Here is a 144179-nt window from a genome sequence, read left to right as displayed (position 1 = left end):
ACATGATTATGTGCTGTTATTATGGGGAATGTTTGTACAGTGAGGCTACTACTACCTCCGATCGCATGCAGCAGACCATATAAGGAAATTGCCGGATGCAAAGTTCAAAAAGCGTTCGGGAGATATGAGATATAAGATATGGGAATAGTGATTGGAGAATAATTGACATTATAGTAATTGCTTCCTTAAATCCTTACATGATATACTTTAAAATCACAATTCCACCCAAAGTTTGTCGACACCTGACCATAAACTTGTGCTTTCTGAACATCCCATTCCACATTAAATCCTCGTTTGCACTTATAATATCTTCTACATTTCTGGGAAGATGTTTCACTAGATTTTGTGCAGATTCATTGTGCTCATTTAGCTGTAGGGGTGTTAGTAAAGTCAGGTACTGATGTAGGTGAGGTGAGGAGGTCTGGGGTGCAGTCAGCATTCACATTCATCCCAAAGGTGTTCAATAGGTTTCAATAGATCTATAGCATGATATCCTTTACTCCAACCTAAGAAAAGCATATCTTCATGAAGCTGGCTTTGTGCACAGGGGCACTGGAACAGGTTTGGGTCTGCAAGTTCATGTGAAGGGGAAAAATGTAGACATTATATACAATTATTTGCTGCAACTTGATGGGAATATACATATAAAAGGGTCTGCATTCTGTGTACTCACAAATGTATTAGATGCAACCTGACTGAGAGACTGTATGATGCCAGTTTGTGTTTCACACTAGTTTTGATTTCATGGCCATGTTTAAAGCTTTAAGACTGGGTACACGTGTTAAGTTGGGTTTGTTAGTCTGTGCACAGAGGTTGTGTGTGTGTATATTAGATGTAAAGATGTGTGTTTAATGAATGTGTGTGTGTAGGAGGTTTATTGCATATTGAAGAATGCAGCTAGCTGTTGTATGTGTTATATCTCTTGTTTATGTGTGAAAATGAATTGTGTGTGTTTGTGTGCGTATGATTCATATTACTGTTTTTTTGGCAAGTGTGTATTTTGTGTGTGAGGCTGGGTGTGTGTTTGTGTGCGTATGTGTGAGAGACTTTTTAACTTGTCTGCAGTGTGTGTGTAAGAGAGACTATTTCTTTTACTTTAACTTGTGCATGTGTCCGTATGTGTAATTTTGTGTGTGTGTGTGTGTGTGTGTGTGTGTGTGTGTGTGTGTGTGTGTGTGTGTGTGTGTGGGTAGGACACCTTTAATTTGTGCATGTGTCTGTAATGTATGTCACATCTTTACTTGTTTGTACTTGAGAACTTTTACTTGTGTGAGTGTATACATGTATATTTTTACGTGTGTGTGTGTGTGTGTGTGTGTGTGTGTGTGTGTGTGTGTGTGTGTGTGTGTGTGTGTGTGTGTGTGTGTGTGTTGAGCTTGTGTGTATGAAACCTTTTAATTGTGCATGTATTAATAATCCACTATATATACACACTTTTGATTTATATGTATGAATATGTGTGTATGAGACTTTTCACTTGACAATTTATTTTTGAGACTTTTGAGAGAGAGAGAGAGAGAGAGAGAGAGAGAGAAAGAGAGAGAGAGAGAGAGAGAGAGAGAGAGAGAGAGAGAGAGAGAGAGAGAAGACTTTTTGTACTTGTGCATGATATGTTATTAATACCTGTGTATATAAGTGTTGCAGGAGGTGTAGAACACAGGAATGTCTCACCAACAAGCCCACTGCCCTCTGCATTGAGTTCAAATCCCACAATGGCCGTGTTTCATACTTCGTCTGTATACAGTATTGCACATAATTAGTGTCCAGAGTTTAGAAAAAAAAAACCTGGCCACAGAAAGTTACCACACAAAGTTATTATGGTTTCATTATACACTTCCTGTGTGTGGGATGTAACTCTGGGCATGCTCAGTGCACCCTCTCCACACACCCTATAGTTTACCGTCTCAAAATAGAAAAGCAGAAGCGGAAGTAGAGGGACGGCATACAGTATTCTCTGTGTGTGCATGTGTTTTTGTGTGTTCACATGTGTGTGTGTGTGTGTGTGTGTGTGTGTGTGTGCATGTATGCCCCCACAGAGGTCAGAAATGGTAAAGCTGAGCTGGCAGGGCAGGAAGTGATGCGCTCATCTTAACATAAAGCTGGGCAGATAAATAGCAGCTCCTTTGCATCCCTGACTTCACTTTTCACTCCGCACTTCCAACAGAAGAAAACATAAGAAGCCTCACTTGATACATACTGGGATTTACTGTCAAAGAGAAAACAGGTAACACACTGTCTCTCTCTTTCTCACACACACACAGACCAGGATTTCTTTATCTTCTTAACATCGTTGTTTTCCTTTCAACAAGCCTTCAAGTGACTCAGATTGTTCTCCTGTGTTGCAGAATGAAGCTGGTGTTCGTGATTCTCTGCCTGCTCGGAGCTGCCGGGGCAAATCCTGTAAGTGGGACCGATAAAAATGATTTACCCTGAGACAAACAAATGCATGTATGCATGTATGTATGTATGTGTCTGTGTGTATATAAATATTTGTTGCAAAAATAGTTATGTCTGTTTTGATTGATTTATTTCTTGATTTATTTTTGCAGATTTCGCACAAAGTTGCCATAGATACGACAACGCCTGCATCTAACTCTGTAAGTACTCCCAAATAAATGTTCTAATCTATTTATTACATATATTATATTTACATATATTATATTTTTATGCTCTGGCTCATCACAGACCTCCTCGATGTCTGAATCTACTGAACAAACCAATGCCTTAGACCATGATGTAAGTCCAAGAACTTACTTTTAAAGCAATTCGAATCGAATTTCAACAACTAACCGTTTTCTTTTCTAATTCAGAGCTCTCAGGAAAATACTTCCGAGGACACTGTAAGTGCAGTTTAACTTTTAATACATTATATTTATTTGTTATAGACGTGTAAGATTGACATTTAATTACAAGACGTTTCCAAATTTCTTAACAGACCTCAGAATCCATGGAGTTGAAATCAGTTGAGCAGGTACGTCTAAGAGTTTTACGAATCCTATTTCTATTTCATATTTGATATATTTACTATGTGGTTTAATGCTGGGGGTTTTTTGAACTCTTTTTTTTTCTTTTTTTGCACATGAACAGACTTTGGACAAAAGCCAAAGTCACTCGCTGGAGGAACGGGTAAAGACTTTTTGACACTTCATAGTTTAAGTGTATTATGGTGGTTAGTGTTATAATATAATAATATATTATATAATGATTTTAATTTATATTATCATCATCATTGTTGGTGTAGTTTGGCACCGGGGAGGCTGGAATGACCGTCGATGACAGCCAAGGAAGCACAGAGAACATGCACAAGGTACGAGTGTTAGTTCAACGTATTGTCATGTGCAACTAGTAATAGATTGCATTTATGAAATTTGGCAGATGCCCTTATCAGATCGACTTTTATTGCATTCATACTACTGAATATTTGCAGGTTAAGGGCCTTGTTAAAGGGCCCAGCAGTGGAAGCTTAGTGGTGCTGGGATTTGTTCTGAAGTTCCACATCCTAACCACTGAGCTCCCCCTTATTATACTATTAGATTAGAGATTCTGACCTTATTTTAATCAGAATATTTTATTAATCCCATAGAGAAATTGTTGGGTTTCAGTAGCTCACAGTAAACTTAAAGTAGAGTTTGAAGTAAAAAAAAAAAAAAAAAAGAATGTAAATAAATATACATGTGAATATGTCTATTGAGCGATTACGTGAAAAGAAATAGGTAGCAGCATGAAATGGAAATTGTGAAATTGTTGTACATACTTGCCCAAGATATTACCACTATAAGTTATTAAGTGTGGCATCATAATAGAAGGTTTATTTTGAACTTTACATACAAAGTTAATTTTTAATTTCTATACAGAGGAAAACACAGTATTCAGGAAATCCAGCTCTAGCTAAAATTCACTAATGAGCAAACCAGAGATAATAGAAGCAAGGAAAAAATCAACATGAAGCTTCTCAAAAGAGACCAGATAGTGGGATTATAAATGATTACTGTGTACAGGTGGAAATGAGTGAAGACAAATATTGCTGTGTGCATTTGTATGATTTTCAGAGCCGGATAGTCAGTCTCTAGAAGATCCTGATTTTTTTCTGTGGTGATTTCACCGTGTTACAACCGAAACTGTTAAAGAAAGTCCAGATGTAGACTTGTATAGTGGCGTTCAGCGCAGATAATAAAGTTTTTTTGAGATTATAAAGTAACTTTGGCTCAGCACCTAATTTTGTTCATATTGACTTAATTCTTCTCTGCAGAATTTGATTCACTTCTTCAGCCCCCTGGAGATCAACTCTGAAGACAACAGCACGTCGGCTTGGGTTAGTAGCGAGATTAGCAAATCTGCTGAGAGCCAAGAGAAAAGCTCCAAGAGCAGCAGCAGCAGTAGCAGCAGCAGTGAAAGCAACGAGTCTATCGAAGGCCAAGGCAAAAACTCCACAAGCAGCAGTAGCGAAAGCAGTGAGAGCAGTGAAAGCAAAGAGTCTATTGAAAACCAGAAGAAGATCTCCAACAGCAGCAGCAGCAGTAAGAGCAGCGAGAGCAGTGAAAGCAAAGAGTCTATTGAAAACCTGGAGAAGATCTCCAACAGCAGCAGCAGTGAGAGTAGTGAGAGCAGTGAAAGCAAAGAGTCCATTGAAAACCAGAAAATCTCCAACAGCAGCAGCAGTGAGAGCAGCGAGAGCAGTGAAAGCAAAGAGTCCATTGAAAACCTGGAGAAGATCTCCAACAGCAGCAGCAGTGAGAGCAGTGAGAGCAGTGAAAGCAAAGAGTCCATTGAAAACCTGAAGAAGATCTCCAACAGCAGCAGCAGTGAGAGCAGCGAGAGCAGCGAAAGCAGCGAGTCTATCGAGAGCCAGGAGAAAAACTCGAACAGCAGCAGCAGCAGCAGCAGCAGCAGCGAGAGCATGGAGTCAAAAGAGAAGAAGCAGAAAGCTAACGACAGCAGCAGCAGCGAGAGCAATGAGATCAACGTCGCCGAGAACAAATTGGCGATCGTCAGTAGCGAGAACATCTCCCTGAAAAGCAGCAACAGCTCCAGCAGCGAGAGTCACGAATCCAACGAGTCCACTGAAAGCAAACAGAGTCACTTAAATGAGTGCCAGTCTGGAGCCCAAAACCAGGACTGTGACAGCGACGAGTACATCCTCCAGAACATCGGAGACGACGGCGCCAGCGACCTGTTTAACGGCTTCCACGTGACCGACAGCACAGAGCGTGAGGTCGGGTTTAAGAGATGATCGAACGCATGCTGATATCCTGACGATCCACATGCCAGCTAGTACTAGAGACTTTGCTCGGAAATGTGCAGTGTGGAAATCCCTGGAGAGAAACATCAGCATGATAGTTAAAGGAATAATAGGTGCAGGCATGTTAATTAATTATGAATTAATTATTTAAATATAACCTGCATTATAAGCTACGTATGTTTAATGTGTTGTGTGTGTTAAGGATACTGGGTTATTAATGATAACGTTATAATTATGTTAGAAATTCGTGACGGACACGTGATGGCTGTGGCGTGTTTTCATTTGATATTGGCTTCTGATTAAAATGACAGTAACATCCATTCTGAACACTTTTCTCATTAATTATTACGCATTACATATTAATACACTACATTTAAACAACATAAAGAACGCTGTCGTTGCATAAGCAGCTCTCGGGTCATTTCTCATTTTTTTTCTTCCTTTTTGCTTTGAGATTTTTCGAATGTATATCCCCTTCTTTTTTGTTATAAATCATTTAATTTTATACATATGTAATAAATCGACCTATTTATTGTACTTGAATTTTACCTATGAAATATGAAATAAAATGAAATAAAATTCTGTATTATGTTTATGGTAATTTTCTTTTCATTTCTCAAACACAGCCCCCTATTAAATAAATAAATCTAATTAAATAAAAGAATGAATAGAAATCATTTTCTGATCTTTTAAAATAAAACAAGATACAATTAAATAAGCATATAAATGTATTGTAAATCAATCTATTTAAACAAACAACCTAATAAACTTAAATAGAAATATTATTCACCATTTTATTTATTTATACACTATACAGGCAAAAGTATTGGGACACCTGTTTTTTTTTTTACAGCCGGTTCTGGAACACAATTGTATACAGGACGTCTTTGGGGTTTCGTAGGATGAAATTTTGCCTTCACTTAACACTAGGAGACCCAAACCAGTTCCACCATGGCACTGCCCCTGTGCACAAAGCCAGCTCCATGAAGATATGCTTTCCATGGTTTGGAGTGGAAGATCTCCTGCTTTAGAGTCTAGTGGAACATCTTCCTATTAGAGTGGTGGGTATTGTACCAGCAAATAGGGTCTAAAGGTGGAATGGGCTTTTCTGAAAACTCATACAAGTCTAATGGTCAGGTGTCCTCAAACGTTTGTCCATTACAAAATACAATCTAAACACAGCGAAAGTTTTTTATGATAGATCAACCTGATTGTGTGTGCATAGCCAGTCGATTCTGTTTCATGTTAGTAAGTCAACTTTATACACGGAATTTGCATAAATACAGGAGCTCTCACTTGATCCAACAGGGATTTTTCTAAATTTTTTCTTGGATACACAATTTCTTGTGTAAAATCTTTAGAAAATAATGTACAAATCAATTCATATTTTTATTTTTCCTAAACTGTTCACCATATGTGACTCAGATTTGTCTCTTTCTGAGCAATTGCAATTGTGTGTGTGTGTGTGTGTGTGTGTGTGTGTGTGTGTGTGTGTGTGTGTGTGTGTGTGTGTGTGTGTGTGTGTGTGTGTTTGTGTGTTTATTCAGCCTTTGTGTGGGTTAGGATGTGGTCTAATGTGTGCTTTCACTTTTTACCTCAGGAGCTGCGACAGTAAGCATCATTATGATCCGAAAATGACAGGTTCCTTAATCGTAATCCTCTCAAAGTCTCCACCTTTTCAAAATACGCCTTCAACAGATTATTCTTTTTCCAAAACTGAACAAAAACAGTCATTACCTCTTCAAATTCAGTTAATCTGTGGAAAGCTGTGTTTATAAAATGCAGCGCTCTGTTACTCTGCTTGCAGATGAAATGTGTATGAAAATAAGCTTTTTACACAATTGATGGGCAAAAGTATCAGGACACCTGAGTTTTCCAGCAATATGTGGCTCTTCCCCAAACTGTTACCACAAAGTCAGAGAGACAAAAATTGTATATGAGACTTTGGGTGTTGTAGCATGAAAATATCTCTTCACAACTAAACTAGGAGACCCAAACCTGTTCCAGCATGGAACATGTCTGAGTGGCCTGCTTTAGAGATTGAACCTCAATCCTACTGAACACATTTTTGGGATGAGCATGAAAGCTGACTGCACCCCAGGCCTCCTTACCTCACCTACCTCACTACCTCACTACCTGACTTTACTATCACTTTTGTAACTGAATAACCACAAATCTCTACAAAATCTAGTGAAAAATCTCCACAGAAGAGTGGCGTTTATTACTGGGAATGGAGACTAGATGTAGAATGGGATGTTCAAAGAGCCGATACGAATCTTATCAGGTGTCCACAAACTTTTGTCTTTTGAATTATAGATATTTATATATTATTTTACACATACTAGTTATTATTCAGTTGCAACAATTTCATTTAACAGAAATTGGTATTCAATTTGTATGAAAAAAGCCATGCTAGTATGAAAGACGATAGAAGGATGAGGTTGAGCAACACTAGAATCACCATGTGTATTAGACACAGACTAGTAGATACAGTAATCTCCCGCTTTACTGCGGCTCGAATCTCGCGCCCCTGGTTTATTTCGGAATTGCATTTGCCACATAACTAATTAGTTTGGCTGATTTTCCCGGTCTCCTGCAGAGAGCACGATAGACCAAAACACTTATAGGGAACTGTTTTTATGGAGTTTTATGTTGAAATAATGAAATTTAATAATAAAAATATAATTATATAATAAAATTATGTAAAATGTTAATACAGTACAGTACTGTATACATAAAATAGCAATGTATGTTCAAGCATTTTAGCATTCTATATATATATATATATATATATATATATATATATATATATATATATATATATATATATATATATATATATATATATATATGTGTGTGTGTGTGTGTATATGTATATGGGTGTGTGTGTGTGTGTGTTTGTGTGTCTAAAACGAATGGTGATTCTAGAAGTGTTGCTCAATCTCATCCTTCAAGACCTGCAAAGCTACACTGGTTATTATAAAGCTTTTAGTTTGGTCAATTAGCACAGAGCAGAGCTCTGGATTTCCACTGCTGAGACAGCGGTTAGTCATTTTACTGTCTGGTTCGGCTCAGCCTCCACAAGAGAGAAGGTTAAAATGGCAGAACGTAATGCGGTCAGCAGACAGGATCTCAGCCATCATCCCTTACATCCGAATTACACCATTTTCCTCTGTGGCAAGAAAGAAAGAAAGAAAGAAAGAAAGAAAGAAAGAAAGAAAGAAAGAAAGAAAGAAAGAAAGAAAGAAAGAAAGAAAGAAAGAAAGAAAGAAAGAAAGAAAGAAAGAAAGAAAGAAAGAAAGAAAGAAAGAAAGAAAGAAAGAAAGAAAGAAAGAAAGAAAATGTATTTAAAAATATTTTTTTAGGCTAGTAAAACATTGTATGTGACTAAATTGTGCTGCTGTGTTGTGTGAGGAAGTGTAATAAAATGCCCTCAAAGGTGCCTATTGCAGTAGAAAAAAAGTGATAAAGCGGCCATAAGCCTGCTCTTGAAATGGGGGGGGGGGGGAATCATGAGCTCAGTAGAGGGCGCTACTATATGCAAGAAAATTTGATCAAATATCTTTTAGGATGCAGATGCAAATGTGAATAAATGAAATTAATTGCCCTCTGGGGTGCAACTACATGTGAGGAAATTTGATTAAATGCCCTATAAGGCAGTGGTCCCCAACTTTTTTTGCACCACGGACCAGTTTAATGTCAGACAATATTTTCACGGAGCGGCCTTTAAGGTGTGGTGGATAAATACGACAAAATAAAATGATACAACCATAAAAACAGGTATTTTCTAAATTTAATAAAAACCGTGAATCCACTGTGTTGTATTTTGTTCATTTTGCTCGCTTGGGGGTTTGAATTTAGCGGTAATGTATGATGTGTTAGCGGCCGGAGCCCCTTTAAGAAGGTAGAGGATGGAGGTAAGACATGTGACCTAGGCATCATGACATGCACCAAGAGTGAGTCATAGACAGATGTGGCGGATCGTCCAGAATCAGATAATAAATAAAACGGAAATAATGTAAGTTATGTATTCTTTCTGTGCGGCCCAGTACCAATTGACCCACGGACCGGTGTCGGTCTGCGGCCCAGGGGTTGGGGACCACTGGTCTAAGGTGCAGCTACGTTTAATAAAATGTAATGAAATGCTTTCTAGGGTGCAGCTACAGTACATGTAAGGGAATATAATGTAATGGTTTAATAATGTTCTGTTTGAGAAAATGAGATAGAAAAGCCTTCTAATGCACAGCCTCATATGAGTAAATGTGAGTAAATGCCCTTAAGGTGCTGCTTCATTTGAAGAAATGTGATTAAATCCCATTTAGTGTGCAGCTAAGTATGAGGAAATATGATATCCTTTAGGGTGATGCCCTCTAGAGTACTGTTAAGTGTAAGTTTCTTCTAGGTCACCCTGGAGATGAAGTGATTCAGTGCCTGCAGGCTTCCTTATATACAACAAAATAAGATGCCCTGTAGGTGCCCCTGCCCTTTTTTAGAAACACATCGATAGCCACAAAAAGTAAAACTGTGCATTTGGTGTATGGATCACAGCTGAATGATCTCGACATGATTTAGACCGACCTACAGAAGCAGGAAACTTCAGACTCAGTGAACTCAGTGAACATAAAGACAAAAACCAAACCAAATATGGAGACTTGAGAGTTCATCTATTTGTCCCCACGTTTCTAGATCATTCCAGTAGGTGGCAGCAAAGCGCATAAACTCATGCAGAACCAATTTTCCTTTACTTCAAAGGGACTTACTAAAGTTTCACCTTTGTGAATTTAACAAAGAAAAAAATTAAAAAAGGCGCGATGCAGCCATCTGAAGTTTGCTAATTACGCTGGATTTACAAACAACTGTTTTATAGTCCAATCTTGAGCTGAAGATGGAGGTGGAGTAAGCGCTAACGTCATTTGCAGTCTAGACGTTGTGCGATTGGAGATAATGAAAGGCATTATGGGGCTATTATGTAAAGCCGTGGTTCAGCTGCAGCTCAGGGAGCTCCCCGTACCTCACAGAACAGAGCTGTTTTTTCCCCACTCTTAAAACACCAGACTCGTTTGATCAAAAAAAATGGGGGGAAATTTTAAATTGCAGGGCACAAACGTGAGAAACTGAACATCCTTTCAGCTCTAAACAAATACGAATAATGAATGTCCTTTCACCACAGTGCTGCTGAAACCTGCCTGCAGCTCAGACAGTAGCTCTGTCTGCACGGTATATATTAATAAGAGGTGGAAGAACAGAGCTCGCTAGTGAACTGCTGTTCAGAGATAAACTGATAAAAAAAAATTTATGACATGTTTTGTCAAGTTTGGTGTAGAAGAACTCAAGGGTCCTGCACAGAGCCCTGAAATCAAACCAAACTAAAGAGCTAAGAGATCTAGCGGACAGACTTCCTAGAAACGTGGACATTATTATAATAAAATAGAGATGCTGGTCATTTAGAATATAATGTACAAACAACACATGTGGGACAAGTGAATGGATGGATGGATGGATGGATGGATGGATGGATGGATGGATGGATGGATGGATGGATGGATGGATGGAGTCGAGTTAGACATGCTCCTGAGGTTCCAGTGACCACTGTTCCTTCCCAATTTTTCTCCGCGGATCTTCCCACTTCGTCCAGGCCTGCCTCTGAATACAGTTCTCTTCGTTTGGAGGCCACTCTGTGCAGCTGGTGATGGTTTCTCATCAACCCTGGTTCCATGAAATTCCAGAGTAAGAACAGGAGCTTTGAGGATGGATTGGACTGTAGTTAATGTCACCAGTCTGCTACATTGACTCAGGACTACAGTTTGCTTCTGATCACCATCACTGCACCCCACAACATTGTTTATCTGTAATAAATAGACATTTGGTGCAACCCAGATGAGGATGGGTTCCCTCTTGAGTCTGGTTCCTCTCAAGGTTTCTTCCTTATGCCAATCGGGGAGTTTTTCCTTGCCAAAGCAAGGCTGGATGGATGGATGGATGGATGGATGGATGGATGGATGGATGGATGGATGAATGAATTGAGAGATAGATGATAAATGCATGATGGTTGGATGAAGGGATGAAGGGATGGATGGATGGAGAATAAATGAATAAATAGATGGATAAATGGATAATGGCTGGCTGGCTGGCTGGCTGGCTGGCTGGCTGGCTGAATGAATGGATGGATGGATGGATGGATGGATGGATGGATGGATGGATGGATGGATGGATGGATGGATGGATGGATGGATGGATGGATGGATGGATGGATGGATGGATGGATGGATGGATGGACGAATAAACAAACAAACAAACAAACGAATAAACTACTGAACCGTTTGCAGATCATAATATCGACAGCAGTATAACGCACACACGAAGGCTTTAAACAGCTGTTTTTGTACCTCAGAGATCTCTATAAACACACACACTGCTGTTAGTGTTTTTAGGTTTTACAGTTTATCCTAAAATACTCGTGACCAACATACAGATCAAAAACAGACGTAACTGCATCAAAGTTTATTGTCAGATAACACAATTTACACACCGCTTAAGAACGGGCACACGCACAAACACATCCAATAAGAGTAATAATGTTTACCTGATAAACACATGAAGAAACTAGAAGGATGTTCCCTTTAATAAGACTCTCAAAAACACACTTATGGCGCTCAATAAACAAACCTAAAGAAGGCGTTATAAACAGGGATATGATACAATACTTTCAGTCTTATACAGTATAATAAACCGCATAGTACAGTGTTATATCAGATAACAGTTTCTCGTGTGATTTCCAGCCCAGCCCCGCTTCCTTGAATTTGAGAACACTGAATTTGTTCCTTTTCCTTTTTCTCAGGCTCTCTGTGACCTGTGCTGAGTCTGTCTATAAATACTGATATATCTGCAAAAAAAACAATCAGCCGATTCATGTCTGAATAATTTGAATAGTCTGTGTTAAACACCCCCCCCCCCCTCATAATTGGGAAGGTAGTTTCTTTTAGATTAAAAAATTACACATGTAAAGATAAACTAAACAGTAAAACACACCAATCATAACCTTCCATGCAATAATGGGTTTTTATGACTAGGATGTTTTTACGGTTAAACACTGAATAATAATATTGGTTATAGTACAAATTCACACTCGTTCCCATCCATGGTCTTGGAGAACCCCATGCCTTGCATATTTGTGTGTTTTCCCAGCTGTAACACATCGGGTTTGTGAGCTGAGATTTAGCTGTTGAATTTCACAAGGTGTGTTGCAACAGGGAAAAGACAGCGAGTACCAGGACCAGGGTTAGGAAACTGTGTCCTGTTTATTTAGTAGTGATTGAGTGATTAGTCTTTTTGCTGAAGACAAGTGACTGGTTAAAAGTTGAATATCACTGATAATTAATGAGTAAATCTAAAATCTATTAAACTAGTAGGCTAGTCTGTTTTTTAAAATAAAGAGAGAAAAGAAAAAAGGTTTGAATGACTTAACCAGCAAACTGTAGTTCACACAGATAAACAGAGATAAAACGATGCTGATTTTGCCAGGGTTGGTGTGAAAGAACTTTAGTGGAAGACGTTTGAAATGGGCTGTTGAAAAACCAATGTGGAATAAATGGATGGATGGAGGGATGAAAGGATGGCTAAATGCTTACAGATATAATACAATTGACAGTAATATGTAAATGTCACACACTGATGTTTTTTTTGTACCTTGCAAATCTCTCTGAACAAAACACATAGCTGTTAGAGTTTCTAGATTTGGGGCAAGTGGAAAATTGTTTGTTTATTAAAGGTCTAGTTATTACATGATATCAAAAGACAATGTTTGTAGGGGGGAAAAAACGAGTCAGAGATTGAGGCAAGTAAAGGGCACATGCATTTTTCGATATTATATAAGATTGTTTACTCTGAATAAAAAGCTGACAAATTAACAAAATCTATTAAACTTCTAGACTGAAATTAGGTTTGAAGTGCAAACTGTATAGATAGATAGATAGATAGATAGATAGATAGATAGATAGATAGATAGATAGATAGATAGATAGATAGATAGATAGATAGATAGATAGATAGATAGATAGATAGATAGATAGATAGATATGGATGGATAAATATATCTTTAGATAGATAGATAGATAGATAGATAGATAGATAGATAGATAGATAGATAGATAGATAGATAGATAGATAGATAGATAGATAGATAGATAGATAGATAGATAGATAGATAGATATGGATGGATGGATAAATATATCTTTAGATAGATAGATAGATAGATAGATAGATAGATAGATAGATAGATAGATAGATAGATAGATAGATAGATAGATAGATAGATAGATAGATAGATAGATAGATAGATAGATATGGATGGATGGATAAATATATCTTTAGATAGATAGATAGATAGATAGATAGATAGATAGATAGATAGATAGATAGATAGATAGATAGATAGATAGATAGATAGATAGATAGATATGGATGGATAAATATATCTTTAGATAGATAGATAGATAGATAGATAGATAGATAGATAGATAGATAGATAGATAGATAGATAGATAGATAGATAGATAGATAGATAGATAGATAGAAAGATATGGATGGATGGATAAATATATCTTTAGATAGATAGATAGATAGATATGGATGGATGGATAAATATATCTTTAGATAGATAGATAGATAGATAGATAGATAGATAGATAGATAGATAGATAGATAGATAGATAGATAGATAGATAGATAGATAGATAGATAGATAGATAGATAGATAGATAGATAGATAGATAGATAGATAGATAGATATGGATGGATGGATAAATATATCTTTAGATAGATAGATAGATAGATAGATAGATAGATAGATAGATAGATAGATAGATAGATAGATAGATAGATAGATATGGATGGATAAATATATCTTTAGATAGATAGATAGATAGATAGATAGATAGATAGATAGATAGATAGATAGATAGATAGATAGATAGATAGATAGATAGATAGATAGATAGATATGGATGGATAAATATATCTTTAGATAGATAGATAGATAGATAGATAGATAGATAGATAGATAGATAGATAGATAGATAGATAGATAGATAGATAGATAGATAGATAGATAGATATGAATGGATAAATATATATTTAGATAGATAGATAGATAGATAGATAGATAGATAGATAGATAGATAGATAGATAGATAGATAGATAGATAGATAGATAGATAGATATGGATGGATAAATATATCTTTAGATAGATAGATAGATAGATAGATAGATAGATAGATAGATAGATAGATAGATAGATAGATAGATAGATAGATAGATATGGATGGATAAATATATCTTTAGATAGATAGATAGATAGATAGATAGATAGATAGATAGATAGATAGATAGATAGATAGATAGATAGATAGATAGATAGATAGATAGATAGAGATGGATAAATATATATTTAGATAGATAGATAGATAGATAGATAGATAGATAGATAGATAGATAGATAGATAGATAGATAGATAGATAGATAGATAGATAGATAGATATGGATGGATAAATATATCTTTAGATAGATAGATAGATAGATAGATAGATAGATAGATAGATAGATAGATAGATAGATAGATAGATAGATAGATAGATAGATAGATAGATAGATATGAATGGATGGATGGATAAATATATATTTAGATAGATAGATAGATAGATAGATAGATAGATAGATAGATAGATAGATAGATAGATAGATAGATAGATAGATAGATAGATATGGATGGATAAATATATCTTTAAATAGATAGATAGATAGATAGATAGATAGATAGATAGATAGATAGATAGATAGATAGATAGATAGATAGATAGATAGATAGATAGATAGATATGGATGGATAAATATATCTTTAGATAGATAGATAGATAGATAGATAGATAGATAGATAGATAGATAGATAGATAGATAGATAGATAGATAGATAGATAGATAGATAGATAGATAGATAGATAGATAGAGATGGATAAATATATATTTAGATAGATAGATAGATAGATAGATAGATAGATAGATAGATAGATAGATAGATAGATAGATAGATAGATAGATAGATATGGATGGATAAATATATCTTTAGATAGATAGATAGATAGATAGATAGATAGATAGATAGATAGATAGATAGATAGATAGATAGATAGATAGATAGATAGATAGATAGATAGATAGATAGATAGATAGATAGATAGATAGATAGATATGAATGGATGGATGGATAAATATATATTTAGATAGATAGATAGATAGATAGATAGATAGATAGATAGATAGATAGATAGATAGATAGATAGATAGATAGATAGATAGATAGATAGATAGATAGATAGATAGATATGGATGGATAAATATATCTTTAAATAGATAGATAGATAGATAGATAGATAGATAGATAGATAGATAGATAGATAGATAGATAGATAGATAGATAGATAGATAGATAGATAGATAGATAGATAGATATGGATGGATAAATATATCTTTAGATAGATAGATAGATAGATAGATAGATAGATAGATAGATAGATAGATAGATAGATAGATAGATAGATAGATAGATAGATAGATAGATAGATAGATAGATAGATAGATATGAATGGATAAATATATATTTAGATAGATAGATAGATAGATAGATAGATAGATAGATAGATAGATAGATAGATAGATAGATAGATAGATAGATAGATAGATAGATAGATAGATAGATAGATAGATATGGATGGATAAATATATCTTTAGATAGATAGATAGATAGATAGATAGATAGATAGATAGATAGATAGATAGATAGATAGATAGATAGATAGATAGATAGATAGATAGATAGATAGATAGATAGATAGATATGGATGGATAAATATATCTTTAGATAGATAGATAGATAGATAGATAGATAGATAGATAGATAGATAGATAGATAGATAGATAGATAGATAGATAGATAGATAGATAGAGATGGATAAATATATATTTAGATAGATAGATAGATAGATAGATAGATAGATAGATAGATAGATAGATAGATAGATAGATAGATAGATAGATAGATAGATATGGATGGATAAATATATCTTTAGATAGATAGATAGATAGATAGATAGATAGATAGATAGATAGATAGATAGATAGATAGATAGATAGATAGATAGATAGATAGATAGATAGATAGATAGATAGATATGAATGGATGGATGGATAAATATATATTTAGATAGATAGATAGATAGATAGATAGATAGATAGATAGATAGATAGATAGATAGATAGATAGATAGATAGATAGATAGATAGATATGGATGGATAAATATATCTTTAAATAGATAGATAGATAGATAGATAGATAGATAGATAGATAGATAGATAGATAGATAGATAGATAGATAGATAGATAGATAGATAGATAGATAGATAGATAGATAGATAGATAGATATGGATGGATAAATATATCTTTAGATAGATAGATAGATAGATAGATAGATAGATAGATAGATAGATAGATAGATAGATAGATAGATAGATAGATAGATAGATAGATAGATAGATAGATAGATAGATAGATAGATAGAGATGGATAAATATATATTTAGATAGATAGATAGATAGATAGATAGATAGATAGATAGATAGATAGATAGATAGATAGATAGATAGATAGATAGATAGATAGATATGGATGGATAAATATATCTTTAAATAGATAGATAGATAGATAGATAGATAGATAGATAGATAGATAGATAGATAGATAGATAGATAGATAGATAGATAGATAGATAGATAGATAGATAGATAGATAGATAGATAGATATGGATGGATAAATATATATTTAGATAGATAGATAGATAGATAGATAGATAGATAGATAGATAGATAGATAGATAGATAGATAGATAGATAGATAGATAGATAGATAGATAGATAGATATGAATGGATGGATGGATAAATATATATTTAGATAGATAGATAGATAGATAGATAGATAGATAGATAGATAGATAGATAGATAGATAGATAGATAGATAGATAGATAGATAGATAGATAGATAGATAGATAGATAGATATGGATGGATAAATATATCTTTAGATAGATAGATAGATAGATAGATAGATAGATAGATAGATAGATAGATAGATAGATAGATAGATAGATAGATAGATATGAATGGATAGATAAATATACAGTGAGGAAAATAAGTATTTGAACACGCTGCTATTTTGCAAGTTCTCCCACTTAGAAATCATGGAGGGGTCTGAAATTGTCATCGTAGGTGCATGTCTACTGTGAGAGACATAATCTAAAAAAAAAAAAATCCAGAAATCACAATATATGATTTTTAAACTATTTATTTGTATGATACAGCTGCAAATAAGTATTTGAACACCTGTCTATCAGCTAGAATTCTGACGCTCAAAGACCTGTTAGTCTGCATTTAAAATGTCCACCTCCACTACATTTATTATCCTAAATTAGATGCACCTGTTTGAGGTCGTTAGCTGCATAAAGACACCTGTCCACCCCATACAATCAGTAAGAATCCAACTACTAACATGGCCAAGACCAAAGAGCTGTCCAAAGACACTAGAGACAAAATTGTACACCTCCACAAGGCTGGAAAGGGCTACGGGGAAATTGCCAAGCAGCTTGGTGAAAAAAGGTCCACTGTTGGAGCAATCATTAGAAAATGGAAGAAGCTAAACATGACTGTCAATCTCCCTCGGACTGGGGCTCCATGCAAGATCTCACCTCGTGGGGTTTCAATGATCCTAAGGAAGGTGAGAAATCAGCCCAGAACTACACGGGAGGAGCTGGTCAATGACCTGAAAAGAGCTGGGACCACCGTTTCCAAGGTTACTGTTGGTAATACACTAAGACGTCATGGTTTGAAATCATGCATGGCACGGAAGGTTCCCCTGCTTAAACCAGCACATCTCCAGGCAAGTCTTAAGTTTGCCAATGACCATTTGGATGATCCAGAGGAGTCATGGAAGAAAGCCATGTGGTCAGATGAGACCAAAATAGAACTTTTGGGTCATAATTCCACTAAACGTGTTTGGAGGGAGAAGATTGATGAGTACCATCCCAAGAACACCATCCCTACTGTGAAGCATGGGGTGGTAGCATCATGCTTTGGGGGTGTTTTTCTGCACATGGGACAGGGCGACTGCACTGTATTAAGGAAAGGATGACTGGGGCCATGTATTGCGAGATTTTGGGGAACAACCTCCTTCCCTCAGTTAGAGCATTGAAGATGGGTCGAGGCTGGGTCTTTCAACATGACAATGACCCGAAGCACACAGCCAGGATAACCAAGGAGTAGCTCTGTAAGAAGCATATCAAGGTTCTGGCATGGCCTAGCTAGTCTCCAGACCTAAACCCAATAGAGAATCTTTGGAGGGAGCTCAAACTCCGTGTTTCTCAGTGACAGGCCAGAAACCTGACTGATCTAGAGAAGATCTGTGTGGAGGAGTGGGCCAAAATCCCTCCTGCAGTGTGTGCAAACCTGGTGAAAAACTACAGGAAACGTTTGACCTCTGTAATTGCAAACAAAGGCTCCTGTACCAAATATTAACATTGACTTTCTCAGGTGTTCAAATACTTATTTGCAGCTGTATCATACAAATAAATAGTTCAAAAATCATACATTGTGATTTCTGGATTTTTTTTTTAGATTATGTCTCTCACAGTGGACATGCACCTACGATGACAATTTCAGACCCCTCCATGATTTCTAAGTGGGAGAACTTGCAAAATAGCAGGGTGTTCAAATACTTATTTTCCTCACTGTATATTTAGATAGATAGATAGATAGATAGATAGATAGATAGATAGATAGATAGATAGATAGATAGATAGATAGATAGATAGATAGATAGATAGATAGATAGATAGATAGATAGATATGGATGGATAAATATATCTTTAGATAGATAGATAGATAGATAGATAGATAGATAGATAGATAGATAGATAGATAGATAGATAGATAGATAGATAGATAGATAGATAGATATGAATGGATGGATAAATATATATTTAGATAGATAGATAGATAGATAGATAGATAGATAGATAGATAGATAGATAGATAGATAGATAGATAGATAGATAGATAGATAGATAGATAGATAGATAGATAGATAGATAGATAGATAGATAGATAGATAGATATGAATGGATGGATGGATAAATATATATTAAGATAGATAGATAGATAGATAGATAGATAGATAGATAGATAGATAGATAGATAGATAGATAGATAGATAGATAGATAGATAGATAGATAGATAGATAGATAGATAGATAGATATGAATGGATGGATGGATAAATAGATAGATAGATAGATAGATAGATAGATAGATAGATAGATAGATAGATAGATAGATAGATAGATAGATAGATAGATAGATAGATAGATAGACACTGAGGTTGTGTTGCTCATAGTGTTGATTATTGTAGCTTATGAAGGTCGAGTGTCTTTTTTAAATACATCTCGATTAAAGTGCTATTTAAAAAAAAAAAAAAAACAATCAAAATCTCTTCATTTACTCTGGAAACAATTGTAAAACCGGGGGTACTGCAGCCTCACATGCGCGCGCGCGTGTGTGTGTGTGTGTGTGTGTGCGCGCGCACATAGTAAAGTCCAGATATGTGACTCGACAGTCAGCGGAAGATCTGTACATTCACCAGCGTAAAAAAACCGAGATGTCATGTGTAATAACGTCCTCCTCTGTTCGAGTAAAGTAGAAGCACTGAGACGTGTGTGTGTGTGTGTTTGTGTGTGTGTGTGAGATGGCGGAGGGGGAAGTCCCTCAGGAAATCCCCGCACCATTTACTGGGTGAAAAACTGTGACCTTCTGAGCTTCTTTTTACAAAGCCATGCTCCCTTCGACACCGACCTGATGAGAAAATATTATATATATATTTTAATATAGAAGAAAGTAAAAAAAAAAAAAAAAAGGTAGACTTTATTTTAAAAACATTGTAAAGAAAGGAACAAGAAAGAAAGAAAGAAAGGCGGATTCTGAAAGATGGACGACGACGTTACGAAGTTGCGGAGTTGCGCCACTTTGAACACTTTCTATCACGAAACCCAGCAGGAGATCGCAAATCTAAGCCGCCAGGTCATCACTCAAGAAGGAGTTATCGCAGAATATAAAAACAGACTGGCTAAATACGAGAGGACGTGTGTGAGAGTTGAAGGAGAAGAAGCCTGCTTGGTTGGACCATCTAAATCTCTGGTGGAGAGCTTGTGTAAGGAGAACTATAAACTGAGCCAGAAGCTGAAAAAGGCAGAAGTGGACTCAGCTGAAAAACTGGAGGTCAGTAAAAAATACTATTCCCTTCGTTTATTAATCATTTATCTTATTTTTATAGTAGAATCATCTTCAATCTGTCTTGACAAACTCGAAAAATCCCCTTTTCCTCCTCGAGATCACACACATCATCATAGATAGACAGGTGTGACTTTTTATCAGGCTGAAAATCATCTTCATCAGGGGGCGAATATATATATATATTTATATACGACTCCGAAACCTTCTCATGAACCATATATTCATCCAAATATTCATAATGTATAGTAGAAGCTCTTCTCTGAAGTCATACCTGATGCAATCAAAGTGTTCGATGGAATCTAAATCAAGGATCTGGGTGAGGGTCAAAGACCTTTAAACCGTGCAACCATGCGTTCAGAAATCCAACTGTGAAACCGTCAAAACCGTCACGCCGTGATATTGTGAAAGAAAAGTGCACAAAAGGATTTTTTACTTTTTTTTTTTTTTTTTTTTTTTTTTTTACATAAATGAGGGATTTAACCTTCCAGGATTGAACTTCCATTGTGAGTAACGTGGTCTAATTCAACAGGAGATCCAAAGGCTACAGCAGAAGCTGAGGGAGAAGGATCAGATGCTGGATCGGCCAGAGTACGAGAAGGAGCACGAGATCCTCCGGCTGAGAGCCAGCCTGGCAGCACGTGACCGGGAGCAGGCCACCCGGGATGTTCTGTGCAACTCGTTGGCTGATGAAGCTGAGCAGCTCAGGGGGCAGTTGGTGGCCACGGTGAGAGTGTGTGAGGAGCTGCTGGGGAGGATGGAGAAGCAGAAGAGTCAGCCGGCCATCACCGAGCATAAGATCCAGGGCAATGAGGTGTGTATGGGGCAGGGGGAACGGGGAGATTATGTGTATCTATTTACCCACCTACCTACCTACATATGGTTATGTTTATGTTATTTGTGTATTTATTTATTTATTAATTTATTTATTTATTTACTCAACCAGGTTAATCCTCAGACACAAAGGCATTTTGATCCTAAATAAAATTTAGATTGCAAATAATCTTTTAAAACCGAATAAAAGATTTTGTAACTGCATTTCGGTAAAATCTAAAAATATCAGAATTAAAGAAATTTTTTTTATTTTTTTTTCAGCATCCTGATTTAAACCCGTTTGTGACTCCTCGTCAGGCGGCCGATTCCTCGGAAGTCGCTCGACTGAACGTCATCACAAACTTACAGGAGGAGAACCAGCAGCTCAAAAATCGTGTGACATACGTAAGTAACATACGTAAGACCGTGACTCTAATATGCTTTTTCAAACGTAAAAAAAAGTGTCCTCCTGCCATTTCTCTGACGCCTTCAATCCTGCCTCAGGTGGAGAACCTGAACTCCAAGTGGCAGAAATACGACCTGAGCCGAGAGGAGTACGTCAGGGGATTGTGTCAGAAGTTGAAGGAGTTGAGCGGTGGGACGTCTGCAGGAACCGTCACTCTGTACCAGCAGGAGATCAACCGTCTCAACGGGCTCCTGGAGGAGAAGATGCGCGAGTGCGATAGGCTGAGCCGAGAGCGAGACGACTGCATGCAGAGGAAAAAGGAGCGCATACAGATGCTGGAACAGCAGGTCATTATTTAAAAAAAAATGCATTCCATACCGTGTTATCCATTTGATTCTAAGGGTCGAAGGTCGTGATGTTGATGCTTGGGGGGCATCACCTTCATCCCTTTTCACAGGAGACATTTGTTACATTTGATGTAAAATATGATAAAGAGGGAATACACACATTAGTTAGTACATGCTTTACTTATTGTATCTTCTGTAAATATCGGATATATGCCTTGTAAAGAACACATGTTGTGGAGGAAATGTGTTCTGAATATATGATCCTTAGTTTCACACCTCAATTATGAGCAACATCATCAGAGACGTCCTGTTCCACTGGTGACATCCTGTTCCTCGAGGATGTTTGTTTCGATCTAATATTTACTCATCATTCTCGCGGTTCTTTTTCCAGGTCCTGGCTTACATTGAAGACTTTAAGTCGGAGAGAGCGGACAGGGAACGGGCTCAGAGCAAAATCATGGACCTGCAGGACGAAGTGGGGCGTCTGCAGCTGCAAATCCGAGCGCAGGCAAGTCAGTCTGCATTTACTGTATCTGCTCTATATTATTAACCATATTCACAAGACGGTCACTTACACTTCTGAAAATACGTTTGATTCCTCAGAATTCCAGGGAAGCCACTCCAACACGGAGGCTCCTACCCAACTTAAAGAAAACAAGCCGTAAGCAGGCGGAGACGGTCGAGCCGTTATTGAGGAACAGCCCCCCGGACTCGAGTGCCAGGCGGCCGACCGCTCAGCTAGCTGCATTCGGGACCGGCACGTCCGAGCTCCAGTGCCCGCTTTGCCACACCATGTACGACGATAATCACACGGACGAATACATGAACCACTGTGAGGAGTGCGCCCGACTCTGACCTCCACACATTTCACACTCGGACAAAACAAGATGCACTACAGAGGTGTGTGGAAAAGAAGGCAGCGTGGAGACGTTAACGCCAAGGCGTACGACCTTCACGTCTGAAAGGGGATTAAATCCTCAGACTGGACTTTTCCACTTTTTCAGCCATATTAGGATTTATTACAACTCTGGAAGAGGAACTGAAACAGGAACGCTCCGAGAAAACCGACCTCTGACTTAAAACGGGTCATTCCTGATTTATAGACTCATCGGGTCCACAGAAACGAGTGCGCAGGTATACCACGGCGCTTTCCAGATTCTCAATTCCGATTGGTCGAAAGCTGCTGATTTGATTTCTAGACAGCAGCAGTTCCGATACTTGGACAGTTTACAGGTTTATATCAATGTGCTGGTTTTGATATGAAATGGCAAGGAATTATGTCGTAATAAAAACTTGCACCACTCCATTATTGAAGGAGTTTCCAGTATCAGGAAACAGGCAGAGATAAAGCTATACGTTTTCTGCCATGAGCCACCTAACTTCAACTTATTTCCTGCAAGAGAGGGGGAGGGGGGGGTGTCAGTGTGTAACAGCAGTGTGTAGCTGCTACAGTATAAGCCATAACAAAATCCTCTTAATTGGACATTCCATTAAAGAGTTGCTGTGGTATAAGAGAAATAAACCACTGCATGCTGTCATTGGTATCAGTATGTATACAAGAACAACATGCTCCCAGGGGGTTTATTCAAACGTGTGTCCCTAAATATTATATACATATATATATATGTGTGTGTGTGTGTGTGTGTGTGTGTGTGTGTGTGTGTGTGTGTGTGTTCGTGTGTGTGGGTATGTGTGTGGGTTGCATATATATTTTGCAAATATTTTATACTGGATGCTTAATTATATAATTATTATTTATGTTTTTTATGCCTAATTAAAGCCATTTGTTTAGGTTTTTTTTTTTTTTCCAGGCTCAAAACACCTAGTTTTGAATTGATTTGTATACCAAGTGGAAAAAGAGCTCATTTTGTTTGAGCTTTATTATTATTATTATTTTTATTATTATTTTAGTCAGATTTCTACAATCAACAGTTGTTTGCTTGATATACCTCAGTAAGTGTTTTTTGCTTTTTTTTTTTTGTGGACTTTTGTGAATTTCCAGCACTTTCATGTAAAAATTCATTTATGTAACTAATGTAAAATAATGACTAAATGTTTGTTTAAAAAAAAAAAAGAAAGAAAGAAAGAAAAAAAGGAAATATATATATATATAAGCTTTTCACAAAGGAAAAAGTATAAAACATCCCTATATTTCACTGTTGTGGTTATGGTGCTATTTTATTTAATTATTTGTATTTTATGTAACAATATTTCATATATATACATATATATATATATATATATATATATATATATATATATATATAATATTGCTTAAAATGAAATTGTGATTGTTCTGAAAACTAAGAACACAAAGCACACAAATGGCTTATGGTGTTGTTAATCACTTATATAACCACACACACACACACACACACAAACACACACACACACACACACACGTCTTCAGAAATGTGTGTTAGATGAAGTAAGCTGTAGCTTTGCCGTGCAGTGTTGATCGCTGTCAGACTCGGAGGCGTCATTTTGACTGTTAGGTACTTGCCATTTGATCGCCTCTACAGTCAAAGAAAAAAAAAATTCTAGTTCTAAGTAAGAAAGGAAGTTCCCTACAACCTAGTAAGATGTGAAGGACATAAAAGCGTTTTAAGTCTCAGTCTTTGTAACATGACGGCCTACAATTTGAACACCTTTGAAGCTAAAATATCAGCACACATCAAATATTATCTTTGTGTTTGTGGAAGGGAAAAGAAGAAAAATGAAATGGAAGTAATAAGGAAGAAATCTGACAGTGTGTATTTTGGTAATAAAAGGTTTTCAGAAATTTGAGTGGAGGTGATTTTTAGTGTAGTGTGTGATGGGTTTTGTATCAAATAAGTGACGGCGTGGGAGAAAGAAAAAGTCCCAGAAGTAATGTTTGATGATGATGATGATGATGATGATGATGATGATGATGATGGGAACGTCATGTGATAGCAGGTACAGTCATAGAGATTCGCCTTTTGACTTTCGTTTCTTTGAGATTCAACAGCAGGCAACTGTTTCTCTGGGTATGTTTTCAGTAGCTTGTAAGGATAAGAATATCAGACAGTTCCTGGGATTGTGGGGACAAATGGCTGCTTCAGACGTCCCCACAAAAAAAATACAAAAGTTTTTTTTTAATTGAAATTAGTAAATTGGACCTTTTCGATAGTGAGATTGAAATTAGTTGTAGCAGAATATAAATTAGGTGCATTTATACATATTTTGGTGTGTGTGTGTGTGTGTGTGTGTGTGTGTGTGTGTGTGTGTGTGTGTGTGTGTGTGTGTGTGTTGGAAAGCCCCTTCCTAACTGTAGCTGCAGTGGATTCCCAGCTGCTCCAATTAACAGTGTTAAAAAGTGGCATCTATTTAAATTTAAACAGGCAAGCGTGGCTTTAGAAGTATATACACACACACACACACACACACACACACACACACACACACACACACACACACACACACACACACACACACACAAGCAAGTAAACTTTACATTTAGTTCAAGTGAAAATTTAATGACATGCTACTGTCTGAAATGTCAGGTGTTCCAATACTTTTGCCTGTAAATGTATATAAGTGGAATATATGTATATATAAGTTTCCCTCTACTTGAACTAGGAGACTTAAACCTGTTTTAGATGATTTTGAACTCTGCCTGCACCCCAGGCCTCCTCACGTCACCTAAATCAGCACCTGACTTTACCAACACCCTTGTGTCTAAATAAGCACAAATTTCCACAAGCAGACTCCAGAATCTAGTGGAACATCTTCCCAGAAGAGTGGAGGTTATTAAAACAGTACATGGGGACTCAATAGGAAATGGGATGTTCAACAAGAACATAAGAATCTTATAGTCAGGTGTCCACAAAAACATTTGTAAATATATATATTATTTTACTTTATTATTATATTAATTCGTGACAGATTCCTTGGTGGTCTAGTGGTTAGGATGCGGCGCTCTCAACGCTGTGGCCCGGGTTCAAATCCCGGTCAGGGAACCGACCCCAGCCATTAGGGTTGCACAAGCCTTAGTGCCGGTCCCAAGCCTGGATAAATGGGGAGGGTTGCGTTAGGAAGGGCATCCAGCGTAAAAACATGTGCCAAATCAAACATGCGGATGATCCGCTGTGGCGACCCCTAATGGGAGAAGCCGAAAGAAAGTTTTATTATATTAATTTGTGACAATTTTGGTGATTTTCAAAATCAAATAGAATTAAATTAAGGTGAAATATTTGTATTAGCAGTAGTAGCTGTATGGATGTAATTTATTTATTTATTGTTTTTTTTTTTTCATTTTGTTTTGCTGGTGTGCTCTTAAGGCTCAAAATGCAGACTAAGTTTTGTGTATTTGTATGTTTTTGGTAAATCCTGGCATCGTTCTGCCCAGAGTGACTGTGTACATCTCAAAAACGGCTCATCTGTGAATCATTATAACTGTGGTCTGATCATGGAGATGGTGGGGGCGAAGTTCAGAGATTTGTTTACGGTATGTTTGCTGATCTGTCAAGAGAAAAAAAAAATGTATGCGACAGTCATATCATGACGTGCATCATGTGTTGAGAAAAGTTATAAAAAAAAGGCCGTAAATTATTCTTCATGAGTTTGCAAGGACTACTCACAGCAGTGTGAGAGGTTTACACACACACACACACACACACACACACACACACACACACACACACACACACACACACACACACACACACACACACACACAATTACAATTCTGGCCTGTTTTTAGTTTCCATTAAAACATTTGGTGTCAAGTGTCAAGTGTAATTCGGTCTCAGTATCTGAGACCCCCATATAGAGACACACATCATGTACACACATGCCATTTTGGGGAAGTGTGTGTATTTTTAAGATATAAATAATACACACACATCCATACAATCACATCTCTTTGTGGGCACAGTTTGTCCCCAGTATGAAATAAATACACACACAAACATGATAGCCTTTAAAGGACAATTCGTCAAGCACACACACACATACACACAGACACACACACACACACACACACGCATACACACACGTGTGTTTTTATATAAAACATATATAAAGGTCAGCCTGTTTTTACTTTCCATTAAAAACACATAGTGTCACTGCTAAGAAACCCTTTACATAAAGTTCATCTGAGACCCCCCAAAGAAATCTTACACACACGCACACAAACACACTCACACACAAACACATTCCCCTGCGTCACGGAGTCTGAACGACCCCGGGCTCAGACATGCCACCAGGAGGAGGAAAAACTCCAGCTGAAGTTTCACCCTGCTGCGCTCATGTCATCTCTTTCGAAATGATGTTAACACGTCTCACTCGTTTGGTGCAATCTGGTTCTCACTGGCTGTGTGTGCATGTGTGTGTCTACACAATTGTGTCATTTGCATACCTGCTATCACACACACACACACACACACACACACGCTGCAAGCTCACCACATGACACGCAAGTCGAAAATAGTTACAGAGCCGAGTGAGTGGGCTTCATGATTGTTCTCCTAAAAGAGCTGCTCTTCACACATTTGGATGGTGGGCTGGAAGGGATTCTCCACCTTTTTTAAAACACACTCCTACTGTGGGTGTGTGTGGGACCTGGGGAGAAAACATACACACACACACACACACACACACACACACACACACACACACACACACACACACACACACACACAAAACACCACAATCCTCCCCTTTGTGGAAATAATTAGGTCAGGAAGTGTCACATGATTCTTCAAAGACCTTTAAGGGGGAAAAAGTCCATCATACAAATAGATATTTTCTTTCGTTCTTTTATTCTTTCTTTCTGTCTTTTTCTTTTAAGCAAAGTGAAACGCTACAATTAAAAGAACTACGACGCCGATTTCACGCCACCGATCCAGACCACAAATGGATGGGAAAATCCCCTTTTCTACACTCCCTGATGTAGAAGGAGCTGTTAGCACTGACACGTCCACACAAACACACAAATCCCCTGCTTCTACCTGCTCCAAACAACAACAAAAAAAACCCACTTCACTCCAGCCTTTAATTGGACATGGAGCTGAAAATAATGGGAATTTCCCCATAACAAGGGAATTCCCAAAGCGCCAATTTAGTCTGTGGTGCTCCCTGTATTTCTCCTGTATTTCTCAAAGCTTTTCCCAACTGAATTCCTTTACTTCTTAATAAACGAACACCATGTGCACTTGTTTGCTCATTAAACGATCGGATCAGCTTATCAAGCGGCTCAACATCACAAAAAAAGCGCAACTCAGTAGAGATCTTAGTTTCTGTTGTGTCTGAGTTTGTATAAGTTTCTTTGTCAGCGATCATTCGATTTTCCGTTCAAATCAAACCTAGATTTGACCCGGAGTGGTGCGGAAAACAAAAAACACAGTTTTCCTGACAGAAATGTCTTTTTAATGTAAGAGAGTCAGAAGACCAAAAAGTTCTGCTGACAGATACTTTCATTTTGACAAAAGATGGTCACCAGTGAAGGGTCTGTGAGGGGATTTTTACTTGTCACATATACATTACATACATACAGCACAATGAAATTCTTTCTTAGCATAACACTAAGATGTTAGGAAGCTGGAGTCAAACATGATACAGCCCCCCAGAGCACAAAGAGTTGAGGGCCTTTCTCAGGGGCCAAGAGTGACAGCTGAACTTCTAAACAGTAATCCACTAAAGCCTTAACCACTTCCTCTAAGCTAACAAGAGGGCAAAACGGTACCTCAAATAATCACTCTGTGCAACCTGGTTGAGCAGAAAAGCATCTCAAAACATCAAAATTCTGAAAAAAACTGCAAAAGGTGACACTTGACTGTTGGCCAAAGAACAGGAAGCTGAAGCTGTGGGGACAGACAGAGCGAAATTATAGATGTAAAACAGAATAAGAAGTCAGAGCGCAACAAAACAGTAGGATTATTATTAAGTGTTTGTACAGCAGATTTAGGAGGAAGAAGCGTATCTAATAGGTGCCTACTGTAAATAAGTTGTTTCCCAGACTAGGAATGTAGACAACAAGGTTCTTTGTGGATGTCGAAGGTGGACACTCGGTACATTAAGAATTATTATATAATTTGAATATTTTGAAGCACTGTTTTTTCACTACCAGGTCTGAGTTGGCATTTTATAGGCCTACAAACCGAATAAGAGGTTTGACGTTTACTTGACGTATACTTGACGTTTACAATGGCGGATTGTGAACAGAAAAAAATTTCCGTGCTTCCTGCTTCCTGGACTCCCCCACTTCACGAAGTGGTGCCGCTGGAGGATGTGCCAGCTTTATCGTTACTTGTACATTTGGTTCTGGACGCAGCAGGATGCCATTGCTGGAGTTCAGCTCAGACAAACCTGTATTGTGTGAGCCTATGAGCAGCAGCAGGTGTTTCCCCCCTGCACCCTTTTTTTTTAAGAAAAGATCCCTTCCAATGATTCAGAGAGTTAAACCAGAGATGTGCACGAGACCAGATTTAAATCCTGGAGGTTATTTCCGTCCGTACTATTTACTAACGATGCCAGTAAAAAAAAAAAAAAAAAAAAATGCAAATAGATGAGTCACCAGAAGCACAGCGAGCCCAGTCTGGATTACATGTTTTTTTTTTTTTTGTGTCTTATAAACAAGACGTGATCATGTGGAGGAAAAAAGCCCTGTATGTGAAAATATCCGAATCATAGAAGGAGGAGAAAATCCCGTGGTCACAGACAAATGCAAAATTTAACGCTGGAACGTGATGTACGCGAAAAGAATTGAATAACAGTGTGTGTAAAATTCGGCCTTACACACATTATGGCCAAACGTATTGGGACACTTTTTTTTTTCTTTCAGCTGCCATAAACTTGGACGTCTCTGAATGTCTTGGAATAAAATGTCCCCTTTTTTTGAACTAGGAGATGCAAACCTGTTCCAGCATGACAATGCCACTGTGCACAAAAGCCAGCTCCATGAAGATATGCTTTACATTGTATTGGAGAAGATCTCCTGCTTTGACCCTCAACCCTACTGGGATGAAATAGACCACTGACTGCACCCCAGGTCTTCTCACCTCACCTACATCAGTACATGACCCTAAGCTGCACAAGCACACTCCGAAATCTTGTGGAATATCTTCCCGGAAGAGTGGAGGTGAAATGGGATGTTCAAAAAGTACATATGAAACGTTAATGGTCAAGTGTCCACAAACATTTCGCCATATACTGTATTCTCTTCCCATTTCTCTCCGGGTTTTGCAAGCTTGTCAGACAAAGTAGTATTTTTGTTTTCCCACACCGATTGTCCATGCGGGAACAGAAGGTCAAACAAATGTTCCTGTCTTACCCAACACCGTCCACATTTCATGCTTCAACACCGTCAGCTTTGCGTCACCGCCAAGCTGAAAACATTTTGCCTATACATAACATGACCACCACATTACATACTGCTGACATGAGCACAAACATCACAAAATAAAAAGGAGCACTTTAAGTAAATATTCCGTTTTGGCTAAATCTGCCATTTTCTTCCGTGTCATCTAAAAAAAAAAAAAAAGCTACTCGAAGCAGAAGCTGGTTTTAAAACAAAATTCATTAAAGGAAGTAGGTGATATATTACCAGCATTGTTACTGGTATCAACTGAGACACGTACTTCCTCTCCAAAAACTGAACATGAGAGTCAGATTTCTATCTTCTAAGGGGAGAAACGAAACAAAACTGCCGTGGCATCGTTTTTTTTATTTTTTTTTTGGAAGGCAACTCAAACGAGCAATCTAGCTACTGACAAGCAAACTTAATAAAAAATAAAAAATAACTGTGAAATATGCAAAAATCTGAAGAGGGGACCACATGCTGGGGGGAAAAGACCCTGAAATTAACCGACATCAATTAACAAAAATTTTTTTGGAATATGCAAAAACATGATAATCTTCTGCTGGAATGAGGCCAAACAACTCGTAAAAAACACTCGCGTTACCACCACCACTGCTAGCGACAACAACAGACTCAAATATGGAAAGTCGAGTCAAGAAGCTTTTATTGTCATTTCAACCACATATAGCTGACGCAGTACACAGCGAAATGAGACGTTTCTTCAAAATAAAGGAGGAAACCTTGTGAACTTGTGCTGAGAAAAAACTGAACAAAATAAATCTAAATGTGAGGAGATAAATTTGTCAATAAAGTGAGAAATTATACAATAAAAACAAAAAGGTATGACGTGTGTGTGTGTGTGTGTGTGTGTGTGTGTGTGTGTGTGTGTGTGTGTATACATATACAGTTTACGTGTGTTCTTTTTGAGCATCGCATTCCACATTTAGTCCCAGTTTGTGTTCATCCGCTACCAGGGTATTAGTAAAGTCAGTACTGATGTAGGTGAGGAGGCCTGGGGTGCAGTCAGTGTTCCAATTTATCCCAAAGCTGTTGAGTAGGGTTGAGATCAGAGCTCTTTAGCAGGCCACCCAAGATCTTCCTATTAAAACCATATCTTCAAGGATTTGACTTTGTACACAGGGGCATTGCCATGCTGGAACAGGTTTGGGTTTTGCAAGTGAATGCAAAATTTTATGAAACTGCATCCAAAGACATAGTATACAATTGTGCACCTCCAGGATTGTGGTAACAGTTTGGAGAAGAACCACATAAGGCAGGAAAGGTCAGGTACTTGTGTCCATATTTATTTATATATGTAGATGTACCTTGACCTACGAGTGAATTAATGTACGAGTTTTCCGAGGTACAAGTCGTCACTCTGTCAATTTTTTTGCTTTGTTACGCGAGCAAAAAATTGAGGTACGAGTTCGAGACGCCGCTGCTAGATGGCGAATCGAAGCCAGAAAGAGAAGATTGTGACGAAAATTAAGATAAGCAAAAAAGAAAAAGTTAAAAATTAAAAGTTCAGGGATATGTAGTGCACAGTAGTATAGCGAGAGTAGCAAAAAATTACTTTTCCCTCCACCTCCGCCAGCGTCTTCGTTAGCTCAAGTCGTCTCATCTCCGAGGTAAATACACTGTATAAAACCTTATTATATCTTTAGATACTCCTACTATTGTTTTTTTTTTACTATATTTGTTATTTAGACATGTATTTTTCTTATTTAATAACATAAAACATAAAAACAGGGTGGTGGGGGAATATATATATTTTGAGGGTTGGAATGTATTAAGAGCATGTATTAAGAGCATTTTAAGTATTTTCAATGGGGAAAATTGATTTGACGTGTAAGCAAATTGAGATACGAGCTCGGCCACGGAACGAATTAAACTCGTAGGTCAAGGTACCACTGTGTATATATATATATATATATATATATATATATATATATAAATATATGCTAACACTAATTCACTGTAAAGGCACTAATTTTATTACTGTGCGATTGATGCAGCTCACATTTCTGTTTAACCATTTTTATTCAAAATATAAATAAATAAATACAAAAAAGGAGAAATTTAAACCTTTAACGCAACACACATTTATTTACGACGTTTCTTTCTTCTCAGATATAAATAATTCATGAACCACCCAAATGATTTTTAATCAGTAAACATTTGTTTTACTGGTGCGTCAAGTTTCGAATCCAGCATCAAAATCCGCCATGTCCGGCAATTAAAACCGTCCGTGTGGAAACATAGCCAAAGTTACCTTTTTTTTCCGGTTTATGTAATTTAAAACACTATAGTACCTTCAAAACATTTACAAGAATATTTTGTACATTTGCATAAATCATCCATATTTGTCGATGCCCATGTTAATTAGATTATTAAAAATTTGAAAAGTATTTATTTAAGGTACATTTAGGACAAGTGGTGTTTAATCACGATTAAAATCATGACAGTCATGCGATTAATCACGATTATACATAATATAAAGGACACAATATTCAAGCCAATAAAAAGAAAAGGCAACAGTAATAAGTAGGTGAGGGATAAAGAATATAAATAAAAAATAAAAAAAATAAATAATAGTAATAATAATAATAATAAATAAATATATATATATATATATATTTATTTAAAATATAAATAAAAGGCCACAGAGATAATCTTGTGCTGGGATGTAGACCAAAATTAACCTACAGGGAAAAAATAAAAGTTCCTCGGGTCTTTTTTTGTCTCGTGTCTCGTAGGAGGCAGTGATCTGGCACAAAGTGAAAGTGCTTTTGGCAGGAAGTGAAGTGGGGGGGAAAAGGCCCAGCTTCAAAGGTCGCACTCTGGAGCTGGTTATGTATAGAAAAAAAAGAAAAAAAAGGAAAGGAGAAAGAAAAAAAAATGCCTGAAAAGCTTTGAAGCAGCTCTGTGGAAGTAAACTAACTCACTGAGCAGCTCTGTGAGGGTACACAAATTGCACAAGGATGTGAGTAATGGGCTCGATTTGAGTTTCAGAATGTGACACCGGGCCTCATCTCACGTCCCCCCCCTTTTCCGATAATAAAGAGGAACTTTGTGACTATAGTAAAGTTATGAACAGGCAAAAGCAAACTCATTTCTCTTCCCTTGTCCTCCTGTATTTAGTCAAGGGCTGCCTCAGCTGCCTCATTTGCAGGGGTTTCATTCCTAAAAAGCCCACCTGATTCATTTCTGCTCTAATTAGGGACTAGTGAAGCAGGTCTGATTTCTAAATGACCAACATTCCGACGTTTGTGACGCCGATTCCCGGACTGCCGGGATTTCAGTAGCGTTCTGGGACGCAGCTTTTCCACGTAAAAGAACTGAGTACCCAGAGAAGTGTGGACCTCATTTAAAAAAAAAAAAAAAAAAAAAAAACATTGGCCAGAAGGTGTTGATTTGATTCACTTCCTGTAGCTACAGAACAAGATTTTATCATTTCTTTTATCTTTTCTATATATAAAAGCTTGTTTATAGAATGAAATTTGTGCAACTGTTGTTCCGTTTGGGTTTATGGTAAGGACACGCTTGTTTGGGGAAGGAGTCTCCAGTTTTAGAGCTTTTTCCACCAGCTTTTTCAGACTTTCTGATTCTCATGTAACACGACCGATAACAGGAACGAACTACCCTAAAAAACAGGGGGAAAAAATAAAAAATAAACGGATAAAAAAAATAAAAAATTCTATAATAATCACAAAAATGTCATCGTTAGCAAAGAGTAGAAAGTCTGACCAGGTCCTTCTGCCTCATTACTGATAACTTTCCTGAAACTAATTTAATTTCTATACATAAGACGTTGGTCAGTGAAGTCTTTAGATGCTTTAAGATGCTGTCATACAGATATAATGAAATTGAAAGATTCAAATGTTATCTAAGCTTCTTCCACTTTTTTCACTGTCTCCATTTAACCCTAGTTCTATATTTAGCCAAAAAGCACACACCGATTCTAAAATCGACACCCGGATATCGGGCAAGGGTGCATTTTTTATTAATTTTTTCCCAAAAGCGTTGACGCCAAAAATCCAGTTTCAACCCGAAGCCTGAATGACCAGAATGAGATCATTCTGATTTCACATCATCTGTCTTGCTAGACCAGGTACGTTTCAAAATGGGTATTTTATTCAGGGAAAGATTTTCGCTTACTCACTCTAATTCTAGTTATTGGTGAAGAAAAACTCCCTGAGACAAGACAAGGAAGAAACCCTGAGAGTAACCAGAGACAATAGGGAACCTGTGTCTTCCGGTGAACAAAATGGGATTATGATTTTTTTTTTTTTTTTTTTGTATACAATAGAACAAAATCCACCTATAATTTGGGGAAAAATAAGTCATATGGTTTCATGTGTCATGTAGGAAGGGTGGTTTATTTTGCTGGTTAAGACATTGGACTTCTGACCGGAAGGTTGTAAATTCAAATCCCATTCAATCCCAAAAACCATAAAGCTGCCAAAGCTTGAACCCTCAGCTGCTCAGTTTAAAATGCAAGTTTTATGGCTGTCTGTCAAACGGCATAAATGTAAAGGTTTGTACACATGAAAAAAAAAAACCCTGGTCATAAACTAATGAGGGTTAGCAACCGGGAAACCTTTTCACCTGGAATGTCCCGCTTTCCTGTTGCTCAACGATCCAGAAAGCGTCACGTGATCATCGATGTTACCTAACCACTGTTCAGCAATTACATAAGCAGCCCTGGCCAGTTTCAAACAGACAAATGGACACGCCCCTTTTACCTAATCCAAGCTTACATAATAATAATCAGGATACGATAATAATGCTGTGTGCAGACTGGAAAAAGAAAAACCCCAGAACACAGATATACACATTCACGCTTTTTACGTCAAATGATGACGAAAAATACTTGGATTGCTTCAATGAATCCGGTGTTGAAGGTGCCAGGTCGTCCGTACTTCCATCCTTCTCTCAGATGTGCTTCGTCATTAAACAAAAAAAACAACAAAAAAAAAAAAACAGCAGTGTCTTCCCCCCCAACCCAAACACCGTCATTGTTCATATTCGAGGAAACGTTCATGTTTTATTTCCCGCAACCGGTGAGGAAGTGTTTTTTTCCATCACTGGATTCTCACAAGGGAAGTGAACAGGGTTGAGATTTGTCTCCCGTCATACACTTCTACACCGGTACCACCCTGAACCCCGGGAGCTGAATGCTGACTCGGGGGCGAAATGATACCAGAGGATATACCGTATATGTAGCGTTTGATAATTGTGTGGAAATTCTGTGATTGAGAGACCTAAAAGTTGTTATTGCAATATCTCCATACTCAGGCATATGACAACTTTATGCTAGATGTCTACAATATTTTAGTATGTTGTACTTCTCTTTGTGGACACCAAGTCATGTGTATGGTATTTGCTAGATTTTGGAGTGTTTGTGTGGACATTTGTGTTCATTTATCCACCAGGGGTGTTAGTAAAATCAGGTAGTGATGTAGGTAAGAAGGTGAGGAGACCTGGGTTGCAGTCAGCCTTCACATTGAGGTCAGAGCTCTACAAAAAGAGATCTTCCACTCCAACCAATGCAAAGTATATCTTAAGAATATAACTTTGGGTCTTGTAGCTCAAGTGAAGGGAAATTTTCATGCTATCCAAAGGCATCCTATACGATTGTGTGTTAAACTGAGAGGTATATGTTTGGGGAAGAACCACCTATGACTGGAAAAGTCAGGTGTCCAAATACTTTTGTTCATATAGTGCAGGTCCAATGCACAAAACCCCCCAAACCCTCTTCCCTAATTAATCCTGCTAGGGTTTAAACTCTCACCCTTCTGCGCCGTAGCTCCCGGTTTATCTTCTAACTCATGTTGGTCAGATGTGCGTTTGTAGGAAATAAGCACACAGACACGTAGCCCTGCCATTCCACTGTATTCCATCTTTCAAAAAAGAAAGACAAGATTTTTTAATATTACTTAACAATATGTTAAAAAGTAGCCAGTCAGGCTTCAGTGTTAATACAATATACACTCTATAACAGATCGATAGTGTGAGTATTGTTCTTTTCTTTCAGTTCGATTCTGAAAGTAGTCTGATACAAGCTGGCTACAGGATGAACCAAAGAAAAAAAAAAAAAAAAAAAAAAAAAAAAACAGAACTGAAAAAAAAAAAAAAAAAAAAAACCCTAACACTACAGAACAGTTGTTTTCTGGAACTGAAAAACCCAACATGAACATTCGGTCAAGTATCAGCCATCTTCCTGGTGGTGGAACAAGCGGCCAAGGGAAGTGGGTTCAAGTGCCCTAGTTCCGTTCCCTTCTCAGCTAACTGTAATGAAGTGCAAAATCCGTTTCGCATCCACAAATACTGGGAATAAAAGGCTCTTTTTTTCACTTCTTAACAACTTCAGATTTATTTTCTTGTTTGGATGATTCGTGTGGCCTCCACCCGAACACAAGGAGAGGATTTTTTTTTGAAAGGAGGAGTGACTGCCACCTCAGGGACGTATTCGAAATGGAAGAAAACGAGAACGGTAGAGTGGCATTTTGGGGTTGTTTACTTTTTTCCCCCCTGTCTGTCCTATTTTTCCCCTCCTCCTCTTCCTCCTCCTTTAAGTACTGCAAAGCTCAGTGTCTGAATTCTTTTGAGGACCCATACAGCGGCAAGGACAAGGCAAGGCATTGTGGGTAATGTAGGTTGACGGAGTAGCTGGTTGGAGCGTAGCAGCACTGGGATCAGCAGTCAGCCTGGTGATAAGAGAGACACAGAGAGAGAGAGAGAGAGAGAGAGAGAGAGAGAGAGAGAGAGAGAGAGAGAAAGAGAGAGAGGATCGCTGATTGAATCCTGACGAGGATCTCCTCTCGTCTTCTCGTTAGTGAGCCGCAAACGTGGCCTTTTTCAAGCTAAAATTGGACCAGTTGATTGACAGCCTCTGTCTCGTCTGGCGAGCAGAGTCCAAGCAGAACCTGAGCGGAGGAGAACAGATTAAAAAAAATAAATGAAACAAAATCAAGATCGGTGACTGAAATTTCTAGTTCTGTAAGCGAGACACACCTTTTAAAGCATTCCACCTCACGCTCGGTCTCATCCATATCGACATTGTCCAGGTCGATGTCCTTGGGCAGGAACACGTCGTCTGTAAACGCAGAGTTTCTCACAGTTAGGACTATTAAATTATACAACATTGAACCAAAACTAACACCTCCTCTTTCTTTCTGCCAAGTCAAACATCTAAAGTATCAGTGATCCTCTCCCTTTCTTCTTTCCAGACCTGCCTGATTCATCCCGACTTCCTACTGCTGGATTCAATCCAGATCACTGGCTGTAGCTGTAGGATGGTTCCACATCGAGCAAATAATTACATGAATTGAGAGAGATTATTTCAATTAAATCTCAGATATTATAAGATTTCTGAGAAGGAACTTTTGATCAAAACAACGAAACAATAAAATGACATTTCAGGCCTTTTATTTTTATTCTGCTGATAATCAGATCTAAAACGATCCGTGCTCATTTTACATCACGTCGGTTATTTCGCATAGATGTTGACGTTATCCATTCCTGGTAAATATGTTAATTTTCTAAGAATAAACATTGGCCATATCTGCTGATGAACTCACTTTTCTCTACTGTAGTGACTGTAGGTTTCAGACTAATGAGGGACATTATTCATGGTGAAAACAGATGGGTGGAGTGATACATACAGACACTGAAAACTCCCAGTGCAGTTATTATTATTATAAAAACTCAGACACCAATCAAATTTGTGGACCGGAACTACCCTATATGGACAAAAGTTTTGGGACACCTGATATTTTCAGCAATATAAGGTTCTTCCGCAAACTTTTACCACAAACTTAGATTTGGATGCGGTAGCGTGAACTAGGTCACGTCTACACTGATCCGGATAAATGTGGAAAAACGACGGTTTCGGCGGTGGATGGATTTTTTAAACCCTGCATGCAAGAGGGTGGATATTGTGTTTACCTATGGAGTTATTCATCTTGTCTGCCTTCTTCTTCTTGTTCTTCTTGGCCTTGCTCTTGGGCTGGGGAGACTCCGCTGCTACGGCTTTCCCGTTCTGCTCGACAGTCGAAGGCTCGGGCGAGTTCCTCTCCTCTTTCACTCCATTCTGGTGCCTCTTCCCGTTTGTCCTCTCTTCTTTCTTGGATTCAGAGAGCTGCTCCTCAACTGGTCTGGCCTTGACTTTACTTTCTGTGTGTGGTGGGACTGGTTTGGGGGTGGGTTCTGTTGCTCGGGACGGGTCGTGCGGTCGTTTTCCGGCCTCGCCGTTGATTCTGGAGGTGCAGTTGTGCTGCTGTTTGGGTTTCGACCTGTTGCCGCTGGGTTCTGAGTGCACCAGACAAGGCAAAACTTCAGCAGGCTTTTCTCTGCCACGTTGTGGGCTTGATGGATGAGTTTTGACTTGGGGTAGAGGTATGAGCTCTTTAACGGGCTCATTAACGGGCTCTTTGAGACGGACAAAGCCGTGTAGCAGCTGCGCTTTGCCATTCTGCATGCTTTCCAGAACGTTCTGTGCACTCTGGCGTAGCGGCTGGGGGTTGTTAGTGGGAGCGGGTGACGGAGACGACCTTTCAGGCTTGGCTGTTGTGGCTGGAGCTTCTTTGGCCTTGTTGTCCCTCTTTTTCTTCTTGGAGGTGGATGTGTTGTTAGTGGTGGTGGACGAGGCATGGAGCTGCTGCATCTCCTTCAGACGGAGCAGCTCCTGCTTAAGCGCCTCTTCCTCCTCCTCCTGGTGCCGCTGCTGTGCCTCCAAAAGCTGCTGTTGCTGCAGCATCTCCCGCTCGTGCGCCTCTGCCTCCAGACGTGCTTTCTCCTCAAGCTGGGGGGAGGGGAGGGGGGGGGGGGGGGGATAAATAAAAAAAAAATCGCTGGTGAGGATCAGAATGAACAATGAACAAGAATCAGAATGAACAATTCCATAAAGGACCATTAGGGGCCACTGTTGAGTAGATATTGTCAGTGGACAGCTCGTCAACAAACAAACAAACAAACAAACAACAAAGCACCCATATAGTAGGTGCACCTGTATTTTTTGTGTTTTTTTTACCTTCTTCTGTTTGTGCCGTGCACGTTTGGCCGCTTTGGCGCTGGTGGCGGGTTTGTTGCCGCCGCTGTTAATGAACTGCAAGAGATCCTCCACTTTGCGGTGGTCCTCCATCCCGTCGCGCTCCAGCTCTTCCTTCTTGGGCTGTTCCTCTTTGCGCTTGGTGAGGCGCAGCCGGAGCTTCTCCCGCATCTCAGCATAGTTTCGACTAGTGGGAGCTGCAGGAGGCTACGGGAAAGGAAGAAATTCAGAAGTTATTGTATCCAAGCGGTAAAATAAATTAGTGAAATTGTTGAAGTTAAAAGTCAGTACGCTCTTCCTCTCACCCCTCCATGGCCAAAGAATTCACAGTAGCAGCAGTCGCAATATTTTCCTTCTTTTTGATTGGTGGACGTGGAGGTGGAGGAGCTGTGTTCGGAGCTGCTGTCTTCGTCCGGACTTTCTTCGTAAGCCTGGTGCTCATAGGCTCCGCCTCCCTCGCACCGGTGACCCTCGCAGTCCGGATCGCTGCGGACAACAGAGTCATTAAAAAAGTGTGAAACGTAAAGAACGTATAATGAATCGGTATAATGTGCACACACTAACCTGCACACACTGCTCGGCCCACTCACTGGCCCCTCCGCCGGGACGGACAGCTGCTCCACCCCGGGTACACACAGCGTCTGGTGGGCATCTAAAAACCCCGGGGCAGGAGCTGCAGTCTTTGTTAAGGGCTGAGTAGCAATGCTGGGGAGATGTGTGCTGGGGATGACCGGGTGGGCGGCGCTGCTGAAGGAGGGCAGGGAGGGCAAACCGGTGGGGCTGTTCCTAGGAGCATGGGGGCCGGATTGTAAATGGTCCTCTTTAACTATATTATGGAAAACTTCACCTGAACACGTGGGAGGAGAAAAAAATAACGGAATAAATTCACAGTAGCGGCTACGAGAGCGCGAAGGTAAAGGCGATGATGTGCGTACCAAGCGCCGCGGCTCTTTTAGCTGAAGCATGGATGTGATTGTTACTGGACTGGACAGTGGTGGCGGTGCTGGAGACTGAGGAGATGGCTGAGGAAGTTGCCATGACCACCTCGCCCGCCTCCATGAAGGCATCTTGGTAGTTAAACAGACACTTCTTCTTCTGAGGGATGCTCTTCTTCTCCTTGCCCTCAGGAGCCGGGAGGCATGAGGAGCTAGGGGCGGGAGGGGCGGAGTCTAACCCTGGGCAAAAGAAAGGGTATGAGATAAGAGGAGTTGAGATGCTGATTGATGTACTGCAACTGATAAGAGATAACGTGAGTAGAGGAAAGGTGTCGTTCACCGGGTAGCGGCTCCTGCAGTAGTACGTTTGGGTTCCAGTTCTTCATCATGTGTGTGTCCCAGAGGTTCTCGAATTTAAGCGAGGGACAGGACAGGGAAGCGCTCCAGTCTCCGGCTCCACCACTAAAGCAGCTTTGGTACACGTGTTCGGGGAGAGCCGGGCTGAACACCTGCTGATGCTGCTGCTGATGCTGCTTTAGTCCTGTGTGATTGGATACTGGTGCTAGTGGGAGAGTCTACAACACCAAACGTGTTCACATACACACAAGCATATTACAGATAAAATATTAGTCATACTTAACATGTTAAGAACATTATTTATTTATCCATCCATCCATCCATTCATCCACAAATATACCTATGTATCTGAAGGTTCCTCTTTATTGCATCTAAACTATAAAAGGTTGATAAATTGCACCACCTGTTGGTAATGACATGACAAGGCAGCAATAATGCAAAACGTTCTTAGATAAGTGTCAGAAAAATTGTTGTACATCCATTTATACTTTATACTCAAAGCATTTCATTTCTGACTATCCCTGATACTCTACCCCATGCTTTACATAACCAGGTCCAGTTTTTAACTGTTTGGTTGGACAGATAGTTGACAATATATCTGATGATTTTATTTGACCTTTTATTAAAAATATACCGTATTTTCCGGACTATAAGCCGCTACTTTTTTTCCCACGCTTTGAACCCCGCGGCTTAAACAATGAAGCGGCTAATTTATGGATTTTTCTTGAGTTTTTCCATTTTTTTTTAATTTGGATGATGATGTTCCTCTGACGTTTGACCTGCCGCTTACTCGGACTGTGTACAGGAAATGTGAATCATTCGTCACGCTGAAAACAACCGGGCATGAAAACACACACTTCACCTGTGTTCTGAGCTGCACGGCATCGGGAGAAAAGATTCACCGATGGTGATTTTTAAACGCACGACGATGCCAAAAGAAAAAATCCCGAGAAAAATTGTTGTGAAAGGGAGGAGGAAGACAGTGAACAATGACTTTCTTGGTAGGCTACTGTTTAGATACAAGCCGTGTAACAGACACTGTCTTTTGTTAAAGCCTGTGTAAAGTTCATTAGTTTCAGTGTAGACACTGAAGTGTAGCGGCTTATAAACAGGTGCGGCTTATTTATGTTCAAAATAAAAATCTGTGTCAAATTCAGTGGGTGCGGCTTATATTTGGGTGCGCTTAATATTCCGGAAATTATGGTTATTCCGTTTTAATTTAATGTTAGGAATATACACAATTAAAACAGGCCTAATTGTATTATTAAACAGAAATGGAGAGAATTTGAGGTGTTACAGTACAGGGTTTTTGCTACGTTGCTCATGTGTACCAGATGCAATCCGTGTTTTACGTGCAGAACACAGCAGTAAAAATCCGAGTCCCTCACGAACATATTAAGTGACGGACCACAAGCTTGTTTATTCTCCGCCTCGCACTTTGAGCGCAGTCTCACCATTACGACTTTTGTTTGTTCTGCGCATGTGCGAAATCGCTGCCGCTTCCCGTCATTGCCAACGTTTTTACGACTGTCTATGAAGTCTTTTGTCTTTTATGTCCAGCTTCCAGAATATCTCTTAAAAGGACAAAATCCTGAAATCTCTGCATATCAAAAGAGTAAATGAATGATGGATGGATTTAATTAATTTGTGAATAAATAAATTGAATGAATAAATTAATAAATAAACAAATTGCATTTAAAAAAACACACAAAATTAAAGTATGCTGAAATTAGAACAATTAATTAGAACACATTTTTAGAAAATTCAATATTAAACAAACACAAACACACACACACACACACACACACACCTCTATTACTCAAATAGGATAAAAAAAATTGTAAAATAATTTAATTATTCCATTAACTAATTTTATTAAATCAATTTGTGCCAATTTAAATCAATTACCAAGCAACCATTTAATTTTTAGAAAATGTAGACTGTTAATATTTACAAAGGATGATAATAATAATAATAATAAAACACGACGTTAATATATAATAATAATAAAAAGACATTGCATTTCTTCCTCCAGAGAACCGAAACTAAACTTAAAAACAGAGGTATGTACCGAACAGTGAATTTTGTGTTCAGTTAAACCCCTAATGGTAATAGATATAAAAGTAACCCAATCTACCCCTTTATACACACACACACACACACACACACACACACACACACACACACACACACACACACACACACACACACACACACACACACACACACACACACACACACACACACACACACACACACACACACACACCTTTACACTGGGATTACCCAATCTACCTGTACAAGCCTTTCTATAATGTCACATTGCATTCACACACACACACACACACACACACACACACACACACACACACACACACACACACACACACACACACACACACACACACACACACACAAACACACATTTCTGTTTTATAAGATTGTACATGTAATTAGTCGGTTTTTAGTTTTGACGGTGTAACAGACTGTTACATATCCCAATAAAATCTAATGTGTGTGTGTGTGTGTGTGTGTGTGTGTGTGTGTGTTTTTGCATTAATTCGAGTGTCTGACCTTGCTATGTGTGAGGGGAGGGCTGGAGTACAGTGTGGGCAGCAGCGGCCGGGGCAGATGGGGCAGGTTGTGCATGGGCAGGTGGCCGTGGATGTGGGGGTAGAGGTGGAGCGCAGGGTGAGCCGGACTCTTGTCTGTGAAGAACTGATGGGGTGGCGTGTGCAGGTGCCGAGGAGGAAGAGCGGCAGTGCCCAGTCCTGCTGTACCGCCGTCAATGCTGCTTTGGTTGCACACGTGACACTCGCATGGGTCCTGCACCTGCTCCACCTTAACAGAGATGTTTGGACAGAAAAAGATATTTGAAAAATAAATTTAAATACAAAAAAATATATATATATATATATTATGTATACAACCCTAGAATGTAACTATAATTGGATAAAAAATTTTAAGTAATTAATAAAAATGATACCACTGCTGTGGTATAACGAGAATAGAGCACTTCATGCTTTCATAGTAAATAATCAGACAGAGTGGTAACAGGGACTCATCTACCTGTGCATGCGAGTAGGAAGGCGGAGGACTGTCTCTCTTCCCACAGGACAGCTCCCCCTGCTGGCTCAAAGGCTGAGTGCTTCTCTCACCCTCCACTTCCTCATCATCTCCCTCAGAGGAACTGCTGCTGCTCCCTCGTGGAGGCTACGGAAGAAAAAAAAACTTTTCAGAAAATGTGCAGGTGTAGACTCTTATCATATCCGATCTAGTCCTGGTGAAAACTGCCTATTTCAGGATTTTGATCTTGCTGTGCACTTAAACCTGATTTTCAATCAGTCTCAAAACGTTCATCTTGTGGCTCCATGCAGCATTCAATATACATCCTTAAAACGTTCAATCATGTTCTTGACAAATAAGATTCAATTTAACTTTGTCATTGTGCAAAGAGGCAATAAAATGCAGTTAAACAGAAGGGCATAAAATCAAGAACATATCGGGAACCCTAACGCGAACCTTAGACGAACACTGGTTCAAAGAACATAAATTCTTCACCTAAATAATTTTGTGGCACCACTGGGGAAGGTGAAGAGATAAAAAAAAAAAAGCTTAATAAACTGAATGGACATTTAGGTTGCCACTGGATGAAAACAGGTTCCCTTTTAAAATTGATTCCTTTCTAGGTTTCTCCTCTTACCATTTCAGAGTTTTTTTTTAAAGTCATTTCAGGAAAAAAACCCATGTAAACAGACTTAATTTTAATTTTTTTTTTAAATCCTCCCTTAGCATGAAAAACAGCTTTACACACTCTCGGCAGTTTATTTCTCCAAACATTTAGCTGAAATTATTTGCCGTGCCTCTTGGCAAAGATGTTCTTCAATAGTTTTTTTCTGACCTTGTGATCCAGTTCATCCCAGAGCAGTTCAAAAGGATTTGGATGCGGAAACTGGGCAGACGATTTCATGATAAATATCACTCCAGCTGGCTGTTCGCTCACTAAATAACACTTACAGAGCTCAGACATACGCAGTCTAGACGGAATTGCATGGTGTGAGTTGAAGTATGCAATAGTAGTTCAGTTTTTCATTCACCCAAAAACTCCAAAACACCCCTAAACCATTAAGTGTCCACCTCCATGTTTGACTGTAGGGGTGGGAAAGTCTGCTAACATCATCTCTCCTGTTCGTCATCTTTCACAAAGTCTTTTTTAGAGCCAGAAATGTCCAATTTGGACTTCACAGAACTTTCTTCCCGACTTTCACTGCCCAATTCATGTGTTTTTGCCGAAAACTTAGGAAAAGGCATATGAGGAGCTTTATGAGAAGTTCGACATCAAAGAAGGAGAAAAGGATTTGTACCGAGAAGGTGTGAGAGTGTGTTGAGAAGATGGAGGGAGTATTTTGAGCAGCTGATGAACGAGGAAAATAAGAGAGAGAGAGAGAGAGAGAGAGAGAGAGAGAGAGAGAGAGAGAGAGAGAGAGAGAGAGAGAGAGAGAGAGAGAGAGAGAGAGAGAGAGAAGGTTGGATGGTGTGGAGATTGTGAAGCAGGAAGGTTGGACTGCATCAAGGTTCGGCTCTGAGCCCTTTCCTGTTTGCAGTGGCGATGGACAGGTTGAAGGACGAGGTCAGACAGAAGTCTCCCTGGACTATCATGTTTGTGGATGATATTGTTATTTGTGGTGAGAGTAGTGAGCAGGTTGAGAAGAGCCTGGAGAGGTGGAGGTACGCGCTGGAGAGAAGGGGAATGAAAGTCAGTAGGAGTAAGAGTACGTGTGTGAATGTAGAGGACAGGGGGGTATGGAGACGGAGGATCCGCTGTGGCGACACGATGGCAGGAGATCTATCAGCAGGAGACCCACCTCGTGTTTGAGCACCGTGTTCTCTCCGCCTCCGTTGAGCTGAGCGTGCATGCCGTTCATGCTCGCCACCACTCCGGCGTCCTCGTACCTGCTCAGGGGGTAGATGGATGGCAGTGCAGGCACTTCATCATCGTCGTCGTCGCTGCCACTAAAAAATAAAATAAAAAACTTAAAAATTGATGACACCTTTGATGTAACTGCATCCGGATAAAGTGTTTCTAATTAATACATATACATTTTATAGTGTATTTTATATCATTAACAAATGGCTGTGCTACAAAAAAGGTGGTAGTGATTTAAGCATTGGACTTTGGACCTGAACGTCTTGAGTTCGAAACCCAGCCACCACAAGCTGCTAATAATGGGCCCCTTAGAAAGGCCCTTAATTAGTATAAATGAGAGAAAAGTCGTGCTGCCAAATGCTGTAAAATGTAAACACAAAATGACAAAACTCTTTGTACATAAAGACTCACAATGTAGGTGCCCTGTCTTGGGGCAGGAGGAGGCGTGGATGCTGCTGGACAGTGATCGGGGAACTAGAGGCAGACCCGGAGCCGGAGCCAGAGCCGGAGCTTCCCGAAGACATGCTCGGAGGATGAACCTCTGAAAGGTAATTTAGAGGAGGCTCAGCCTGAAGTGGCAGCTTCAGGTGAAGCTCCTCCCCTACAGGGGCATCCATGATTCCGCACGTGAGGATGTGAGAGAGGCTGCAATCGTCACAGGTGCACCTGGTGAACAAACAAAGATGGGAAGATTTGAATGTGCTGCAATACCAGGGATCTGGTATTTAGATTTCTACAGCACTATTGTGAGCGTCACCTTCTGCGGTAGTTGCAGTTGGGACAGTCTGGAATGCTGAGCCGAGACGAGAGCATCTGCTTGACCGTGTCTGTAAATGTGCTGTCTCCTGCTAGAAACTTCTTACTGTTCTGTAGGAACTGTTAGACAAAATATTACAACACACCGTAACGTGTTCTCACCCTGTTGTCTTGGAGTTAAAAAAAAAAATCCAGTACCTGCTCCTCAAAAAACCTCCTCTGTTTGAAGATCTCGCCGTCTTCTTTAAGCATCCGCTGCTTGGTTCGTAAAGACATCTGTTATGGGAGAGGGAGGAAAACGAATTTGGTGAACGAGTGCCGTGTGAAAGAATAATAGTAAAGGGAGAAATTTGAACGAGAGAAATTTTTACATTTTTACTGATTAGAGACTTGTGCGGCTCGGTGTGCTGATTCGTGAGGTTTTGTCCATCCACTTTAAAAAGTAACTGGAACACAGAAAGAGAGAATTGAATTAGTTGAATGTTACGTAAACTGCGTGCCAGATTTTGATGAGTAAGCAGATGAGAAAGGTAGTATTTCTCTAGAAAAAGTAACCATTGTTTGGACAGGCGATAGAAAGAACACCACCACCACGGAAAACTAACAAACAAAAAAACCGTCTAAAGTGCTGCGGGAGCATTTCAGCATTGAGCCTTAGAGAAATCTACGAGTCTCTATGATTGATCATAATTCTTGATCTCTGACCAGGAAAAACCAAAGAAAAACAACATTTCGACTCGGAGATCCTACTGAGGAACACCGAGCTCCACACGGATCAAAACGGCATGGCAGCTCCCAGCATCAGGCGTGAACAAAGCCTTACCTTTAATGAGGAACTGTTATTCTGTACTCACAATTGGTTTTCCCCAATTAACTGCTTGAATCCTTCCAAAATTTACTTCCAAAGGTGAAATCGTCCACTAAGACGAGGCACGTATGCTGGAGTTTCATTCAGGAAGTGCCATTCTTGTTTTTCCTGGTAACGTTTTACATTTCACTGCGGTAGCCTGCATCAATTATCTCTGTTGCTGGGCTACACTACATTCAGTGTCAGGCACTGAGGCAACTGACTGATCAGATCATCAGCAGCATCATCTGCACTCTATTCTTATTATTCTAGAAGGTTGAAACAAATCCCAACCATATTATTAGAGGCATGAGAGAAAGCAATACACTGAACCACTTTCTACCCCCTGCTCCACCCCATTCCCACCTACAATCTATCATTGGTTTCTATGAGAGCATTTGCATTCCAATCAGCACCGCATTTACGTATGTGGCATTTGGTAGACGACCTTCTGCACAGCAACTTCTTGCTCAAGGACCCAGCAGGGGCAGCTTGGTGGTGCTGGGACTTGAAATCATGACCTTGCGATCCAGAGTCCAATGCCTTAACCAAACAGCTACCACCAAAACTTAATTCTTCTTCTGTCTCCCTGTCCTCCGCATCTGCCTCTTAAAATCCAACTACCTGCATGTCTTCCCTCACCACATCCATAAACCTCCTCCTTGGCCTTCCTCCTTCTTTGTGGCTTCATCCTCAGCATTCTCCTACCGATATACCCCATGTCCCTCCTCTGCACATGTCCAAACCATCTCAATCAAGCCTCTCTCACTTTGTCTACAAAACGTCCTACATGCGCTGTCCCTTTAATACATTTGTTTCTAATCCTTGTTCTTCCTGATGAAAATCTCAGCATCTTTAACTCTGCCACCTCCAGCTCCTCCAAGCTTTCAGTCTATGCCACGGTCTCTAAACTGTACAGCATAGCAGGTCTCACCACTGTCTTAGAAACTTTCCCTTTCACTTTTGCAGATCTTTTATGTTAAACCCCTACTTCTACTCTTCTCCACCCACTCCATCCTGCCTGCACTACTTTCTTTACTTATCTAACACACTCTCAGTTACAGCAAAACTTGACTATATACCAACAAACCTTGGTTCACGCAATCCTTCCTGACCAGAGCCCAAATTGAAGAACAAAGTAATTCAGAGCCACACAAGACAAGATGTCTTCCCCCAATCTGGAAACCTCCAAGTGGCTTCCGGTGCAGACCAGGCGTCCATCCCACCCTGCTCCAATTCACATCCTTCACCAACAACAATAGCTAGATTCCCCTAGAACCTAGCTATTCTTCAGCCACAACAATTCACACTCTACATTTCTAACAATACCGGCTCACCCCTGGACTCCATCCATCAATATCCCACCCTGCACCCCACCTGCTTTGAATATCTGTAAAGAGGATGTCTGTAAAGACTTTCAAAGGCTCGTGTCCTTCAAGTCTTTCCCCACAGGGTTCCTACTCATCATCAATGTTAAAATTCCAGACTTTTCCAGACTCAAATCTGCAGACTTCCCAAAAATTTTTCAACACTATATTTAAGATCTGAAATAATGATTTTAAATTCCAACTATTGGACGAGTTACACTACGATCGCCGATGTATGATATTATACTATCAAATCATTGCCGGAAGGTTGTAGCTCCTGTAGTTCATACAAATGAACACCGGAACCAAACCACGTTCAATGCACACCATTTTATTAAAACTGTAAACCTTCAATCCTTCAGTAACGAAAGGATTCATCATGTGCAATTCACCAAGGAACTCCAAAACAGAACTAAAGTCCATTAACAAAAGCACCCTTTTGCCATGTTCACACGGATACGTTTGAAAACATTTTTCCTCACAGTACAGGGATGTAATTGTTTTGCAAAACATTTGAAAACGATCGTGGGATTGTTTTTAAACAAAAACCCCATTATCAAATATATCCAGAGTAGTATAGACGTCATTAACATACGTCTAATATACATTAAGTCCTCTACTTAAGATTGAGATTCGTTACGACGACTCCATCTTAAGTAAAAAATATCGCGAGTCGAAGAGGGTACTATAACTGTAGTCTTTTCAAATTCATGCTTAAATTTGAAACATTCGTGCAATTTTGGCGTGTCGCTCAAGTCATCGTAAGATCGAAAAATCGTAAGACGAACCATCGTACCTCTGGGATCATCTGTATATGTATATATATCCATCCTATACCTTTTCCATACTCTTTCCAAATGCATAGGAACCATGTTTCCAATCAACTAAGCTTTGATTTCCCCCCCCCCCCCCCATAATAATAAAAAATAAATAAATGTGTGGTTCCAACCCCTCCCTCCTCCACCAAAAGAAAAAAAAACCTTCTTGCACCTTCATTCTCAATGACTGCAATCCAATCAGACTGATGTGAAGACATTTAAACCAGTGTAGGACATGCAGCCTGTGGGAGACTCCCACAAATAGTGAGAGTCTCCCAATGTCATGTATGCAGAACCCTGTATAATGTTTGACCTGCTCGTCCACGTAGTTGTCTATCCTCTTGCGGCACTCCATCCACTCCACCGCTACGGCCTTCATCTCCTGCTCCAGGGCGTGCAGACTGTCCAGCAGTACCTTGTACATGCCCTCGCTGTACGAGTCGTGAGACGCCGTGCCCCTTCTGGACCACAGAAAAACATAGACTTGTCACCTGAACGCAGACTGTTTAAGCACAACCACGAGTCTGGGGTGTTTAAGCAGGACGTACTTGAGCTGAGCGACGAGAGTTGGCAGGCTGCTGTGCAGGATGGGCTCGGAGAACACCAGACTCTCGAAGAGGTGCTTGTTGTGCAGCTCCCACGTCACCTGGAACTTCTTGAGGTGCTCGTTCTCCTGCAAGAACAACAGCGAGGGGAATGAAGATGTATCCTCGAGTCAAAGCGTGGAGATCATTTATTAAATATACGTAAAACAGTGTGTGTTGCGCACTATATGGACAAACGTAATAGGACACATGACCCAGAAGTGTGGAGGTTATTATACCAGTAAATGGAGACTAAATGTGGAATCGGATGTTCAAAAAGCACCAACAATCTCAATCAGATGTCCACAAACTTTTGTCCATACATTGTGTGTATCACTCACAAAACCGGCTGTTTATTAAAACAAACAAGCAAAACCCAACAAACCAGTGTGAGCAGAAAGCTGCTGATGGTCCTGGCTGCCTGGCAGAGTGCACTGTACTCCTCCAGAAGCAAGGAGATGAACTGATGCGCCTGCGGAGGGCCATGTGTGGCCCCTGGGCCCTCGGGTCCCGCCGAAAGGTGCTTCAGGAGCCGGACCTTCATCTCCAAGACGTATTCCCTGGCCTGCTGCTCAAGCCGCTGGTACAGCTGGTACGGGTCCTTCTCACACAGCCTGGTAAAAGAGAAAACCACAAGCCAGAATGTGTAATTAGCAGTGCTTTTAATAGAATGACATGAAAAAGATTTTAAAATAATAATAATAATAATAAATAATTAAATAATTAAATAGAAACTGTATATATTTTAAATAAATTCTAGATCTTTTAAAAATATCTATTTCTCATGTGCCTCTAAAATAGTCTTTTAAAGCACAAGTGAAAGAAATCTTTAAAAAAAAATTCTGAGAAATGACTGAACCCTGAATCTCACTATCATGAAAACAAACCCAAGATCATGTGATTTTTGTGGGAAAGAGGAATAAACATCAAGATGTGATGTTATAAGAAAAATACATTCATTTCTGATTCTTGTTTATACATAAAACAAAACAATTATGCTGTCTCAAAAAAAATTTCTCATTTTTTAAAGAAAATTTGTGTGCTTAACAGTAAATTGAGACCTCTAACACTGACATTTCCATCACATCCACTAGATCTCATTCTACACTCGAACAGGGGGCTCTGAACTGAGATACAATATAGAATGTAAATCAGTCATTAGTACAGCATCCGAGACAGGACACCCCTCCTCCCCGTCTGAGACAGGACACCACACCTCCCCGGTCCGATACAGGACACCACACCTTCCTGGGTTGAGACAGGAGACCCCTCCCACCTGTCCGAGACAGGAGACCCCTCCCACCTGTCCGAGACAGGAGACCCCTCCCACCTGTCCGAGACAGGAGACCCCTCCCACCTGTCCGAGACAGGAGACCCCTCCCACCTGTCCGAGACAGGAGACCCCTCCCACCTGTCCGAGACAGGAGACCCCTCCCACCTGTCCGAGACAGGAGACCCCTCCCACCTGTCCGAGACAGGAGACCCCTCCCACCTGTCCGAGACAGGACACCTCTCCTCCCCGTCCAAGATGTGAGACCTCAACTATTTGAGACATTAGATCTCACTCTCCTGTCTAAGACAAGAGATATTACATGTCTTAGACAGGAGACCTCCCCACCCTGTCCGAGACAGTAGACCTCGCCTACCTGTCCTAAACAGGAGACCTCTCCTCCCTGTCCGAGACAAGGCACCTCTCCTCCCTGTCCGAGACAAGGCACCTCTCCTCCCTGTCCGAGACAAGGCACCTCTCCTCCCTGTCCGAGACAAGGCACCTCTCCTCCCTGTCCGAGACAAGGCACCTCTCCTCCCTGTCCGAGACAAGGCACCTCTCCTCCCTGTCCGAGACAAGGCACCTCTCCTCCCTGTCCGAGACAAGGCACCTCTCCTCCCTGTCCAAGATGTGAGACCTCAACTATTTGAGACATGAGATATCACACATGTGTCTGAGACAAGAGACATTACATGTCTGAGACAATAGACCTCTTCCACCTGTCTGAGACAAGAGACCCTACCGGTCTGAGACAAGCAGCTTTACGTGTTTAAAACAAAAGACCTTACCCACCTGTCTGAGACAACAGACCTCTGTCTGAAACAAGAGACCTCAGCCACCCATCTGCTGTCTGAGACAAGAGACCCTACCTGTGTGAGACAAGAGACCTCACCCATCCGTAACCCTAACCCTTACCTGTCTGAGACAAGACATCTTACCTGTCTGAAACAAGAGACCTCACCCATCCGTCTAAGACAAGAGACCTCACCTGTCCACCAGCTCCTTCATGCTCTCCTTGTCCCGGTTTAGAGGCTGGTCCTGGTCGTCGGCCAGCGGTGTGCCGGTCTGGCGGTAGATGCAGCGCACCAAATAGCGCACCTCGGACCAGTGATTCTGCAGCTGCTGAGACTCTCGCTCCGACTCGGCTGTGATCTCCCTACAACGTGCAACCAGCCATATTTCACATATCACCATCTCTTTATCCACTGCTCTTTGCATTACTGAGATTTAAGCAGGAATGCATGCTTTGTTAGCTGGTTTCTCGTTCACGGGAATTGTACTGCAGATTCCTACACATTTGTCCCTGCAGACTTTCCTAAAGATTTTTAAGACCACATTTTACATCTGGAATAATTATTACGTTACAATCTCTGATGTATATCAAAGTCAGAAACAGATGTATGCTATTATATTAGCTGATAATTGCCAGAAGGTTGTAGTAACTGTAACTCTTACAAAGTGATACCAATTCAATTCATTTTTATTTGAAGGGCGCTTTTAATAATAAACATTGTGTAAAGCTGCTTCAAGACAGATAACGTGGGGATAAAGAATAAGTATGATGTTCTTTATAAGTGTAAGTTTGACCCCGAAGAGCGAGCTGCGGCAAAGAAAATCTGCGGCAAAGAAAATCTCCCCGAGATACCAAAACCAAACCATGTTCACTGCACAGCAGGTGATTAAAAGTGCAATTGTAAAACAATGTTAATCATTTATAAATGTAATTTTTAAACTGGAAACCTTTAATCCTACAGCAACAGAAGGATTGTTCATGTGCAATTCACCAAGAAACTACAAAACAGAACTGAAGTCCATTAACAAAAACACCTTTTGGACAAGTCCACACTGATATGTTGTCGTTTTTGAAAACGCTCGCCAAAGTGGATCCATTTGAAAAGGGTTTTGAAGACGATGACATATTTTAGCCGTTGACGCGACTTTTCAAAGAGCCAGAAAGCACATAAACGCCAGGGCTCGATCGACGCAGTTACAGGTACGTAAGCGTTTTCAGACGTTTCAGTGAGGATGAGCAACTTTTGGGAAATGATGGAAAACCAAACGTGTAAAAGCATGGACAAAACTGCGGTGTTTTTAGACAGGGGGAAAAAAGCCGTTTTAAAATGTGTCCGGATGTGTGTAGATGTACAGTTTGTTTTACAAAAATTATTATTATTTTTTTTTTTATAAATTCTAAATTTTATATTTTAAAAACCAAAAGTGGGCACTAGTATGGAAACACACATACTTCTTAATACTCAGGAAATCATTTACATCAAATATCATACTCTCTCTTACTTTTCCAAAATGTGTAGGAACCATGTCAGTACCTGGTACTAACCATAAAGTACAACTTACCCCAAGCTGTGAGTTCAGCTAAATGCTATTGGTTTAAAAAAAAAAATAAAATAAAAAATAAATAAATGATCCTTAATATCCTTGACCTCCTGTTTCGGTGGACATCATGGAAACACATTGAATTCAGTTTGACTGATGTGTGTATGGTGTACATATCGAGTCCCTAGAAAGGGGGTGGCTCAAGAATTCTGAGCACAACCTTGCTGCCGCTGTTGGGCCCTTGAGCGAGGCCCCTGTCCCTCAATTCCCCAGTGGTATCAATGCTCTGTACAGGTACAGGTATCAGCCATAGCCATAAAAGTGTGCCTGCGTTTAATGTATGTGGTCTGTGTGGTAGGTATTGTGTTTGTAAAGCTCCTGTACCTCCTTTCGCTGCATGCCTCACAGCCACACACAGTGTCTGTGGAGATGGGTGTGCTGAGGTCCGGCGTGGGTAAAGTGGGAGCACCGACGATTAGCCTTGCGTTGGGGCCCGCTGGGTCCTGGCTCAATCCACCGTTACCCACCGGCATACGTAACAAAAAGTCCTGACTCTGCACAGAAATGGGGTTTTGGGGGGAAAGAAAGACATACAGGTGCGCATTTTAGTCTCAGACTGAAATTCAGGACATTTTTATATTGTATATTTAATATCTAACCATAGTAATAACCCAGCCATTAGGGGGGCACAAGCCAGTGTACTCTTAGTGCCGGTCCCAAGCCCGGGTAAATGGGGAGGGTTGCGTTAGGAAGGGCATCCAGCGTAAAACATGTGCCAAATCAAATATGCGGATCACAAATGAGAATTTCATACCGGATCGGTCGAGGCCCGGGTTAACAACGACCGCCACAGGTATCGTTAGCCGACAGGGTACCGGTGGAAATTGGGCTACTGTTGGCCGAAGGAGGAGAAGGAGAGGAGGAAGGCGTCTACAGAGACGGCAGGAAAAGGAGCAGTGTAGGAGAGTAGAGGTTCGGGTTGGTACTTTAAATGTTGGTACTATGACGGGTAAAGGGAGAGAGATAGCTGATATGATGGAGAGGAGAAAGGTAGATGTGTTGTGTGTTCAGGAGACCAAGTGGAAAGGGAGTAAGGCCAGGAACATTGGAGGTGGGTTTAAACTGTTTTATCATGGTGTGGATGGGAAGAGAAATGGTGTAGGGGTGATTCTGAAGGAAGAGTACAGTAAGAGTGTAGTGGAGGTGAAGAGAGTTTCTGATAGGGTGATGATCGTGAAGGTGGAAGTTGAAGGGATGATGATAAATGTCATCAGTGCCTATGCTCCACAAGTTGGCTGTGAGATGGAGGAGAAAGAAAGATTCTGGAGTGAATTAGATGAAGTGGTAGATGGTGTACCTAGGAAAGAACGATTGGTGATTGGGGCAGACTTTAATGGGCATGTAGGTGAAGAGAACAGAGGTGATGAGGAGGTGATGGGTAGGTATGGTTTTAAGGAGAGGAATGTGGAAGGGCAGATGGTGGTAGATTTTGCTAAAAGGATGGAAATGGCAGTGGTGAACACGTATTTTAAGAAGAAGGAGGATCATAGGGTGACGTATAAGAGTGGAGGAAGGTGCACACAGGTGGATTATCTTCTGTGTAGGAGATGCAACCTGAAGGAGATTGGAGACTGTAAGGTGTTGGCGGGGGACAGTGTAGCTAGACAGCATCGGATGGTGGTCTGTAGGATGGTTTTGGAGGCGAAGAAGAAGAGGAGGAAAGTAAGGTTTGAAAGAAGAATAAGATGGTGGAAACTGAAGGAGGAAGAGTGTAGTGTGAGGGGGCTTGGTGGTGGTGAAGAGGTGCCGGATGATTGGGCAACTACTGCAGGAGTGATGAGGGAGGCAGCTAGAAAAGTACTTGGTGTGACATCTGGAAATAGAAAGCAAGACAAGGAGACGTGGTGGTGGAATGAGGAAGTGCAGGAGAGCATTAGGGGAAAGAGGTTGGCAAAACAGAAGTGGGATCGACAGAGTGATGAGAAAAGTAGGCAGGAGTACAAGGAGATGCGGCAGCAGGTAAAGAGGGATGTGGCGAAAGCCAAGGAAAAGGCATATGAGGAACTGTATAAGAGGTTGGACACTAAGGAAGGAGAAAAGGATTTATACCGATTGGCCAAGCAGAGGGACCGAGCTGGGAAGGATGTACTGCAAGTTAGAGCAATAAAGGATGGAGAGGGAAATGTGTTGACTAGTGAGGAGAGTGTGTTGAGAAGATGGAGGGAGTATTTTGAGCAGCTGATGAATGAGGAAAATCAGAGAGAGAGAAGGTTGGAGGATGTGGAGTTGGTGAAGCAGGATGTAGATAGGATTAGTAAGGAGGAAGTGAGAGCAGCGATTAAGAGGATGAAGAATGGAAAGTCGGTTGGACCAGATGACATACCGGTAGAAGCGTGGAGATGTTTAGGAGAGATGGCAGTGGAGTTTTTAACCAGATTGTTTAACAGGATTCTGGAAGGGGAGAGGATGCCTGAGGAATGGAGAAGGAGTGTGCTGGTACCGATCTTTAAGCATAAGGGAGATGTGCAGACCTGCAGTAACTACAGGGGAATTAAGTTGATCAGTCACACCATGAAGTTATGGGAAAGAGTAGTGGAAGCCAGGCTGAGAGAAGAGGTGACCATCTGTGAGCAACAGTATGGTTTCATGCCGAGGAAGAGCACCACAGATGCCTTATTTGCTTTGAGGATGTTGATGGAGAAGTATAGAGAAGGACAGAAGGAGCTGCATTGTGTATTTGTGGATTTAGAGAAAGCGTACGACAGGGTGCCGAGAGAGGAGTTGTGGTATTGTATGAGGAAGTCAGGTGTGTCAGAGAAGTATGTGAGGGTGGTGCAGGACATGTATGAGGACAGTGTGACGGCAGTAAAGTGTGCAGTAGGTACGACAGACTGGTTCAGGGTGAAGGTTGGACTGCATCAAGGATCGGCCCTGAGCCCTTTCCTGTTTGCAGTGGTGATGGACAGGTTGACGGACGAGGTCAGACAGGAGTCTCCCTGGACTATGATGTTTGCAGATGATATTGTGATTTGTGGTGAGAGTAGAGAGCAGGTTGAGAAGAGCCTGGAGAGGTGGAGATATGCGCTGGAGAGAAGGGGAATGAAAGTCAGGAGTAAGACAGAGTACATGTGTGTGAATGAGAGGGAGGGCAGTGGAGTGATGCGGTTGCAGGGAGAAGAGGTGGAGAAGGTGGAGGAGTTCAGGTACCTGGGGTCAACAGTGCAAAGTAATGGAGAGTGTGTTAGAGAAGTAAAGAAAAGAGTGCAGGCAGGGTGGAGTGGGTGGAGAAGAGTGACAGGAGTGATTTGTGATAGAAGAGTATCTGCAAGAATGAAAGGGAAAGTTTATAGGACTGTGGTGAGACCTGCGATGTTGTATGGATTAGAGACAGTGGCATTGAGTAAAAAACAGGAGGTGGAGCTGGAGGTAGCAGAGCTGAAGATGTTGAGGTTTTCGTTGGGAGTGACGAGGATGGACAAGATTAGAAATGAGTTTATTAGAGGGACAGCACATGTAGGATGTTTTGGTGACAAGGTGAGGGAGGCGAGATTGAGATGGTTTGGACATGTGCAGAGGAGGGACATGAATTATATTGGTAGAAAAATGCTGAAGATGGAGCCACCAGGTAGGAGGAAAAGAGGAAGGCCAAGGAGGAGGTTCATGGATGTGGTGAGGGAAGACATGCAGGTAGTTGGTGTAAAAGAGGCAGATACAGAGGACAGGGTGGTATGGAGACGGATGATCCGCTGTGGCGACCCCTAATGGGAGCAGCCGAAAGAAGAAGAAGAAGAAGTAATAAAACGGGGTTGGGGGGGTTCTAAACCAAGATCAGAGCAGAAAACAAAATGCTCCTGTACCACACTCAGGCTGATTTCAAATTTCGGCTAACTATAAATGCTAGGCAACATGCTGCTGCGTGTATCCTTCGGTCACCTGGTGCACAGATTGCGAATCCCAAACTGAACAGTGAAGTCGAAGGAGCAACAACACATCCCCCACTGACTAAACCAGGGGTCCAAAAATTAAGGCCCGTGGCCACATTTGGATTTTAGATGTGTTTTGCTCATATCATATCTGTAGTTGATAAAGTTTTTTTCCCCTTAGTTATTAATAGAGTTTGAGGCACTGATAGAACTATCTGCAAAAATCCATACAGATAGTTTTTCCGTTTTCAGGAGCGCCATCTAGAGGCGAAAATCACTGATGCCACATGCTGTTTGTCTTTACAGGGGAGACACATGGAGAGCGCCATATTATATTTATTATTCAACATATATTCATTCATAAATGTAATTACACAATTAATACATTTATATTTATTTACTTAAACACATTTTCATGATTCAGTAGTTTTTTAAATGTTTTTATTTTAGTATTAAAGTGCAGTACAAATTTACATGGTGTTATTTTTTTGTTTGCTGTGTTTTTTTTTTTTTTCAATCCAGTATCCATTTTAAAAACTACAGGTTGATTAATCGGGTATCGGCGTGTACGATCCAACCGCGCAAAAAAAGTTCAAAAAAAAATCTAACGCTGTGTCTCGTTTTAAAAAAAACACTTCACACTGATGAAAAGCTCTGGTTTCAGCACTGGGCTTTTGCATTTCTATCGATCAGTAAATACTTTCAATCTATAGTAATTAAATAGTGATAATATGGACTCTATGGGATGCTAAAACAATCACGATGACGGCGGGAAAATGCTGGTCTTCGTTGACCAGAAAATATTCGGTGCGAACATGAGTTTTATATTATTTTATATGCTAAAAAGATAAGGATGTCCCCGAAACGTACCATAGAGGTCTGGTCAGGAGGGGGCTGCCGCTCGTCCTTCTCCACGGTGCGCTTGCAGTCGGGGCAGACGTAAAGAGGCAGCTGGAGGGCGCTGGAGGATTTTGGCGACTGGCCCATGCCGTTCTGACCGGAATCCTGCGAAACGGTGTCTTTGCGCTCGCTGCGACAGAGCAGGCAGCGATCCCCCGTGGTGTAGGGCGCCCTCTGGTTCAGGCCGAAAGTGAAAGGGGTCTGAGAGACAGACAGAAAGTGGAAAAGGGCTCAGGTTATCAAGAGGGTCTCAGGTAATTACTGTAAATCCACTGTAGAAATCTTTTGCTGTTAGCGATGCCACGATGAGTCTGTGTGACGGTTATCTGTAACGAAATGAAGACATGAAATCACTGGTCTGGATGTATCTCGTAAATAGAGATGGCAATCGAAGCAAAGCAGACTGTGCTCGGTGGTGAAACGACTTCCTACGGCAAGTAACCAGTTAGCATAAAACTTAGGAAGTGCATCAGAAGCAGCACATGCTATTTAGGTGAAAGATAGGGCTTAGACGATTTCTCGAGAAATTCGAAAACAAAAAAGCTAATAATTTTCCCACAGACCACTATTACTGATGCACCACCCGCTATACTCAGGAGCGCTCTTGGACAGGTAAATAAAGAAGACCCTGCAGAATGAAAAAAAATGAAGGAACGGGGAAAAAAGAGGCGAGGAGAAGATTCAGGCCAAAGAAAACGGCAGAAAGTTTCCAACAGTTTGAGACCATTGCTAACTAAAACATAAAGGAAACACCGTACCTTATTTTAAAGTAATTTGAAAGATTTTTTTTTTTTATATATTTGTATTTATATCTTTATTTTGATGCAACATGTCACTTAAATGCACTAAATGGGTTTAGTTTTTACAGATTGGAATTTCATTTAAAAAAGAAATGAAACACATTACATTATAATAAGTATAATAAAACTACATTATAATAAGACCAGTCTTATTTTCTCTTGTATATTTAGTATGTCTCTTCAACAAAGAAAATCGATTAATCGATGGCCTAATCGGTAGAATACTTGATTACTAAAATAATCGACAGCCCTAGGTAAGAACATTTTTGCCAATGTGAGTGAGGGAAACAAACAGATCGTACCTAATACTTTCAAAAACTGCTGCACAGAAACGAAACCCATCTGCACTGCAATGCCGTTTGACACTCACTAGATAATGTATAGCGAGCTAACGTATTTCATTTCAAACTTAATCACGTTGCTAAAGAAAGATTGTGAAACACCTCTGAACTGCACAGTCACCCTTAAAACCTAATGACCACCAATCTCCACAAGCATGCTCCAAAATGAAGGGGAACATCTCTTCATTGGTCATCGTCTTCCCTGGCGCCATTTCCATTAGGGGGCGCCACAGCGGATCATCCGTCTCCATACACCCCCTCTTTCCTCTACATCTGCCTCTTTCAAACCACCTGCATGTTTTCCCTCAACACATCCATAAACCTCCTCCTTGGTCTTCCTCTTTTTCTCCTTCCTGGTGTCTCCATCCTCAGCATTCTCCTACTGATATACCCCATGTCCCTCCTCTGCACATGTCCAAACCATCTCAATCTCGCCTCCCTCACCTTGTCTCCAAAACGTCCTACATGGGCTGTCCCTCTGATAAACTCATTTCTAATCCTGTCCATCGTCGTCACTCCAAACGAAAACCTCGACATCTTCAGCTCTGCTACCTCCAACTCCACTTCCTGTCTTTTACTCAATGCCACTGTCTCTAATCCATACAACATCGCAGGTCTAACCACAGTCCTATAAACTTTTTCTTTCACTCTCACAGATACTCTTCTATCACAAATCACTCCTGCTGTCACTCTTCTCCACCCACTCCACCCTGCCTGCACTCTTTTCTTTACTTCTCTAACACACTCTCCATTACTTTGCACTGTTGACCCCAGGTACCTGAACTCCTCCACCTTCTCCACCTCTTCTCCCTGCAACCGCACCACTCCACTGCCCTCCCTCTCATTCACACACATGTACTCTGTCTTACTCCTACTGACTTTCATTCTTCTTCTCTCCAGCGTGTACCTCCACCTTTCCAGGCTCTTCTCAACCTGCTTCCTACTCTCACCACAAACAACATCATCCGTTAACATTATAGTCCACCAAGACTCCTGTCTGACCTCGTCCGTCACCCTGTCCATCACCACTGCAAACAAGAAAGGGCTCAGAGCCGATACTTGATGCAGTCCAACCTCCACCTTGAACCAGTCTGTCGTTACTACTGCACACTTCACTGCTGTCACACTGTATTCATACATGTCCTGCACCACCCTCACATACTTCTCTGACACACCTGACTTTCTCATACAATATCACAACTCTTCTCTCCACACCCCATCATATGCTTTCTCTAAATCCACACACTATGCAACTCCTTCTGACCTTCTCTATACTTTTCCACCAACATATTAAATCAAATAATGTGTCTGTGGTGCTCTTCCTCGGCATGAAACCATACTGTTGCTCACAGATGGTCACCTCTTCTCTCAGCCTGGCTTCCACTACTCTTTCCCATAACTTCATGGTGTGACTGATCAACTTAATTCCCCTGTAGTTACTGCAGGTATGCACATCTCCTTTATTCTTGAAAACCGGTACCAGCACACTCCTTCTCCATCTTGTTAAACAACCTGGTTAAAAACTCCAGTGCATCTCTCCTAAACATCTCCATGCTTCTACAGGTATGTCATCTGGTCCAACCGGCTTTCCACTTTTTATCCTCTTAATCGCTGCTCTCACTTCCTCCTTACTAATCCTATCCACTTCCTGCTTCACCAACTCCACATCATCCAACCTTCTCTCTCTCGTTTTCCTCGTTCATCAACCTGACTTAATTACCTTCCAGTCTTTCAAATAACAGAGAACACAAGTTGGAAAAACAGAGAGCCAATCCAAAACGCTTGGATGTCAATTATTTTATAACCACCATATGGTCCACATGAGACACTGGGGGTGGAGCTTCGTAAAAAGAGGAACAGCAATCAGTCAAATATCAGCTCATAACTACATGTTATGCTACAGTTTGATTACACCTTCAGTGACTTGCAGCTACAAAGCAACCAGAGACCATTTCCAATGAGAACCTGTGATCAGATATGCCCGGCTATGCAACTAGGATGGGTGGCAAATATCCGGTAAATTTCCATGAGAACTGGTAAAATGTGGAAAATTTCAAAGTTGAAAACTTATTGGGAATTTTATTTTATTTGGGAAATCATATAAACTATAAAATATACAAACAAATTTTAACATTTATCATAAACTGACAAGCATGCAAACTAAGAGATTTTTTTAAAAATATGTAATCGTTAGTATAATTTTGTTGCATAATAGTTTAAAATATTTATGTAGTATTTATGTCATTTACGTGAATAAAAAAAAAATAAAATTTATGTGATGTCATATGATTTCCCAATCTTTTTTTGCGTCAGGGACCAGTTTCATGCAGAACGATTGTCCATACAATAATGCATATTATATTATTATTATTACCTTATACAATTTAATTATTAATTGTTTATAAATAAAACACCGTCTGAACCACAAAAAGTTTACTTTACGAATAATTGGCACCAATAGTTGATTTCTGGAACTAATGCAATAGTTTTTCCGGCTTTCAGGAGGCTGTTGTTACGATGGTGGCCTCTAGAGGCGAATCACTGACTCAGAGAGCTACAGTTCATTTATTATTTATTAATAATATTTATTATTGAATATTTTCATATTTATCAGCACATTTTAAGGATTCAGTACTGTTTCTAAGTTCATTACTATTTTACATGGAGTGTTATGTTTGTTTTTTGTGTAGTATTCATTTTAAAAAAATCAAATATTTAATCGGTTATCAGTAAGTATGATCCAATCTAGCTATCGGTAAAGTCCACTTTCGTTTGACCTTTACTTTTAAGCGCATTCGCCAATCCATCCGCGTGAAAACCTCATTATGGATGTGAAAGGGGGAAGAGGGGTGTATCTGCACTATGACTAGCAAGAAAGAAAACGAAATACAGGATGCAAAAAAATTTGAAATCTAACAGGTGTGTAGCGAGAAAACTGCGGCAGCACCCAAGGTCTGAAATGCAAAGCTGAGTGAAAATAATGGCGCCCTGACCACTGCTGCTGTGTAACTGTCCGCGATCCCGGGAGGAAATCTCATGCAGAGACAGAGATTTGATTATTACCTGGAGGACTCCGGAAAAGTCGGAGTTCACAGGGCCTTCGGAAAACTGCGGCGTACCGTTCCCCGGGACCTGGAAGAGTCGAGGCATGTCAGAATGTGTCTCTCTCTCCGTCTTACACACACAGGAAGTACCGGCAAAAAGCCTTTAGCGAGGTAAAATCTATTACTGTTGCTATATCAATCCCATAAACAAAAATTCACAATAGAGAACGTGTGTGTGTGTGTGTGTGTGTGTGTGTGTGTGTGTGTGTTTAATCTGACAAAATGAGATAATCAGCTTGATTTATTTAAATCAAACCACTTTACATTGTATTGTGTATTTCCCAGCATGCCTCTGTACAACATATAGGCAGGAAAATACAGAATAAAACATTCATGTTTAAATCCATTCAGTCACATGTTCCAACCAGACAATCACTGAGGAGGTAAAGAGCCTTTAACTCCGCCCTTATACCCCTTTCACCCCCATTTACTATGCTAACGCATAGGATTCTGGAACGTGATTGGTCGGGAAACTTTGTGTAACAGCGCGGCCATGAGAGCAGATCAGTATGTAGCACAGAGTGCGAGTAATGTGGATGCACTCATTCTAATACGATGCTGTTCTGAGAAAAAGAGAGAGAAAGTGAAAGAATGAGAGAACGAGAAAGCGTAAGAGAAAGAGGGCAAGAAAGAAAGAAAGCCAGCATGACGGAGAAAAAGAAAAGGAGCGAGGAAAAGATAAAGAAAGCGAGAACGATAGAGATCAAGAGCAAGAAAAAAGGATGGATTGAAAGAACATGAGAGAAGAAAAAGCAAGAGTGAGAGAGAGAGTGAGCAAAAGAAAGAGAGTAAGCAATAGTGTGAGAGAGAAAAAGTGAGAGTAAAAGATTGCAAGAGAGAGAAAAAGAGAGCAAGAGTAGGATAAAAAAAAAGAGTGCAAGGGAAGAGAAAGAGAGTGAGAGAAAGAGAGAGCAAGGAAAAAGGATTGCAAGAGAGAGAGAGCGAGAGCGAGAGCGAGAGAGAGAGAGCGAGAGAGAGAGAGAGAGAAATAAAGTGGATGTGGAGGTAATTGGCAGGGGTATAAGAGGAATCCACACCTCACTCCCCACTGCTCAACCAAGAGATGCTGAAGAATCTTTTCTTTCCCTTCCGAAATTCTGCCTTCAGCTTCACAACCAACATGTGATTGGCCACAACAGAGAAAGAGAGAGAAAAAGAGATAGAAAGAGAAAGAGAGAGAAAGATAGAGAGATCGGTTTGTATTCTTTCCTCAAGGATCTGCTACTGACACTGCAATGAAATCCTGCAAGCTTTCTTTTCCTGTAGAGTAACATCTCTGATCATCTTCAAATACAGGCATGTAGGAGACAAATAAAGGGACGGACTGATGGGAAGAAAAAGACGGGGGCAGATTTGACAGGGACAGTTATAAAGAACAAAATGACAAAAATATATTTTGGGGACAAATTGACCAAAGAAAAATGATGAAGACAGAGTGTTGGGGACAAACCGGCGAGATGGAAAATGACAAGGACAGACTGATGGGGACAGATCGACACGAAGAAAATAACGAGGACAGACTGAAAGGGACAGGAATTAGGACAAAAAGCTGGAAAGAAAATCATGAGGATAAAATTACAAGGCCCAAACTTAGCAAATATCGGTCTATTTATTTCGTTTTTTTAGTAACTTTTTTATCTCCATAGGATACTCGGTTTTTGTCCAATCAAAACCGGACCGCACCCTGAACCGCTGTCTTGTCTCGCTATGTCCACTTGTCCATCTGGCAGAAATAAAAGTAAAACCATGGGTCGTATTAAGTGTCGTATCTGTACATGAGCCCGGCTCTGACTAACTCGATCAGTGTACGACTCTGCAGGGATGAGAGATGACATCACAAACAATAACACACACACACACACACGCACGCACGCGAATCTGGTGCCTGTGCTTTTTATAATTATCCCTGAAAACGTTACACGGTTTACTTTATAGAAAAACACGAGTCGAGGTCAAATCGGCTCCTTTCCTTAAGTCAAGACAATCGGCCTCGGTTACGGATGCTGTTACCGTAGCAACAGAAAGTCGCTGGACGGGGAAGAAGTCGTGATGAACGTCATAAAGCAGGTAGCTAAAACATCAATGACAGATCACATTACTGCTGAGATCCAAACCACCAAACAGCATTGCTCCGATTGCTCCGAATTAGTGTGCGACACGTGAATACAACCCCGAAGCCCTATTCTGACGGAATTAGTTGTACGTTTGAAGGCGGAGTCACGGGCGAAATGAGGCTAGACGTCTTTTAAAAGGTTGTCTCTGAGAAACGGCTCTGGGTTTTTGGAGGGTTCTACCACATCTAGAATACAGTGGCCGAGAAGAGCAAAACAAAATAATTCAGAAAACATAAATCCAAGAACAAAAATCTAAAAACCAAACAAAAGCAACAACAAATGAACAATTCAGAAAAGAAAAAAAAAAAACATTCCAGAAATCCAATTAACAAATAAACAAAAAATCCAAATGCACGTTAAAAAAAAAAATGTAACAAAATAAATTCGGAAGGAAAAGAAATTTGAAAACAAAATAAAAAAAGTCGAAAAAATTAAAACAAATAAAAAAAACAATAACAAACTGGAAAAGATGTCATTCAAGATATACATCTTGTAAATCTTATAACTTTGTTTTTTGTATATATGCGGATTTCTGCACTTACTTTAAACCAATATTTTGTGTGCAACTTTAAATATTTATTTTACACTTTTACACACGTGCCGAATTTCTCCTGCCGCAGTCTGTTGTACTTCCTGTATATCTTGAATTAAAGATGTCTCGTCCAATGAGCAGTAAGTATTGCATTCGCAAACTATATCCACCTTCTCCGGGTTTGTCCGAATTGTCGATCTGTTTTCGAATTGAATTAGTTTTTTTGATTTGTGATATATTTTTTTTTTATTATTATTATTTTGTTTTCTGAATTGATTTTCGGATTTTTTTATTTATTTGGCGTTTCTCGACCACCGTACAAGTAGTTAAAAGATAACAAAATCCAGCCATATATCATTAAGTCGTTCATTCACGCACATTTTCGCATCTAATAGTAAAAAAAACAGGTCACACCTCGAGTGTGGTGGAGCAGGTGATGGGACTCTGTTACAGCTTGGGGATTCACTGTGCAGCTGTGAAGCTCATTACATTCAACACACACACACACACACACACACACACACACACACACACACACACACACACACACACCTCAAATGATCCAAATTCCCGTTGGCCCGAAGTCCATGAGTAAACGAACTACTTCGGAACGAAGCACCATGATTCGTGCTGATACCGAATACCGGGTCTTTACCTGAGCATGAAGAAATAAGAGCTTATCATCTCAGTGCTCAGAGACCTGAACCGCTCGAATCTGACAGCTACATTATTATACAGTTCCTCACGCGGTGTGTGAGTTTACGTGAGATTATGGCATTGCCAGGGCCATTAGTGGCCCATCAGTAGCAGCTTGGTGGCACTGGGGTCTGAACTCACGTCCTTTTAATTACAACCATTAGCCCTTTCGTTTCTTCTATCGCGCGAACGCGTCTCAGTCTCCGAATGATCTTGTCTTGTCTGGTCATTATGTCATAGTATCAGATGTTCATATCAGAAGCACGTCATCAGACTGATATCTCACTCACTCACACACCATTGCCTACAACTTGTCTGCAATTACAGGATACATAATGTGTGCTGATCCAGGACAATGAGGAAAAGGAGGATGAGAAAGAAAAAGGTGAGGAAGAGGAGGTTGAGGAAGAGGAGGATGAGAAAGAGATGATTACGGCCCTGTTCTAAGACATGAGACATGATGGGATGTGGTTTGTTGTGTCACATTATTTCATTTAAAGGTGTGTGCTGACCCAAGACAATGAGGATGGGAAAGGAGGACAAGGATGAGCAGGATGAGGAAGAAGAGGATGAGGAATATGAGGAAAAGACACTGACCGTCCTGTTAGAAGACATAAGACAATGTGTCGTGTTCTCTCATGTCGCATTATTTCATTAAAGGTGTGGGCTGAAGGGGACGGGGAAGAGCAGGACGGGGAAGAGCAGGACGGGGAAGAGCAGGACGGGGAAGAGCAGGACGGGGAAGAGCAGGACGGGGAAGAGCAGGACGGGGAAGAGCAGGACGGGGAAGAGATGTTCATCCTGTTCGGAGACATAATGTGTCGTGTTCTCATGTGTCACATTATTTCATTAAAGGTGTGGGATGAAAGAGGTGGGGAAGAGCAGGGTGAGGAAGAGCAGGGTGAGGAAGAGCAGGGTGAGGAAGAGCAGGGTGAGGAAGAGCAGGGTGAGATGCTGTTCATCCTGTTCGGAGACATAATGCGCCGTGTTATGTTGTCAAATGATTTCCCCATAGGTGTTTGTTGACGCAAGACAATTTGGAAGATGAGGATGAGAAAGAGATGCTGTCTGTCCTGCTCAGAAACAGGGGACAATGTGTCATGTCATGTCATTATTTCACCAAAGGTGTGTGGGGACCCAAGACAATAAGAAAAAAGAATATGAGGGGAAGGAACGGACGCTGTCCTGTCAGAAAACTGTAGACATAATGTCACGTCGTGCCACATTAATTCACCAAAGGTGTGTTCCAACCCCAGACAACGGAGAAGAGAAGGACCGGGAAGAGATGTTGTCCGTCTTGTTTGGAGACAGGAGACATAATGTGTCCGAGACATGAGGCTTGATGTGTCACGTGACATTATTTCACAAAAAGGTGGACATCGACTCAAGACAACGAGAAAAAGCGGAATAAAGGAGAGCGGAATGAAGGGGAGAGGGATGAGGAAAATTAGGATGAGGAAGAGAAAAAATAGGTAAACAAAGAAGAGTATGTCCGTCCTGCTCGGAGACATGAAGTGATGTACCATGTCGTGTAACATTATTTCACCGTAGGTGTCTGCTGACCCAAGACCCAAGGAGGAAGATCAAGATGAGGGGGAAGAGGGGCCTGTTTTCTGAGATCTGCAGTGAACTCCGCAGACACAAGACACCCCGTAAATAACCTGCTCTGTATGGAACCCTGATTAGAAACAAAACAAAAACGCTGTGTGTGTGTGTGTGTGTGTCCTGAGTGCTGGGATCTGACTGATCATCACTGCTGTTCAATCAGCTGAAATAAAGAGGAATGTCAACAGCTAATCCTGGCTTTCTTTGCTAGCCATCCCTCCATCCCTCTCTCTCTCTCTCTATCCCTCCATCCATCCAGAACCAGGTTTGTGATAACGCTTCAGCATCTCCTGCTGTTTTAAAGCACATCATTGCTCGCAACACCAATAAACAATTCGGTTTTCTGGCCACAATGAACCCGGACACTACACCACTATCCCTGGCTAGCTTGACTAGCTTCTTAGCCGGGCCGCGTATCTCAGAGACGCCGGCTGGAAGTCCAACAAACGTTAAAAACAACCATCAAATTTGTTTTTTCTCACCTCTTCGTTGAGGCCCGAGTCTCCGTTTCCAGCGCTCCCCGTGGTTAGGAAGCTCCTGGCGGAGGCGGCTGTGACGACAGACTGAGCAGCCCGGGCCGCGGCTGAAGCCTCGGACTTTCCTGGCGCGCCGCACGCGCCGCCCCGCTTGTTCTTCCTGCGCTTCGCTCCGCGCTTCGCGTCGGTCGGACTCATAATTATTATTCTGTATGACAGCAGCACAAGAAAACAGAGGGACAGCTCGCTTTCCGTCCACAAGACGCCGCGTCTTACCTGTGACGTCGGGCTTTTTAATCGTGTGATACAATATATGATTCGATTTTTTATATATATATATATATATATATATATATATATTTTCAAATAAATATATATATATATATTTTAGAAGAAAATAGGAAAAAGCCTAACCCGATCTGCTCAGAGTTGCTAGCAAGACTTCAAGTTCCAATATGGCCGGACTCGGCCAATTGGGTTTACGCCCTTACGCAAAGGCGGAAGTGATTTCATGGGAAATGTAGTTTTTAGGCATATTGTCCCAAATGACTACAAATCTATATTATCTATGTATGTATCTTCCCACCATGGATTTAAACTGTTTTATCATGGTGTGGATGTAAAGAGAAATGGTGTAGGGGTGATTTTGAAGGAAGAGTACAGCAAGAGTGTAGTGGAGGTGAAGAGAGTTTCTGATAGGGTGATGATCGTGAAGGTGGAAGTTGAAGGGATGATGATAAATGTCATCAGTGCCTATGCTCCACAAGTTGGCTGTGAGATGGAGGAGAAGGAAAGATTCTGGAGTGAATTAGATGCAGTGGTAGATGGTGTACCTAGGAAAGAACGATTGGTGATTGGGGCAGACTTTAATGGGCATGTAGGTGAAGGGAACAGAGGTGATGAGGAGGTGATGGGTAGGTATGGTTTTAAGGAGAGGAATGTGGAAGGGCAAATGGTGGTAAATTTTGCTAAAAGGATGGAAATGGCAGTGGTAAACACTTATTTTAAGAAGAAGGAGGATCATAGGGTGACATATAAGAGTGGAGGAAGGTGCACACAGGTGGACTATGTGCTATGCAGGAGATGCAACCTGCAGGAGATTGGAGACTGTAAGGTGTTGGCAGGGGACAGTGTAGCTAGACAGCATCGGATGGTGGTCTGTAGGATGGTTTTGGAGGCAAAGAAGAAGAGGAGGAGAGTGAGGACTGAAAGAAGAATAAGATGGTGTAAACTTAAGGAGGAAGAGTGTAGTGTAAGGTTTAGGGAAGAGGTCAGACAGGGGCTCGGTGGTTGTGAAGAGGTGTTGGATGTTTGGGCAACTACTGCAGGAGTGATGAGAGAGGCAGCTAGAAAAGTACTTGGTGTGACATCTGGAAATAGAAAGCAAGACAAGGAGACGTGGTGGTGGAATGAGGAAGTGCAGGAGAGCATAAGGAGAAAGAGGTTGGCAAAACAGAAGTGGGATCGACAGAGTGATGAGAAAAGGAGGAGTACAAGGAGATGGGGCAGCAGGTAAAGAGGGATGTGGCGAAAGCCAAGGATAAGGCATATCAGAAGCTGTATGAGAGGTTGGACACTAAGGAAGGAGAAAAGGATTTATACCGATTGGCCAGGCAGAGGGACCGAGCTGGGAAGGATGTACTGCAAGTTAGAGCAATAAAGGATGGAGAGGGAAATGTGTTGACTAGTGAGGAGAGTGTGTTGAGAAGGTGGAGGGAGTATTTTGAGCAGCTGATGAATGAGGAAAATCAGAGAGAGGGAGAAGGTTGGAGGATGTGGAGTTGGTGAAGCAGGATGTAGATAGGATTAGTAAGGAGGAAGTGAGAGCAGCGATTAAGAGAATGAAGAGTGGAAAGTCGGTTGGACCAGATGACATACCGGTAGAAGCGTGGAGATGTTTAGGAGAGATGGCAGTGGAGTTTTTGACCAGGTTGTTTAACAGGATTTTGGAAGGTGAGAAGATGCCTGAGGAATGGAGAAGAAGTGTGCTGGTACCGATCTTTAAGCATAAAGGAGATGTGCAGTCTTGCAGTAACTACAGGGGAATTAAGTTGATCAGTCACACCATGAAGTTATGGGAAAGAGTAGTGGAAGCCAGGCTGAGAGAAGAGGTGACCATCTGTGAGCAAAAGTATGGTTTCATGCCGAGGAAGAGCACCACAGACACCTTATTTGCTTTGACAGACTGGTTCAGGGTGAATGTTGGACTGCATCAAGGATCGGCCCTGAGCCCTTTCCTGTTTGCAGTGGTGATGGACAGGTTGACGGACGAGGTCAGACAGGAGTCTCCCTGGACTATGATGTTTGCGGATGATATTGTGATTTGTGGTGAGAGTAGGGAGCAGGTTGAGAAGAGCCTGGAGAAGTGGAGATATGCGCTGGAGAGAAGGGGAATGAAACTCAGTAGGAGTAAGACAGAGTACATGTGTGTGAATGAGAGGGAGGGCAGTGGAGTGGTGCGGTTGCAGGGAGAAGAGGTTGAAAAGGTGGAGGAGTTCAGGTACCTGGGGTCAACAGTGCAAAGTAATGGAGAGTGTGTTAGAGAAGTAAAGAAAAGAGTGCAGGCAGGGTGGAGTGGGTGGAGAAGAGTGACAGGAGTGATTTGTGATAGTATCTGCAAGAATGAAAGGGAAAGTTTATAGGACTGTGGTGAGACCTGCGATGTTGTATGGATTAGAGACAGTGGCATTGAGTAAAAGACAGGAAATGGAGCTGGAGGTAGCAGAGCTGAAGATGTTAAGGTTTTCTTTGGGAGTGACGAGGATGGACAAGATTAGAAATGAGTTTATTAGAGGGACAGCGCATGTAGGATGTTTTGGTGACAAGGTGAGGGAGGCGAGATTGAGATGGTTTGGACATGTGCAGAGGAGGGACATGAATTATATTGGTAGAAGAATGCTGAGGATGGAGCCACCAGGTAGGAGGAAAAGAGGAAGGCCAAGGAGGAGGTTCATGGATGTGGTGAGGGAAGACATGCAGGTAGTTGGTGTGAAAGAGGCAGATGTATAGGACAGGGTGGTATGGAGACGGATGATCCGCTGTGGCGACCCCTAATGGGAGCAGCCGAAAGAAGAAGAAGAAATATCTTACCACCATGTACTTGAGTTAATGCAGAGATAAAATATTACTCCTTTAAACTTTCACTTGAGTAAAAATACAAAAGCCTCCAAATTTACCAAAGTACTATGATTTATTATGGCTATAATGTTTTGTTTTTTTGGTCATAAGACTCTTCAGTTAATCAACTTTATGTGAAAAGACTCTCAGCACACTGATCTATTAATAGAATGATATTCATGGCTCAAACACTGATTGATATCTATTAAAATTATCAAAAGTCCAAAACCTTCTTTTCAACTAATTACAGAAAATCGCACAAATAAGGTCACGTGTGTTGTGTCGAGTTCAAGTCTGGAGTTTCTTCATCATTTATTCCTCTCTAAATGTTCTGCTTGATGTTGAACTGATGCTGAACTGCATGTTGGTGATCAGTAGATACACCAAGCCCCGATCAGAACATGTGTAAAACAGAACGCACGCTCGATCCTGATTGGTGACATTTTTTGATCTTTTACAGAAAAAACTCTCCAAACTGGAGAACGAGTTGAACAAGGGTAAAACTAAAATCTCTCTGAGTTTTTTGTATATTTTGATGTTTAAGGTATATTTTTATGTTTGATCCCAATGTTGCATTGGGATGTACAATTTAATTTTAGCCTGTGCTAAAGCTATGTACATTCTTCTCCAAAAAGTATTGAAACAACAAGGCCAGATTTATGTTTGTTAGTTAAATGAAGAAAGAGTCGCCAATGTAAACATCCTAATGAACCTTAATGTGTAACAGTCAGGAGTTTGAGTTTGGTACACAGAGACCTGACAGTTTCCTGGACAGTGTTATAAAATACAGTGGCAAGTAAAAATATCTTGGACGTAGGCAAAATAAACAATATGGAGAAAATATCATTTATGAATGTGAATTTCTTTGTTAGAATTGCTGTAAGAAATTAATTATAAAATTTTTATCAGCAAAGATTATTGTATTGTATAAAATAGTATGATTAATGTGTGTGTGTGTGTGTGTGTGTGTGTGTGTGTGTGTGTGTGTGTGTGTGTGTGTGTGTGTGTGTGTGCGTGTGCTTGTGTGTCAGATGTCGAATCTTCCATCTCAGGAAATCAAATTCAGACAAACCTGAGAGCAAAGAGAGCTGCATCAGACATGCCACCACCCAGTGCTGCTTGGTTACGTTTTTATCCACTGATAAATAAAAAGGAACGACTGATTGAAAATGTAGTTGAGTAAAAAGTCAGATATTTCACTTTGAAATGTTGTAAAGTTAAAGTTTCCCCCTCAAATAAAAATAATTCAGTAAAGTACAGATACGTGAAAAAGCTACTGAAGTACAGTAACGAATTATTATTACTGCTTTCCACATATAATACCAGTCAAAAGTTTAGGTACAGCTAATAAAAATAATACTGTAATGATTGAGGATGTTTTCCCTTTTAAATTCCTCTCAAGGTTTCTTCCTCATTCCATCTCAGGGAGTTTTTTCCTTCCCCCCTGTTCCACTGGCTCACTTGTTTATAAAATAATAATGGATAAATTTATAGACTTCAAGTTAAAATTGTTGGCCGATTGGGTTTACACCCTTATACAATGATAAAAGTTCAGTTTTATGGAAAATTTGTAGTCTGTAGTCTGCTGTTCAATATATATGTATCAATATATATTCCCACATACAGAGCCATTCAAAAGTAGCATTACCACTCAAACAGTACCAAAAGTTTGGACAAAGCTATATTCATGATAAAACTGTAACGAGTGGACATTATTTCATCTCGTGGAGTTTCCCATGACAATGTCATCACTCATCAGGGTTAAATTTATCGGCAATAAACTCATATTTTATAACCTATTTATCTCTGTGAAGCTGCTTTGGGACAATGTCCGTTGTTAAAAGTGCTATACAAATAAAATTGAATTGATTTATGTTGTCTTATGGAGAACCTTGGTCCTGGGAGAATGTAGTTTCATTTCACTGAGTACTTGTACTTTATATGATTGGAATGAAAAAAGCCGACTCGTCTCGAACAAAAGTTGCCATAGTTCCCCTGCATTTTTGGTTTAATATTTATAAATAAATAAAAAAGCAAATAAATAAACAAAATTATCACTCTGTGATTATGTAACTAACTAATTCAGTTTTATTCTTAACTTCTGGTTCAGTGAAATATATAGCACAAAAAAAAAATCATATATATGCAATGCAGCCGCATGCTTGCGATATCAGTGACCTTCATTTAGAGATGTGAAGCTGCTCCTGTTTTTTTGTTTTTTTTAAAGTTTACACAATTTCAACGGGCCGCAAGTCGACTCATGGGGAGAGGATTTTGCAGCTTGGAAATAAAATGTAAAAAAATTTTAAGGTTAAATTAGAAATGAAGATCTGTGGCCCTTTTTATCCGTTTCATCCACTGTACACTAATATAACATTAATTGGATGGATAAAAAATCACGTAAAATCTAAACACTAAATCAATTAATATTACATTATTAATTATTACATTTATAATAACAGTAGATGATGAAGATACAAGCAGTAACTCAGAGGGTAAAATGTTGGACATCTGATCAGCAGGTCATGAGTTTAATCGCAGCACGGCCGGCATTAAAAAAAAAACAAAAAAACGAATATATAAAGGAGAGACGACTGCGGTAAAAGTTTATTCGCCTTTATTTCACCTTGACTCCATAACGCAAAGTCACTTTCAACACAAAAAGCCTGAAATGAAAATGAAGCAGCTCAAATATTCAGCACTAAAGCATCAAAGATGTTTTGAGGAACAGATTGTTTCGTAGCTGCAGCGTATGAAGTTTATAACAACAGTACAACTAATACACTGAATATAATGCTGAATGGAATAAAGATTATTGCTGAACGTGTGTTTGTGTGTCATAGAGAAGGATTATAGTCAGATACAGGAGTAAATCATGCGTGTCTTTACTAGATTATCCAACAAACCTGAAGAGACTCAAGTGAAAAGATAGACACAAAAGTTTGTGGACACCTGACCATGCGATTCGGATGTACTTTTTGAACATCCCATTCCACATTTAGTCCCCATTTACTGTTATCATAACCTCCACTCTTCTGAGAATATGTTCTACTAGAGATTTAAGTGGAGATTTGTGCTCATTCAGCCACAAGGGTGTTAGTAATATCAGGTACTGATGCAGGTGAGGTGAGGAGTCCTGAGGTGCCGTCAACGTTACACAATTGATCTCAAAGGAGTTTAATAGGATTGAGGTCAGAGCTTACAGCAGGCCGCTCAAGATCTTTCACCATATCCAACCCATGTAAATACAATTTTATAGCGCTGTCTTTGTGCACAGGGAACATGCCATGCTGGAACAGATTTGGGTCTCCTGGTTCATGTGAAGCCAAAATATCATGCTACCACATCCAAAGAGATCCGACACAATTGTGTCCAACTTTGGGAAAACATTTTGAAAGAACCACATATGGCTGGAAAGGTCAGGTGTCCCGATACTTTTGTCCATGTAGTGTAGCTTAGAAAAAAAAAAGAACGATTGAAGATCTGATAAAACCACTGCCATACGTCTAACATGAAGGTACTGGAGCAGAACTAATGCAGAATTACAGCATATTACAGCAAAGAGGCACTAACCTCCTAATTAACCTCCTAATTAACCTCCTAATTAACCTCCTAATTAACCTCCTAAATAACCTTCAAATTTACCCACAATCAGCCCTTCACATTATTTATTCAAAAGTCAAATGTCTCATTTCTTACAAAAAAATGAAACCCATTTTCAAGTCTAGTAGCCCATGTCAAACCAACACACACATTTCCACACACACACACTAGTGAAAAATCACACTTTCCACGTTCATTCATGCCGATCGGTTCACACAATAAATAAATAAAACACACTCATATTGCCTGCTAAACGCAGAGTCTCGTACTACAAAAGCGTCTTGTACTCCACCGGGGGAATGGAGACATGCCGCAGACAGATGTGCAGCGCTGACAGCACAGCTGGAGGCCACAGATACAAACCCTAAAATAAAGCACTAAAAAAAGTATTGGTTTTTAATAATAACATGGTTAATTTAAGTAACGATATTTATTGCATTAGTGTACACGAAACCGACACCAAATTGTTCATCGGAGTTATTCGTATTTGTATTTATAACTCAAACTGATTTAAATAAGGATTAGAAGAAAACAACAACGAATATGTTTAATGATCATTTCTGGGATTCGAAAAAGAAAAAAGCGAGAGGTTAAACGGTGGGGGTGCCAATATTTATGCCTACTCTGTTTACTCTGGAAAAGACTTTCTTAAAGAAAAGAAAGAGGTTCTTCTTCACATGTACATAACAGCACAGTGAAATTGTGGAATGGTCCACGTTTGTCCTCGGCAGTATTGGTCCATGCGAGGAACCTGTCTTTGTGTGAGCAGTTCATCCTAGTGGTCTTTTGGTGTGAGGAATGGTTTCTGTGCACAAATTATCTTTGCTGACGTTGTGCATCACTTTATGGCCATTACTGAACATATTTTATCATGGCCACACAGCATCTCTAACCGGATAAGAGTAGGCAAAAATTCACCTAGAAAATTTGTGAACGTGCATTAATGAACAGAATACTTTAAAAGGAAAGTGCATACGATGAGATGATTTAGAGAACGAGTCACCAAAAAAAGTACAGAAAAAAGAAAATGTAAAAAATTTGGACAAATTCTTATGTAATTCTCATTTATCTCACTGTGTGTGCATCCCCATATCACTACACAACCCCCACCAGGCTGAAATGCTTACACAGGCAGGCTAGGGCCATATAGTAACTGCTTAGCTTCCTGCCTATGGGCTCAGGATTTAGTGGACTAATGGCTTAAATAACATTAAAGGAAACCACTTCATTAAGGAATATTCACAAATCTCCACTTTAGTCCAGATCATTTTTAAATCACATCTTGGTCTTTTTTTTTTTTATATATTTGAATATGCTGATTAAGGTGGATGAATTGAAAAAAAGGGGCATTTAAAAAAAGTATTTTAAAAATGATGACTTTTTTATGGCATGGGTCACATGACTGAAGCACACTTGACCCACTGAACTTAACAAGATGGTGGACGATGTCTTACTGCAATTTCCAATCCTGCTAGTTTGATTGCATTGTAAAAAGAAAAACTATTTTACTTTGTACAACCTGCAGATTGCATTTTTTTTCCCCAAAGGTGTTTGTCCTCAATGCATCACTGCATCAATTCAATGAGACAGAAAGCAAACAAACACCTGACGGAATCCACACGGGGAGGAGCTTCTTATGTTTCCATGCATGCAGAGTACAGCAATGTGGGAGTTGTGAGACGTTTCAGTGTGGAACAAGCATATAAACGCTATGAAAACATCAGTGTAGATGCAAAGCATTTTTAAAAAAGCATTTTCCATATCGGATTAACGTGGACGTAGAATCAGAGTGCACGGGAACGGATTTGAAAGTTGCACTGAATTTTTAATAAAGAAACTGAAACACTAATAAACTCTTTTGAATTGAACTTATTGCTCAGTCCGAATAAAAAAAAAAAAAAATATGATACCAGGTTCTGGTATGGTCCATGTATGTTGCATTAATTTTTTTTTTTTAATAAAAAAATAATAATGATTCTTTTTTTAAATGCATAATTTTGCTTAAAAAGTGAAATATTTAAAATACGCCCCATTTATATATTATTTTTATATTTGATTTTTTTAGACTTAATTATTTATTTCTGACTTACAAAAACAATTACTTTGAGTTATTAAGGGTTTGTGATTAACTATCAGTGCATAATGCATCAGTGGCTTTATCCAACATTCTGGCTTCAGGCCAAGAAGTTCATATGGATCACTTCATGCTTTTCAAAAGCAACAAGAGAGAGACAGGAAATGGGAGACCCACACATGTCCTCTTCTAAAAAAAAAAAGGTATAAAATGCACAAAAATTGCATTAAAAATAAATCACTCTGCACCATGTGGTTCTAGATCGTATTATTCATCATATGTGCAAATGGCTCCAATGTGGACATTTCTTCCTAGGAAAATAGTGCCAATTAGATTTCCTTAGACTTCCAGATTAGAAGTGGATGTTAGATTGGAAATATTGTGTATTTCAGGGCATTGATCATATTCGGTATTGTTAAATTTAGCAGACTGCACATTGTGCTATTAAACAAAGTGAGAAAATAAACAAATAAGTCATTTGCTCTTTTTTGTGTGGCTCAGAAACAAATAGTTATTTTCCAAAATGCGGAAAAAAAAAATTAACATACACGGACTGAATCGAACTATTATTATTATATTACTATAATTATATTTTTTTGAAAAAAATAAAACCTACCAAAAAATGCACAGAAACATGAGATTTTGTATTATATATCAATCCTGTTTCAATTTCAGTATTAAAAATTTAATGGTTGTTCAATTTCGTCATTACAACTATTTATTATTTTATTTTTCTTAACAAGAAACAGCTCCAAAAAAAAAAAAAAAAAAAAAAACTGGAATGGATTTAAAACGGAACTTGTTATTGTATATGTTGTAGTCAGTCTTCCTTCCTCTTCCATATGGTGTATTTGTTCTAAGCGGATCTATTCCTCTCGCTCAAAAGCTCGCTCCCCATCCGGTTCTTCCATGCATTGAGGAGAGGATGCAGAGGACGACAGGGGAGGGACCTCAGAGAAGGGCTGGGGGCAGGGTAAAGCCTGAAGAGGGGCATCTCCGGGGCTTTTGGGGTCCTCTGGTAAGCCAGAGGGGCATTTCTTCTGTGAGCCGCTGTGTCCCAATCGTCCTTCCCCTTCAGGCAGGACGGCGCTGTTCCCCTGACTGCGACGGCACCACTGCAGCTTTTCCTTATCTAGAGCTGTGTTCTACAGGAAGAGATAAAGAGCTCAGAGGTCATGTGTGTGTACATGGAAGGTGGAAAACACACATAGATTATGGGTTATGATGTGAAATGGACATGAAAAAACATTTTGAAGAATTCAGGAGTACTCATGGGACATTTCACTTCTCTTACTCGTAATATTCTTATACTCAGCGTGTACTTAAGAAGCTTCTATACGTATACAGTATGTAGATTAAATATGATATGAGAGAGAGAGTGAGAACACACGAGTGAAATTCCTGGCACATTTTTCCCCTCAGACTGGTTTATCAACTGGTTCTGATTACTGGAGAGAAATTCACCGTGCCTCGCCAATACATTTTGGTTGAATTTCTGTGACATGTATGTTGTACCACAACCATTATGCTGCTTTCACAAAAACCTATAGAGAAAGTAAGATAGTAAAAAACGAATCTCAGGAAAAGTAATCCAGTGAAAAGCTGAAACGTATGGAGAAAAATACCCTAGATTTTCGAAATTAATCAAGAGAAAAACAAACCCAGTAAGAACCTAATAAAAAATAAATGAATAAATAAAAGTTGAAAAAAAAGCTAAGAAAAGAGAAAAAGAGAAAAAGTAACCTAGGGTACAAATAAGTGAAAAAATTTACTATTTAAAAAAATCTAATTTAGGGAAAAGTAAGCTAGTGAAAAACTAATATAATAAAAAAAAATCTAACCAAAGAAAAAAGTAAGATGGTGAAGAACTAACTTTATTTCGGCTTCTCCCAATAGGGGGCGCCACAGCGGATCATCCGTATTCATGATCCGCATGTTCGATTTGGCACATGTTTTTACGCCGGATGCCCTTCCTAACGCAACCCTCCCCAATTATCCAGGTTTGGGACCGGCACTAAGGCTTGTGTAACCCTAACGGCTGGGGTTGGATCTCTGACCGGGGCTCGAACCCGGGCCGCAGCGGTGAGAGCGCCGCATCCTAACCACTAGACCACCAGGGGACCGAGATGGTAAAGAAATAACCTAGCAAAAAAAGTAAGTTGGGAAAAACTAACATAATTAAAAATGAACCTTGGGAAAAAGTAAGCTAGCTAAAAACTTAGAGCAAAGTAACATAAAAAATCAGAAAGAAAAAAAAAAAAAAGTCCCAACCTATTAAAGGACTAAATTAGCAGAAGAAATATAACCGAAATAGTTTGTTATACTAGAAACTCAAACTATACTAGAGGAAAATGTACCTTAAAATGAACCTAGGTGAAATCTAAAACTAATAAATATCCGAAAATCAAAATAACAACAAAATAAAAATAAACAAAAACAAAAACAAAGCAAGCAAAACACACGTCAAACTATAATGATATAAAGAAACAGTTCAAGACCAAACAGTTACTTCAGTTACAGCTACACTGCCCTTCAGAAGAACTGATCAGATGCAGTAGATTGAAGAAGTATTTGGAAGTGTTACACCAAGAAGCACAGTAAAGGCAGCATCATGGGGAGTTTAATCCTTAGATCATTTGTTAGATAAAAATAAACTGTAATGTAGTTCATTTCAGATTGTAACTGAATGCTCACTGGTGCTTTGCTCACTCTCCCTGGTGTGAGTGGAAGTGTGTGATATAATGGGGAGGACAGAAGCCATGTGTAAGAAGCAGAGCGGTTAGTGTTAGTACATACCATTGGCCTGGAGCTACTCAGAAGTTAGGGATGCCGATGGAGGGGGTGCAGAAGCAGAGGTACAGAGACTAGGCTTACTCACAGAATGCATACAGAGCAACAACATACACAGCACAAACACACCTCAACAACTCCAGAACACTTTCTCTGGAGGACTCGTCCCACACATCAGATATGAATCGTGCCCTCGTGTCAAATTTAGATCGATTTATACGGATGTGTACACTATATGGCCAAAAGTTTGTGGACACTTGAGCATTGCTATGTGCTTTTCGAAACATTGCATTTCACATTTGCTCTTAGAATAACCTCCACTCTTCTGGGAAGATGTTCTAAATTTGGAGTGAGCTTGTGGAGATTTGTGCTCATTCAGCCACAAGGGTGTTAATAAAGTCAGGTGAGTGAGGTGAGGAGACCTGGGAGTGCGGTCAGCGTTCCAATTCTCAGCTTTCCTGCTCTACAGCAGAAGATTTTTCCACTCCAACCCACGGATCTGGCTTTGTGCACAGGGGAGGTGTCATGCTGGAACAGATTTGCGCCTCCTAGTTTAAGTGAAGGTAAAATCATCCTGTTACCACATTCTATACAATTGTGTGGCAACCAATTTTGTGGTAACGGTTTTAGGAAACAACCACAAATGGCAGGAAAAGTCAGCCGTCCCAATACTTATGTCCATATACTGTAGTGTATGTAAACAAATGACATATAATATTCTAGAGCATTAAAACAAGTTATTACGTTTTACATTATAAGAGCTATGAACAGTCTTTCCTTCACTTTTTCTAGAAAGCAAAACATCTTTCAAGGAAAAATGTAATTTTTCGTCCAAAGCCCTGACACAGACAGATGTTACATAGTCTCACACAGATGTTAAAGCTTCTTATAGAAAACGTCAGTGAAAAACGTTTCATAAATATTAAAACTATTGAATATTAATCATCTCAAATATTAAAAATAATCATTTGTTGAGCGTTTCAAGTAATTTTTTCATTACATTTCTGAGAACTGCACGTCGCTAAGTGATTTAATATTCGCTAATGTAATGGATGTGAACTAGGAGTCCTTCAGTGAAAGACGCAGCAAACAAACAGCATTTTAAGGTTTTCATTTGCAAAAACATTCACAGCAAAGAAGAAGCAGGTAAAAAAAACTTGCCCCGCATTCTCTAGAAGTCTTTACCTCATGTCAAAGGCCTACCTTTTCTGGAAGAACCTTAATAAGCACTTAAAAAACACCCGTCTATGCCAAATTTATCAGAGTTCAAAGCCTGATGGTATTCTTAATCAGTAAACAAACAAATAGGATGTATTAGGATGATCAGTATGAATCAGGACGTATTTATTATGGAGATTTGAGAGCATATATGGTTAATAGAGTCTGTCAAATATCACTGGAATGTAAACGTCATTTCAACGATTTAAGCTTTTTTTTTTTTTTTTTGGTCAGCAGTACGCGTTTTAGGCCACAAGGAGGCGCAGATTTTCTAAAATTACAAAAAAAATTACAAATAAAAAAATAAGCCCAGCAAAAAAAGAAAAACCGTGTCAACCTTGTGTCAAATTAAAATATTCGCACACTAACATAGAGAGTAATTACCCAGTGACAAAACTAATTTAGTAAAACAAAAATGAAGCTTATAAAAGATTTAAACTGGTGACACTCACTTGGTGAAAAAATGAACGCAGTGACAATCTAGTGAAGAAAATTTAGCTAGTAACAAGCTAACGTAGTGAAAAGAATTAGTGAAAAAATAAAATGTTACAGAGTATCCTAGTGAAAAATTACGCTTGTGAATATTTAAATTAGTACAAAAAAAAAAAACGAACCTATTCAAAAACTAGCCTAGTGAAAAAACAACTAGTTACGAACTAACCTAGTGATAAATCAAGCATGTAAAAAACTAAATTATTAAAAAAAAAACCCTATTCAAGAAACTAGCCTAGTGATATATATATATCTTTTTTAAATCTATCCTAGTGAAAAAAAATTAAGATTGTGTAAAACTAAACAAACCTATAAAGAATTTATTGAAAAAAGCAGCCTTGTGAAAATAATTAAGCTAGCAAGAGATTAACTTACTGACAAACTACCCTTGTGACAAAAAATAAGAGAAACTTAGCATGAAAAAAAAAACATAGCAAAAATCGAACCCCACAAAAATGTACCTTAGGGCCAAATAAACCTGCACCACATCTTCCTCACACAAATTCATTAACCAATACTATTTATTTTGCATAACGCTGAAAGAAAACCACATGCAGCTCAACACACCATGAAGGATGAAGACCGGCAGCTATGAATGACGTGCATAGGCTAGAGATGGACCTGAGTGATCTTTACCAGACGTACGTTTCATTTACGTGAACAGAAATGACACTTCATTGTGATTTCTCAGGTGTAATAGCAGTGCCTGAATTTGCTTTCAAAATATACATACACTATATGGACAAAAGTATTGGGACAACTGATATTTCTCACCATGTGTCCCTTCTCCAAACTCTTACCTCAAAGTAAGAGGCACAGAAATGTATAGGACGTCTTTGGATGAAGTTTCATATCAAATGTTCCCTGCCCTCAATCCTACTAAACACCTCTGTGACTGCACCCGAGACCTCCTCACCTCACCTCACCTACATCAGTACCTGACTCCACTTACACACTTGTGTCTGAATGAATCTCCACAAGCTCAATCCAAAATCTAGTGGAACATCTTCCCAGAAGAGTGGAGCTTATTATAACAGCAAATGAGAACTAATTGTGGAATGAGACGTTCAACATGAAGCACATACCAGTCTTACGGTCAAACCTTTGTCCATATAGTGTATTATTATAATCTCTCATTAGTATAATCTCAAAATGCAGATTATTTAATTAATGACAATGGAAGGTGAAAAGATTGACTTATAAACAACCTTTGGATGAAATTTCATGAATAGAATTCCATGTTTGGAGATAAATGTATACTGACTTTCCAACAAATGCCTTTAGACCCATAGAGTTCTTTGTGCTCAACATCATAAGCATGTTTAAACTAAACTTCTAAGATTGGGAACCAATCAGCAGGCAGATTTGGTATAAATGGTAAACACAGCTACACTATTGATGCAGCGGATGGAGTATAAACAAGACGCGAATATTCCTCCTTTAATCACACTGTTAGAGCAGAAGAAAGGTTCTCAGGTAGCTCCGCCCCCAGAGGAAACCTGGGCTAAGCTTGTAAGAGCCGAAACAAACCCGGAGACCAGAAAAAGGCGCTGCAACAGTGCAAAGAGCAGCACAGCGAGAAGACTCAGGACAGACCAAGGTTTAGTGAAGAGTTTTTCATTTGACAGACAGAGGTGTAGATTTGGAGGCAAATACCCAGACTCCAGCAGTAGGCATCTCCTGGTCCTGGGGAAGACGAGGGCCGTGTACAGATACAGCACTGCTTTTAGATCTCAAACTGTTGGATGAGATTCACATGTATAAATGATGAGATTCAAATGTATAAATGTTTATCCATTTAGTGCTGTAATAAGTTTGTTCCCTCACCTGCCTCTCCTAAACTTTACCTCTGACCCTGACACTGGAGACTCCTTCCCTACATGTAAAATCAGCGTTTTCAACAATGATACACTTTTCAAACCGGTAAATGTGAAGCGTGTGTCATGATGCCCCTGTACATAATGTTATAATAGAAATGCAAAACACATTGATCTTGATGTGATCAGTATAAGGACAGAAACTGGGCTGTGAGTGTGTATATTAATCTAAAGCGGTGACAGTGAGGCTCGAGCTGCCGGTGTGACGATGCGAGTGTGATGAATGGAGGAGTGAGAGGAAGAATGAGAAGACTATAGGAAAAAAACTATAGTATGAGATTCCTCTGTCGTTATACAGGGACAGGAAACATGGACATGAACGATGTAGATGAGAGGAAATGCTCACACATCCACCAACCCACCCCCCCACCAGAGACATAGGACAGGGGAGGACAAACTCTCCCACTCACACACACAAGTTTCCCTGCAATCAAAAGGAACATATACTTCAAAATAGATTTAGGAAAACATACATTGTATTTACGACACAGTAATCTGTCCTGATGCATTGCAACTTGATTGGGTTTAAAATATTTATTCAGGTCTACCTTGTCTGTATTTATGTGTGTATGTATTGTGTATTGTGTATGTGTGTATGTATTGGTATTGTGTATGTGTGTACAGTATGTGTATTGTGCATGTGTGTATGTATTGTGTATGTGTGTATGTATTGGTATGTGTTTATGTATTGTGTATGTGTATGTTTATTGTGTATGTGTATATATTGTGTATGTGTTTATGTATTGGTATTGTGTATTGTGTATATGTATTTGTATAGTGTATGTGTGTACAGTATGTGTATTGTGTATGTCTACATGTAATGGTATTGTGTATTTGTATGTATTGCGTACTGTGTATGTGCGTATGTATTGCGTATTGTGTTTGTATTGGTATTATGTATGTGTATGCATTGTGTATTGTGTATGTGTGTATGTGCTTGTGTGTGTTTGTCCTTACCATTATAACAGACACTCCGGCGGTGGTGTTGCCCTCTTTATGCGCGGAGGTGAAGTGCTTCTTTAGCTTCCCCGTCACCTCCATCTTCATGTTGTTGTCCACTGCAGCTTTATCCTGATACACGCAACATTACGTTTACATCAAAAGCAATTTGAATTGCATTGTAATGTGTAATATCACCTCACACACACACACACACACACACACACACACACACACACACACACACACTTACCGTGACCCAGGGGTGACACAAAATGTCTTCAGCTGAGTACCTCCTCTCAGAGTTCACTTGAAGCATCTGGCCAATCAGCTCCTGCCAAATGAGTCATGTGACAAATCGAATACGCAAAGTGTTAAGATTCAGCAGCTCGGACAAACACCATATGCTGAACACTAGAGATCGACATATAGTGAATTCACTGATACTGATAGCTACTTTGGGTCGTACTTGCCGATAACTGATTAAACAACTGAAAAACGGATAGTGGACAAAAAAAACCCACTAAAATAATGTAAAATGTAAAATAATACTAAACTTTATCACAAAAATAAAATACAAAATTGACTGAATCGTGTAAATGTGCTAAATGAAATAACTGTGAATATATTTATTAATAAATAAATTATATAATGAATACATTTTTTATTCTAAATAATAAATAGAATATAGCGCTCTTCATGCAGTGCGCAGTCTTGCGTGTGAAAACAAACAGCCTGTGGCGTCAGTGATTCTCACACACACTCTCATTCACAAGTAGAATTGTGAAGTATTTGTTCACTGAGACTTTGTCCCGTGACTTTACAAAGCCTTACTCTCTGATTGCTTACAATTTTTTTTACCACAAAAAAGAGAGCAGAATGAAGTGTGTATGTGTGGGTGTGTATGTGTAAGAGAGAGAGAGAGAGAAAGAGAGAGAAAGAGAGAGAGAGAGAGAGAGAGAGAGAGAGAGAGAGAGAGAGAGAGAGAGAGAGAGAGAGAGGGAAGAGTAAGGAATAGAGACTTAAGGTTCACATCTGTCATACATAACACATCTGTACATCTGTAGAATACAGAACATCTGTACATCTCTCTTATACAGCACATCTGTACATCTGTAGTATACAGAACATCTGTACATCTCTCTTATACAGCACATCTGTACATATGTAGTATACAGAACATCTGTATACTACATATGTACAGATGTAGTATACAGATGTTCTGTATACTACATATGTGCAGATGTAGTATACAGAACATCTGTACATCTCTCTTATACAGCACATCTGTACATCTGTAGTATACAGAACATCTGTACATCTCTCTTATACAGCACATCTGTACAGCTGTAGTATACATAACATCTGTACATCTCTCTTATACAGCACATCTGTACATCTGTAGTATACAGAACATCTGTATATCTGTAGTATACAGAACATCTGTACATCTCTCTTATACAGCACATCTGTACATCTGTAGTATACAGAACATCTGTACATCTCTCTTATACAGCACATCTGTACATTTGTAGTATACAGAACATCTGTACATCTCTCTTATACAGCACATCTGTACATCTGTAGTATACAGCACATCTGTACATCTCTCTTATACAGCACATCTGTACATCTGTAGTATACAGCACATCTGTACATCTCTCTTATACAGCACATCTGTACTTCTGTAGATTACCTAACATCTGTACATCTCTCTTATACAGCACATTTGAACATAAGTAGTGTACTTAACATATGTACATATGTTTTGTACAGCACATCTGTTGTATACAGCACATCGGTGCATTTACCATGTACACTATATAGACAAAATGTTCGAACCTCCCCTTTATCTCCAAGATTTTATAAAATGGGAGTTCTGCTCACATTTATTTAGGAATTAAATTTTTTAAATGTATCAGTCAGGATTTCGGCCTCATCATAGCACAGAGACGGTGCTAGTTAAGATGGTAAATGACCTATTATTGGCCTCTGATCAGGGTTTTGTCTCTTTACTTGTTTTGCTCGACCTAAATGCAGCTTCTGACACTATTGATCACACTATCCTGCTTGCTACACTTGAGAACGTTGTTGAAATAAAGGGAAAAGCTCTCTCCTTTCTCAGGTCTTATTTGACTGATCGCTATCAGTTTGTTGATGTAAATGGTGAGTTCTCCACACTCTCTGAGGTAAAGTTTCGTCTTCCGCAAGGATCTGTGTTAGGCCCACTGCTTTTCTCTTTATATTTGCTTGTTCTGGGTGAAATTATACATAAACATGGTATTCGCTTCCATTGCTATGCTGATGATACACAGCGGTATATTTCAGCAAAGCCAGATAAAAGAGATCAGCTTAACAATGTTGAGGAGTGTGTAAAGGACATTAGACAGTGGATGCTTAATAACTTTCTTCTGCTCAACTCAGATAAGATGGAAGTACTTTTACCAGGACCACATGCAGCATGCACCACATGCAGTAAACTTTCTGATTCTGTAGAATCTTTGGATGGTGTTTCTGTCTTAGTGTGTACAGCAGTCAAAGACCTTGCCGTGATTATTGACCCTAGTCTTTCCTTTGAGGCTCACGTGAATAATATCACCAGGATCGCCTTCTTTCACCTTGGAAATATTGCTAAAATTAGAAATATCATGTTACAGGATGCAGAAAAACTAGTTCATGTTTTTGTTACATCTAGATTAGACTACTGTAACGCTTTACTGTCTGAGTTCAAGTAACTGCATAAATAAGCTTCAGTTAGTTCAGAATGCAGCAGCAAGAGTCCTCACTAGATCTAGAAAATATGACCACATTACCCCTGTTTTAATCATCTTCACTGCTCTCAATTAAATCCTGCATTGATTATAAAATACTACTACTGACGTATAAGCACTTAACGAACTCGCGCCGCAGTATCTGAGTGAACTTCTGTACCAGTATCCTCAACACCTACTTAGATTAAAAGGTGCAGGCTATTTGTTGGTACCTCAAATAATGGAGACTACAGCAGGGGGCAGATCTTTCTTTTATAAACCGCACAGTTATGGAACAGCCTTCCAATCAGTGTTCGGGACTCAGACACAGTCTCAGTGTTCAAGTCAGGGCTGAAAACATATTTATATAGGTAAGTCATTTATCAGTAGATTTTTCTTAGGTAAAGGAGCAGATCTGGAGGTATCATGGATATAGAGTGTTTGGTGAACTGGGATATTTGTATGCTGTCGTCCCCTCACTCTTACACGTTCATTTAGGTTTGCATAGTGAGTCTTGTCAGAGTCCCCAAATGCACAGTGTCCTTAACTTTCATACAACATTAAGGACACATAATAATCCATATGCTTCTTTCCATGTCACCCCTCCGCTCTCTCTCTCTCTCTCTCTCTCTCTCTCTCTCTCTCTCTCTCGCACTCTCTCTCTCTCTTTCTAGTTAAACATGCTCCTGAGGTTCTAGTGACCACTGTTCCTGCCGCTCTTCCCTCCTTGAATCTTCCCACTTCCTCTTGGCCTGCCTCTGGATAGTGTTCTCTTTGATTGGAGGCCACTGCTGGGAATGGTTTCTTATCAACGCCCTGGGGATCCATGAAATTCCGGAGTAAGAACAGGAACTTTGAGGATGGATTTGGACTGTAGTTAATGTCAACAGTCTGCTACACTGACTCAGGACTACAGTTTGCTTCTGATTACCATTACTGCACACCACAACATCGTTTATCTGTAATAAATATACATTCAGTGCAACCCAGATCAGGACGGGTTCCCTCTTGAGTATGGTTCCTCTCAAGGTTTCTTTCTTATGTCATTTCAGGGAGTTTTACCTTCACCACAGTCGCCACCGGTTTGCTCATCAGGGACGAACTTACACTTTTAAAGAACATCTTATTCATTTTTATCACCACATTTTGATTATGAGATTTGTGTGAGATTCATTCAGACACAAGGGTGTTAGTAAAGTCAGGGGCTGGTGTATGTAAGGTAAAGAGGCCTGGGGTGCAGTCAGCGTTCACATTCATCTCAAAGGTGTTCAATAAATAAGAGATGATAAATAGAATAGTCTTTATTTGTCACATTTACATTACAGTACAGGAAAATTTGTTCTTCACATATCCCAGCTTGCTCAGAAGCTGGGGTTAAAACGCTCGGTAGTCCATGATATGGTGCCCTGGAACGCAGCTTGGCGATACTGGGGCTTGAACCCCCAACCTTCCGATCAGTAACCCAGCACCTTAACCACTGAGATACTACTCTACTACATGTGACAGGTAAAGACAGACAAAAGGGTGTCTCACCTACCTTAGCCGACTCGGTAATGTTGTCCCAGTAGGGAGAAGGAAAATCCAGGTGGCCCTGCAGGATCTGATCGAACAGCTCCTCCTGCACATTATTCTCACTGTACAACACACACACACACACACACACACACACACACACACACACACACACACACACACACACACACACACACACACACACACACACACACACACACATTCATTAATACATAACATTAATACATGATAATTACTGACATGTCCTTATAATATAGCAGAAATCCAGATGTTAAGATGATCATAATAAAGGTCAACATGAACACTATGAAGACAGGAATGTCCCGCCTACAGCGTTGCATAAATGTCCCAAAAACAATAGTTGACCTTTAGACGACCCTGCATGTGGCCTCTTTGTGTGTGAAAGTGTACTGCGTGTTTTCATCTCACTGCAGCATGACTGTTTAAAGTGTGTATGTGTGTGTGTGGCACATCTGGGATGCACAGCACATCAGTTTATCCAAATGTACAACACATCTGTATATTTGTAGTGTACAACACATCTGTATATCTGTAGTGTACAGCACAGCTGGATGTCTTTACATACAGATGTGCTGTATACAGCACGTCTGTACATTTGCATTGTATGATACATGATGTGGATAGTACTGTATTGTTGTGATGATGTCTTATCACACTTCAGAGCCACTCTAAAGTTTGTGTGTGTGTGTGTGTGTGTGTGTGTGTGTGTGTGTGTGTGTGTGTGTGTGTGTGTGTGTGTGTGTGTATGTGTGTGTATGGGGGATTGTACTTTACCTCCGGAAAGGTGGGAAGCCGCACAGCAGGATGTAGGTAATCACACCTGCTGCCCAAATGTCCACTTTTATACCGTAACTGAGTGCCAAAGCAAATATATCACATCTGTATCAGTAACTTTAGTATGACAGCTTTAATCCGCCGTTATGTATTAACATTGCTTCCGAATAAACACATCCAGCGGTCACAATTAGTAAGAATCGTATAAATTGTGTGATCTAATTATATGTAAATCAGCCAGACACATGGCTCTCGGTTTTCATTTTTAAATAAAAAAAAACACAAGGCGGTAAAAAAGTGATGTACCCCAATTCTGCTATGATCTCCGGGGCGACGTACGTCGGCGTCCCACACACGGTGTACAGAAGCCCTTCCACCACTGTGGCCAAACCAAAGTCCCCCAGCTTCAGAGATTTAGTGCCGTCCGGATATTCACACACCTGCACCAAACACACACACATGGCAAAAAAATCATAAACTCCTACCAGCTTTCAGAACTGTTTCTAAAATCCTCTTTGTCAGATCTCAGCCAGGTCCCAACAACCAGAGAGCCTCCATGGCCTCCAAATATGGCTGACATGGACTCCAACTCCCAGAATACAGTTTTTCCATTCTGAGTCTTCCTGCTACTGAACAGAGGTAAGCTTAATCTTGAACAGACCACTGCATCACGGACAGCGAGAATAAATGTCAATAATAAAAAACGTTTTACTATTTCAGTAATTACTAGATTAAAAAACGACTATTAAATTCACACAAATATATTTGAGTTTGTGCAGTTTGCTACAGATGCGGATTGCGATCTCGGATAAGGGCACCCCATCCAATCAAACAGACGTATTTAGATGTCAGTCTAAATGGTTAGAGCAATAGTTTAGATAAAACAGTCACCAGTGTTTAGAACCCTGCTTTACAGCAACACATAATATGACGCTTTCATTCCCACCGTCGCTAATGCTAGCGGATCTTTTAGCATTTACTTAATAATTTCTCATAAAAGGAGAAAAACCTGACAATTCTGCATATCGAGGGAGTAAATGAATAAAGGATGGAAGGAATGAAGACATTTGTTTAAAGTTTGCTGAAATAAGTAGAACAGTAGAAAGTAGATCATATCTTTAGAAAAATGTTTATTAAATGTAAAACACACACATTTGATGTATTATGCAAATGTAAACTATTAAATTTTTCAGTTCATTTAATTTTATATAATCAATTTCTTTTGGGGCAATTTAATCGATTATTCAATTTAATCAAAATAATAAAAAAGTGTATTATATAAATTATTAAATTTTATTGTTGGAAAATATTAGGAAATATTATTTTATATATCATTTAACTAAGCAGGCATTTTATTGAAATGTATCCACTAATGTTAATAATAACTAATAATAATAAAAGATTATTTTTAATTATGAAAGATAATAAAAAATAAAAATAAATTGTATGTTTTGTAATAAGAGATATATGATATCTGATTTAAAGAGATCTTGCTACAGCTAGAGGTTTTCATTACACTCAAAGTGAGAATACAGAAGTTGTAGCTCTGTGAAAGATTTTTATTCAGAAGGTTATGAAATCAAATCCCAGCATCACTAAACTGGCACTTCTGGGCCCTTGAACAAAGCTCTTAAACCTTCGACTGCTTATTTGTATAAATGATATCATTGTAAGTCGCTCCGCATAGCGAGTATCTGCTGAACAGTATAAATGTAAATGTGTGAGGTACCAGCAGATTTTCGGGTTTGATGTCCCGGTGGACGATATTCATCCTGTGTAGGTATTTAAGAGCGGCGGCCAGGTTGTACACCATGGAACTCGCATCTTTCTCGGTGTACTTCATCGAAGACGTGATGGCGTCGAACAGATCTCCACCCTGCAGAGAGAAGATCATGTCGTTGTCTGTTGCTTAAGCACCTCGCAGCGCTAATAACATGAATAACATGCTAATAACAACACCTTATACCACAGAGATGCTAAAATCTCCTGTCTGATTAGCATAGCACATGCGGATAATAATACGGCTAATATATAATAATTGAGTTGAGGGTAACAGCTTATTCTCGAGGACTATTAAACCATTAAACTAAGACTTTCTGAGGGATTGTCTGTGAAAACAGGATGTTGTTTCTTGCAAGTATCCAGAACAAATGTAACTATAAATGGCAAAAGAAAAACATGCAGCACACACACACACACACACACACACACACACACATACACACACACACACACACACACAAACACACACACACGTAAATGTAAATTAGGGGTGTAACAAAATTCACGGTTCGGTATGTTTCTCGGTTTTGAAATCACGGTTCGGTCCAATTTCGGTACCGTTCGGGTGGAAGAAATGCAAAACATAAAGTTGTTTGTCTTTTTTAATCAATGCAGTTTATTAACATATGTAAATAGAAAACTTAAAAAAATGTATGGATTCCTTGCATCCTTCATCTATTCACTCCCTTGATATGCCGATTTTCTCCTTTTAAAAGAAATTCTTGAAGCTGTACACAAAATGGTAAAGATTTCATAGTGCTAGCGCTAGCCACTTCCTGGTTATCGGCTAACGTTAGCACTATGTATTCTTTAGCGTTTTCATGCGTGCGCAAAACAAATCGTATTTCCTGCAAGGAGCGAGTAGCCACAGTGACACTGCGCTAACTCAAATTTCTTTTTTATACCCCTGGCATTGTTGTGTATGTTTTCAATTTCAATAATAAGAAACAAAATGTGCTCAAAGCGTGAGGCAGAAACTAAACAAACTTGCGTTCCTGAGGGAACTCAGATATTAACTATGTTCCACACTTTAAAAGGAATTCATTACGGATATGTGTACCGTTAAAATCCCCTAATATATATAGCAATGGCTAAGACCAGTTTACCTTCACTAGCTCCATGACGAGATAGAGCTCGGAGGATGTGTCCACTTCCTCCACCAGCATTATAATGTTAGGGTGTTTGACCCTCCTTAGTACAGCCACCTCGCTCTCAATCAGGTGCTCCTGAGTGTACACGAATCACGTCAATCAAGTCACATGCTTAAAAGTTCAGGCAAAAACTTTTTACATTAAAAATGTTCAACTGAATGATGTGTTGCAGGTGGCAGTTAAATAATGCTAATTGAACATTAAACTTCTGGTATGTGTGTGTATATATATATATATATATATATATATATATATATATATATATATATATATATATATATATATATATGTTAATAACGCAAATTCATTTTGATGTCACAAATTTTATTAAATCGCAATGATTAATGCAGCGCACATCTCTGTTTGACCTTTTTTATTCAAAAATATAAAGAAATCAATATATAAAAGGCAAAATTTCAATCTATTATATAAAAAATATAAAAACAAAAAAAATTCTTTATACAATAATAATTTTTTATTTAATGAATTAGTACAAACTCTGAAATGTTCTGAAAATGAAGAAATGTTACTCCGAACTTTCGTGCCACTCGCGGCTTCTCGACAACTATCAGATTTTGGTGAGTTACTCTTTGTCCGGTTCCAAATGAATGTGTATGTGTAAAAGAACCATAGGGAACCACTGAGATAAATTTGACATTTATACTTATTTTTGTTTCTTTGTTTTGTAAAAAAAAAAAAAAATAGTGTAAAGACCTCTTCCATTAAACATTACAAATTAAAACCCAGGAGGTGTGAAGCTTTCGACTCACTTTGCCCCGGCATTTATTCTTATCAATGATCTTTAAGGCAAACTCCTTTCCAGTCGACCTGAGGAGCAAAATAAATTAAAACTCATATTACTCATAAATACAACTATCCATCTGAAAATTATCAATAGTTATGGTTAATAAATAATCAGTCATATGTCTCAAAATGCTCCAAACTCCTTCATAAATGCTTTAAAAAATTTCATCGATAGAAAAGTCAAGAGAAAGACAGGAAACACAAGTTCCTTTTAAACTTGTAATGCGTCATCAGTTACCGTTCAACGCATTCCTTCACCACTGCGAAATTCCCATCACCGATAACCTTTCCCACAATGTACTTCTCCATGATGGCTGAAGCTGTAGGATTTCTGTTTCCATTAACTGCAGGAGAATAAAAACAACTTTAACGAATACATTTGACTTAATTTTTAATTTGATCTACAATTAGGATTCACATTCTTTCGAGTTGATCATATATATATATATATATATATATATATATATATATATAAATATTTGCAAATCATTGCATTCTGTTTTTATTTACATTTGTTGTAAATCCTCCACTACTCAGACGAGAAGACGTAAAAATCTAAATCAAACACCAAAAAAACTAAAGGTGGCTGAGAGAAAACAATACATTTTGACACGACACTCTAAGAAGGAGGATCATTTGTATGAGAGCAAAGAACAAATGCAAAAACGTACTCTCACCCTCAGAGCTGGTGTTGTCAATGTGTTGAGGCTGATGCTGCTCAGAGGAGACACTTACATTCGAAGCAGACGTCTGATGGGTCGGAATCTGTAAGAGAAATGATGTTAAAACTGGTAGTGTCTTAACAAGCTTTTTATCTTCAGCTGAGGACGGTGATGAGCTGGGATGGATTATTCCGATTATTTCTTTTAATCATATGCGTTAGATGGGAAGCGAACAACCCATAAAAATCACAATATTAAACACACTTATTTATTTCTATGTTTAAAGTTCTGAATATGGTCAGTTTCAACTTTATAGTGTAAACAGGGATCCAATTGAGAGGGCGTGTCCCTCTGTGTAATCATTTGGCATGTCCATCACTGATAAGGTGCTTAAATCTACAATCTGGACTAGAAAGAAATCAGCTTTTTATTCCCTTCACTTTTCTGGTAAGATGTTCCACCAGATTTGGAGTGTGTTTCTGGTGATTTGTGTTTATTCAGCCATAAGGGTGTTAGTAAAGTCAGATACAGATGTAGGTGAGAAGGTGAGGAGGCCTGGGGTGCAGTCTGCCACTCCAACGCATGTAAAATGTTTATGCGATCATATCAGGTGCAGGAGTGCAGGTCTTTACCCCAGACCTACCAGTATCCCAGAGCCTTAACTATTGAGCTTCCACTTACCATTATTTCTAGAGAAATTAGCCTGAGTTCCTAATATTTACATTAAATAAATATATATTTTTAAATCCCAGGTAGGATCGATATTTTAATGTGAGACTCAGTGCTCTCCATACAACTCCAGTATTCGACCCACCCGTCCTGACCCCAGGCTCATTTTTTCACTTCACACGATTCTGTTGCTGTTGTGCTTAATTTCACAAAAGAAAAATCATCATATTAACTTTCTGAAATGTCGCTTCTTCTGCATAAAAGTTTTATATAAATCACTACTGCAAAAACTAATTTCAAAAACGTAATCAGTAAAAATCTGCTACGAACATGTGATCTTCATGAACGCGCTCTCATTACGCATGCTCTAATCATCTCTGTTTCTATGAAAATATGCAATTGCATTTCTTTAAGCAAATAGCAGTGAAATTGTGAATTTTATGATGTCTCTAGTGACCTGTATTTAAATGAGAAGATGCAAAGCCTAAAACTACATCAGCCATAGAGCAAATAGCAGCAGTGCAAGAAATCAAGGAATTCTATCCATTCAGGAAGAGATATGCTGGTTTTAAAATATAGGATAAACTGGAAAAAAATTAAAATAAAATTGCACGAAGCAACGATTTTTTTTTTTTTTTTTATGTACTTATAGTCAAGAACAAAGGGCAACAATAGGAGGCTTATTTTTAAGGCTGGAATTAAGGTTGGATATTACGATTGTACAAATTCCACCAACAATTTCTAAAGTGCATTTGCATTGAGTCCTGAATACGATCCATGACTCTTTTCAAGTGTATATCTTTGCATCATAATTATTTAATGTGCTCATAAATGATTCATCACTTTTCCCAGTTTATCCTACAAACAAACAAACAAACATTCTCTAGGAGCTGGGATTGAGGTTTTGAATTGAAGTCATATTTCATCCTGAAATAGCATTTACACAATTTTCCCCTTAGTCCATCTGCAATAGGTTACAATACAGGAGCTTTAAAGGGTAAACTGCTGGAAGCTTATATAAAAGCTTCATTAGCTCTCTAGCTTCAAGGCAGACAGAAAGAAAAAGATCAAACACACCAACGGTTTGCTTTTGAAGTGAAAATTGCGTAAATGTTCTTTCAGTGCCGAGAGGATAGAGGCATGACTATGGTTAGTTTGCAGGTGCATATAAAAAAAACACTCCAAACATCATGGTACCTTTACAGAAAGATGGAAGGCAGCCCCCATCCGCTTGTTGCAACTAAACTAAAAGTAAGTGGGAAGATACAGTATTTATAGAAGCACATCAGTAAAGCTGATAGCTTGAAAACAAGCTATTAGTATAGTATATAGTATTAGTATATAAGTATATATTACTAACTATTAGTATAGTCAGACGGATGACTGCTTAGATCACTTGTTCTAAGTGGATCTATCTCATGTCATGATTTGTTTTATAAGAGCTAATGGTAAAATAGGATTAACTATTTATCAAAAACTTTTTAATAATCCCAAAGTCCACAGACGTCTGAGGAATTGAGAGATGTTTTATATATATATATATATATATATATATATATATATATATATATATATATATATATATATATATATATATATATATATATATATATATATATATATAACACCTTTCATAGAGGAGATGTAGCATTCAGGACACTTTTCTTTTGACATACAAGCATATTTCAGGATTAGAATATCCTGAACCTGGAAATTTGCAGCAATTTATTTTCTACTGTGGCATCACCACAACTTAAACAACTCCATGACATTGTACTGTACCAATAAAAGTCTCTATAACTATCTATCTATCTATCTATCTATCTATCTATCTATCTATCTATCTATCTATCTATCTATCTATCTATCTATCTATCTATCTATCTATCTATCTATCTATATGCAATAATTATTAGAATGTTTTACTAATAATTAGTACTAGTAGTATTAGTTTTTTTTTTTACATTGCATATTATAAATATATATTACATACTTATTGCCAAAAGTATTGGAACACCCGACCTTTCCTGCTATATGTGGTTCTTTTCCAAACTGTAACCACAAAGCTGGAGGCAGAACGTCTTTAGATTTGCATTCACTTGAACTTGGAAACCCAAACCTGTTTTAGCATGGCGATGCCCCTGTGCACAAAGTGAGCTCCTTGAAGATATGGTTTAAATGCTTTGAAGAGGAAGATCTTGATTGGCCTGCTATAGAGCCCTGATCTCATCCCTACTGAACACCTTTGAAATGAATGTGAACGCTGAATGCACCCCAGGTCTCCTCACCTACATTAGTACCTGCCTTGGAGGTGCTAGCTCAGTGGTTAAGGCATTGGACAATGGATCAGAAGGTCACAGGTTTAAATCCCACCACCACCAAGCTGCCACTGTTGGGCCCTTGAGCAAGACCCTTAACCCTCCCCTGCTCAGTTGTAAGTCGCTCTGGATAAGGGCGTCTGCCAAATGCCATAAAATGTAAAAAAAAAAAAATGTTTTGTAATACCCTTGTAAGAAAGGATTCCTATTCAGTTGTATTTCCACGCTTCACCACTAGAGGCAGACATACAGTTTACCAAGTATTGACAAGCTACCTATGACATCACAGTGCCCTGTCCTCCATCAAGAGTATAAAAGGCCAGAACAACGAGCACAGTCGTTATATGCTGACAATGAAGCACTATGGAAAAGGGGCCGAAATGTTCTATCTGTTGAAAATAAAATTCAAAAAGCAGTAAACGAGGTGGAGAATTGGGCGAATAATTGGGGCTTTCGGTTTTCTGTGGCAAAAACACAGGTGGTGTGTTTTTGGAAGAAGGAGAAAATTACAAGCTTAAATATTGAAATGTACGGGCATAAGTTGGAACAAGTAAAAGTAGTAAGGTTTTTGGGAATGTGGATGGATTCTAAATTAAACTTTAGAACACATATTCAGAAACTGATAGAAAAATGTAAAAAAGGAATGAATGTATTAAGGTGCTTGTAAGGAGTAAAATGGGGGGGGCAACATGTCAGTCTTTGAAAAGAATTTATTGTGCTGTAATTAGATCAAACATTGATTATGGATGTTTTATATACAGTTCTGCGAGCAAAACAATACTTAAAAAGATTGAGGTAATTCATAATCAGGCTTTGCGTATTTGCTATGGTGCATTTAAATCATCGCCAATAGCCTCATTACAAGTGGAAATGGGAGAATTGCCCTTAGAACTGCGCAGGCTTCAGCTGAGACTAAGGTACTGGTATGGTGTAAAGGGTCATCTGGAAAATCACCCAGTTAGACTGATTTTTAGCGACTGTTGGGAATATGAGCACAGGGAAATAATAAGCTTTGGTTGGATAGTAAGGAAAGAGGTAAACAAGTTGGAGCTGAAAAATTGTGAAATTGCTCCTTCTGTTACTCTACCAGCAATTCCACCGTGGTTGTTTCATAACCCAGTGATAGATTTACAAGTTAAGAAAATATTAATTTAATAATTTAATAGATTAAGAGTAATCCGGGGATGAATATGCCAATTGAATTAATATTTCGGCAGTACATCACACGAGAGTATTACGATTCACTACAGGTATTTACGGACGGTTCTAAAGATCCAGAATCTGAAAGGACTGCAGCAGCAGCATATCCCTGCTCTTTAAACAAAGATTGCAAAAACACTTTCAGATCAAGTGTCAGTTTTTGCCTCCAAACTTTTGCCAATCATACTAGCCCTACACTAATTTAAGAAGTGGAAAATCCGAATCAGGGCAAGACTTAATATCAGAAATCTTTCAGAGTCTGTTTAGAATAAGGCGGCTGAGGATGGAGGTAAATATCCTTTGGGTACCTGCTCATGTTGGTGTGGATGGAAATGAAACGGTGGACCTAATAGCAAAGAAAGCATTGAATCATTCTCAGATAGACATTAAGGTAGCTTTGAGTAGAGCTGAATACAAGGCAGTGATTTCATCTGAAGTATGTAAAAGATGGCAGGAATTATGGAATAGTGGGACTAAAGGAAGACATCTCTTCCAGATACAAGAGAAAGTTGGTAGTGAGAGGAAAAGATTGGGAAATAGAAGGAAGGATGTCGTCATCACAAGATTAAGAATCGGACATACTGCATTAAAGCATAGTCTCTTTAGAATCGGAACGCATGAATCGGCTGTATGTGAGAAGTGTGGAGAATTGGAAACAGTGAGGCACATATTAGATAAATGTCCTGCATATGAAAGAGACAGATTTCAGTGAATTCAGGAATTAGGATGGATAGGAATGGACAATATCTCTCTAAAGGTACTGCTGGGAAGCAAATTCGGGCAATCGAGTGTTTAAGAATTGTTATTTAAATACCTAAAAAATACAGGAATGATAGATAGAATTTAGTTTATTTATTTATTTATTTATTTATTTTTATTTGATTATTCCACCTTACTGTGTTTCGCTCCACACTCCAGATCAGTAGGTGGCAGTAATGCACCTTTTTTGTTGGTCTGCCAAACTGCCATAAAACACCACCACAACAACAACAACAACAACAACAACAACAAAGCAGTCGTCTTTGACCAGTGGCCATTCGACATCGTGCAACCTGTCACTCAGCACTGACCATTCAGCAGTGGCCTTTCAGCATGCATTCTGCCTCACGCAACCTACCGTACAGCAGCTAACAGAAGACAGCAAGAATCACCTCATTTACGATCTATTCTATACACAGTGAAGTAGAGTGTTCTGAATCCTGTACCGTGTTTTTACTGACACCCTGGGGCGAGTACAATCCCCTGATCAGCGCACACCAGATAGTGAAAATCCTTATATGATCCTTCGAGCTAGAGAGGAAAACTTCCTAACATTCGGTCCTTCGATAGGAAAAACTTCCTAACAACCCTTGTGGTCTAAATGTGGAATGCAATGTTTAAAAATCACATACCATACTCATGACCAGGTGACCCAATACTTTTGGCAATATAGTGTATATGTAATAATTATAAGTTTTTTTTAATAATCTTTTTTTTTCTCTCTCATTTATTTGAATTTCTACCAAAACACTACAGAATTCTCTGTTCTGATTCGTCAGAAGGTGTTTCTTTTTCTAGAAATACGTTCAGCACAAGCACTGACCGTATTTTTTAGATATAAATCATGGGTTTAGATAAATTGGCTCATACCAATAATTTAGAAACACTGCAATCAATGGGAATCAGTGTAGGAGCTTTACAATACTGATTTTTAAGCTTATTATTGAATTGTTAAATTTTTTAACAAGTAGCTTCAATTGTATTGTATAGTGTTTTTAATCCACGCTAGCCAATCATAGGCACTTGTGAGCTTATGTATGCATAAGAGCATTATTTATATTATTTATGCATAAGAGCGTTATTTACGTAGCAAAAGTAGCATTTTCCGGTTAATGCACCATGAGCAGTAATTGCAGAGAAAACCTGTATTAGCCTTTGCTCTCTCTAGATGTTGCTAGATAGAGGAGCATTGGCTGATTAGTAAGAATTAGGAAGAAAATAGGGCTTTCAAACACTAATAATAGGGTTAATAACATTCAATATCTTCATCATGAAGACTTTCACATGGTAGAAAACATACAGACCACTAATTGGGAACTGGTAGCTTTTGGAATTGTTTTTTTTTTTAATCCATAGGTTGTGAGTTCAAATCCTAGCCACACCTCGCTGCCAGTCTGGGCCCCTGAGCAAGGCCCTTAAATCAGTTATACTGATCAGGCATAACTTTATGACCACCTGCCTAAATATTGTGTTGTTCCCCTTTTGCTCCCAAAACAGTTCTGACCCGTCGAGCATCAACAGCATGAACTTCCTCAGCAGTTTGGCCTACAGGAGCTCGCCTGTTGGATCGGAACACACTCGCCAGCCTTTGCTCCCCACGTGCATTAATAAGCCTCGGCCGCCCATGACCCTGTCACCGGTTCACCACTGATCCTTTTTTGGGCTACTTTTGATAGATACTGACCACTGCAGACCAGGAACATCCCACAAGAGCTGTAGTTTGGGAGATACTCCGACCCAGTCAACTTAAGCATACATGGGCTCACAGTCACCTATGATTGGCTAGTGTTGCTGTGATTGACAGTGTGGAGTGCAGAGTCAGATTTGCTTGCTATGTATGTCTGATCGTAATTTAAACTCTCTGTGATCTTTTCTGCTGTACAAATTGAAATGTCCTTCTTTTCTCTTCTCTACATCTCCAGTGGTCTCTTATTACATAAAATTGCAAAAAATCCATTAAAAAATATCCATTTTAAAATACACAATATTACCTTTTAAATGATTATTATTAGCTTTGGTAGGTTGAATGAATAACATTTTTCTGTCCTACGCTTGTGGAGTGAAGAGGCGGTGATGTGGGGGTGCAAATAAGATTTCGAGAAAATGGTACAGTGACTAATATCACCTTCTTCTTTCCTTTTCAAGACTATTCATCGCTAACAAAGGGGTGAAATGCTGTGAACATTGTCTCTTATATAATTTGATCATTATATTTTTTTTATGTTACTCATTTACAATGTATGTGCGTAAAAGTCCACCTGGCATGAATCACTACTTTAAAAGCTCCCCCCAACATCTGGAACAGTGGAATAAGCATCTCTAATTCTGCAGCACGAATCCCAAAAACTGCCGGGACGTTGCCATGACGATGCTGCTCTCACCTTGAAGTTGCGCATGCTGCGGGGACTTGTGGGGGATGAGCTGGAGGACTTGGTGGATTTGGAGGTGGAAATCTGACTCAGGCTGGGAACCACTCCGTTAACTAAAGAGAGTGAACGAGAGAAATGGAGAGGAAAATGAGAAAGTGCAAAAGATGGAGGGATATCTGCATTACAGATGGAGAATGAAATAATGTAGGAATGTTGCATTTGTGCTGTAAACTTTCATTGAAACTTTAGTGAAATGCTTAAGATTCCATTAAGATCAGATCTAAGATCATCGCTTGAAAACAAATAACTGGAACACTGGGATATTTACTGTGCTGTGTATCCCTGGGGACACAGACCCAATTCAAGTTAATGTGATTGCATAGGATCATGTCACAGGACAATACTTCTAGCCTTGGGATAGTTCTTGGCAACCAACTATACTTAATTTCCCTAGGCAACCTACTTATTTTTTTTGCAAACCTGACTCATCTTTGCAAGTTTGCCCTTTATAGCATCAGGAGGACAGAAACATTTTCATTTTTCAGACAAAAAGCTTCACCGATGATTCAGCCAGACTTATCTGCAGTGCATTCATAAATAATACATCGAATTGAAGTAAATCTCTCAAAATTTACAACGCGCTGTTCTATCAGTCGTTTGAAAATGTCTCATCATCATCATCTCTTTCTAAGAAAAAAGGACTAATTATTCCAGTCTGGTTGCGTTAATGGTTGGCAGTTAATGTGCATTTCCTCTGTGGGCATGCACTAGCAATCATTCAGGCTGACTGGGTGCTACAGAGGGTTCGTTAAGTTCGTCAGTGCTGCATTAGCTAGCCTTATATTAGAAAAAAGTGTGTCAGAGTGTGGGCAGAAAGCCGGTTTTTAAATAGCTCCACACTGGAAGGAGGAAAGAACCACATTGGAATGCTCTTAGCCTGATTTAATGCTGCACTTAGAGGCCAGAGTTTATGTGCAGATCTCTTTAGAGGTGGCTTCAAGGTCACATAGGGTCAAATTGCTTGCTTGCTTGCTTTAAATGCCAGGATGGTTATTATGGATTTTTCTTAGATCCATACAAACATAAAGTTTAACCCTAGCTTCCTATGAATCTTACAAAATTTTAAATTATACATAAATCATTAACTACAGCTGAAGTGGTTGCCAGCTAGTGCATATTCTAGTCAAATAAACTTAATGAATCTACAGAAGTGATGACATTTTCTATTGTGAACTAGCTTTGGCAAACTAGCCAAATTAAACTAATAAGCTACATCAATGATCAAATATTAATGGCTTACTAGCTTTCTAATAATGATGTCAAAACACTAGCTAACGTTCTATTGAGACAACTAACTTAAATTATGTTACAACACCTGCCATATACAAATTCTATCTGGCTCGTTAATTAACATATAAAACTGATATAAACTGATATAAAGTGGGGCGTATTTGCCAGCTTATTGACCAGCTGGGTACAAATGAACTCTGATCATACTGCACATTGTCTTTAACTTTTATGAAGTAATACATGTTTCGTTCTGTCCCTGTTGCCCCTCAGTCTAATGATCTCTAAAGGACTCCTCATGAGCAGTTTTACACTCAAGTCTCCATCGGTGGACAGTTGTAAACCTCAACAATGATGGATCCATTATGAATGGACATTAGAAGTCACCCAGATGAAGAAATGTTCCCCTTCGAGTCTGTTACATTTGAAGGATTCTTACTCATACCATCTCAGGGAGTTTTTTCTTGCCACAGTCACCACTGACTCACTCATTAGGGATAAACTTAACGTATAATTTATACATTTAGAATAAATTTTAAATGTATAAATTATACATTTAAATGTATAAATGTATAATTTATACATTTAAAATTTATTTTTGTACTTTATCTATTTCTGTAAAGCTGCTTTTGGAAACTGTCCATTGTTAAAACCACTATACAAATTAAACTGAATTGAGTTGAACTAGAATTGTTAAATCAATAAAATAAGGTATTTAGTAACTTTTTAACTTGTACCTTTCTTTAGTTTTTATCTAGCTGAGTATAAGTGAATCAATTAAATGAAGTATCACCCCGGTTTGAATCTCGTGCCCCTGGTTTTTCGCGGAATTGCATTTGGCACATAATCAATTAATTTGGCTGATATCTCTCACTGATAGCACGATAGACCTAAAAACTTATAGGGAATTGTTTTTATGAAGTTTTATGTAGAATAAATACAATTTAATTAACAAAAATAGAATTAAACTTTCTTTCGGCTTCTCCCATTAGGGGTCGCCACAGCGGATCATCCTAACCACTAGACCACTAGGGAACCATTAATAAAAAATAGAATTATTAATTATAAAATGAAGTAAAAGTTTAATACAGTACAGTACTGTATACATAAAATATCATTTTTGGGGTGGCGTCCGTTTATCGTTTTCCGTTTGTTGTGGGCGGTTTTGGAACGTAACCACCGCAATAAACGGGGGATTACTGTAATTGCTTGGGTATATTGAAACTCCTTGAGTATATTTGAACCAATAAAATCAAATAGTTTCTAGCTAGCTTTCTTACTAACTAGCTTTCTATATTTCTGAATGGATTGAGTAAATTTTGTCCTCTTGTCATATACTTTAATTGGGTTTCCCAACACCACTGAGCTCCCAGCAACACTTACCTGGGGATTTAACTGGAGACTGACCACTGGAGTAAAAGTATGGAGAACTTTTCCTCACTGCAGATTGAGAGTGAGAGATAGACAAAAAAGAGGGAATTAAACAAATAATTATTTCCTAACCACCAAAATCTTAAAAAATACTCATTTGTTCTGCCATATTTAATGCAATCACTGCACATCATATCAGTGCAGACATTACCGCATCGTCACACTCGAAACCTGATTCAATATCCCCGTCATCATCGCTGCTGTAATGTCCTTACAATCTTGCCCTTACTGTGTGTGTGTGTGTGTGTGTGTGTGTATGTGTGTGTGTGTGTGTGTGTGTGTGTGTGTGTGTGTGTGTGTGTGTGTGTGTGTGTGTGTGTGTGTGATACTGCTGACCTGATCCAGGAGATTTGCTGCGCCGTGCTGGACTCTTACTGCCACTTGACCTCACTGGAGTGGTGGAGCGGGAAGTACAGGAAGATTTTAGCACACGGCATTCTGCAAAACACACACACACACACACACACACACACACACACACACAGACTTAACATGTGTTTAAGATACTTCAGGATAAAATACAAAATGAAGGCCATTTGGTTGTCTTTCCCTATATCTAAACTGCAGATAGCAAATATGAAGTTATTTATACACTGTAATGTATTTAATGTCATTTAAGGAATTCATTTAATTGTGTAAACTTTTCACCAGCCATAAAAATGAGACAAATGCCAAAAATGGTTCCTTATTTCCTCATTGCTGATAAATTTAATCCATTTTGGAATACGGCTGTGACATGGGACAAAATGTGGAGAAAGTAAAGCGCTGTCAATATTTTCCCGATGCACTTTATATGAGTCATTTTCTAAATGTATTTTGTCTGGTACTCGTTTATTTTTTATTTTTTTTTTTTATAACTTTTTTCGGGTTCCCTGGTGGTCTAGTGGTTCCCTGGTGGTCTAGTGGTTAGGATGCGGCGCTCTCACCGCTGCGGCCCGGGTTCGATATCCGGTCAGGGAACCAACCCCAGCCATTAGGGTTAAACAAGCCTTAGTGCCGGTCCCAAGCCCCTGGATAAATGGGGAGGGTTGCTTTAGGAAGGGCATCCAGCGTAAAAACATGTGCCAAATCAAACATGCGGATGGTCCGCTGTGGCGACCCCTAATGGGAGAAGCCGAAAGAAAGTTTTTTTTTCATTTTCTTTTTCTTTTATTTATTTATTTTTCTGGCATTTGTCTGATATTCATTTATTCTGTCTGGGCTTGGTTAATTTGGTCTCTTATTGATCGATTTGGTTTTGGTATCAGTTTAATTAGTCTGTTATTGGTTTTATTATATAATAAATACTATATGTTATTATTATTATTATTATTATTAGATATTTGTCATGATTTTAATTTGTGTAAACGTCCTAATTAATAGACATGTCCTCACTAGAGAATGCAACAGATACAACTAAACTGGGTCCTAATGATGTAGTATCAGTGGCAGCAGTCTACCGTCTGAAGAAAACCCCACTGTCTCCTTTTGTTCTTTTATTTTTGGAAAAGTCCTACTTTGGCAAAGTGGAGCAGCGAGGATAAGTAGGGCAAAGACATCAAATGGCGGAAGTACATACTTTATTGGCCGTGTGTGTGTGTGTGTGTGTGTGTGTGTGTGTGTGTGTGTGTGTAGTGTGTGTGTGTGTGTGTGTGTGTGTGTGTGTGTGTGTGTGTGCGTGTGTGTGTTTAGGTGTCTGTCATGTGTTTAGTGCTACACAGGATAAAATCATCTTAGAAAAACAGGATGTAGAATAGAAGAGCATCCTGATGGCTAGCTGCTGAGGTTTGGGACACTGAAAGGAAATAAGGTCTCGCATGCATGTGTGTCCTGTCTTCTGTATACCACAATGTGATAAAGGTCAAGGGCAAATTCATACCAAGGTCATTTTCTGTAGCAGAAAATGCCAGTGCAGTGTAAGTCCACAAATAAACACTGTTCAAATCACTAGTTCCTGAACACAAATAAGTAAATATGAGGTGGTATCAAAAAGTTTCAAGATTAGTTCTGTTTATAAGAAAGTACTCTTTATCAAGTCAAGTCAAGTCAAGTTTATTTCTATTGCGCTTTTCACAACAGACATTGTCTCAAAGCAGCTTTACAGAGTTTAACAGTTAAGGTGAATGATGTGTATTTATCCCTGATGAGCAGCCATGGTGACTGTGACCAGGAAAAACTCCCTTAGATGTTATGAGGAAGAAACCTTGAGAGGAACCAGACTCATAAAGGGGAACCCATCCTCATTTGGGTGACATCAAGAGTGTGATTGTGAGAGTGTGACTATACAGAACACTGGAGAGTGAGAACTAACATGATTACTGGAGTATAAGATTATAAGTAATGTTCTTTCTACAGTCTTATACAGTCTTTATCTACGTTTACACACTATCACCCTCAGCATAGTCCCCTTGCACAGGAATACAGCACTCCCAGAGTTCATGCCACTTCTGGAATATATTCTGGAAGTCTTCTTTTTGAAGCGTGTCAAGCACCTTCTGAGATTCGCTCTGGATATCCACAATGGTGTCAAAACGGCGAACTTTGAGCCGGATATTCATCCTCGGGAAGAGGGTGAAGTCCGCAGGAGCCAAATCTGGCAATTAGGCTGGTTGCTAAAGTGAGATTATGTGTTCTATTCTCCCATGATCATCAGGCACAAGGCTGGCGAATGGTTTCGACATTTTCGTGGGTTGAGATCGTTAAAGCTCTTGCTGATCTCTTGTCGTCTTCCAGTAAAGTTCTTACGATCTTGGAGTGCGCGTGCCACTTCAAAAACACCTCGTACGTCTCGTTTCAGCATCGCCGTATGTCAAACATTTCTGTGCCCGGTTTCACACCGAATTTCATGTTTGCATGAACGTGCTGTTAATGATAAAAACACAGATGTGGTCAGAATATCTAGAACAATATCGAAACTTTTTGATATCACCTTGTAATAAAATTGTATTTCCTTTAAACATGAACTGATTTTTTTTATACCTAAACCTAATGTTCAGACTGGTAATTGAAGGTCGTTCATTTGATTTTAAATTATGAATATTCATAAATATCACAAAACACATTTAGAGGAAAATAAACAGCTCTTCCTCTGCATTCATGCACTTTTCTGAATAGCTAAACATGCAGCAGCAATAATACGTTCATGATCAGAATGAGGGAAAGAAATGGTCCAAAAGACAAAAAAACATACAGAAAGGAAATGTTTTGTTTAATTAGAGTCAGAAGAGCTGGAAGATGAAATAATGATTACTATTTACAAATGTAGTGAGCAGAAAAGCATCAAAAAACAAGTCAAATCTTTTGAGCGATGGGTTACAATAGCAGAAGAGCCACACAGCTGTAGGTAGAAGAAGTATTTGAAGAAGCCAGGTTTTTCTTATACTACTGATATTTGTGAAATATAACTTGAAACTACCAGATAGTTTGGTTTTCTAAATAAAATAAATCAATGAAAAGCATCGCTTGAAAAGAGCTCACTGCTGACGAACATCTGGAATGTTTAACCCAATGCTCAAACATTCTCTGGTGGAACATGTGGATGCCATTACTTCCTCACAGAGCCAGAGCGAATGTAGTGCCAGGTGAGGGTAGAATGTGCACGGCCACTGTGACGTGTCCTACACTTTGTAATGTGAATGCGAGTAAGTGTGAGGGGGATGACATGAGGAAAAAATGTGATGAACACAACAGGAAGTGAGAGGAGGTTAGTGTTTAGCCAAGCCTACCATTCAGAAAGGCTGCACAAGCCTTACCACTGTGATCCAACACAAAATCATCCTGAGCGTAGCGATGCTTCTCCGGACCACACGCAATAAATACGTCGTGATCGCCAAAAAAGTCCTGCAGGCACGTCACCTTGGGGGAGAGAAAGAAACCAAATATTAGAGATCAGTAAGAAGAAAAAAAAGATAAAAGCACAAAAGTAATAACAAAAAATTTTAAAACAAGAAAGCAAAGAAAAGTTTATACAGATTACAGATTAAATAAAAAAAAAAGAAACAAATAAAGACATGTCAGAGGGAAAGATGGGACAGAAAGAAAGAAAAAAAGAAAAAAAGAACTAAAAAGAAAGAAAGAAAGAAAGAAAGAAAGAAAGAAAGAAAGAAAGAAAGAAAGAAAGAAAGAAAGAAAGAAAGAAAGAAAGAAAGAAAAAGATTATTTTAAAAAAGAAACAAATAAAGACATATCAGAAGGAAAGATGGGACAGAAAGAAGGAAAAAAAAGAAAAAAGAACTAAAAAGAAAGAAAGAAAGAAAGAAAGAAAGAAAGAAAGAAAGAGATTCTTTTAAAAAAGAAACAAATGAAGACATATCAGAAGGAAAGATGGGACAGAAAGAAAGAAAAAAAAGAAAAAAGAACTAAAAAGAAAGAAAGAAAGAAAGAAAGAAAGAAAGAAAGAAAGAAAGAAAGAAAGAAAGAAAGAAAGAAAGAAAGAAAGAAAGAAAGAAAGAAAGAAAGAAAAGATAATATAAACAAAAGAAAAAAGAGAAAGATTTCTCTAAAGAAAAAAATAAAAAAAAAGAAAATATGAAAGGTTTTGTTTAAAGGAATAATCTGTACATTTAAAAAATCTGAATGATTTCAAATCACATCATATAAATATAACCCAAAAAACATTCCATTAAAGTGACATTAGTTGTGTTAGTAGTTTCTGTCGTGAATGTACAGGATATTTTTCCGGCCCAGAAACACACTGGCACTTTCACTTGAGTATTTAGAGAAAAACATTAATTTCACTCAAATGTTTTTGACCACCAGAACAAAACCATGAGAACCTTTTTAGAACTGCAAATAAAGTCATATCACAGTCATGCTTTTACACACTGATGACCAACTTCTCAAATACACTGCAGCATGACCTACATGATTCATCCATCTGCAGAAAACCGGATGTGACATAAGAGTTTAGCAATGGCTTAAAATTTTGCTCTCAAATAGCAATAGGTGCTTGGCCCCCTTAATCAGTGCTAGCTGTTACAGTTGTTACTAGGCAGCCAAATTCAGCAAATTTTTCTAATTAGCTGCAATAACCTACAGTGAGCTTGAAATCCTATTCATGGTAACCTAACTTTCCAAAATACACATCTACAATTCAGGCTTGTCAACTAACAAACAAACCTAACAACATTGAGGTATTAGGAAACTTTCAAGAGTAAGCTGACATCACATCTAACTAGTTGCATAAGAAGACATTCTTAGTTCTAGTTAACCAGCTAACAGGCTATTTTCGGGTGTTTATGCTAAGCTAAACTATCCGCCTCATAGGGGTCGCAAATGGATCTGGCAGAGGACCTGTTACTTTTTTCTGCCTCACCTGCCAGATCCAGCGCTCTATCTCAAGGTTCGAAAGCATGCCAGCGTGTACGCAGCTCAGCCTCGTCGCCTGCCAGGAGGCCCCTAAAGCTGCACGAGGGCATCGCCCCATGTCTAGGCACACCAGGGGTCAGTCTCGAGCGACTGATTCCCTTAAGAGACTGGCAGCCTGGAAATGCCTGCCGGACATGTCTCAGTGGGTCCAGCACACTGTAGAGAGAGGCTATACGATTTAGTTCGGGTCTCATCTGCCCCAGTTCATCTGGGTGTGTCCCTCTCTGGTGGGGCCCAAGCAGGCTCTGGTTAAAGAACAAGAAGTAGAAACTACAGCTGGTACTTAATAGTTCCCAAGAAGGATATGGGGGGCTGCGTCTCATTTTAGATCTGCATCAGCAAAAAAAGCTTTTTACTGAGACTCAGGTTCAAGATGCTCACACTGAAACAGGTCGTGTCCCAAATCAGGTCTGAGGACTGGTTTGTCACAATAGATATGAAGGATGCTTATTTTCACATATTCAGCCTTCACACAGGAAATTTCCGAGGTTTGCTTTCAGGGCTGAAGCTCACTAATATCGGGTCCTTCCATTCGGCCTTGCACTCTCAACCCGCACCTTCACAAAGTGTGTGGATGCGGCTCTGACTCTGGGACATCCGAATAATAAAGTATATAGACAACTGGTTGATATTAGCTCGACCAGAGCACCTGGCGACCCAGCATCAAGATGTTGTTCTTGCCCATGTAAAGGAATTGAGGTAAAGACTGAACGCCAAGAAAAGTGCACTTTCTCTGGTAAACCTACAGTAAACCTATCTAGGCATAGTGTGGGATTTGACCGTTATGCGGGCGTAGCTGTCTCCTGCGCAGGTCGAATCTATCCTTGCGGCCATCAAAGATGAGAGTGAGAAAACGACAGCTATTCACTGATGGCAGCTGCATCCAATGTGGGGCCACTTAGCCTTCTTTACACGCCACCCCTACAGTGGTGGCTCAGCAACAGAGGGTTCTCCCAAAATTGCAACCCACTCCACACAATCTAGGTCACACAGGCCTCAGACATGTGGAGAGATCTCGGGTTCCTATTACAGGGCCCGTTGTTGGGGGCTCCTTGTCGTTGCATAACGTTAACGACAGACGCCTCCCTCACCGGTTAGGGGTGGTCATGAGTGCTGGTTCTGCCCAAGGTATTTGGAAAGAACCCCATCTCTCATGGCATATCAAATGCCTGGAGATGCTGGCCGTGCTTCTAGAGTTAAAGCATTTCCTCTCCAGTCTAGGCTCCACCCAGTTTTACAAAGCACAAGTGGACCTGTTTGTGACTCAAGAGACATTGCATTATCTCCTGTGGTTCTCACTTACTCACCCAGCTCATCTTGGGCTGGACACTATGGTACAGGGGTGGCTGAGGCTCTGCCTGTTATGCTTTTCCCCTGTAGCACGACTCCCAGGAGTTCTGGAGAGAGTTTGCTGGGTGGATTCCCTCTCCTTAACCCTGACAGCAGGGCGTCTGCTGGCCATGGTTTGCCGACCTGGTAAACCTTCCCGAACACCCTCCCTGGGAGATTCCTCACAAGAGGGACCTTCTCTCTCAGGCAGGAGTGCTTTGCTCCACCCCCACCCTGAGCTGTGAAGGCTGTGGCTGTGGCCCCTGAGGGGGCACAGCTCTTAGCCACTGGTCTCTTGGCTGAGGTCGTAGAGACCATTCTCCAATCCAGACCCAGTTAACTGGCCAGTTGGCCAAGTGCTGAAATTTCGTCAAGAACAGTTCACCAAAGGGTTGTCTCCTTCCACCCTAAAGGTTTACCTGTCCGCTATTGTGGCTTATAATGCTCCACTTGCTGATCGGTTGCTAGGGAAAAATCGGTTAGTGACAAGTTTCCTTTGCGGTACCCTGAGGCTGAGGCCTCAGGTACAACACAGAGTGCCTGCATGGGACCTGGCTGTTGTTCTGAAAGCCCTGTTTAAGCCTCCCTTCAAAGTGCCTTTGAGATTTTTGACAGTCAAGACTGTTTTTCACATTCACGCCTTGTCCTCTGGGGTATATCTCCAAAACATTTGTAACGCTGTGGGCTGTTCCACCATGCTGTCCTTCGTCAGGTCCTACAGCCTTGACCTTAGTACCACTCCTGGCCCATCTGTCCTTAGACCTAGCTGTGCCCATCCACACTAGGCAGGGATTGGTCAGTCTGGCAGTATTGTACACTCGTTCCCAAAGCATTGTTGACACAGCTCGAGTTCCTGAAAGGGAACATCTATAGGTTGCGTATGAGGAAGCCAGATGCTGCGTCTCCGGCATGTGCTTTTATAGCTTCCTGGTCGTGACATCACCTTGTCAATGACGTTGCGCTATTCCATCACATACATACGTAACCTAGAGACTAGGTTACGTATGTATCACACACACACACACAGACACACACACACACGACACACACCCAGTGAGAGTTAAGAACATGATTAAAGACAGATGGAGATGAGAACTAAACATTATTGTTTCTCTTTACACTAAAAGTAGATCAGAAGGTTTGATTATCCAAAAGAGTGAAGAATGTTGAGTTTGGTACAGACTTCTCTAGTACAGAAAAAAAAATTTCAGTAACTGAATTGATTTTCATTTATTTACTTACTTTTTTCTGAGAGAGAGAAGATAGGTGCTGCTAAGGAACGAGTGTGCTTTAGAATTATGCCCATGGACTCAATCAGACATTTGCACCTCAATGAACCATGTGCAAGAAAAAAAAGTAAAAAAAAAGAAAGAGGGAAAGAAAGGAAAAAGAAAGAAACAGCCAAAGAAGGAAGAAATAATAAAGTGAAAAGCAAGAAAGAAAAATAACAATATATTAAATTAAAAAAACAAAAAGAAGAAAGAAAGTAAGTAAGTAATAAAGGAAAATACAAAGGAAGAAAAAAAGAAAATTACAAAAAGAATTAATAAACATTTCACAAGAACAAATGAAAAAATAAACACTAATATAATAGATAAAAAGCAAGAAAGCAAGAAAGAAAGGTGATTATGGTTAAAGGTATTGTTCTGACTGCTCAGTAACAGGATGTAAATGTGTTTTAAGAGACAGAACACAGATGCTGCTAAGGGAATGACTCTGTATCAGGATTATACCCATGAGTTAATTGCGCTTCTCTGCATTTGTGATGTATATAAAGAAATCTTACAATTGTTTATTTGTTCGCCTTAATGACACTTCAACACTGTAATGTAACACACTGTAACAGGATGTGAGCTGCTGTTCTGGAGGTCATTTCCTGAGCTTTTCAGCGATCCACACTGTCCCATTTTGTTGTTATAAGACTCTGAGAGGAGTCCAGATCAGCAGCAGGTGATCAGGACAGCATATGGGAGCGACAGACTGAAAGGTTAGAGAGTACTGCTGAGAGCTTTCCACCAGCATCACTGAGCTTTTTAACTTGTGCTCTCCAGCTTTTGAGTTTTGGTAGTAATTTCTCCACCAACTGCAAGTTTATTCACTCAGAATAGCTTTGCACATATCTCAAACAGCTGGCAAACACTAATAGACATTGGTCAACACTACATAGAAGGACTTTTAATGAACTTTGAACTCCCTTGGGAGATCACCCAACCACCGTGGATCGCTGATCCAGATCGACATTGAGACCCCAGCATCGGCGCCAAGAATATAAACAAAGAAGGGGGAAGCCAGGCGGCATTAAGGCTAGGCTAAGGCTGAACCTGCAAAAACCATCTCTCCCAAGCATCTTCCTTGCTAATATACGGTCTCCTGCTAACAAAATGGAAGAACTGCTGCTCCGTATAACTTCCCACATTAAGGAATAGAATAACATAATTTTTACAGAAACATGGCTCAACGACAACATTCCCAGCAGTGCTATTGAGCTGGAGGGTCGCATTGTTTTCCGGGAGAACAGGACTACAGTGGACTCTGGTATAATGGATGATAAAGGGCAGGCTCTTTTTGTCAGGAATTCCCCTGCCACGCCCCCTTCGAAGGCTGTCTTCCCATGGGATTCCCTGACGCAACGCGCTTCTGTTCTCGTGCGTGCCCCGCCCGCATGCAGCTGCTCGTAATCGGGCTTCACGAGGAGCAGCTGAGACTCATCTCCGTTTCCCTTTACGCCACCCATATAAACCCCACGCTGACCTTCACGAACGGTCGGTTATTGAATGTACAGTCCCGTCCCAGGACCTCCAAGTAAGCTCGGCTCCGCCCCAGGACCTCCGAGAAAGCTTGGCTCCGCCCCAGGACCTCCGAGAAAGCTCGGCTCCGCCCCAGGACCTCCGAAAAAGCTCGGCTCCGCCCCAGGACCTCCCGGAAAGCTCCGCAAAGCTCCAGGTCCCTCCAGAAAGCTCCGCCCAGCTCCAGGTCCCTCCAGAAAGCTCCGCCCAGCTCCAGGTCCCTCCCGAGAGCTCCGCCCAGCTCCAGGTCCCTCCCGAGAGCTCCGCCTCTCTGCTCCAGGTTCCTCCCGAGAGCTCCGCCTCTCCGCTCCAGGTTCTCCAAGAGAGCTCCGCCTCTCCGCTCCAGGTTCTCCAAGAGAGCTCCGCCTCTCCGCTCCAGGTTCTCCAAGGGAGCTATGCCTCTCCGCTCCAGGTTCTCCAAGGGAGCTCCTCTCCGCTCCAGGTTCTCCAAGGGAGCTCCTCTCCGCCTCCGAGCGACCCCGTGGGCTCCTCTCCGCCTCCGAGCGACCCCGAGAGCTCGGTTCAGCTCCAGTGTCCCGAAGAGTGCTAAGCTCAGTTCCAGTGTCCCGAGGAGTGCTCCGCTCAGCTCCAGTGTCCCGAGGACTGCTCCGCTCCGCTCCAGCGTCCCGGGGAGGGCTCGGTTCCGTCTCAAGACCCCCGTAAGGGCTTGGCTCCACTCATGGATCTCCAGGCGAGCTCCTCTTCGCTCCCAGGCTGCCCAGCAGGCTCCGATCCGCTCCTGAGGGTCCCAAAGAGCGCCCCTTCACCCAAGGGTTTCCCTGTGTGCTCACCTCGACTCCAGAACTGCAAAAGGGAAGTCGAACCACTGCCCCTGGGCTCCACTAAAGGCGACGGCTCACCCCACAGTACTGCAGAAGGCGAAGTGATGCCTCAGAGCTCCTCTCCGGACAATGTCTCGCTCCCGAGCTCCTCCCAGGGCGACGTCTCGCTCCCGAGCTCCTCCCACGGCGACGTCTCGCTCCTGAGCTCCTCCCACATGGCACTCCAGGGGTCCTCTAAGGGCGTCGCTCGGCCTCCTGACTCTGCCGAGGACGTCCTCCAACCTCCAGCCGGGGTCATAAGCACCTCCCAGTTCCGCCTCTGAGGACCACCGGGGACTTCGCTCAGTCTCCGGCCTCCATCCAGGGGGTCTACCAGCCGATAAGCCTTGCTATCTACTCACCCCTTCCTCCGGTTGTCTTTCCCTTCCAGGTCCCCGTGGATGAGAAGACTCCGGTTCAGACCTCCGGCGAAGACGTCTCACAGCTGCCGGCCTCCAATGAGGGCATTGCTCCGCCTCCAGTCTCCCCTGTGGGCATCGTGCAGCTCCTGGTCCCCGTAGGTGTCGTCTCTCCATCTCCCGTCGACGCCTGGGGTTTTGCTCCGTTTCTGGCCGCAGCGCTGGATGGTACTCCGCTCCTGGTCCCCGTAGGTGACGTCTCTCCGTCTCCGGTCGACGCCAGGGGTTTTGATCCGTTCCTGGCCACAGTGTGGGAATGTGCTCCGCTACAGGTCCTTCCCGGCTCTCCCCAGCTCCGTGGCAGGTCCTACCTGGTCCCTTTAAGCCCTAGATCAGGGGGGCCGTCCTCTGAGTGCCCCGGCCCTCCGGGCTTTCTGTGGGTTGGGGCATCCGGTGCCGCTCCGTCGAGGGGGGGGGGGGGTGTCAGGAATTCCCCTGCCACGCCCCCTTCGGAGGCTGTCTTCCCATGGGAATCCCTGACGCACCGTGCTCCTGTTCTCGTGCGTGCCCTGCCCGCATGCAGCTGCTCGTAATCGGGCTTCACGAGTAGCAGCTGAGACTCATCTCCGTTTCCCTTTACGCCACCCATATAAACCCCACACTGACCTTCAAGGAAGTCGGTTATTGAATGTACGTGTGTGTTGTTTCGTTTTGGTCTGTTCAGGTTCCTGGTGGCTCGCTGCTCCGTGTATGCTTCCCACGCTACGCAGCATCTACTTCCTGATTCCTCGTTCTCTCCACGGCGGCGTGTGCGTTTCCCGTCGCTCCTAGAACTTCTGACACTTCTCCTTCTCTGCCGCCGCGTCGCACCCTGCACCGTGGATGTTATTGTGGTTGTTTCTTTTGTATTTCGGACTGCCGTGTGCCGGTTTATCCCGCTCTGCGGGTGCTTTATGTTGGCTCTGCCTTTTTGTATGAATAAAACGCCTTATATTTCTGCCTCCGCCTCCATCTATGCCGCGTGACACTTTTATTTACTATTAGAATACTCAGCTATTGTTATGACTGCAGTGTACATTCCTACGGACGCTAATGCTAAGCTAGCTATGAAGGAACTGCACACAGCTATCAGCAAACATCAGTCTGCACATCACGAAGGAGCTATAATCGTTGCTGGAATGTTCAACCACTCCAACCTGAGATCTGCACAACCAAAATTTCATCATAATGTCTCTTACCGTACCCGAGTAGACAACCCACTGAATCAGGTATACACAAACATACCTGAGGCATACATGGCTATTTACCTTTTCCATTTGGGTCAGTCTGATCACCTCTTTCTGTTAATGCTACCCAAATTCACACCACTACTAAACCGGATGAAACCAGCTGTGTGGACAGTAAAGGCATTTCTTCTCTGCAGCAGGATAGTGACTGGAACATGTTTGCCTCACAGGCCACACTGAAATTTACAATTACAAGGAAAACCTAAACATCATCATTTTTGGACCTTATCAACACGTGCATTGACAATGTCACTACCGTCAAACAAGTAAAATGCTTTCCTAATTAGAAGCTGTGGATGAATTCCATCGTCCGTCTCCTGCTGAAAGCAAGAGATGCTACTTTTAAATCAGACAATGCAGAGGATTAAAACAGAGCCAGGGCCAACCTTACAAACTCCATATAGAAGAGCACTTCCACAACTCTGACTCCTTGCTCTTTTCGATCAAGGTATAGGACATTGCACCTAAATTGCTGACTCTGGCAGCTGCTAGGCAGCTGTTCCGGACGGCATACCGGGACTTGTTCTCAGAGCATGTGCAGGTCAACTGGTGCAGGTCTTCAATGACATTTTCAACTTGTCACTGGCCCAAGCCATGGTTGCCACAAGTCTGAAGCCTAAGCATTCAGGCGTAAAACCTGGTTCTATGAGTTTTTGGAATTTTGGAATTGGACTAAAAATGAGGCGAGCAGTGCAAAAAAGTCGCTCACAGGCTACAGATAGAAAAGTGGTGGGTCTTCAACAGAGGTGCAAAATGTAATAGGTAATGGTGATTGTCAAATAAAATATAATACAGTAAAAAGTACATATACTGAAACATAAATGTAGTTTAGTAGAGAGTGAAAGTTGCTTATATCTTTGATAATCTGTAAAACTAGAAACTAGCTAAAAAAAAAGACTTAAGTACAGTAACAAAGTACATTTACTCAAATACTTTACTCCACTGTTCATAGGAATATCAAATATACAGCACCAAGCAACAAAGCCCCAGAATCACTAAGCTCAGCGCAGCAGAATAGTTCATTAAGTGATCCACAAATTTTATGCATTTCAGGTTTGTAGCTTTTTCTTTTAATGAAAATCCACCCCATCTACTTACATTTGTGACATTGTTGTACCAATTTGTGTTGTTGTCTTCCTATTGTGTGTGTTTATGTGTCGTAAATGCACTAATGATTAATGCATGATTTAACTGTATCCCTATCGGACCTTTTTACACCGACTCAGCAGCTCGGGCGAGTCCCTGTAAATCCCTGAGCGGAAAAATGTCAGACAGGCCTCAGGGTAAAATCCTGGCACGGAGTCAATATGAGGACACAGTGTGTCTGCACACACACACACACACACACACACACACACACACACACACACACACACACACACACACATACACACACACACACACAGACACACACACACACATACAAAATCTATACTGTCCAATCATTCTTCTGTCCCCTTTTCTCTTCTGAGAGAATTGCACAATGATTTTATTGTGTAAAATATTTAACAAATATAAAAAAATATTTAGCAGACATGTTTCCCAATACTTTTGTCCAAATAGTGTAAGAAAGAAAGAAAGAAAGAAAGAAAGAAAGAAAGAAAGAAAGAAAGAAAGAAATGTGCTTAATACTTGTATTTCACAGCACAGTAAAAGTCTTTATTCACATATACAAGTGATGTTAGATCACAAAGCAGTTTCAACCATGATACAGTGCCCCTGGATCACAGAGGGTTAAGGGCCTTGCTCAAGGGACAAAAAGTGGCAGCTTCTCTATACCAGGACTTGAACTTCCAACCTTCCAATCAGTTGCCCAGAACTACCACTGAGCTACCACTTGCCCTTAATTAACTGATGGAAAATGTGGTTCCTGTCCATAAATGTTAATTGTTTGCGTATTTCTGAAACTGCTGAACTGTTTATTTATTTTTTTTTACACACAGGTCTATAAAGAATACAGTAATCCCTCGCCACATCGTGGTTCAGCTTAAGAATATTGAAAGTGTTTAAGAGAAGAAGAAAGATTTATAAGAGTATCGTAAGAGTGTTAAGATATACAGGTATTCTGTATACTGTACGTTCCAGACACACAGACACACACACACACACACACACACACGGCGATATGCGAAAAAATCCTCGAAGTGGCAACCTAATATGTACACCGTAAAGTATACTGAATTCCTGTATATCTTAAGGCTTCATAAACCGTCCCTAAACCTTTCCTCTGCTCTTAAACACTTTCACTTTCAAGGCGAGGGATTACTGTAGTGCGAAAAACAACCAACATTAAACAAGCAGTCAAAAAACAGCTTTTCAGGTTTGAGGAGAAAGGCCAGAAAGCTTTGAGCTGATAGAAAGGTGCTCATACAACTGCTCTATACGACCGTGATGAGCAAAAATGCATAAAAATGCACGTGTCAGCCATGAACAAGAATCTGCGGCTATAGTGTTAAAAGCATGAGCAAGGTCTGTGCAATAAGTCTAGAGAAGTTAAGTTAAAATAGTATGTAAAACCCATGTCACATTATGTCTAATGATCAAGATTGTAAGAGACTAATTAGCGTTGTTTTTCTCATGCGCCTCCTTCTTCTAAAGTACAGGGCTGGAGTTTTAAAAGTTGACAGTGAGATGACTCTAATAAGAGGCTGCAATGGCTCCATTTCATTCTGCTGACAGTAATGAGGGGTAAGAGGGGCGTGTTCCACTCCCACCAGGCTACACGAGGTAGAAAAAAATGAGGTCATGCTGAGACTCTTGCCTTTAACAAGCTTGAAACAGCTTGAAACCATAGTGGAGGCATGATCTGAAGTTTGTGATGCTTCCTGTCATGGGTTAAAAATCAATAAAAGGTTGTGCAGAACCTCTGAGTGTGCTAACTAACCATTTGGATAGCACTTCAATTTAAAAAATGCTCTGGTTTAAAGAGTGAGTAAATGCTTGTTCTTCTCCAGACAGCACTCCTGTGGACAGTGGATTACTTACTAAGCACCTCCGAGTCCCTGACTCATTGTATATACTGACAAGACGGTGCTAAGTTTGAACGGAGCATATCAAATTGCTCGTCCGAGGGTGTGTGCGATTAGCGATAACATGGCATTAGGCTGAAAATAAAGCAGAGACACTGCCTAATGAGTTCACATCCATCAAGCTAGCTGAAGGCAGGTACAAGCAGCTCTGAGACAAGTGCAAAAGCATTAGCAGCTAGATTAGCATCTATCTATCTATCTATCATGAGCTTTTGACTCTCTCCTTTTGATGAAGCAAAAAAAAAGGTGAATTACTTGTCATAAATGTTTTATTTACTACTTTAAATGAATAATAACATAATAAAATAGTTTTTTAAACATTTTTATGTAATTTATTAGTAGAAACTTTTGAGACTCTTGCGGCTTCTCGCAAACTATAGGTTTGTTGTAAATTAGTCTTAGTCCGGTTCCAAATGAAAAGTCACAAACTATCGAGTGTCAAGGGGGGTTGAGGCGATAAGCGAAGGCGGAGGGAAAACTCGTTTTTTACTATCACTCCTGTACACTACGTATCCATAAACTTTTATTTTTTACTTTTTCTTCTTTGCTTATTCGTCACAATCTTCGCTTTCTGGCTTCGCTTCGCCATCTAGCAGCGCCGTCTCGAGCTCGTACCTCAATTTTTTGCTCGCGTATCTCGTATCTCGGAAAACTCGTACATTAATTTACATTAATGCACTCGTAGGTCAAGGTACCACTGTATATAAATAACCCAGCCATTAGGGTTGCACTAACCAGTGCACTCTTAGCCTAGGTAAATGGGAAGGGTTGCGTTATGAAGGGTGTAAAACATGTGCCAAATCAAATATGTGGATCACGAATCAGAAATTCATACCGGACCGGTCAAGGCCCAGGTTACCAACGACCGCCACAGGTATTGTTAACCAACAGGGTACCGGTGAAAATTGTCTACAGACACAGCAGGAAAAGAAGAAGTTTAGGAGAGCACTTTAAATGTTGGTACTATGACTGGTAAAGGGAGAGAGTTAGCTGATATAATTAAGAGAAGGGTAGATATGCTGTGTGTTCAGGAGACCAAGTGGAAAGGGAGTAATATCAGGAACATTGGAGGTGGGTTTAAACTGTTCTATCATGGTGTGAATGGAAAGAGAAATGGTGTACAGGTGATCCTGAGTTTTTGCTGAAAGGATAAAAATGGCAGTGGTGAACACTTATTTTAAAAAGAAGGAGGCTCATAGGGTGACGTATAAGAGTGGAGGAAGGTGCACACAGGTGGACTATGTTCTATGTAGGAGATGCAACCTGAGGAGATTGGAGACTGTAGGTGTTGGCAGCAGACAGTTTAGCTAGACAGCATCGGATGTTGTCTGTAGGATGGCTTTGAAGGTGAAGAAGAAGAGTAGGAGAGTGAGGACTGAAAGAAGAATAAGATAGTGGAGGAAGACTAGTGTAAGGTTCAGGGAGAAGGTCAGACAGGGGCTCGGTGGTGGTGAAGAGGTGCTGGATCATTGGGCAACTGATGAGGGAGACTGGTAGAAAGGTACTTGGTGTGACATCTGGAAAGAGAAAGAAAGACAATGAGACATGGTGGTGGAATGAGGAAGTGCAGGAAAGCATAAAGGGAAAGAAGTTGGCAAAACAGAATTGGGATCAGCAGAGAGATGAGAAAAGTAGGCAGGAGTAAAAGAAGATGCGGCAGCTGGTAAAGAGGATTTTGGCAAAAGGCAAGAAAAAGGCATATGAGGAGATGTATGAGAAGTTGGACACTAAGGATGGAGAAAAGTATTTGTAGCGATTGGCCATGCAGAGAGAAGAGGTGACTATCTGTGAGCAACAGTATGGTTTAATGCCAAGGAAGAGCAATATTTGCTTTGAGAATGTTGATGGAGAAGTATAGAGAAGGTCAGAAGGAGTTGCATAGTGTGTTGTTAGATTTAGAGAAAGCGTATGACAGGGTGCCGAGAGAGGAGTTGTGGTATTGTATGAGGAAGTCAGGTTTGTCAGAGAAGTATGTTAGGGTGGTGCATGACATGTATAAGGACAGTGTGACAGTAGTGAAGTGTGCAGTAGGAACGACAGACTGGTTCAAGGTGGAGGTTGGATTGCATCAAGGATCGGCTCTAAGCCCGTTCCTGTTTGCATTGGCGATGGACAGGTTGACGTGGTGAAGGAAGACATGCAGGTAGTTGGTTTGAAAGATGCAGATGTAGAGGATTGGGTGGTATGGATACAGATGACCGCTGTGGCAACACCTAATGGGAGCAGCCGAAAGAAAAAGAAGATATATGTATATATATATATATATACATATATATATATATATATATATATATATATATATATATATATATATATATATATATATATATATATATATATATATATATCTTTTTCTTCTTCTTTTAGCTTCTTCTTCTTCTTATATTTTCTTCTTCTTCTTTCAGCTGCTCCCATTAGGGGTCGCCAAAGCGGATCATTAGGGTTGGGGTTGGAACAACTCATCAATAAAATTCGATAATGAAATAAAAAACAAAAGCCGTTACCAAGCAGTTGGGCTGCTTAAGTTACAGGTGAGCGTGACGGTAAGATAACACAGCGTTCCAAAGTGTGTGTTCCAAGTCACGGATGAAGGCAAAACATCAGCACGGTGAGCAAAAACTGTATAATCCTTATCATGTGAAAATGGTATTGTAATTAAGTTCCATTGTATAAACTGTTTTTTTTTATAACTTTAGGACAGTCACACTGGATATTTTTTGTTGTGATTTGTGAGCATCAGGTTGCAAAATCAGGATTCTGAATTCTGTATATACACTAACCAGACATAACATTATGAATATAGTGAGTAACACTGATTATCTCTTCATCATGGCACCTGTTAGTGGGTGGATATATTATGCAGCAAGTGAAAATTTGTTCTCAAAGTTGATGTGTTAGAAACAGGAAAAATGGGCAAGCGTGAGGATTTATGCGAGTTTGACGAGAGCATAATTGTGATGGCTGGACGACTGGGTCAGAGCATCTCCAAAACTGCAGCTCTTGTGGGATGTTCCCCGTCTGCAGTGGTCAGCATCTATCAAAAGTGTTCCAAGAAACTGGTGAACTGGCGACAGAGTCATGGGCGGCCGAAGCTCATTGATGAGTGAAGGGTGGTCCGTGTGATCCGATCCAAAAGAAGAGCTTCTGTTATTCACAGACCATTTTTTAAACAGTTACTGCAACATAAGTGTTCCTGAGATAGGCTTCAGTCCCATCATCACCTTAATCTTCTTCTATGTCCAAGTAATTAAGTAAAATTATTTCTAATCTGCACTATCATGTGCACCTCATGTCATGTTTTAAAAAATGATCGTTTGTTCGAATAATCTGAAAGTAAAAATAAAAAAGACGAGTCTCCCATTTTGCAGCAAGCATTCTTCCATGACTCATCATTTGCTGGTGCGATTCTACACCTCTAATCTTTTTTTTAACACTTTAAAAAAAAGAGCACAAAATGAGCCACAGCCGCACAAGGCTTATCGTGTGTGTGTGTGTGTGTGTGTGTGTGTGTGTGTGTGTGTGTGTGTGTGTGTGTGTGTAGATTTATGGAGAAAAGTAATCCTTACTTTTAGTAAACTCTGCAAGTTGGTAAAAAAACTGAAAGTAGAGAAAGTATGAGAGGAGGAGATGGACGGAGCGCTGAGTCGTGCTGTCAGACCACGCTTACATCATCAGCATGTCCAAAATAATGGCACCTTTCAATATCTGCATTGAGCCCGGTGCTTAAGAAAAATATTTAACTGTGATGATGATGATGATGATGATGATGATAAAAAACAATGTAGTACAAATGTTCTTAGTAAAGGTCTTGAAACAAAAATCACGTCGGCACATTGTACATTTCTTTAGTTCTGTATAAAATAAAGTTCTAAATGAAGCACACACACAAAAAAAAGATAATAATAATAGAAAAAAAAAATGTATATAATTGAAAGATTATACACACACACACACACACACACACACACACACACACACACACACACACACACATAGACAGACAGACAGACAGACAGACAGACAGGTCTCCTTACCTCACCCTACACCATTGCCTAACTCTAAGGCCCTTGCAGCTGAATGAGCACAAATCACCACAAATGTGCGAGCGGTTTGCTGATGCTGAGTGGCCCATGGTGGTGGTGGGGTTTTGGTATGGGCAGGCGTATGTTATGGACAAGGAACACAGGTGCATTTTATTGATGGCATTTTGAATGCACAGAGATACCGTGACGAGATCCTGAGGCCCATTGTTGTGTCATTCATTCACGATCATCACCTCATGTTGCAGCATGATAATGCACGGCTCCATGTTGCAAGGATCTGTACACAATTCCTGGAAGCTGAAAACATCCCAGTTCTTGCATGGCCAGCATACTCACCGGACACGTCGCCCATTGAGCATGTTTGGGATGCTCTGGATTGGCGTTTATGACAGCGTGTTCCAGTTCTTGCCAATGTTCAGCAACTTTGCACAGCCATTGAAGAGGAGTGGACCAACATTCCACAGGCCACAATCAACAACCTGCTCAACTCAAGGCGAAGGAGATGTGTTGCAATGCGTGAGGCAAATGGTGGTCACACCAGATAATGACTGATTTTCTGACCCCCCAATCTAAATTGTGAAGTTTTACAGTATTGGGGGGTCCCCCCAATACTGTAAAACTTCACAATTTAGATTGGCCTTTTATTGTGGCCAGCCTGAGGCACACCTGTGCAATAATCATGCTGTCTAATCATGATATCACCAAAGGAGAAGAGCTCACTAAAACAGATTTAGACAGATTTGTGAAAAATATTTGAGAGAAATAGGCCTTTTGTGTACATAGAAAAAGTCTATATATAAATATTGCATAGAGTTTTTTATCCTTTCTTGGATTTTGATCTCACTTCTTTTTCTCTCGTTCTTGTCCTGCCCCGTCCCTGTCCTCTTTCCACATTTCGATTACATTTTAGTTTTTTTATCCGCTTTGGATATTTACACTAAATAAACGATTCCCTCTTACGCACTTGCATCCTCCTGGCCTTATTTTACCCCTGCAGTACTGCACACACTCTTCTGGCTGTGAAGGTCACTATGTGATCTGCTCCATCCTTCGCCATCCGTTAGTAACATGAACGTTTCTTTCTTCTCAAAACGAACAAACACATATTGGAAACTAGACATTTTGGATCATAATAAATAAATTCTATAAAGTGAAGGTTTATTGTCAAAATATGCTGTGAACAGGCTACTCACACATTTGTGTTCATACACTGGGATGCCTAGAGCATGTTTATAATTGCAATAAAGCATGATTTTTCCAAATACATTTACAAAAATATTTATTTTTTTATTTTTTTTCCTTTGTGAAAAGAAAACCCAACAATAGCTATTCGACACCATTCTCACGTTTCTGGATGTGTGCCAGCTCTGTGCCTGGCAGCGATGCCCATGTGGAGACCAGAGACTCAGATCTGCCAAAAGACATGGGAGAGATTTTCATCCCTTTTGTTTTCTTTCTTCTGTTAAATGTCAGTGAGCATTTTACCGAGCACAAAAAGGCAAGTAGGGGATGGGTTTAATTTGTTTGTATGTGTCTCACCATAATGTTTCGCCACAAACATAAAGTAAAACGTTATAATACAGATACAATAAAAAAAACAAAGAGCTTCCACCTGGCAGTGACTGACTCATAAAGGCAATACATTACATAGAGAACACTACCGATGACAACCATGACCATCAACAAGGACCAGGCACACAACACACACACACACACACACACACACACACACACACACACACACACACACACGTGTGTGTGGACTGGCATGGTGACATAAGGTCAACACACAGCTTTTGTGTGTGCTGCAGAAGCAGAAGCAGCACCCAAATGTAGAAGAGATCTGTCAGTCGGGAGTACTTACTGTCCACACACACACACACACACACACACACACAAATCTGCAGCCCAACACTACCACTGCACTTACATTTACAGTATACCCTTTGGTATACACTCTCATTCAGAGCGACATGCAACTGAGCAGTTGAGGGTTAAGGGCCTTACTCAATGGCCCAGCAGTAGGTGCTCGATAGTGCTGGGATTTGAACTCATGACCATCAAGCTACCACTGTTGGGCTATAAATATATATATCATTCTTAAACAGGTTTGCGTCTCCTAGTTTGTTCGTTCTCCTAATTCATACAGGCCGGAAAGGTTCCAATTCTTTTGTCTATATAGTATATTTTCAACCCCATTGAGTTGTTGAATCATTGCGGAACGTTAATTGACAGATGATAAACTTTATTACTCCCCAGTAATGATTTGTAGAACTGAGTTAAAAACATGCATTAACGCTGCTCTCAGCTGGGCTTCTTTTAAATAGCTGCTAATGGCTGCTGTTGACGTGCTAATAGAGTCTGTAATGATTTTAGAGGAGCAGATGAGGATGGCAGAGTTGTCTCTAGGGAAGTAGCAGCGGGACACTTGGGACAGAAAATCATAAACATTTTGTAGCAGCAGAAAGGCTGGAGAAGACCTTGGGGTCAAGGGGTTTCAGACCATGATACATGGGTCGAATGGGTCACTGGGTGTAAATGTCTGACTGTGTGTTCGCATAAAAAAAGCATAACTTATGCAAGAACTTGCAAAATCATCAAAACCTCCCATTTCTATTTTAAACATCCCATGCCCTATTAAGTCCCCATTTTATATAAACCTCCACTCTTCTGGGAAGATGTTCCACTAGATTTTGGAGTGTGCTTGTGACTTGTGCTCATTCAGATAAAGCCAGGTACTGAGGTAGGGTGACGAGGCCTTGGGTAGTAGTCAGATCTCTACAGCAGGCCACTCTAGCCCATATCTTCATACTAATATAGGAGAGGTAAGGAAGCCTGGGGTGCCCTCAGAGTTCTAATTCATCCCAAAGGTGTTCAATAGGATTGAGCTCAGAGCTCTATAGCAGGAGATCTTCCACTCCAAACCATGTAAGCCATATCTCCATGGAGCTGGCTCTGTGCACAGAGGCATTATCACGCTAGAACAGGTTTGGGTCAAGTGAAGGGAATATTTCATGGTACCACATTTAGATAGCTCCTATACAATTGTGTGCCTCCAACATCACAGTAACAGTTTGTGGAAAAAGAAAATGGCAGGTGTCCCAATACTTTTGCTTTGTTTTTTGCACATCATCTACTCCTACATTAAAAATGCTTTATTTCTGAAAAGAATATCAATATCATGAACGATTTAATAGATCAAATTGGTAATTTTATTCTACCCAGATCAACCCGAAGAACCTTTTAAACACTTGAATGCACCAGGAGTCATGAAATTTCACATTTCATAGTAGCTTTTCACAAATCGTAGCCCTGGTCATTAACTTGAAGAAGCAAAACACACAAAACCCCCACTTCATCCATATTAGCGCTTGGCTATGGCTCTAATCTGCAGTGTTGTTATAGTGAAATGTGTTTTATTAGCAGAGCTGTGTTAGCCTCAATGCCTTCCACCTGCCAGCTGCAGTGGAAATCCGCCCCCTCGCAGATTTTAGATCTAATTACCACTAAGCTGGATGGAGTCTCGGCCTGGAGTCCAGCTGAGGTCTCTCCCCCCCCTCCCCCTGCTAAACCCTGGCCTCAGAATGCTCTTGAGCAGATGGCAGCTTACTAGCCCCTGTGTTAGCATGCCAGTCATTATCAATGCATATAGTTTTGTATTACACTGTATGCGACAAACAGGTTAATGTGTGAGACTCATCAGTGATTATATATGTGTAGAATGTATAAATAATTGAAAACGTAGCTTGTGTCTGATCTGCAAATGAGGTGCCTTTAACTAGATGAACATGAGCAGCAGACATCCCTTTGCACTGCGGGCATTTCGGTGGCCTACTTTTAGGAGACACTGCCTCACAGCATGTGCCCGGCCATGAGGAAACGTGTGCTGTAATCGTGAGTGACAAGCAGAAATGCCTCAAACTCCACACTGATTCAGCTGGAGGAAGGTATGACATTCCAGAGTTAACCAAATACCTATGACCCCTTCTGTCATCTACACTCACTCGCACACACACACACAAATACACACAATCACACACACACACACACACACACACACACACACACACACACACGCACATTCACTGTAACATAAGCTTCCGGTTCTGTACAGAGTTTGACAACTATTGTTAAAATGAGAAATATAACAAGAAAAAGCACAAGAAGTAACACAAACAGCTTTATTATTATTAGAAATATGGCACAGATGCGTGCATCTTTCTTTCTTTCTTTCTTTCTTTCTTTCTTTCTTTCTTTCTTTCTTTCTTTCTTTCTTTCTTTCTTTCTTTCTTTCTTTCTTTCTTTCTTTCTTTCTTTCTTTCTTTCTTTCTTTCTTTCTTTCTTTCTTTCTTTCTTTCTTTCTTTCTTTCTTTCTTTCTTTCTTTCTTTCTTTCTTTCTTTCTTTCTTTCTTTCTTGTACTGCACATTTCCCACCAGCATTTTCAAGTTACACTTTTTTTCAATTTCTCCAATCATCATTAATTGTTGCAATCCAGTATCAATTTGTACAAACATTTTCTTGCAAAAGCCTGTATTTTCTCAAAATTCTTAAAAGTAGGTATTTGTGTCAATGAACATCGAATTGCTATCAGAATAACAAGTCCTTTTGTCATTATTTACAAACAAGATCGTTAAAATGTTCAGTCACGTTGTCAGTATGACGGCGCACGGGTACAGTATTTCCTGATGTAAACTACGGATTGGACTACAGTGATTGAGAAAACTCAAGGTTGAATTTCTTCTGTACAGCATCGATAAACTTCAACAGCACAAATGTACACATTACTGTATGTGGGATATTGATTGCAAGAGAACAGGATGATTCGCACTTTTACTGTACTGTACTGACCTATTTTAGAGAACTAGATGATCATTGGTTGATCTGTTGCCAAGTTTAATATAAATTTGAGTTTGACAGATTATGAAAACTGGACATTCTGCATTCAATGACTTTTTTAATGAAGTGATGCTGAGATTTTTTGGGGGGGTTAAAACTATTCAGGTGAAACCAGTATAATATATTTGGATCAACAGCAGACAATTGTACACAATCAATTAAATTAATGTGCCAAAGCATTCACAATTTGTTGAAAATATTGAGAAATTGCTTTTGTGATGTGCACTAGTGATGATATGATGTGGAGGCTAAACAAGTAGTTTTGAGAATCTCGTTTCTGATCTGAGAAACGCTCCACAGCAACTGAAGTTAGAAACATCAATCAGAATTTAACAGCACTGGAGACAAAAATAGTGCAAACACAAATGGAAGAAAACGTATCCTCCTTGAAACGATGGCATACAGCAGCATCAAATCCACCCTGATTAAGAAGAGAGCCACATGCTCAACTTTTAGCTGTAGACTAGCAGGTGGAGAGACAGATTTAGGGAATGCAGTCACCACCCAACTTCAAGCAACTCCTGGAATTCCATGTATTCCATGGATATGCAATGCCAAAAATACATGCTACTGATTGAAGACAGGTGATCTGATTTATGTTGCGATCCAGTCAGAGCGTAGCACCAAAAACTAACCATGATAGTCTGAGAGAAATTTTTTTTTTAATTTAGACCAAGATATTGATTATTTTGGTAATCGAGTATTCTCCTGATTAGTCCATTGATGAATAGAGTAATCAGATAAGAAGTGCTTCATTGAAGAGCAATACTACACCATGTTTATAAGGGTGTGCTCCACAGTCTAGTGAGTGGTGCATCAGTAATAATGGTACGTGTTTAGGTGAATAGACTAAACGAAGTTAAATAATTTGCCTCGATGGTTTTTTGTTTCCAAATTACTCGATTTACTCAAGGAATCGTTTTCGCCCTAGACAGAGGCCACGCCTCCTTCATTTTGATGAAAAAAGACAGAGGCCACACCTCTTCGATTAGACTGAAAATGACAGAGGCCACGCCTTCCTTATTTAGACTAAGACAGAGGCCACACCGCTCTCATTTAGACAAAGAAAGACAGAAGCCACACCTCTTTAATTCAACTAAGAAAGACAGAGGCCACACCTCCCTCATTTACACTGAGAGACAGAGGACACACCTCCTTCATTTAGACCAAGAAAGACAAAGGCCACACCTCCCTCATTTAGAGTGAGACAAAGACCACACCCCCTTCATTATGACAGAGAAAGACACAGGCCACACCTCCTTTAATTAGACCAAGATAACAGGATACACCTCCTTCATTCATAACAAGAGAGACATCAGCCACTCCTATTTCAGTTAGACTGAGAAAAACAAAGGCTAATCTTCCATCATTTAGACCAAGAGAGATAGATGCCACATCTTCTTTAATTAGACCAAGAAGGACGGAGGCCACACCTCCTTTATTTAGACCGAAAGACATCCACATTTCCTTGATTTAGAATGAGACAAAGGCCCCACCTCTTTCCCAGGGACAAGTAGACATTCATATAAATTTTAGTAGCTATGAAACAGTAATTAAGTAGTTCAGGTTTCATCTATTCTCAGACGCTGTGGTTTTTCTCAGAAAGTGTATTTGAACATATAAGCTGTAAATCATTTGTTGTTTGTGCCACAAAAGCTTTCAGCAATGTGACTCCTGCTATGTGAGATCTGCACAATCATCATTGTTCTGCTCATAACTGCAGCGTCTGCTCAACATTTTATTTTTGGCTGACAGAAATGCTTACTTTATACCCTATTGCTTACTTTGTTTTGTTTTGTGATTTTGAAAACCCTGTGCTTTGCTCTGGAGACTTATTGCTAATAAAGTTAATTATGTTCTCTTATTTTTGCTTCCAAAGATTGACAATAAATCTTTGAGATTTTACTGGTCTATAAATATTTAAGTGGATTTTATTAAAAATTTTTGGCGCTTGCCTCAACTCCTGCTCGACGTCATGTTAGCATAAGCACTGAACCGCTTGACATCATCGACATCATCGAGAATCGATGCATATTTTGTATCACTGCTTCAAGCGCACATGAATATAGGCCAGTTCGCTCAGAAGAAGGTTGTTCCTAAATTTTCGATGCTGCTTAAATCATTTGTTAATCACAACAATAGTAATAAGAAGAAAAAAACAAAAAAAATAACTATACTTGCAATACTACATATTAGTATTTTATTTCCTTGTCACATGCACATTACAACACAGTGAAATTCTTTCTTTGCATATCCCAGCAATGTTAGGAAGTTGGGGTTAGACATGATACATCCCTGGAGCACAGAGAGTTAAAGGCTATACATACAAACAATAGGGCCCGAGAGTGGGGCTTGAATCCCTGACCTTTTGATTAGTAACCCAGTGAGTTACCACTTCCCCATTGTTATAATCTAGTATAGTGTAGATTAAAAACTTATCTTTATCTATACGTCTCACATCATAACCTTGTGCTCCAGAACATATGATCACATGCACATTATCAACTTGTGCTGTTAATATCACCTCATGAAGATTATGGACCTTTGAAGAAGTAGATGCTGAACTCGCAAACATCCCGTACCATCTAGAGACGTACCAGTGCCACTTGGATCCCACTACATGTGTGGAGTTAGATAAAGATGGTTACATTTCGCATACTTTTGAAGCTAGACTGCTCACAACGACCAACACTGACCCTTAAACACCCAAAATTAACCATATTTGATGCCAAATCATCACTGTTTGTATGTACTGTCTGAACACAATGTATTCCTAAATCGCTAGCTGAGGTGGTGTAAGTCACGTAGCATTGGAATGATGAGTTTTTCTGGGTTCAGGCAGCGTCATGGCCACATTATTGACTTGAGATTGAGAGATAAAAAAATGGCCAGACTGTGTCTAATGTCTGGTTGACATTTAAAATTTGGTCCAAAAGAGGCAAAATTGGGGCAGAAAACACTCCTGATGTAGGAAAAGCTCTAAGAAAATAAATAAAAAAGAATCACGCATGGGGTTTAAGTCAGTCATTTGACAATCATATAACAGCATGTGCCAGACATGGTAGCTCAGTCGTTGAGGTATTGATATGTAACTGAAAGGTTTAAACCCCAGCACCACCAAGCTGACACCGCTAAGCCCTTGAGCAAGGCTCTAAACCATCAACCTTGCTTAGTTGTATAAATGAGACAACTGTATAAAAGTCTGTCAGAGATTTTCACCTCACTCCATTCTTGGCAGCGTGAAGTGTTTTCTGGCTCACAGTGCTAAAGTTTAATTCACGTTTGTGTTTATGCGGCCATGTGCATCTTTGGTTCAATTTCTTTTCTGTCTCTTCCCCCGGCTTGTCATTTGTCACTTCCCTCACTTGCCTCTTTGTTCACGGCTGCTGTCGATTATTCTGTGTAAATATGCACCCCTCTGGTTTCAGGTTTGTCTGGGCGAATTCACTCGTTGCTAGTCTCACGGTTCTCTTTCATTTTCTTCTTCTTGTTCACGGTTTCGCCATTGTACTGTTGTTTGCCGATCGCCCGACCGTAGCCTGTTACACGTTTTGGAATTTTGTCTGCCATTTTGGATTTGCTGATTACAGTATACAGACGATGGTTCAAGTAACGATTTCGCAATCTTACTATGACAACATTTAAACGAAGCAGCATAAGCTCCTCCCTCCACTCACAATCCGTACCATACAGTAGTAGTAGTAGTAGCAGTAGTTATGTAATAGATAGGCTAGGCCATGTCTTGACTTACTATATTTTCAAGTTATGATGGGGTCATCGGAACGCATCTCCATTGTAAATCATAGACTACGTGTACTCTAAAAAAGTTCTTCCCCAGCACTTGTGTCCACTTCCACTTTCAGTGTCTGAAAAATGGCACAAATGTAGTAGAAGGCCTTTTCTTGTGTGGATATGGCACCACAACAATTTAGACAATCATTAATTTTTTTCACCATTTCATTTTATATAAAGAAACCGGTTCAATAATTTTCCTTAAAGATGAATGAAACAATTTCGTTACTGTACTTAAGTAGCTTTTCACCATTAGGGGAGATTTTTTCTTTTACTTCACTACATTTCAGTCAAATATCAAATCAAATTTAGTCAATTAGTCAGATCTTTCTTGAAGGAGTTAAAAAGAAGGTTTTGGGCTCATGATCACTGTACTAGATATCAATCAGTGTTTGACTCATTAATATCTTTTTATTAATAGATTGATGTGCTACAGGTAACAGAGTCTTTTCACATAAACTGAATTAATTAGGCAAAGTCTTGTGACAAAAATGATAATAGGAACATTATAGCAATGATAAATGATAAATACTCTGATTGGTCGACTAGCGTTCCAAAAATGTTAACATTTCCTGATACTGTGTGTATCACACCACTCGTCTTTCTGCCATTACTACACTAGAATGAGCATCATCATCATCATCATCATCATCATCAGACATGGGAAAATTATACTTTTCAGGAATATGCTTCAAAATAAAAAGCGATAATTTGTCAAACGAAAGCAAGAAAGCAAGAAAGCAAGAAAGAAAGAAAGAAAGAAAGAAAGAAAGAAAGAAAGAAAGAAAAAAAGAAAGAAAGAAAGAATTCCAACAATTCCAACAAAGGCACTTTTAATTTCACTTTGAACAAAGCTAGCTGGCAAGCTATAAAGTGTTTTATATGCTTTCTAAAAGAACTTTAAACAGTGATAAAACTCACAGTAACACACATCTTACTTTTCACTACGGGGCAGTAACAGTTAAAGCTTCTATATTCTAATGACCTGTTGTTAAGTATTTTCCTTTAACAACATTCCAATGAGTGTTTAACTCCTTACCTAGGAAATAAATAAAATGAAAAACAAAAGCTTTCATAATGTAGGAACAAATTAAAAAAGAAAAAAGGCAGCTTGAAGTTAAACACAGCTCTCGAGTCATGCCTGAGTTCCCTGGCACATTACGCTGTGAGTCATCCGGAGCCCATCTGTGTGTATATATCGTGCAGGATGCTGCAATGCAGCTCTCGTTTTCTTTTTAATACTTAATAACGTTATTCCCTAAAATATTTACAAGCTGTAAAACGTGCATTAGGAGGCTTTTTCAACTGACACTTGGAGGATGTTTAATTGACCGTGAGCTTTATGACTGATTCGTCATGCATGACTAGAGTTCTTTTCGTCCATCTGATCCTCAAAAGAAGAAAGGAGCAGTTGGTCGTTAACAGCTGCTAATGCATAAGGCTGGATGATCTAAATGTAAATAATGCTATCACATGCCTCTTAAATCAAAACACTCCCTCGTGGCTAATGTCATGAAAGGAATGGTTTTATATGTTAAACGCTAAGGGTGTGGACGAGGAAAGTCCCTTTTGTATGCTCTAGCAACTGATGCGTTTTTTGTGTTTTTTATATGCACTGTATGGGCAAAAACTTGGGAAAGTTGATTTTTTCCGCCATATGTGGTTCTTCCCCAAAATATTAGCCCAAAATTGGAGGCACACAATTGTCTAGAACGTCTCTAGATCCACTAAAATACAATTTTCCCTTCACTTCCCTTCACTGCACAAAGTCAGCTTCATGAAGATATGGGTTGGAGTGGAAGATCTCCTGCTATAGAGCTGTGTTCTCAACTCTATTGAAACTTTTAGGATAAATTGGAACGCTGACTGCACCCCAGATCTCCTCACTTCACCCACATCCATACCTGACCTTACTAACACCCTTAGAACTAAATGAGCACAAATCTTTACAAAATCTAGTGGAACATCTTCCCAGAAGAGTTAAGGTTCTTACAAGAGCACTTTTTAAAAAGAGCACAGTCCACAAACTTTTGTCCATATAGTGTATTTGCTTCATCAAACCCAATTCACATTCCCAATATTCCAGATTGAACTTTTGTGAATGATACTACAGGATTATCGGGGATCCTCTGGTAGCTGCAACTTTAAAGTTTATTATTATTTGAGTAGTTTCAATTCCTTATTCTTCTTTTAGCCTCCTACCTGCTTCCCCTCCAGTGTGAAGAGTCTCCTCACCACTCCTGAGTCCAGCTTGATGGCATCGCTGATGTCCGTGAGCACTTGCTCGAACGAGTGTGCCGTCTTTTTGTTCAGGAGGATGCGTACGGCCTTGCGTGGCTTCACACCGCTCCGGATCACCGTCACCAGCTTGGGCCGGATGAAGTCCTTGTTTTCTCGCTCCCTCAGCTCGTTTTTTAGTATGGGTAAAGAGGAGAGAGAACGTGAGGTACCTGCCCTAACGTTCACAGACCAGTTGGGGTTCACGTTCTTGGTGTAGTCCACTCTGCGGAAGGGTTCGTTCGAGGCGCAGACGTAGCTTTCACCTGTCAGAGAGTAGAACAGGGAAAGAGTTAGGGCTGTAAATCTTAATGTGAAGGTAAAGTAAGTTCTCAAAAAACAGCTCTGACAGTAGTGGAGCTGCAAATTAGATGTTTATATTAACACGTGAACTCATGACCTTTTGATCAGAAGTCCAACATACTATATTATATTATACTAGATTATAGACATTCCACAATATTCGATGTAACTCTAAATGGATAAAAGGTTCTGATGAATATTTGTCAGGCCTCTGCCAGACTTAAACTCCATTTCCTGTCAGGCACCGAAGCCAGTCAGTTTGCTAAGATAAAAAAAATCGCAAGTCGAGCTATTGTACCTCGGGGACTACCTATATATGCTCAGTTGCTTTTGTCTTTGTCATTTACTCAGCCATAAGTCTGCCATTTCTGATCTTCACCACTTTTTGTATCTATTCTGGATTCATCACACGACAATTATTTTGATTAAGTCCGATCTGATTATGTCCAATCCGGTAGGAAGGTGGTAGCTCAGTGGTTAAGGCATTGAACTTTGGATCAGATGGTCACGAGTTTAAATCCCACCACCACCAAGCTGCCACTGCTGGGCCCCTGAGCAAGGCCCTAAACCTTCCCTGCTCAGTTGTAGGTCACTCTGGATAAGGGTGTCTGCTAAATGCTATATTAATTTTTATACCCCCACATACACCAGTCAGTCTGCAAAAAAAAAATTTCAACACAAAGTCAAGTCAAGTTTATTTCTATAGTGCTTTTCACAACAGACATTGTCTCAAAGCCAAATCCTCATTTGGGTGACATCAAGAGTGTGATTATAGTCTTTAAACAATACAGAACACTGGAGAGTGAGAACTAACATGAGCACTGGAGTGTGTAATTATGAGTAATGATCTTTCTACAGTCTTATACAGTCATTTGATTTGATATATATTATTATATATATTTAGTGTACTTGTTTATTCAGCTTGCTAATTTTTTTTATGTCAAAGCCTTATCCCCTCCTACTTGTTCCTTTACAGCAGTTTCTGCACATTTCTCACTGCCATAGACTTATAACTGTTTACTTCTATCTATCTATCTATCTATCTATCTATCTATCTATCTATCTATCTATCTATCTATCTATCTATCTATCTATCTATCTATCTATCTTTATTTATTTATTTATTTATTTATTTATTTATTGCTGGAGAAGTCAGGTTTCCCAATATATCTTTGATCCATTTAGTGTAGTGCAGAATTTACCCAGGTTTCTCCGAGTTAGGGCTGGGCAATTTTTTCAGTTTTTTCCAATTAATACGAATTTACTTTTTAAGACGATTAAATTTTTTTTATTTTATCGGTTTGGATCTTAGAATCTCGTTCAAAACAGTTTGTCATCGTTTTTGTTTTTTGAGTTATTTAGTTCATTTCGTTCCTTAAATCAGAAATAAATGTACACGTCTACATACACAAACCCATTACATGACTAGAGTACCAATAATTAAAAATGACAATGCAGCCAAAGACAAATTATAATAAACAGAATAAGTAGCTTCACTTCTCATATCTTCTATTCCGTATTGTTAGTTTCTTTTGTCAAGTGTGTTGTAATGTAATGTCAAGAATCAGACCAAAAAAACATGATCTCGCGCATTTTGTAGCATCTTGTAACAATGATGTCAAGAAACAAATCTGATCTATTGCATTGTGTAGCGTCTATAGGAGTCTTGGGATAAAAGAAAGAACGAATCGGACCAAAAGAGTCAAGTGTAAACTACTCAATTCTGTTTTCTGTGTAATGGACTGCATAGTATACAAGGCAATCATGTGATAAAAGACCAAACGACTTGGACGAGAAGAGTGTAGAGAGGTAAACTACACAACTCTGTTTCCTGTACATTACCTACAGTGATTTTGCGATGCTTTGTGTCCAGTAGAAAATAAACACTCTTTGAGTAGACTCGTTCTTCTGAGTTATATAAAAGACTCGGTTTAAAATGAACGAATCCTTCATCCTACTGTATATTGTACAAAAGTCCTAAAGTAACTTCTTTATCTTATGTAATGCACACTTTTTGCACTATGCACTTTTACACTTTATGCACATTATGATTCGTCATAAACTCGGTATATTGTGGTATTATTTATCCTGTATTGTTCAAATAGTCTCGTTCAGTCTGTATTGTCTTTTATAATGTTGTTATTTGTGTCTGTACTTTTGAGAGTCACCAACAGCTAGAACCAAATTCTTCGAGTGTGTCAACACGCTTAGCCAATAAACCTGATTCTGAAGAGCTGATTTTGGAGATGCTAATTGCTTCACTCATCAAGTATCTCCAGAGAAAAAAGACTTGCCCAGCCGATGAAAGAGGCTTTAATAACCAGCCACAATCTCTCACTAGACAGCCACAAAGTAATCTGCGATCAAACCTCTCACAGCTCTTCTGTCTCGCTAGCACACACTTCCTGCTTACTGGAAGAAAAGTGCTATTGGAATTTGTTCATGCGTTACTGGGAGACTCTGGGTACAGTGAGTCTCTCACACGGTTCACACGTCCGGGTGAAATGCGAAGCACATCAAGGCTCTCTCTTCTCTCTTGGTTCAGTCTTGCGGTGTTGGCCTCCGTCCCGAGTATTTTCACCGACATTCCAGGGTAACGACGCTAAATCTAGCCCTCCCTTTCCCAAAGGCCTTCTCAAATCCACACTCGGGTGGTAAATAGAAACCACAGGAAGAGACAACTAAAGAATGGATGGATGGATGAGCATTTATTCCCTTGTTCTGCATTAATGTGTATCAATTTTACATTTAAAATGTCTTCAGACATTTTTACACAATTGAAGAAACTAGTGGTAGTTTGCTATGTGTGTGTGTGTGTGTGTGTGTGTGTGTGTGTGTGTGTGTGTGTGTGTGTGTGTGTGTAAGAGTAGGCACAGCTTGGCACAACGTATTCCACATGCAGCTGCGCTAAAAATGGACCTTTGTCAAACAGGGACTGAGCATCAGATGAAGAAAGAAACTAAAAACAGTTTAAAGCACATCGTTAAATCGGTGCATTATCAGTGCGATCTCATCCTCACGATACACCATGAACTTCCGGGACTTTCCGAGTGCTTCTGAAAAACCAAATCACGAAACACTTGCTGCGGAAGTGCTAATAAAGTGGTGTGAAAATGCTGTTGCTAGGTAACTGGGAAATATAGATGTGGGGCTAGTTAATAATAAGCTAGCTGTTACCTAGCTATTGTGTATTTTGTTTCAGGATGATATCAGTCGCTCTGAGAGTATAAAAGATACAAAGATTGAGGTTAAAGCTGGGAGTTAGCGTTTATAGACTCATCATCTCTCTCTCTCTCTCTCTCTCTCTCTCTCTCTCATAGCACTCTATGCACTATAACCACATAATCCTTAAGTTCTCAATTCAGATTGTGTGAAAACTCAAGTGTAACTAAATGTGTGTGCACATTTCTGTTTGACCATTTTTATTACAAATATAAACAAATAAATATAAAACCGGCGAAATTAAAACCCTCAATGCAACACAAATTTATTTACGACGTCCTTTCTTTACTACGATATAAAAAAATTTATAAAACGTAACCGAAAAAATTATGTTTTATCACTAAACATTTGTTTTACTGAAGCGCCAAGTCTCAAATCAAGCACCAAAATCCGCCATGATGCACACATCCGGCAATTAAAACCGTCCGTGTGGAAACATAGCAAAAGTACCGTTTGGTGTCGATTTACGTCATATAAAACACCATAATTACATTTAAACCATTTTCAAGAATATTTTAATGAGCTGCCCTGTCATCTGAAAATGTAAACATTTTTGTATTAGTAAATCGCTCAGTGCAAGGAAAGAGAAGTAATGGGAACCTGGTATTTCTATGTTCTTTTTTTTTCTAACTAGCGCATTGTGCGCAGTACACCTTCAGTGTCTATGAATCAGCAAGGTGGTCTTTTTTAAACAAATTGAGTTTCAGATTAAAAATCCAAACCTCATGTGTTTAAACAGTATGAACTGGGTTAAACTACTGTTTTTTCCAAATCAAACAATGGCATTTTTTTTTTTAACCCAATTAATTTAAGGTATAGCTTAAAGAGTTTGGAAAATAGGGTTGAAAATATGTACGAAAAATGAATTATTACTGTGTAAAGATAAAAAAAATCTTGTTTAACACACTTCGAAGTCGATCCTGATTTCAGCAAATTGGCTTAATGGTTCAACCTTTAAACTATGAATATATACTTTAGCTTTTGATGTCGAAAAAAATGTCCCAATTCCTTTTCCACATAACAAGCTAACAGACTCCCAAGGCACCAGACTTTATTAAGCTGACAAATTAACAAAAGGCTAATTTAGCCGGTCTGCTCCAGATGGGGGTCACCATTACTGATGAGAAGAGTGACACAAATGAGCAGTTTAACGCATGAGGAAGGGGCTGGAACTGGTTACGATCACAAAGGAGGCCCTGACACGGGACTCAGGTGTGAAATTCCCACTGCGGTTAGCAATCCTGAAGCCTGTCTCACCAAACCAGGGTTCTTCTGGGGCCCAGCTGAGACTTCACAATTACTCGTCTTTATAGGCGTCAAATAGAAGTCTGTCATCATGATATACAATGTACAGGCTTTGTGGACAATCAGCTGCTGTCTGTGCTTTAACAAGGCTCAGTAATAAAGTCATGGTTGCGATAGAATTGAAATCCTGAAAAATGTACTTCTCAGTGGTGGACTCTATGCCAGGCTAAAGTCCAATATATTATATATTTTAATATATGTTTTGTCCTTGAATATGTATTTAATTATTTCCAATAGTCCAGTTTCCTCATTTCATAGCTTTTCAGTATTAAGTTTCTACACAATCGTGTTGGCATAAGACCAGCACTGTGAGCACTGCAGGCTTTTTTTTTTTTACCATTAACTCTATTTTGGTTGAAGCTCTTGCTGTGTTACTGTAATTTGCTTACTCCCAGTCCCGCTCCAAGGCGTCTGGACCCGACAGCATTTTCACGTATTTTGATTGGACAATCAGAGAGCAATGACTGAGGAAAATAAATTGACTTGGTTGCAGACACATTTACAAGATGGATTTTTCAAGAAAAGCTGGACATCATGTGGAAAGTTCGATCAAAACAGTTCAAAATAGTTGTTAAGCTTTTTCATGAACCATTTACTGTATACTGCACTTTTGCGTTTTATATTCCTGTAGAATTTGACAAAAACACAGAATTTGCCATCTATTTCAATTCCACAGGAAAACCGCAATGTGAAATAATGCAAAATATTATGAGGTTAATATCGATGCTTCTGCTAGAGATGATGGATGCGGGTGGTGCAGTTGTGGCTACAGTGAAAGGAGACTTTCACACTGTGTGAGATTCCTGTCTGTGATGCAGCGCTCTGTTATACTGTGTATCTATATATTATTGATGGTTTCTATAGACTTGGTGTCATAATGATTGTATTAAGAGGTGGATTGGTTCAGGTAGGACACCACTGAAGGCCTGAGTGTCAAATGCACGGTAGCATCACTTGGTTGGAGTAAACTTTCTTTCTGCTTCTCCCATTAGGGGTCGCCACAGCGGACCATCCACATGTTCGATTTGGCACATGTTTTTACGCTGGATGCCCTTCCTAACGCAACCCTCCCCATTTATCCAGGCTTGGGGCCGGCACAAAGGATTGTGCAACCCTAATGGCTGGGGTTGGTTCCCTGACCGGGGATCGAACCCGGGCCGCAGCGGTGAGAGCGCCCCATCCTAACCACTAGACCACCAGGGATTTTGTGATAGAAGTGATGGCCCATCCTTGGTAATGACGTTTTATTTATTTTTTTATACGTAGCTGCATTATGCTTTTCTGACATGCTTCTTAAATAAGTATCTGAGCATGATAGAAGCTTCATGCTGAAAGCCTGGTTGTCAGATTATACGCTGTGGGTCTGTGGATTCGATTCACTTCACATTGACACAAATTTGCCCCACTTTCCAACACATGGCCTTGTGATCAGTAACATCACAGCACTCATGGAATCACTTCATGGAAATAAACCCTGGAGGCAGGAATTGATCTTACAGTGCAATATAAATTTGGAGATCATGGTTCTGAAATGTTCGACTCTTAACAGCGTGAGTGTTAAAAACTCTCCAGCACTTACAGCTGCTCCCTGGACATGAATCAATTCTATTGACTCAGTTGCACAATAAAAGAGTCAATATGAGTGAAGGGCTCTGCATTCTAGTGATATTTTAGAGGATTTCTGAGGATTATTTATATATATATATATATATATATATATATATATATATATATATATATATATATATACACACACACATGCCAAAAGTATTGGGTCACCTGGTATTGAGTACAGTATGTGAGCATTGCATTCCACATTTAGTCCCAATCTGCTCTTATAATTCCCTCCACTCTTCTGGGAAGATGTTCCACTAGATTTTGGTGTGTGTTTATGGATATTTGTGTTCACCAGCCACAAGGTTAATACGAAAGACAGGTACTGATGTAGGTGAGGAGGCCTGGGGTGCAGTCAGCGTTCACATTCATCCCAAAGGTGTTCAGTAGGGATGAGATCAGAGCTCTATAGCAGAGCACTCAAGATCTTCCTCTCCAAAGCATGTAAAACAGATCTTCAACTAGCTCAGGGGCATTGCCATGTATATATGAACTTGGAAACCCGAACTTGTTCCAGCATGGCAATGCCCCTGAGCTTCTTGAAGATCTGCAACTTGAAATGACTGATTAGCAGCTTGTTATAATTAACATTATAAATGTATACTGATAATATTCCTGGCAGATTTTGTGCACTGAGGTACTTGTAATAGATCAGTGGTTAAGGCTGTGGGTTATTGATTGGACAATCAGGGGTTCAAGCCTCACTATTGTCAATCTGCCACTGTTGGGCCCTTGAGAAAAGCCCTGAGCCCTCTCTGCTTCAGGGGGTGCTCTATCATAGCTGACACTGTTCTCTGACCCCAAGCTTCCTGACAAGCTTGGAGCAGCTTGTAAGAAGTATAAGCAGGTTATTGATCACATTTGCATTTACATTTATAGCATTTGGCAGACGCCGTTATCCAGAGCGACTGAGCAGCTGAGGGTTAATTGCTTTGCTCTAGTGGAAGCGTGGTGGTACTGGGATGTGATCAGATGACCTTCTAATCCATAGTCTAATGCCTTACCCACTGAGCTACCACCTCCATGATCAGAAGGTCAGGGTTTCAAGCCCCAAAACTGGACCCTGGACCTTTAACAATTTCTTTATTGTAGGTGACATTAGTTGTGCAGGAGAAGATGGATCTTAACTTTAACTGAAGAAGGGAAGACTTGGATGCATGATGAATGAATGTTTTACTTTTTTTAATGCATGATGTTGTGCATGACATGCAGTGCATGCTGAAGTTGTCTCTCTCTCTCTCTCACACACACACACACACACACACACACACACTCACCCTCTACAAGCTCCTCCAGACTGCTGACCTTCCTCGCTCCGTCTATGGTGTAAATGCAGCGCACTCCCTGCGGCAAGCTCGCACTGTCCGATAGGGATCTTGTGAGCTCGGCGAGCAGCGCGTCCAGTGAGCGGAAACGGTCGCCGGACACGGCGTACGCCAGGCCCTCGAAGTGGCGGTCTCCGTTTCGGTAGAAGCGCACCTTCCGCGCCTTCTTCTCGGCAGCCAGCGAGCGCAGCGTGCGTGCCCGGTAGAAGCTGCAGTGCGCGCTGTGTGCGGGACTCGCCACCGACCCACATCCGTAGCCGTTGCCGTTGCCCCGGGACGCTACACGGGAGCCCGCAGCGCTTCCGCGACCCGACCGCGGCGTCTTCTCCCGTTCCTCGAAGTGCTCCCACTCGATGTTCCTACTTAAAGCCATGACTTCCAGAGAACGTGAACCGGGGTGGCGAACTTATGGAGCTCTGCGCGTCTCCGGTGCGTCTCGGCTGGATGAAGCGGCGCGGTTTCTGCGTCACCTGGACCGCCTTGTAAAGCTCATCAACTCGGAAGGAAATTTCTTGATGACTACTAGGTTTAAACGTTTACTACATCCGACCACCAAAATGCTCCTCATGCACGGAAAATAAATCCAATTACCAAAAAAATAAATAAATCCAAACTTGTCACCGGATTCCCAAATAAACAACAACAAAAAAAACCCAAAACAGTTTCATATGTCTAGGAGATAAGAATTCCACATCCTAAAAGACCTCCACGAAGACCTCCAAAGTCCAAACAGGCGCTCTGTTATTCCAGCCTCATCCTGTTCACACACATGGGCGCACTCGATTACACACACACACACACACACACTCTCATTCTCACGACGTCTCCAAAAAGATACCCAACCCTCCACAGTAAAACACGCCCTCTCCGAGACCACCCTCTCACGACTGACCAGAGCAGTAACGAGTCGTGATGAACATCAACCGATCCTGAGTTTTTCATCAGTCTACAGTATCAGCATACAGAGGAGATTCTGAACACACCATTGGCTGAAGGTTACACAATTCACTTCAAGGATCCTGATGTTTTGATGATCTCTCAGTGTTTGTTAAACTATTTCTTTGCTGCAGATCAAATTCCAGATGTGCGTGATGTGCTCTATTAGTTCTGAAGCCTTTGGTCCCTCTTAAAGCTCTGGCATGGTGTTAGATCTGTGATGATCGCAGATGTTGAGCTATTTTATGAGTTGCTCAGTAGCTCCTAGTTTTATAACCAAAAATGATCTGTATAAGACTGTAGAAAGAACATTACTTTTAATCTTATACTCCAGTGCTCATGTTAGTTCTCACTCTCCAGTGTTCTGTATTGTTTAAAGTCTATAATCACACTCTTGATGTCACCCAAATGAGGATGGGTTCCCCTTTTTGAGTCTGGTTCCTTTCAAGGTTTCTTCCTCATAACATCTAAGGGAGTTTTTCCTGGTCACAGTCACCACGGCTGCTCATCAGGGATAAATACATATCGTTCCCCTTCACTGTTAAATTCTGTAAAACGCTTTGGGACAATGTCTGTTGTGAAAAGCGCAATAGAAATAAACTTGACTTGACTCACATCCAGACTGTGCAACAGTTTTCTCCTTCAAGCCATCAGGCTCCTCAACACACAGACCAGGAACTGAAACTCACATGCACACACTCACACAACTGTGTGTTACTGAGCTGCTACAAATCTGAACTCAAACACACACACACACACACACACACACACACACACACACACACACACACACACACACACACACACACACACACACACTTCCTTGTCTTCAGCACCACCCATTTTATATCATATTTATATTCCGTCTATAACTGTTTACATGCTGTTTTGCACAACTTTTTGTGTTTAAATTGTGTGTTTATATTTACAAGTACGCTGTTTTGCACATTGTACTCTATAAAACATTATACACCAGGTTTGCTAGCGGCAGTATTTAGTGTTTTGTGTATCTGTCCTACACTGTTTTGTGTTGTCTGTTTGTCGTTTGTCTGCACTCTTTGCACACGACGCACGAGGACAACGTCCTTCGCTCTGTGTTTTGTATATACTCTATGTTGTGTGATGTCTGTGTTGTTTTATGTAGCACCAGGGTTCTGGAGAAACCTTGTTTCATTTCATTGTGTACTGCGTCAGCTATTTATGGTTGAAATGACAAGAAAAGCTTCTTGACTTGACTTGAAAGTGTGGGTGATGAAAGGGAAGTTGACATAATAATGAAGAAAGGCTATTGTTATGGCTTACTGGATCCTTAATGTGACTTTGTCCAACAGCCAACAATGATATTGAACTAAATATTCAACGATAATGAACTAATATCTGAACATCTAACATCTGTAACATGCTTAAGAGTGAAATTCTCCTGCAAAACATTGTGTAAGGAACTCTCGCCTCCCACCTCCCACATGGAAAAACGACAATCTGACTCAGAATTCCCAGCCCACCTAAAAAATTTCTGGTTTTTTTCTGTTCCACAAAGATTTTTACTGCAATCCCATTACTATTAGTTCAAATCAGACCAGATTACTTTGATAAACAAGATCTTTAATATTTGTTACATAAAATTATTATAATAGATCCT

General features: G+C 40.0%; 4 protein-coding genes across 22 annotated transcripts; 2 read left to right on the top strand and 2 right to left on the bottom strand.

Moving 5' to 3' along the window:
• The first annotated feature begins 2085 nt into the window (after positions 1-2085).
• On the top strand, positions 2086-5369 carry scpp1 (secretory calcium-binding phosphoprotein 1). The gene is made up of 9 exons (XM_083540577.1): positions 2086-2224; positions 2346-2400; positions 2550-2597; positions 2686-2736; positions 2811-2840; positions 2936-2971; positions 3088-3126; positions 3242-3307; positions 4250-5369. Exons 2-9 carry the CDS (start codon positions 2347-2349, stop codon positions 5228-5230), a joined length of 1305 nt encoding a protein of 434 aa, XP_083396703.1. The 5' UTR covers positions 2086-2224; position 2346; the 3' UTR covers positions 5231-5369.
• Positions 5370-20068: 14699 nt separating this feature from the next.
• Positions 20069-24974, top strand: tnip2 (TNFAIP3 interacting protein 2). 5 transcript variants are annotated; one of them, XR_014533092.1, is made up of 7 exons: positions 20073-20614; positions 21159-21440; positions 21722-21844; positions 21944-22192; positions 22584-22700; positions 22796-23984; positions 24019-24348. XR_014533092.1 is itself a non-coding variant. In XM_083538774.1 (6 exons), the coding sequence occupies exons 1-6, from the start codon at positions 20324-20326 to the stop codon at positions 22855-22857; spliced, it is 1092 nt and encodes a 363-aa protein (XP_083394900.1). In that variant the 5' UTR covers positions 20069-20323; the 3' UTR covers positions 22858-24974. The 5 variants fall into 5 exon arrangements, 4 of the variants coding, with proteins under 4 accessions (XP_083394900.1, XP_083394899.1, XP_083394898.1 ...); XM_083538774.1 differs by having other exon boundaries at positions 20069-20614; positions 21758-21844; positions 22584-22704; positions 22796-24974; XM_083538773.1 differs by having other exon boundaries at positions 20071-20614; positions 22584-22704; positions 22796-24974.
• Positions 24975-36394: 11420 nt separating this feature from the next.
• fam193a (family with sequence similarity 193 member A) lies at positions 36395-68734 on the bottom strand. The gene is made up of 24 exons (XM_083538574.1): positions 68665-68734; positions 68257-68458; positions 62787-62855; positions 58553-58783; positions 54144-54313; positions 52414-52581; positions 50541-50769; positions 50120-50244; positions 49885-50032; positions 46911-46985; positions 46738-46815; positions 46541-46659; positions 46195-46449; positions 45722-45869; positions 43926-44069; positions 43431-43697; positions 40840-41074; positions 40500-40739; positions 40129-40411; positions 39870-40050; positions 39547-39771; positions 38463-39318; positions 37530-37611; positions 36395-37441 (listed from the first exon to the last, which is right to left on the bottom strand). Exons 2-24 carry the CDS (start codon positions 68446-68448, stop codon positions 37348-37350), a joined length of 4614 nt encoding a protein of 1537 aa, XP_083394700.1. The 5' UTR covers positions 68449-68458; positions 68665-68734; the 3' UTR covers positions 36395-37347.
• Positions 68735-73967: 5233 nt separating this feature from the next.
• Positions 73968-142657, bottom strand: dclk2a (doublecortin-like kinase 2a). Of its 15 annotated transcripts, XM_083538670.1 has the most exons (19): positions 141557-142657; positions 133761-134101; positions 107575-107704; positions 104207-104308; positions 103823-103879; positions 101165-101265; positions 95704-95751; positions 93847-93940; positions 93414-93519; positions 93142-93199; positions 92327-92446; positions 91168-91314; positions 89745-89878; positions 89439-89516; positions 88648-88744; positions 84614-84694; positions 84379-84492; positions 80257-80382; positions 78003-78189 (listed from the first exon to the last, which is right to left on the bottom strand). In XM_083538670.1, the coding sequence occupies exons 1-18, from the start codon at positions 141975-141977 to the stop codon at positions 80284-80286; spliced, it is 2328 nt and encodes a 775-aa protein (XP_083394796.1). In that variant the 5' UTR covers positions 141978-142657; the 3' UTR covers positions 78003-78189; positions 80257-80283. The 15 variants fall into 15 exon arrangements, 13 of the variants coding, with proteins under 13 accessions (XP_083394798.1, XP_083394800.1, XP_083394794.1 ...); XR_014533089.1 differs by lacking the exons at positions 80257-80382; positions 95704-95751 and adding an exon at positions 83201-83282 and having other exon boundaries at positions 73968-78189; positions 93853-93940; positions 141557-142649; XM_083538672.1 differs by lacking the exon at positions 95704-95751 and having other exon boundaries at positions 73968-78189; positions 93853-93940; positions 107602-107704; positions 141557-142654.
• Positions 142658-144179: the final 1522 nt, after the last annotated feature.

The sequence above is a fragment of the Silurus aristotelis genome, assembly GCF_946808225.1.
Source record: "Silurus aristotelis genome assembly, chromosome: 4".
Classification (NCBI taxonomy): domain Eukaryota; kingdom Metazoa; phylum Chordata; class Actinopteri; order Siluriformes; family Siluridae; genus Silurus; species Silurus aristotelis.
The sequence above is the reverse complement of the archived record's forward strand: the minus strand, read 5'-3'. Positions and strand labels throughout refer to the sequence as shown.

What these genes read in the sequence shown, in the direction of transcription:
- scpp1 (XM_083540577.1), top strand. Translation starts at nt 2,347, where the DNA reads ATGAAGCTGGTGTTCGTGATTCTCTGCCTGCTCGGAGCTGCCGGGGCA. An exon ending in GAGCTGCCGGGGCAAATCCT is followed by an intron (nt 2,401 to 2,549) that starts GTAAGTGGGACC and finishes TTATTTTTGCAG; the next exon opens with ATTTCGCACAAAGTTGCCAT. An exon ending in GTCACTCGCTGGAGGAACGG is followed by an intron (nt 3,127 to 3,241) that starts GTAAAGACTTTT and finishes TTGTTGGTGTAG; the next exon opens with TTTGGCACCGGGGAGGCTGG.
- tnip2 (XM_083538771.1), top strand. Translation starts at nt 20,324, where the DNA reads ATGGACGACGACGTTACGAAGTTGCGGAGTTGCGCCACTTTGAACACT. An exon ending in ACTCAGCTGAAAAACTGGAG is followed by an intron (nt 20,615 to 21,158) that starts GTCAGTAAAAAA and finishes CTAATTCAACAG; the next exon opens with GAGATCCAAAGGCTACAGCA. An exon ending in TACAGATGCTGGAACAGCAG is followed by an intron (nt 22,193 to 22,583) that starts GTCATTATTTAA and finishes TTCTTTTTCCAG; the next exon opens with GTCCTGGCTTACATTGAAGA.
- fam193a (XM_083538574.1), bottom strand. Translation starts at nt 68,448, where the DNA reads ATGAGTCCGACCGACGCGAAGCGCGGAGCGAAGCGCAGGAAGAACAAG. An exon ending in ACACGGTGCTCAAACACGAG is followed by an intron (nt 44,070 to 45,721) that starts GTGGGTCTCCTG and finishes TTTCTTCCGTAG; the next exon opens with CCTCCACGAGGGAGCAGCAG. An exon ending in AATTCTTTGGCCATGGAGGG is followed by an intron (nt 39,772 to 39,869) that starts GTGAGAGGAAGA and finishes CCTTTCCCGTAG; the next exon opens with CCTCCTGCAGCTCCCACTAG.
- dclk2a (XM_083538668.1), bottom strand. Translation starts at nt 141,977, where the DNA reads ATGGCTTTAAGTAGGAACATCGAGTGGGAGCACTTCGAGGAACGGGAG. An exon ending in TCTGGAGGAGCTTGTAGAGG is followed by an intron (nt 134,102 to 141,556) that starts GTGAGTGTGTGT and finishes ACTCTCTGACAG; the next exon opens with GTGAAAGCTACGTCTGCGCC. An exon ending in TCAAACCCGAAAATCTGCTG is followed by an intron (nt 89,879 to 91,167) that starts GTACCTCACACA and finishes TGTTTGGTGCAG; the next exon opens with GTGTGTGAATATCCGGACGG.